General features: G+C 58.1%; 4 protein-coding genes across 10 annotated transcripts; 2 read left to right on the plus strand and 2 right to left on the minus strand.

Annotated features, from left to right (window-relative positions):
- The first annotated feature begins 18,001 nt into the window (after positions 1 to 18,001).
- Positions 18,002 to 25,512, plus strand: Tnfrsf14 (TNF receptor superfamily member 14). Of its 4 annotated transcripts, XR_001201401.3 has the most exons (9): positions 18,003 to 18,226; positions 18,971 to 19,079; positions 19,531 to 19,656; positions 20,450 to 20,605; positions 21,016 to 21,106; positions 21,321 to 21,475; positions 22,196 to 22,227; positions 22,410 to 24,216; positions 24,336 to 25,512. XR_001201401.3 is itself a non-coding variant. In NM_001278772.1 (8 exons), the coding sequence occupies exons 1-8, from the start codon at positions 18,158 to 18,160 to the stop codon at positions 22,530 to 22,532; spliced, it is 861 nt and encodes a 286-aa protein (NP_001265701.1). The 4 variants fall into 4 exon arrangements, 3 of the variants coding, with proteins under 3 accessions (XP_013008366.1, NP_001265701.1, XP_013008362.1); NM_001278772.1 differs by lacking the exon at positions 24,336 to 25,512 and having other exon boundaries at positions 18,158 to 18,226; positions 22,410 to 22,532; XM_013152912.2 differs by lacking the exon at positions 19,531 to 19,656 and having other exon boundaries at positions 18,002 to 18,226; positions 22,410 to 25,512.
- Positions 25,513 to 36,578: 11,066 nt separating this feature from the next.
- Positions 36,579 to 39,075, plus strand: Prxl2b (peroxiredoxin like 2B). The gene is made up of 7 exons (XM_013152996.3): positions 36,579 to 36,766; positions 36,882 to 37,086; positions 37,334 to 37,385; positions 37,936 to 37,999; positions 38,073 to 38,148; positions 38,347 to 38,465; positions 38,899 to 39,075. The coding sequence occupies exons 1-7, from the start codon at positions 36,704 to 36,706 to the stop codon at positions 38,923 to 38,925; spliced, it is 606 nt and encodes a 201-aa protein (XP_013008450.1). The 5' UTR covers positions 36,579 to 36,703; the 3' UTR covers positions 38,926 to 39,075.
- A 922-nt stretch (positions 39,076 to 39,997) lies between these two features.
- Positions 39,998 to 70,525, minus strand: Mmel1 (membrane metalloendopeptidase like 1). Of its 3 annotated transcripts, XM_063235339.1 has the most exons (26): positions 70,368 to 70,525; positions 69,429 to 69,613; positions 68,195 to 68,383; positions 65,989 to 66,145; positions 53,383 to 53,460; positions 52,857 to 52,916; positions 51,927 to 52,088; positions 51,634 to 51,714; positions 50,458 to 50,553; positions 49,894 to 50,012; positions 49,363 to 49,428; positions 48,500 to 48,634; positions 48,336 to 48,425; positions 45,020 to 45,156; positions 44,707 to 44,800; positions 44,068 to 44,196; positions 43,592 to 43,690; positions 43,214 to 43,297; positions 42,769 to 42,872; positions 42,463 to 42,521; positions 42,012 to 42,131; positions 41,367 to 41,500; positions 41,196 to 41,261; positions 40,819 to 40,914; positions 40,486 to 40,562; positions 39,998 to 40,415 (listed from the first exon to the last, which is right to left on the minus strand). In XM_063235339.1, the coding sequence occupies exons 4-26, from the start codon at positions 66,134 to 66,136 to the stop codon at positions 40,316 to 40,318; spliced, it is 2,334 nt and encodes a 777-aa protein (XP_063091409.1). In that variant the 5' UTR covers positions 66,137 to 66,145; positions 68,195 to 68,383; positions 69,429 to 69,613; positions 70,368 to 70,525; the 3' UTR covers positions 39,998 to 40,315. The 3 variants fall into 3 exon arrangements, with proteins under 3 accessions (XP_063091409.1, XP_003461548.1, XP_063091410.1); XM_003461500.5 differs by lacking the exon at positions 68,195 to 68,383; XM_063235340.1 differs by lacking the exon at positions 53,383 to 53,460.
- Positions 70,526 to 71,264: 739 nt separating this feature from the next.
- On the minus strand, positions 71,265 to 89,962 carry Ttc34 (tetratricopeptide repeat domain 34). 2 transcript variants are annotated; one of them, XM_013152982.3, is made up of 9 exons: positions 89,822 to 89,962; positions 88,340 to 89,165; positions 83,110 to 83,926; positions 81,721 to 81,946; positions 80,535 to 80,739; positions 80,131 to 80,297; positions 76,242 to 76,512; positions 75,333 to 75,547; positions 71,265 to 73,596 (listed from the first exon to the last, which is right to left on the minus strand). In XM_013152982.3, the coding sequence occupies exons 2-9, from the start codon at positions 89,118 to 89,120 to the stop codon at positions 73,069 to 73,071; spliced, it is 3,210 nt and encodes a 1,069-aa protein (XP_013008436.2). In that variant the 5' UTR covers positions 89,121 to 89,165; positions 89,822 to 89,962; the 3' UTR covers positions 71,265 to 73,068. The 2 variants fall into 2 exon arrangements, with proteins under 2 accessions (XP_013008436.2, XP_063091408.1); XM_063235338.1 differs by having other exon boundaries at positions 73,458 to 73,938.
- Between the last annotated feature and the right edge of the window lie 47,202 nt (positions 89,963 to 137,164).

The following is a 137,164-nucleotide window of genomic DNA, read 5'->3' on the forward strand; positions in this document are numbered from 1 at the left end:
CACCAAGGAGTTGCTCAGCTAGGAGCAGAGGGAGTGGGGGGCACGGGAAAGAAGCCTGGCCACAGCCTCCACCAGCTGGACACAGGCTCGGAGCCCACGCATGCCCTGCCACTGCTGGGCTGCTGGCAGAGACCCAGGGGCTGTGCCGGATGTGTGTGTGTGTGTGTGTGTGTGTGTGTGTGTGTGTGTGTGTGTGTATGTGTGTGTGCGCATGCGCTCGGGGAAGGGGGTATGTGCAGGCCAGAACTGTGCCCCAGGCTTTGGAGGGGGCAGTTGGCTGGTCTCAGTCCTGCCTGGTCCCCTCCCCCAAGCTAGTCCCTTGGCCCAAAAGAGACGCGTGCCGCCGGGAGATGTGGTCCAGCCCCCACGCCCTCAGCTGCCCGCCCACCCGCGGCGGGCCAGGATGGCAGCTTACGGGAGATGAGGGTGGTGGGTGGGCTGTGTGGGGGGGTCGCCCACCCCTCCCCCCTCCTCCTGGGCTGGAGCAGCTTTGATCCAATTTTCAGTTGTGGGAAATATGAAATGAATGGTGTGGAGTCCTGGCCGGATGAAAGGCTGGTTCCCTCCCCGAGTGCGGGCCAGATGGCAGCTCAGGCGGCCTCCGAGGCACACGCCTGGCCTTTGTGGGCCGTTTAACACTGTGAATGGAGCCAAAGTGTGGGAAACTCACTGGGCTCCCGGCTCACACGTCAGTTTGGGAGGGGGGAGGGGTAAAGCAGGGCTTTGCCGCGCTGCAGAGGAGGGCAGTCAGTCACCCCAGTCCCGGCTGCCTCCAGCAGTTTGGGGTGACTCAGGGGTTCTGGCCCCAGCTGGGCTCAAGGAGGGAAGGGCTTTGCCCTGCCCACACCTCCCAGAGCCCCTTGCCCAGGAAGGCTGGGTTGGGCTGACAGAGGCCTGGGGAGGGGGTGTGCTGCCTCCTGCTAGGACAGCACGCTTGGCGCAAGATGTGGGGGGCTCGAGTCTGGCACGGTGATGCCAGCATCCAGAGTCCAGGGTCCAGGTCATCTCCCTGTCACCTGCACTCCAAGGCCGCCACCTTGGGCTGCCTGCCTTGCAGAGAGCAAAGTGCAGAGCGGCTGGGTGTCACTCCCAGCTGCCGAGGACTTCTTGGCAGCAGGACTGTCACACCGGGCAGTTACAGTAAGCAGTGTGTTGGTTCCTCAGAAAACCAAACTGTAGAGCAACCGTGTGACCCAGAAATTCCCTTTCCAGGTCCACCCCACAAAGGGCTGAAGACGGGGCCTCGCTCAGCGAGGCGTGTCAGCAGCATGGCTCACAGTTGTCAAGGAGTGTCCAGCCATCGGGAAGGCTGGAGAAAGCCGGGTCTCCAGCCAGTGCAGTCATGTGGCTGGAGGCCCCAGGATAGGCTGTGGGGTCAGGTTGCTCGTGACTAAGAAGAACACACAGGGCAAACCCTCTGCTCGCAGAAGGGGCCTCAGATCATCAAATTCACAGCAGAAGAGGAGACAAGGCTGGCTGCTAGGACTGGGGTGGGGGTGGGGGGTTAGTGTTTAAGGGGCACAGCTCCGGCTTGGGGAGATGGAAGTGGATGCGGTCACAAGTGCTCCTGACCTGTAGAGCAGCCCTTCAATGTGACGAGGTGGTCAGGTTTCATGTCACGCATGTTTTGCCCTGGTGGAGGGACAGAGACTGCTTTCTGGAGAAGTCACGGATGCCCTCCTGTCCCACCCACTCCCAGGGCAGCAGCTTCTGACTGCCCTACAATGGACCTCCCAAGGGGACACGCCTGCCACTCTTGCCTGGCCTCCTGCTCAGGGCCACAATCTCTGCCCCACCTGGCTGACAGGGCCCCCTGTGCTGGCTGGACTGTTAGGTCCTAGAGACCAGACTTGCCAACTTGCAGGTCCATGGGGGTCTGGGGGGCACCGGTGAGCAAGCAGGCTGGGGTCAGGGCTGGGGTGGCCTCTGGGAAAGGAGGCGCAGCCTGTGGCTCCCAGCTTTGCCTTCCTTGGATCTTGGAAGTCCTTGCTCAGGGCCAGTGGGTGGAAAGCCCCCAGGGTGGCCAAAGCCACACTGCCTAGCAGGTGGGACAGTTACAAGTCCTGGTCCAGGTTATAAGGACGCTGTCCCTGGTGTCCAGTGCTACCACATGGTGACTCTGTCTTACACCCCACAGCAGTCTGGGACCCAGCCCTCTGGCTGCAAGGTGACATCCAGCTCCTCTCACCAGGTGACCTGGGGATGGCTCAGCCACCCCGGCCTGCAGGGACACCGGATGCTAGAGGACCGTCTGCCCAGGCAGGGTGGGCACTGGAAGGGAGCTGCAGCAGGAGGGGAAGGAGTCCCAGCATCTGCCCATGAGGGAGTGCTGTCCTCACGCCCGGCCCAGGGTGTGGGGGTCTTGCGCTGTGTGAATGCAGCTCAGTGCTTCCCAAGCACTGTGCCTGTGGTGCTGGGCTCAGACCTCACTAGGAGCTCGGACACATCCCTGCTCCATGCGTGCTTCTGGCCCAGGGTGGAGCTGGGATCTGAACCTGCAGTTCAGGGTTGGCTTCTCCCTGGGCACACCAGGCCTTGGAGCACCTGGGGGAGGGCGCTGCAGGAATGGGAGCTGAGAGCTCCGGATGGCGGGTGGACAGACGGATGGATGGACATGGGGACAAAGGGCAGTCAGCTGACGGCCAGGGTAAGCCCCAGAGGGTGGGGTGGGCAGCCCAGGGTGCTCTGCAGAGAACAAGAGGTCATCCTGGGCCCTCCGCCCCAGCCCTGCTCTTGTGCTGGTGGCCTGGCTCGGGCTGCCTCCTCCCTACCCAGGGCCAGTCACCCCAAACTGCTGGAGGCAGCCAGGGCTGTGTGGCCCCTGTCCTGCCTCGGCTTCCTTCCCCTAATGGGGCAGAGGCCAAGCAAGGGACAGACCTGGCCCTGCACCGGGGGAGGGGACAGGGAACATAGGCCTGGGAGGCCCCATCTGCAGTGCAGAAGGACAGTGAACCGCTGGGCAGGAGGTCCACCTCGTGGTGAGGGAGGTGCCAGGGACCCCAAACGTGAACACAGTTTGGGGACTGAATTTGGTTAGTTTTTCTTATAGGGTTTTTTTTTGAGACAGGGTTTGGCTTGGTTGCTCAGACCAGGCTGGAACTTTTAATATCCCTGCCTTAGCCTCCTGGGTAGCTGGGATTGTTGGCATGTTCCACCATACCCGGTTTACTTGTGTAATTACTTGTGTAATTTTTAGAGTTTCCACACACATCATGCACCACCTAACATTTACGTGGGTGATGCACTCAGGCAAACCTGCACGCATTACACACACACGTGCTGCTCCAGCAGGGGAGTCGGGAAGGCCTCAAACTCTCCCAGGCTCCGCTGCCCACCTGAGGGGGTGACTTGAGGAGGGGACGCCTGGCAGTTCTTGAAGCGGGATGTGCTTCCAGGCAGGGGTTCCGGGAGGCACCTTCCTTCTGGGTGGAGGCTGGCAGGACACAGGCGGGATTGAGCCCCAAGGCGACAGCAAGAGCAGCAGGTGAACAGACCCCACCTGGGCTGGAAGGAGGCTCCCATGCGCACCCGTGATGAACCAGCATGCGTGTGTCCACACGTATGTGCTATGCGTGCCCTGGCAAGTGTCCGCTTATGCTATGCCTGTGTGTGCTGCCCTGCCTGTGCCCCACTCCCATCTGGCTCAGCAGAGCACTGCTGTCTGCTACCTTCCTGCCCCTGCCCCGGAGCCCAGCCGTGGAGAGGGTAGCGCCCCTTCCCCAGCACCCCCTGAGCACTACCGCCTGCCCGTGACACAAGGCCCACCGGGCCCCAGCAGCCCTCGGATTTGGATAGCCCCTGGGGCCTCCACTTCCCCTTTCAGACCCCTTCTCAGCTCTAGGGACCTCCAGGACCCTGAGCTTGGGGGCAAGGGAGGACAGACGTGATGTGGGCCCAGCCCGGCACAGGGGGTCTGTGCTGCTCCAGCCCTGCAGACCAGTCCAGCCTCCCCACAGAAGCCTCTGTGGCATTTCAGGGTGTGTGGGGTGCAGAGCAGGGCAGGTGGGGGATGGGTGCATCAAGGCTGGGCTCTGCCCTTGGCATTTCAGGAGGACACCAGTGGACGCACCAGTGCCTTCTACCTGTCTGTAAGTTGGACTTTACCGGCACACTTCACCGGTTTCTGCAAGAGAGGCGTCCAGTGGCCAGAAGAGGCTAGCTGCCCCGAGAAGGCTACACAGGTTGGGGGAGCACTCAGAGGGTCTTGGAGGTCCCCACCCACACGGTTCCAGGCTGCCTTCCCAAATGGGGACCTCCATGCTGCCAAGGTGGGGAGCAGGTCTCCCTGCCACCCCCCACTCTCATAGCCTCTTGACCCCTGGGTGGAAAGCCCCAAGCGGCTCTGAGCAGGCACAGCCTTTGTGACAGCACCCACATGGAAGCAGGACCCCTGTGCGTCATTTATAAGGCCTGTTCTGTGGGTGACACACACCTGCCACTCTGCTAATGTGATGGGGGCCCTGACCCTTCTCCCTGCGACAGCTCCAGGGCGGCTGCTCAGCTGTAAGTGCAGATCTCAGCTCTGTACCCCTGGACAGGGTGATGGCCAGCCTGGAGGGTGCTCTGTCCCCAAGGCCCCTTCTATGTCTGATTAAGGGGACACCGCCCAGGGTGGAGGGTCCTACAGGGACTGGGCTCTGGCACCAGGTCCAGAAACCATGTGTCTTAGCGCTTCTGCCCGGGCCTGGGGACACGGGCTCAGGTGTTGGGGGGCTGCACCCCCAAGCCAGCTGCACCCCTGCCAGGTTCTCAGCCTGCTCCAGTAGCTCTGAGGCCATGGTGAGGTTGGAACCCACAGCCCTGAAACCGGTGTGTGTGTGTGTGTGTGTGTGTGTGTGTGTGTGTGTGTGTGTCTGTGTCTGTGTCTGTGTCTGTGTCTGTATGGGGCTCCTGTGTCTCTGCCAGGGTTCTCAGCCTCACAATTCCCGGCTGGCCTTGGAAACCTCAGCTTTTGCCACCAGTTCAGGCCCCAGGTTTCCCCAGCGACGGCCCAGACCTGAGTGCCAGAGGTGGAGATGCTGTTCCATCAGCCCGAGCCTCAGTTTACCTCCATAAGCCTGGGCTGCTGCTGAAGTCCTAGAGACACTTGGGACCTGCAGACCAGGCGGGGAGAGGTGTTTGGTGGGAAAGCCGGGGTCCTGCGCTCTCATGGTGCTGGGATTAGGGCTTCGAGGCCCACGTGGCTGACCCCCGCCCAGCCCACTAGCACACAGGGGCAGGGCCAGGTCGCGGTCCCAAGCTGGTTAAAACCCTGCGGTGTCAGAGAGCAGCTCGTTCCCAACTCCTGAAAGGCAGACGAGCCCTTTATGGCTCTATTATAAGGAGGAGCCAGATGGTCTTTTGGGAGTTGCCCCCCCATGCCCCCCGCCGTCACCCCCTTCATTCAGAGGCAGGCCCCGGCACTAATGCAGTGCGGGCCGGGGGGCAGGCACACTCCCGCGCAGCTCGGTGCAGCGCCTCCAAGCTCAGCGTGGGAACCGCCTGGTTGCTCCTTGGCTGGCGGGCACCCATGTCGGAGTCCGGGAGGCAGGCTCGGTTCACAGGCCTGAGGGAGGGGCATCTCCCAGCCGTGCAGCCCCCAATAAGGCTACCCGACCCTGCCTCTGCCTCAGTTTCCTCACCTGGTTCTGAGGATAATCAGACCTCTGATACATGCAAAGCACCCTGCCCATGGGTGAGCATCAGCACCCCTCCCTTTGTCTGTACTCACCCCAAGAATGGGGCTCTCCACTTAGATGGCAAACGTGCAAAGAAGCAGAGTATCCCGTGGCACATGGAATGAGGTAGACTGCCCACGTCAGTGCCCGGGGTTGAAACCTGCTGAGCGCAGTGGCCTGCGGTACCCACCTGCTGCCCCAGGGAGCCCAAGGCAGGGCCACACAGAGGTGCCCTCTGCTGGCCAGAAGAGCTGTCTGGTAGCTTCTACACGGTTGCCCGCACCAGGTGGGGCTTGCATGGTCTCAGCCAGGTCTTCCTTGTCCTCCCCACCTGCCTGCTGCCCGGCATGGCCACACCTCTTTAGGCCCAGAATCAGCGTGCCCACTGGACAGGTAGGGAAACGATTCAGGGTCAACTCGTCCCTTGGTGGCTGAGGCCAGAGTGGACCCTGGGGTGGGTCAGGTGGGGCAGAATGGGGAGGGGATGGGTAACGCTGGACCCTATCAAAGCCACAAGCACTGCTCCCAGGTGTGGGGGAGATGGGCGTGAGGGGAGCAGCCCTGATCCTCTTCCCTGGCTGGACAGCAGGTCAGGTCCACTGTGCTGCCTTGCTCCAGCATCCAGTGGGCTGGCTGGACGATCTTTAAGGTGTCCCCCCACCTGGGGGACAGAATGGGGGCTGGACTGGAGGGATGGGGCCACTGCCTTCACGTCCTAGCGTGATGCAGGGCTCAGAGGGCAGGTCCCCCTGTTCACCCCTCCTAGCCTGTGCACTGTCCCCACCCCCTGCCCGAGCTGAGGTGCCCAGAGGTGACACCACTTTGACTGGCCAGCAGGGTCAGTGATGCCCAGCAGGGAGGGGCCACATCGCGGTACTCCTTACAGCCCAGGAGCCTACTGGCTGCAGGTGTAGGAGGGGCAGGGGCAGGTTGCCTATTTCAGTGGGCAGCAGTCACCACTTTACTAAGTGGTCGTGTGTGGCAGGTGTGGGCTCCAGAGCTCTGCTCAGGTGGGGCCAGAAGAGGCCACCAGTCCTGCGCTTCCCACTCTGCTGACTCCAGACCTGGAAGTGACCTCACTTTCAGCCTCTTGCCCACCACTGGGGAAAAAACGGATCCTGGCCTCAACAGGGGAGAAGCATGGTCCTGAAGGTGTCCCGGCAAGGTCCAGAGAGCCACACTCTCCTAGGAGTCTCGGGGCAGCCTCCAGAATCAAGGCCTGGGCAGCTCTGTCCCACCCCAGAACCACCGAGGAGAGCAGTGACTGCGTCCCCCTGGGCCCCTGGCCTCGGCAGGAGGTGGTTAGTCTGCCTGGGCCACGTGGGAGGGTGCCGGGTGCCAAGCGCAGAGCCGTGGCTGCCAGGGCTGCCTGCCCAGCACTGGCTTGGGCCCTGCTCCTTCCAGGAGCCGCCATCCCCCCTCTGTCCCAAGAGGGGAATTTAGGCGGGAGGCTCGCCCCGGGTGGGTCCCCATTCATCCAGCACAAAAGGCGCGTGCGCAGCAACAGACTCATTCGCCATGGGCCGCCTGGGCTTTGTGCACAGAGCTCTGGGCCCCAGAGGCCATCTGGGGAACAGTCCTCCGGGGGCGGCCAGGGTGGGGGCTGCCCAGGCAGCTTTTCAGGCCTGGGGAAACAGCAGTGGCTCCCAGGCAACAGCACTGCGAGGCTGAACATCTGGCCCTCCAGCACCACCTCGTTCCCACAGCCCTGTGTCCCCGGTGCCCTGGCCCGGCTACATGTGCGCCAGGGAATACAGGGACCTGCCTCTGCCCTGCTCTGGACACTGCAGGGCCTGGGGACAGAGCTGTGGGTGCAGAGGTCTAACCCAGGTGCTGCCCATTTGGCAGCTCAGTTCTTAGCCTCAGTTTCCTCTGGGAAATGGGCTGATGACCATCCGAACCCAGTCATCCACAGTGGATGGATACAAGGACTGCACTCAGCATGGGGCACCTGGAGTCACAGACCGCTCTGCTTCTGCCTCCAGAGCTGAACTCTGTTTCCTGGCGGGAAAGCTGAGATTGCTTGGGGTGGTCCGTGGGTTGGGGAGAGAGCAGGATGACCCTGGGGAACTCAGCTAGGGATTCTGAGCTGAGAGATGTGTTGCCTTGTTCTCCCTGGATGCAGAGAGCACTAAATAACTGCACCTCCCTGCCGACCTCCTGCCCCGCATCTGAGTCTGACCTCAGTGTGGGCCCAGTGTAGGGGCTGGGAGTGGAGGTCTGGCCCCAAGCAAGCTCCGCGGCAGTCCCCCTCCTCAGGGCCCGAGGCCTAGGCAGTGGGAGGGTAAGTGCACTGGGCCCATGCCCTCAAGGGTGGGCACTGCTGAGTCTGGGCAGCTGGGCGGGCAGGGGCAGCATATCTCCACTCTGGGGACCCTTCCTGGCCAGGGCCTCTGGGCTAAAGCTCAGTGGCCTGCGCCTGCGGGTGCCTCTGTCCCCTTCTTGCCCCCGCCCCTGCCTTGCTGGGGGTGGTCCTCGAGAGGGTGTCCTGCGGCTCGGAGATAATCTGGGCTTTTGAGAGGCTGTGAGAGGCTGGCCCAGGACGTTCCCACAGCCCACATAAAGGCCGGCGCCAGCTGCTCTCCCACAAAAGGCACCCGGCCATTGAGGGCCTCCAGATAGGCGGGGCCAGCGAGCCGCAGCCACAGTACCTGGCCACCCCGGGCCACACTCCCCTTGATGGCCATGGGACCTGGAGGTCCAAGGAACTGGTCCCTGAGCAGCCGCCCAGGCCAATCGCCCCGCAATGGCCCAAGCCTGGTGGGGTCCCTGGCCCTGTCATTCATGTGAGAGCCGAGGGAAGGACTCCTGGGAGACTCTGCCCTCCCGGAGCTGCACCCGCCCAAGTCCCCCTGCCACGGCCTCCTCTAGCCCATGCCTGCCCCTGCTCAGGGTTGCACCCTGGCAAATGTCCTGGCCCCACGCCTGGCCTGGGTTGTCTCACTCCTGTAGCTCACCTCCAAGCCATCCAGCCAGCAGCCCAGCTCGGGGATAGAGAGGGACAGCGAGTGGAGAGCAGGGCAAGCCCTCTTTTTCTGGCCCTGCAAGGTCAGCTGTTTACAAATACTAGGTCAAGAGGAATGCTGCTGGAGGGCCAAGGGTCCCTGTCCCCAGCATTAGCTGCTTAGCCGTGTCTGATTCCCTTAGAATACAAAGAGCAGCCTGGGGGAGGAGGTGGTGGTGGGGCCTCCTGAAGGAGAAGGCCTCTGCAGCCTGGACCAGGGGTGGCTCCTGGGAGTGGCCATGGCCCTTATGGGTAACAGGAGATGGAAAACACCCTTTCCTTGACACTGACATTTCTGGGACTGCCCTGTCAGGTGGAGAAGCCCCAGGAGGGACTGTATGGCTTTGGAAGATGATCCGATGGCCAGATGGGGCCAGTGGACTCTTGTCCTGAGCCTTTCCTGTCTGAAAGCTGGGGACGGAAAGGAGCTGTTTGGGACACAGGACTCCAGGCTTGGCACGTCCTGGACAGGTAGCTAGACCCCTTGGTGACCTTCAGGGTGAGACTCTGGGTCCCACATGTCCAGGGCTACCAGCTCACTCCGCACCTGCTGGGTGGGGCTTGACCTCATCCCAGCCCTCCTGGGGGCGGAGCATGGTCCAGCCCCGGCTGCTGATTGGCTGCAGGGCGTGGGAAAGTGCCTGCCCTGCTGCCTCCCCCCACCCCTTCCTAGGCAGACAGCATAAAAACACTGTCTCCTCGGGGCTGCCTCTGCGGCCTCAGCCCCACGCCTCCTCTGCACCAGGGTCTCCGCAGCTGGACCTGCACTGGCGGCAGGCAGCATGGGGTGCCCTGGGGTCCTTCTGTCCCTCTTGTTGAAGTTCGCGTGCTGCGGGTCCCACCAGAGCTGGAGGCTGCGGAGGCACCGGGTGGCCTGGGTGAGCCCTGTACCCGGCCTTACTTGGTGGAGGTGTCGGTGTGTGTCATCCAGGCTGACAGGGTGCAGGCAAAGTCGGGGAGCTTCCCAGCCCTCTTGTGGCACCCATGGGCCGAGCTGCCACCAGGGGAGGGGCCTGGTGGCAACCTGGTAGCCACTGTGCTGGGCCCCTGGAGCCAGAGGAGAGACGGGGCTGGCTGGATCCTGCCTCCCGCCTGCCTCTTGCTGGGTGCTGGGACAGGCTGGCTGCCTTCCAGTTTAAGGAGGGTCCCGGCTGGTTTCTGTGCATTGCAGGGAAGAGCGAGGAGGTGCAGAGCTTTCTATTAAAGTGGTTGGGGTGGCAGAGGCTGTACCTGAGGAGGTCTGGCCGTAAGCCCGGTGTTGGGGTGCAGTGGGTGTGCGTCCTGTAGGATATGGCATGCATGCTGGGCAGTTGGGGGCACATGTGGGGCACCCATGGGTTATGCTTCAGAGTGAGCAGAGTGGAATTTGAATAAAGGAGCTGCCTGCAGCCCCTGCCTGGCTGAGTGGCGGTGGGGGCATGGAGCTCAGGGCCTCCAGGGTGGTCTGTGCCAATGGCTGCCGGGGTCAGGCTCCGCCCTGCTGGCCTCTTCCTTGTCCTGTGGTCAAGGTCCAGACTTCTCCCTCTATGATGGAGAAGACCCTCAGAGGTGCCTCAACCCCAGGGAGGCTTGGTCCCTGTCTGGGGCCCAGGGCCAGGCAGGACACTGGCCGCCCCTGGTGTCGCCTTGCCAGCAGCCCTGGCGGTAAAAGTGTCATCACCCCCTTCAGGGATGAGCACGCTGAGGGTTCTGCAGAGGCAGGGGCCACACAGGGACACACAAGGGGCTGTGGGGCGGGTGTCCTGGCCTCCCCCAGTGTCTCCTTTTCTGTCATTCCCTGAGTAAGCACTGCTTTCCCCCAACATCCTGGCCCGGCCCAACGTCCCTGGAACTGGGAGGGGAGCCCTGCTATGCCCCCAGGGCGGCATTCTTAACCCTAACCACAGAGAGACACCTTGGGGCTGGGCACCAGCCCAAGGAGCTCTGGGAGCCCAGGTTGGGCTTTGGTGCCCCCTGGTGGCTTCTTTTTGTCCACAGGAAGTCCTGGGCCTGTGGCCTCTGGGTCTGGAGGAAGGGAAGGGGTCTGGGGTCTTCTTAGTGGAAGCGGTAGCTTCCCGCAAGACTCCTGGGTGGAAGGGCCTCGGGCCCAGGCCCACCCCAGCCACCATAGGGGTGCCGCAAATTCCAGGGGTCACACTTCAGCACCGTGTGGAGGAGGGGTGGGCGGGGAACGCCAGCAGGGTGGGTCTTTCCACAGGTTCTGGGAAAGCTAATCACGGTAGGTGGAGACCAGGCGGGAAGTCACCTGTCTGGGGAAGCCCCCGAGCTGTGGCTGTGAATGTCCCCAGTGTCACAACCTTGCTGGCTGGGCAGGGGCGTAGAAGTCTCTGTGCTTCCTGAGAGGGACAGGGCAGCAGCAGGCAGTGCCCTCACCCTTGTTGGTGCCCCTGCACCTTCTGTGCCTGTGAGCCATGTTCCTTCACATTCTGGTCGTCCCACCTGTCTCGAGTCTGTCCCCGAGGGAGGGGCCACCCCGACAGCACCCCGTGCCCTAACCCAGCATTCGGCAGGTGCTGCATAGACGTCGGCTGAGCACGCAGGACCCGGGTGGAGCGGCGGCCTGGCGCTCCCGGGCCTGCCTGGGCCTCATTCGTCTTCCTGCCACCCGCGGCAGTGTGGGGTTTACTTGGGGCGCCCCCAGCGAAGGTGGGAGTGAGGGGCCCGGCGGGTGAGGTGACAGGTGGCTCTGGGAGGCCCAGAAGAGGTTCTTTGCATTTCAGGGTCGCTGTTTGGCACCCCCAGCACCATTGCCCTCCTCGCTTCCTCTGTGACGTTTGGTTCAGCGATGGCCAGCAGCACCTAGCAGCGGGCAGTGTTGGGCAATCGCTTCTGTTTCCATGATGACAGTGGAAACAGGAGACGGGGCTCATCCCCCAGAAGCAGCCTCGGCCCAGCGTCTGTGGGAGGCCCCGCAGCCCTGCCCCTGCTTCCGGTGGCTGCCTGGCCTCCCGCACAGGGTGGAGCAAACTGTGGGGACTGCGGTGCCTCAGCTTCCTGCGGGTTTGCTTCTTGGGTGTGCTCTTCTCACAGCTTCACCAGCAGCTGTGAGACAGACCAGCCAGAGCCGCTGCACCCATCTCCCGAGGTGACGCTCTGGGGTGCAGAGACTGCGGAGGGGACCAGCAAGATCCACGGTGCTGCGCCCCGCTAGGATCCCGCCTGTTTTCCTTTGCAAAACTCTGTTAAGGAAGCATAGCGAAATGCACGCTGGCCTCAGGCTGACGGGCCATCGGCCGGCGTGTGGGCTTTGGTCTGGGTGCTGCCGCCATCCAAGTCATAACAGGTGTCCATGCTGTGTTCCTTTTCATGGGTGAATACTATCCAGCAGAGAGGGGAGGCCTCCTTTGGTTCATCCCTCGCCCACAGGTGCACTGGCTGCCTCACCTTCACGGGCTGGGTGTGCCCACTGGAGGTGGCTGCAGAAGCGGGTAGGATCTGAGTCCCCGAGTCCTCCCCACAAAGGGGGAGGAGCAGGAATGGGGGACAGGGGTGTGCTGGGCAGCAGCCCTGAGCCCTGGCAGACAGGAGAGCTCCCCTGAGAAATCAAGGCCCCCCGGGCTGCCTGGAGCTCGGCCTTCAGGACACCACGCGTGGGCGTCCCTCTCAGGCCAAGGCCTGACTCTCAGAGGAGCAGGACGTGACACTATGCGGAAGTGAAAGCCAGGAACGCCTTGACCCCAGGCTGACCCGGGCCTTGCTGTGCAGGACAGGGGAACACACGCACCGTGGTTTCCACCGATGTGGGCAGGGGCAGGGGCAGGCCCTGGGTGTGTGTGCCTGTGCTCTCGGGGGTGTGTTTGTTTGTGTGTGTGCACGCTGGTGCCTGGGCCCCCTTCAGCTGGTGCCTGGTCAGGGCCTCCTTCCCAGGTACCCGCGGCCCCCTCTGCTGATGAAGTCAGCCACGTCACAGCACACCAGTGGGCAGGGCCTGTGGCAGGACGCCCGGTGGGCAGGGTTGTGGCACTGGCCGTGGCTGTGGTGTGGTATGAGTGGAGTCGGTGGGGGGCTGCACATGGACCTGGAAGCTGCTGCCAGGGAGAGAGGCTAAGCAGCTGCCACTGAGGGGTCAGGTGGGGTCCTCCCAGTGGCCTCCTGTGTTCGGATTCTGTCCGTGGCCAGGTGTGGCGGCCGTGGGGTGGCTGTGTCCAGGGCACATGTGGGAGGCGGGGTCAGCGATGGTGCTCTTGGGCGTCAGGGCTGCCTTTCTCCCCCATGAGCTGCAGGCGGATGCATTGGAGCTGGGGACACAGGACTGGGCTTCAGGAAAGGCCCCGTCCCTAGAGGTGTACTGTGGCCAAACTATGTGGGGAGCCCTAACCCAGGGAGACAGCACACGAGGGCAGGAAGTTAACGAGGTTGGCAGGGCAGACACTGGGGTCCTTAGAGGAGAGGAGGACGCACCCGGAGGCGGCAGGGACCTGTGCACACGGGCGTGTGTGTGGCAGGGACGGTGGCACGGGAGGGATGTCTGCTTGGGGACCATTCCTGGTGCAGTGCCGTCCCACCCTCTGGTCTTCCTGTTGTTCAGAGCTTTGCACACACACAGCCGCCCACAGGCCTTCGTGCTGCAGCCCCGCCTGGCTTGTCCTCTACACCAGGCCGGACACCATTCGTGTGGATGGCATGATCTCCCCTCCCCGCTGGGCAGGCCGCACTGTGCACACGCACGGCAGCCTGTCCCCCTGCGACCCTCGATGGGCATTGGAGTGAACTCTGGCTCTCACTGTCACCGTGCCGTGCAGTCTCGGTGTGGGTGGATCCGAGCACTTTGTTTGGTTCACATGAGTCACACACACAGTGTGACAGAGAGAAGCTGCCAAGCCACAGTCCAAGGTGTTTGCGCCACTCTTTGCCCACAGCAGCCAAGTGGGTGCTCATCCCCCGTGGCTGTGGTGGCAGCTAGGTGTGGCCCCACGCATATCTCCCCACTCCAGCCGTGTGGCGCCCTGGCCACGTGGCTTCCATAGGTCTCCTTGGGTGAAGTCAGTGCATTCGCCTGCTGACACCTACTGAGCTGTCAGTTGCTGTGGTTTGGACCCTGAATGCCACCTAACGCCCAGGGTGTGGAAGGCTGGGTCCCCCCCAGGCACTGAGACTGCCAGCCAAGACAGACCTTTCCTCTTTTTAAGTGTTTTATCTCTGGCATTGTGTTACAGCAACAGAAAGGGGACTAACACTGTCTTCTCATTGAATCATGTATGTATATGCTCATATATGGAATGGTTATATGAATGTGATTACTTGTATCTATAACTGAGACTAAATGTACCTCTCGTGTTCCCCAGGCTGTGGTTTGACTTTTTATCTCCTTAACCACACACTCTGGAGTGCAGACATCTGATCTCTGCAGAGCCAGTGGAGCCTCGGCCTTTCCCCGTGCCGAGCTGGAGGAAGTCCACTCTCGTTCTGCGGGCCTATGGGGGACGGGTCTTTGGTACCTGCTCAGCCGTGCAATTAATACTCAGGCTTCCTGAGTTCATTTCCTACAGGCAGGTGCGCAGAGCTTCATCTTGGACACCCCTCTCTGCAGGTTTCCCTGCACCTGCCTCGGCCACTTGGGAGAAGCCGCTGCAGCCCTGGGCCCCCAGACATGCTGGGCGCTGTCCGGCAGTGACTCAGGGCCCTCTGTCTGCTGCCCCCTGGGCACTACCCCTTCATGGCCCCAGACGCACTGGGCGCCATCCGGCTGGACTGGGGCGGGGGAGTTCCTTTGCAGGACTCTGTGCTTCATTTTGCTGTGCAGTTCGGCACTGTGATTCTCTGGTTTTCTCGTGGCTGTTTTTGAAGCTTGTTGGAGCTGATCTCGGGGTCTTGGCTGCTTGAGGGGCCCACAGATCTGTCCACACTACTGCTTAGAGCAAATGTCCCCCTGAGCCCTGGGGGTCATCAGACTGCAGCTGTCCAGAGTCCCTAGGGTGCAGTGCTTATATGAGGGGAACTTCTGTCTGAGTGGCCCCAGAATTTCTGGAGCTCTACTCCATTGGCCTAGGCATTCAGAGCCCTGGTCTTGTCCTTCTTAACCCCACACGACTGCTGTGACTGCTCCGTGACCTCTCCCTCCTGGGCCTCTCACGCAGTCACAGCATGAGGTACAGTGCCATGAACACGTGCTCCTCTCCCGGGACTCACATTTTCATATGGTGCAATTTATGAAAATGACTTGATTCTTGCATTTTCTGTTTCTAGCTCTTTGGGCAGGAGGGGAAGTCCAGGCTGTTCCTCCATGGTGCAAAACTAATCAATTTTTCTTTTTTTCCCTTAGTACTAGGGCTTGAACCCAGGGCCTTGGTAAAGAGGTACCATCCCAGCCCTTTTTAAATTTTTTATTCTTAGGTAGGTTCTTGCTAAATAACTAAGTTGCCCGGGCTGGCCTTGAACTTGCAATCCTCCGCCTCAGCCTCCCAGACTCCTGGGATCACAGGCTGTGCTGATGCCCCAGCTGCCAGTTCCTTTTGATGAACACAGGTTTTTCCTCTTCCCCAGGAGGGTGCAATGGTCCTTTTGCACTGACCCCTGAGCTGCCCTCAAACAGCCGCCCAACACTCCAGACAGTGCAATGGTCCCTGTGCCCTAGGGGCCTCACTGAGTGGCTGCGGGGACCCTGCTGGTACCTTCCGCTCCTGTCGTGACCCAGCACCCTGGGGCCTCGCCACCCTCGCCGTCCTCACTTGGCTGCTCAGCCGTTCTCCTACCTCTGTGCTCCCAGACGCCTTTCCCCTCCCCAGATGCGTCAGGAGCCTGGGGTCCCTGAAGGTCCCCAGGAAAAGCCTGGTGCGGTGACCACGGCTTCTCCCTGGGCCTGGGTCTCCTTTCCAGTCTCCCAGAGCCTATCCTCAAGCAAAACTGGGGACTGGCTCAGGTGAGCATCTCACTCCCAAGGAGCTCTGGGCAGCCAGCGTTCCTGGCCAAGGACCTGCCCCGACGCTGGCGGTAGGGTGTTGGGAAGCTGCCCGTACTGGCCTGGGCTGGATTCCCCACCAATTCAGCACTCTCTCTTTCCACCCAAGGAGCAAGCAGCTTGTGGCAGGCGCCTGGCGCCTGGGAAGTCCCAGGCCTCGCAGTGCTGTCTCACCACTGACCATCTGTCCCCCCCAGGATGTTCCTCTGTCCACTGACACATGGCTGGGCAGGCCAGGCCTCTCTGCCTACTGGAAGACACCGAGGCTTGTGTCTCCTCACACCCTGCTGCTGCCCGCCCCCCGCCCGTCTGCCAGGCCCGCTGGTGACAGGCACCCGGCTATCTGTCCTCTGCCCACATTGCCTTATGCTAGCACAATGCACATCCACTTGCTCCTCACCAAGTCCCCTGACGGGCACGTGCCACCCATGTGAGAGCGTAGCATGCAGGGGGGGAAGTTTGGTTTGTGGATTCTTCTCCCTCACTGGGCCACAGCTGGGAGGGGCTACCAGGTCACTGCCTGCAGAGCTCACGCAGGACAGGGAAGCCGAGGCTGGCCGTGGAGGCTGAGGAGTGGAAGGGGGCCGGGGCCTGAGACCCCACCCTCTAGGGCTGGGCCTGGGCCCTGGGTCACCAGCCTTCCAGCTACCCAAGCTCTGTGCCACCTGTAAGAGGAGGGGAAATGGCTCAGGGGATTTCCAGACAGGACATGGCTGACGTCCTGCAGGACACCCTGCGTGTCACATGGGCGCTTGACGGACCTGCTTCGTGAGGCTAGATGGGGCTGGCCCCAACTCACAGCAAAGGTCTAGCATCTGCTCAGGTCTCAGTGTCCTCTGCTGGGCGCTCCCAGAATGCCACTCGCAGCCCCTCCAGCCTCCCCTGGCTCTGAGGGTGTGGCAAAGTGGGCAGGAGCCTGGTTGGCGCCAAGTGGATGGGCTCCAGCAGCATGGCCAGGGATGGGCATCCCAGCAGCTAGGTGGAGCCCTGGCGAAGAGCCGAACTGACCTCTCTCTGCCCATTCTGCAATCGGGAAGACCTAGCAGGCCACAACTAGCAAGGGACACCTAGGGAGCCAGGGCCCAATCGCCTGCATTGGACTTTTGTCCCTAGACCCAGTGGCTGGTAGGGACACTGCACCGAGGACTGAGTTAGGACAGGAGCCAACCCACCCCGAGGAGCGTCCCGAGGGTCCCTGCACGCCAGAGCTCCCAGGGCTGAGGTCTGAGGCGCTCTGAATGCTCCCCAGGGCTTGCAGGGGATGAGCGAATGGAGCTGCCCCTGCGCTCTCTGGAAATCCCCATGGGTGCTGTGGCTGGAGGATGAGTTCCTGGGAAATGTGGGGGGAGGGCACCCCCTCCCCGCCCTCGAGCTGTCAGGTGGAGCCCGAGGGGAAGTGAGTGTGAAGTGGAGAAACGAGGTTACTGGAGGACACTGCTGGTCCAGCAGAAGCCGGGACAAACAACAGGAAACCCAGGGTGTCTTGGACCTGGCAGCAGGCTGCTCTGGGGCACGCAGAGGGGACTCAGGTGCTGGAGAGACTTGCTGAGCTCGCAGGCAGGGCTGGTTGCTGGGAGGCGCCCTGCTCTCCTGGCCCCTCCCACCTCCTGCAGAGCTGCTTCCCTGAGCCCAGCGCCCCTCCCAGACACGGGGTCTAGTCCCACCTTTCAGAGTGGGGACGTCACCCTCACCCACAGGGCAGCAGGGGCCTGGGTGTGGAGGACCGAGGAGAGACTTTCCTTGAAAGAAGAGCAGGTGTCTCCATCTCGTTCCGTTACTGACGCGTACAGAGCCGGCTGGGCTTTTTCTTATCCCTTCAGTGTAAGCCCTGCAAACCAGTCCGACCGAGGCGCAGCCCTGTAGTGTCTGAAGCAACAGATCCCCCAAAGCCACGTGTGAGCGAGCAGGAAAACCAGGCTCCCCACTGTTGGCTGGGACCAAGCCTCGAGATAAGAGGCTACAGCTTCTCAGGGAATAAAAGACCCCACATCAGGGCTGAAGCCCTGCCCCACACATTAGCTGCTGCCCGGCCTCAGCTGTGTTATGCAATGACTCCCTCCGCACATCCCCAGCCCAGCTCACAGCCTCGGTGCTTCCCACGTTCTTGCAGTCACTCATTCTCAGGCCTCTCCCTTCTTTACGAAGTGATAAATCTGGTTTGGGCTTGGGGTGAAGCCTTTGTCCCAGTGAACAAGTCTTAGCTGGACTTAGGACCCCTCGGCTTTCCATAACTGTGAACAGGTCTTAGTGTCTTTATTTTTGCCATCGGTTGCCCTGGAAGTGGTAGCTTGGGATTTTTATTGGGAGTCCAATAACTTTTCCTTGGGATTGGAAATACGTCCCTGAAGGAACGGACATGGGGAAGGACTTTACCCCTGGGGACCAACAGGGGGTGCTCGTGGGGCAGTGGGAAGAGCCTGCTCCTCTCTTAGGACAGTTTTGCTTTCGGTTTTGCTTAGTTCCGGGTAAGAACTCTAGCCCTGGTCTTTGTGTTCAGAGCCCGCGCCCACTGGTCCTGTCTGAGGGCGTCCTGCTGTGCTGTGTTCTGACCACTAACATGGGCACTCTGCCAGGCTGCGGTGCATCCTGACCAGGGTCATGGGAGCCCTGCCAGGCTGGGGACGTCCATACTGGCATCCGGGGCCTGAAGCCAACACCTTGAGACTGGTAAGTCCCCCAGTTCCCTTCTGTCCCCATTCCCCCCACCCTGCTCCAGTCCCTAAGTGACCCCCAGCCCTGGCCCCTTGCTGGTCCTTTGCGGTGGACCACACTCTGGGGCTGAAGCTGACCCAGCCCCAGGCTCTGCCCTTGATCCAGGGGAAGGTACAAGGAAGAGAGCCACCCGCCCAGCAGACTCCTGCTGTCTGAGAGGGCCCTGCCTGGGCAGCAGCTCTTGGCAGCCCTGAGCAGGAAGAGAGCGTTCTGGGGCTGGCCACGCAGTGGTGGCGTCTCCACCTGCAGCCCTGTGATAAGTGTGTGCTGGTGTCCAAGGGTTGGAGCTGGGTAGGACCAGCTACTTGGGAGGGTGGCTTTCTGCCTGCCCTGTGGGGCCCAGAGTTAGCCTGGAGGAGGGTCCCATGGGAGCCTGGACCAGGGCAGCCTCGTTCCCATTTGAGCTGTCAGTACCTGAGGCCAGCCTGGCTTGCTGCTCCCTCCCAAGGGACAAACCCACAGGACCCCAGGTGTGGCTCAGGGCTGCCCAGGAGAGGTCCCTGAGCAGGCACTCACCCAGGTGCCAGGTCCCAGTGTGACAGGCAGAGTGGAGGCTGAGAAGGCCCGTCCAGGTGCCAGCCCAGCTGTGCTCACCATGGCACTGCCAGCCTAGGAGCTCTTCCTTCTTGTCTGCCCAGTGGGGAGACTGAGACCCCTAGACAGACAGGTGCCCCCTTTCATTGTCTGTCTCTTGCCCAGGCGCTGTGCCTCCTTCTGCTGGGGTCCCCCCAGCACACCCCTGCACAGCCTGCATGCAGACAGGAAGAGTTCCCGGTGGGCTTGGAGTGTTGCCCCAAGTGCGGGCCAGGTAGGAGCCCCAGATGGCCCACACTGGGCCAGGCCAGAACCCCATCCTGCCTGCCCTGAGCACCCCTGTCCTTGTGTTTCCAGCCCCAGGTGACACACAGATAGCAAAGGGCTGGAGCCCTGGGACAAACTCTGCAGCCTGGACTTCAACTCGGGATCCTGGCCCTCCCGTGTCCAGGCATGGGCTTGGGGGGGTGTGGTGGCATGCATGAGCCCAGGCTGAGGCTGAGACGACAGGGCCAGGCCCAGGGGCCAGGAGGCCAGGCATGCCTCCAGACCCGCCCTGCCCCAAAGCAGGTGCATTCCTGGAAGGCCACTGGGCCATGGGATCCCTGGGGACAGCTAGATGACCTGCAGTCTTCATGGGTGGTGTCACATGTACTTGGTGCTGGGTTGGGGTGACAGGCGAACCCTGTGGCTTCCTGCTGCTGAGCTCTGTCACCCGGCCGCAGGTTTCCACGTGAGGCGAGTATGCAGCGAGCTGACGGGCACTGAGTGCTCGCCCTGCCCTGCGGGGACCTACACAGCCCACCCCAATGGCCTGAGGCAGTGCCTGCACTGCCAGGCCTGCGAGCCAGGTGTGTACTGCCCGCGCCCACAGGCCAGAGCCTGGGCACCCGCCTTGGGGCTCCCTGCAGCTGTCTCCTGGGCCTCCGGAGCCACAGAGCTGCCCTCAGGTGGAGAAGCCAAAGGGTTCAGAGCTCCCTCCTTGTCTCCAAGGCTGCCGTTTCCAGAGGGCGGTCCTGCTCCCAAGTGGGGAGGGCAGAGGTCCTGGGCAGAAGACAGCTGGGAGGTGCAGGCTCTCCGTCCACTCCCAGGTCCCCACTGGCAGGTGACAGAGGCCAGGGCTGGGCACCAGACCTCTGTCTTCCTACAGGAGAGGCTGTAGCATCCCTGCGGGCAAAGCAAGGAGCCATGGTGCTCAGGAGAGGGCTGGGGGAGACGGTGGGGGCTGTGACCCTTTGGGGTACAAAAGGGGTTGGTGCCCAGACCTCAGGCTGCACTGCAGCAGTCTGACCACAGCCACCGGGCCAAGCAGCACTTGTCTGATTGGTCCCTGGTAGGGGTGTGGGTGGCCAGTGATGCTGCCCCCCAGGAGGAGCAAGGTGGGCAGGGCCTGGCAGCTTGGACGGAGGCCATTTGTGGGCAGGGCTGGGGTGGCGGGGACTTGGCTCCTGAGGCCCTCACTCCAGGCCCTCCTGCAGCTTTGGGGTCCCGTCATGGGCCCGACATGCGTACAGACCTACAGGGAGACACCCGACCATTCGGCACCCCCTCGACCCTGCCAGGCCCAGCCACACAGCTGTCCCATCCCTGCAGTAGAGGTGGCAGTCACTCCCGGCTGCTGTCTTAGCTCCTTCTCTGGCTCAGGCATGGGCCTGGTGACCAGGCGGAAGTGCTCCAGCACCCAGGACACTGTGTGTGACTGCATTCAGGGCCACTTCTGCAAGGCCCAGGAAGGGGACCACTGTGTCCTGTGTGAGCCCCACAGCACCTGCCTCGCTGGCCAGAGGGTGAAGGAGAGAGGTGAGCTGTGGTGGTACATTCACCTTCATTCCTGGAGTGCCGGACACCTTAGTGGCTGGCTCAGGGACCTGGGAGGGGACAGGTGTCATGGTCAGCTCAATTTCTCCTGTCCCAGCCCTGTCCTAGGAAGAGGGGAGAAGGGGGCAGAGTGGGAAGAATGGGGGGGGACTCTAGAGTGGCTGGGACCCTGAGTCTCCCTGCCTCGCTTTCACATCCCAGGAAGGGTAGCACTGGCTGGGGTTGATGGGGCAGCTGATGGGCAATGCTAGTGACCATTCCGAGCAACAGTCCCTTCCCCAGCCTGCACCGTGGCAGGACTGAGGCCCAGCAGGGCTGAGGCTGCCCTGCTCTGGGGTTCCCAGCTCCAAGTGCCTGGTATCCAGCCTTCTGCCCACCTCCCCTCTCCCCAGGCACCAGCAGTCAAGACACACTCTGTGCTGACTGCCCGCCAGGCACCTTCTCACCCAATGGGACCCTGGACCAGTGTCTGCCCTGGACCAGGTAGGGGAAGCCTGCACGGGGACAGCAGCCCCTCCCCGCCTGCCCCGGTGGAGTGGGGGTCCAGGTCCTACCCGCAGCTCTCCCTCCCTCCCCTCCTGGGCTGTCTTCCTCCTCCCTCCCTCTCTCTCTCCTTAAAATGGGGACATCAGGACTGACAAGAGGTCCCGCCCGAGCTGCTGACCATGCCTGTGGTGCCCATGCCCCTCCCTCCTAGGTGCAGCTGGTTTCAGAGAGAAGTGGAGCCCAGCACCAGCAGTGAGGATGTCACCTGCTCCCTCTCGGGCCTCATTTCTGGGCTCTGTGTGACCTTCTTTCTCCTTGGGCTTTCCTTGGTCATCTGGATATGGAAGAAAAGAAAACGGTCACTTGGTGAGCCAGGCCACCCCTCTCACAGCTCTGTGTCCCCATGTTCTGGGAGGTAGCCTCTGGCCAGGACGCTTTCAGGGTCAGCGGTGTTGTCGGGTGGCTGTGTCTGGCTTCATGTCTACGCATGACAGGCCTCCTACTATGTGGGGTGAGGGGTGGGACCCTGACTGCTGAGCCACCCCTGTCACAGTGGAGCCTGGTGCCCTTCTGCTTGGGGACCATGGGGAACTCAGGCAGCCCTGCTCCACTGGAAGGTCAGAGGTAGCCAGCCAGGGCCAGTGTGTCCCTTTCTCCTCAGGATGCTGAGCAGGGTGTGAGGAGCCACCTGTGCAGGCCCCACTTTGGCCCCTCAAGTGCAGACACATGAGGGGGCAGGGCCGCACCCCGCGTGTTCACCCCAGGTTGCCGGGCGCAGTGACCTTGGCGTCTGAGGCAGGCCAGGAGTGCTGGGCCTGAGTGCCAGCCTGGGGGGCGGGTCCACCTCTCTCTGTAGTATCCTTCCTGTCCCTGGATGACTGGTGACTTCAGGGACATGGATGGGCTGTGACAGCCGGGATGGTGGCCTCCTGAGGGACAGGCTAGGCGGGGAACTGTGTGTACAGACCATCCCACCCTGCCTCTGTGAGTCATTCTTGGGGATCACATAGCATAGCCCATTGTGCGCCTGTGTCTCAGGGCAGCTGCTCTGGCCCCTCCTGTGACGGGCATCTCTTTGGGTTCTAGGCTTTGGAGCCTCGATGACCAGCGCTGCCCAGGTACTGTCACCCTGCTTCACCTGAGCTGATTTCTGGGCTGCGTGGGTGGGGACTCTCCTGGCTGTTGGGGGCCCCGGTCCTTAGTTTACAACTGAGCCAGCCCCTCCCATTGAGGGCAGCAGGGCCGGGGTTGCCTGGCCATGGCTGGGCGTCTGAACACACATTCACCACTTTCCCGGCAGGGGCAGAAGTGGGGCGGAGCAGAAGAGCCCGAGGTGACTGAGGTGCTGCAGGCCTGTCCCGACGTCACCACCGTGGCTGTGGAGGAGACGGCCATGTGCAGAGAGAGTGACCCCCACCGCTGACCGCTGGGTTGGGAAAGCAGTGGCTCAGTTCTAGGATGGCACCGCTGGCACCATGCTGAGATGGAGTGGTGGCACTAAGGTCCCCACAGGCTGTGCAGCCCGAGTCTGTCATCACCCAGGAAGCCAGTGCCACAGACGGTGCAGGCCCTGCTCCCAGCCCTTCCAGCGCTCACCCAGCTCGGCTGCTGTCCTGCCTGTGTCCCGGAGCCTGGTCTTGGTCATCTGTTGGCCGGCAGCTCTGCCTGCCCCAGGGTGGGCTGGCCGCAGAGGTGGCCTGAAACCCCTGTCCTGTTTTATAAGGTCTATTTATACCCAGACATGTCATCCCTGTATAAGTCCCACTTTTAATCAGCCCTCCACCCGCTGGGACTCCCACCTGCACCACAATGGCTTGGGGGCCACCACGCAGGGCTGGGACCACAGCTCGGGGCATCTTCTGGGAGGAGCTGCGTCCCCACCTCACTCTAGACCTTGGGGTGACCTCGGGGCTCCTTTGTTCCTCACGGGGTCAACTCCACTCTCATCCTTGTTTCTGTCCTGCGGTCTCTGTGGGCTCTTTTCCCACAGGGCCCTGGGGTCCTTCCCTCAGTGTCGCAGGAGAACCTCCAGCATTTCTGGCTCAGCTGGCTTGTCCCCGCCCCATCTCCTGACAGTGCTGGGTGCTTTATGGAGGACAGGGCTTAGGGGCCAACCCCGGATGAGTCCTGGGCCTCAAGCCTGCTAGGCAACAGCTCTTCCACTGAGCGAAACCCATGCCTTTCACTTGAGTTTGCTTTTAAAATTTACTTTGTGACATTGTCTGCTAAGTTGCCCAGGCTGGCCTTGAACTTTCGGATCTGTCTTCCACTGCTCCATGGGTACATGTGCTCATTGTGGGGAGTCTGGGCCTCTAGGAATTCACTGTGGACAGACTTAGGAACCCTCCTTCCACAGGTATGCAGGTGTGGACATAGAGGCAGGCGTGCAGAGGTGTGAAACCGATGTGTGTGTGGCCTCACACTGGGTGAGACTCAAGCACGCTGTGTGCGTCTTGCTGGGCACTAGTGCTTGTGGGTCCCTTGCCAGGTGCAAACCTGCCCCTTAACCAGACCCCGCCGGCTGGTACTCTGGTCAGTGTCATAGCTCGGCTGGCCGAGCATCGGTGGCTGTGTGGACAGTGCTGCAGGTTAATTTTTATTTCATCCTTGTTTTTTTTTTTTAAATTTTTTTTTATCAGTACCAGGGATGAAACTCACGACCGCCTGCTTGCAAGGCAGGTGCTTATGCTGCTGAGCTAAATCCCCAGCCCCTCGTCCTTGTTTTTAAGTGTGTGAGTTTAGTCCTTTGGAATCTGGTTGTATTCACTGCTTGAGTCTGACTTTTCTCTGCACTGTCATTTCTGCCCTTTATTTTCATCTGACTGTCTGTGTCCTGTCTAATCCGTCTTCCTACTTTTTTGAATTGTGGGACATTAAAAAGCCTTTAGTGCTTCTTTAGTGGCCCAGGAGGTCCAAAAGAGGCAAGGACCGGCGGATTGTGTGTGCTGCCTGCAGGGCTCCCCCTCTGCAGGGACGACTCGGGAGCGCTGGCAGCATGGCACTCGGGGGCTGCCTTGTGAGGCACCGAGGCAGACATCAAACCAGGACTCCAGCGAGGCGGGGAGAAGGCCTTCCAGTGACACCCGGGATCCATCCGCGTCCACCAGGTCCCACCTCTCCCCGGTGCCGTTCACGCATGCTGATCCAGCATGACAGGACTCCTGAGTCGTGATACTGTGATGGTGCCGATCAACCCTTTCTGTTTTCTCCAAATCCTTCCCAGCAGACTGAAAAAGAAAAAGCCACTGATGGAGTCTGGAGCTTTATGACCCGATCCGGGGTGGGTCAATCCCAGAGACAGGTGGTGTTGCCTGAGAACCAGGAACATTCTGGCTTGGATGGAGTCACTTTTTTTTTGGTATCAGGAATCAAACTCAGGACCTGCTTGACAGGCAGGCACTTACACTGCTGAGCTATATCCCTGCTCTCAGGAAGAAGTCACTTTTGTCCTAACTACCTTATAAGCTGCCTGCCTCTGGGGTAGATCTCAGATTTCTGCTGTCCAGGACCACACATCTGCCCTTCAGCCCCCAGCGGCTTGCACCCTGCAGTCCTGGCTGCATATGTTCTGTCTCAAGGCTCCTTTGGGTGCTTCTGTTCTCTGGGCTGGTTGCTCCAAAGTGTCACTTCTCAACAGAGCTTCAGATGCCTTAAGTACCCACACGGCTGGAAGGGTGGCATCTAGCCCACTCTTGGGGGCCTACATCTGCCTCTCAGGTATCAACAGAACCAGGACACTGAAGATCTCGACGACAGAGGCCAGCACAGCCCTACAGCCGCCCCGGCTTCCCGGATACCTCGAGGGCTGTGGGCCTTGAGATCTTTCTCCAGCTCTTGGAGCACTTTACTCAGGAGGTGCTTAGCAATGCACTGTGGTGACCCTCGGTGCTGGGGGCTTGCGGATCCCACAGGAGAGGAGCACCGCATTCGTCCTGATGGGGCTTGTGTTGCATGAAGTTGAAGACTGCAGTTGCTGACCGCGGGGCAGGGAAGCAGAGTGTTTACTGGGAGTCTAGGGGAAGGCTGATAGACCCGGCCAGCCTGGGCGCAGCTATCTCTAGCATGACATCCGCCCAGCTTGGTACGGGGCCCGGAGGAGCAACTTATCTCTCCAAGAGGAACTTCTGTGCTCTTCTGGCTCCAGAGATAGACCCGCAGCTCCTTTTCAGGCACGCGCTGAGCCCTCTCCAATCCCAAGCCTCCACCCCCAGCCCCCAGCCCCCAGGAAATCTTTCTGTGTCCTTATTTGCACATGCAGATGCTCATGTGTCACTTCACCCACCCCCAGACTCCTCCCCTAGCCAGATTTAACAAAATGGCCGAGCTCTGTCCTGAGGGGATGTGGGTGTTTGCCTCTCTACTGCAGCCCTCTGTGCCCACAATAAAGGCCTCCTTTCTACTTACTCTGTCTCTTTATCATGACAAAATCTTTTTTTTTTTTTTTTGTCTTTTTGAGACAGGGTCTCTCTATGCACGTCAGGCTGGCTTTGAAATCACTATGTGGCCCAAGCAGGTCTCAAACTCACAATGGTCCTCCTGCCTCAGCTTCCCAAGTGCAGGGGTTACAGGCGTGAGTCACCACGGCAAGTTTATCACCAGAATCATATCAGAGGGAAGCTCTCGGTAGTGGGGACTTGAAAAGGGTTGCCAGGGTGGGCATGGAACTAGTGGCCAGGTCCCCCGGCTATGAGAGGTCAGGGTGGCACAGCGGTCGTTCAGGTCCATGCTGTCACAGGACTGGCGAGAAACAGATCACAGGTGCTTTGGTCACCAGGAACCTTGGTGCGTAGTTAAGGAGAACGAAGCAGGAGGGAGAAGCAGGTCCATCAGTCCAGTGGTCCCTCGCCCGTGTCTGCTTTTACTGTCCCGAGCTTAGAGTCTGTGCCATTTTCTTGGAGAGGCGGAGAGCCTGACTCCACCTTAAGCCTTGTGCTTTCCTAGCTGCCTATTCATAAACTGAAGAGCTCAGCTCCCTCTCTCCCCTCCTGCCTTCTTCTAGGGTGCTTCTGGAGGTGGGGGGCCCTTCCCCTCTCTAGGACTGGCTCCGGGCTGTGTGACTGATATGTCCTCTTCTGAGCTCCTAGGCACTCACTGCCTGGCCTCTTTGATTCTTTCTGCCTTCATTATGTGGGAAATGAACCCCTTTCCCCTGTCTGGTCCCCCAACACCAACCCCAGCACCACCACCTCCCAGGCTGAGGGAAGCAGCCGCCTCCCGGGCCTCAGCTTTCCGTCTCTTCTGGGGAGACTGGTCAGTGTGGCCATCCCCTTCTTTCCTTCTCCGGCCCCACACAGGCCCCTAGAACTTCTTGTGGGGTCTGATACGAGGCTCCTGAGCAGCAGGCCCTCTGCCACTCGGGCTAGGCTGCAGGGGCCCATTGTTGGCAGATAACCACTAGTTATCTGAGGGGCCTGAGGGGCAAGGGGTGGCCTTGAGTCCAAAATAGCATGGTTACCAGTTAAATAAAGAAACAAAGACTTCAGTGTATTATCTATTTGTGAGATCTCAGGACTAAAGCGATACCATAGAGCACAGTGACATTTTAAGTCACATAAGTGCCCACATTTCTCATAAATCCTGGCCACGTGGCCACTAAGGTCCAGAGCAAGGCACACAGCAGTCCTGGCTCTTACAGCACACAGTCTAATGATGCCAGAAAAGGACTGCTTCTTTAAAGACTCTCCCGCCTCAGGCTGGCTTAGTTAGAAGCCCTAGGAACACAGCGCTGGGCCCAGCGGATCCTATCTCTTACTTTTCTTCTGTAAATTTGTACTGTAGTGTAATAATAGCTGGCTGTGCATCTTAGTACCCATTCTTTTTTTTTTTATTTAAAGAGAAAAAAAGAAAGGACATAAAAAAATAAAGCAGTAAAAGGGTACAAATAATACAGTATTTCAAGAAAAAAAATATACAGTAAGAAATCACCAGTTAATAGGTTACATATTATCTTCCCAGGAACAGTTGTCCAAATTACAAAATTAAAGCATATAAAGTGAACATTCATACAGTGAAATTGGAGACAGTTCCGTTCAACGATCCAACAAAAGCTCAGTAATATGGTTTTCCATCCTACATACTCAAACATACATGTAGTTATATCCCTTAGACCACCTTCCTTTCCTCTCTTTTTTACAATAACAATTACTCTTTTGGGGTTTTATTACTCCCATGGTTCTTACTACTTTTTTTGAAGAGAATAAAACCAAATGTGACTAAGCAAAACAGAGTCAGAACAGAAGGGAGGGCATAGTACATGATGCAAAAATAGAATACCAGGTGATCAAAAGTGGTTACCATTGTGCCTCTTGCTATTGTTAAATTGAGTTGCCTATATCATCAGGTATAATAGAATTGATCAAAACAGTACAGAACAAGACCAATAAAACCTACACTGGAGACCTTACAGGACTTCAAAAAAAGGATGATAGTCAAACCATAATGGGCATCATAGTATATCTTATTGCCTTCAAAGTGGTTGCCTATACCCTTAAACTTGATACTATCAAACAAAATAGAATATAGAATAATCAGACAGAACAAGATGGGGAGAGCAATACTGGGGTTCAAATCAGGTCAATAGGAAAACCAAGAAAGTTACTATAATATGTCCCGTTATTTTTAATTTAGTTTTCCCTTAATTAAAAAAATGAGAGAAAATAGATTAACTTAAAAAAAGGGAGGGGGAGATTGAGATAAGAGAGGACATTGTAACAGAACAATGCAGGGCAGAACCGAACCATTCAAGCATCATTGTGTTTCACCCCCAGATAATCTAACACAATAGTAGTCACCATAGTGCCTCTTTCCTTGAATTATTTGAGTGTAACTTCGTATGCTATAACATCAAGCATATATATCAAGACAGTGTGAAGCCATTCAAGAGGATGCAAGAATTACAGGGTATTTAGAACCTGCTAATAGAAAACAAACAGTGGTTTCTATATTATCTCTTTGCCTATAAAGAGTTTTGTTTATACTATAGCATATAGTGAAATATAGTAAGATACAACATGTTAAAACCAGTGGAAACAGATGTACCACAGCTTGATGGGACTTCAAAACAAGATGACATTAAATCAGCACTAGCTTTTATGTTGTGTTGTTTTCTTCAAAATAGCTATTTGTACTATCATAGATACTAAAATTGAACAACACAGGTTAAAACCATTGCGGTTAGTGAGTGAAAACATTATATGGCTTCAAACCAATATGGTTGGGAATCATGATTACCACATACTTTTATGTATTCTTATCATTTCTTACACTAGGGAAACTATTCGGTATTTATAAATGTGAGTTTGATTTATTTCACTTATGAGTATGGTCTCAAGCTGCGTCCATTTATTTGTAAATGTCTCCATGTGATCATTCTTTATAGCTGAGTAGTACTCCATTGTACAAAAATACCACAACTTTTTAATCCATTCTTCAGTCAATGGACACTTAGGTTGTTTCCAAGATCTGGCTATTACAAATTGTGCTGCTATAAACATGGGTACACATATATCACTGTGGTATGATGTTTTCTGTTCTTCTGAGAATATGCCTAGAAGTGGAATAGCTGGGTCAAATGGGGCTTCCAGTCCCAGCTTTCTGAGAAATCTCCAGACTAACCTCCACAATGGTTGCACCAGTCTACACTCCCACCAACAGTGCAGGAGAGTTCCTTTTTCCCCACAGCCTCTCCAGCATTTGTTGTTGGTGGTTTTCTTGATCTTGGCCATTCTTTCAGGAGTGAGATGAAATCTCAGTGTGGTTTTAATTTGCATTTCTCTAATGATCAGTGATGGTGAACATTTTTTCATATATTTATTTGCCGTTTGTATTTCTTCATCAGAGAATTGTTTATTCATCTCAGATGCCCACTTTTGGATTGGGTCTTTGAATTTTGGGGGTCTGATTTTTAAAAATTCTTTATATGTTTTAGACAGAAGTCCTTTGTCTGAGGGGCAGTTCACTAAGATTTTTTCCCAGTTTGTGGGTTTTCTTTTCACTATGCTGGAGATTTCTTTTGACGTGCAGAAACTTTTTAATAAGAGGTGTTCCCAGTTATTGATTCTGGGAAGTATTTCCCGTGCGGTTTGAGTCCTATTCATGAATTCTCTACCTACTTCTATATCTTCAAGGTTTTTACCCAATTTGTCTTCCAAAAGATTTAGTGTTTCTGTTTTAATATTTAGATCTTTGATCCATTTAGATTTTATTTTAGTACATGGTGATAGGAATGGGTCTAGTTTTAGTTTTCACCATATGGAGAGCCAGTTTTTCCAGTACCATTTATTAAAGAGACTGTCGTTCTTCCAGTGATCATGTTTGTCCCCTTTATCGAAGATAAGGTGGTTGAGTGTGTTTGTAGTTGTGGTTGTATCTTCTAATCTACTCCACTGATCTTCAGCTCTTTTTTGGTTCCAGTATCATATTGATTTTACTACGGTTGCTTTGTAGTATAACTTCAAGTCAGAGATTGTGATACCTCCTGCCTTGCCTTTGCTGCTTAGAACTGTCCTTGCTATTCTAGGTCTCTTCTCACTCCAGATGAATTTTAGGAGTGATTTCTCAAGTTCTGTGAGGTATGTTGCTGGTATTTTTATCGGGATTGCACTGAATCTGTATAAAAGTTTTGGGAGAATGGCCATTTTCATAATATTTATTCTTCCTATCCATGAGCAAGGTATGTCTTTCCATTTTCTGAGATCATCTTCAATTTCATTTTTCAGTGTATTATAATTTTCCTTGTATAGGTTTTTCACTTCTTTCGTGAGAGTAATTCCTAGATATTTCATTTTTTTTGGTTGCTAGTGTGAAGGGTGTGGCTTCTCTTATTTCTCTCTCTGTGACTTTGTTGTTAGTGTATAGGTCTTCTTTGTATTTCTTGTAGAATTCTGCAGTGAATCCGTCTGGGCCTGGGCTCTTCTTTGTAGGTAAGAATTTAATTAAGTTTTCAATTTCATTAATAGAAATTGGGCTATTCAGTAGTTTTACATCTTCATGACCTAGCTTTGGTACTTGTATGCTTCTAGGAATCTGTCCATTTCCTCTGTTATCAAACCTTTGAGAGTAGAGGTTTTTGAAATAGGTGTTGATGATTTTCTGTATTTCTATTGGGTCTGTAGTGATTTCTCCTCTTTCATTCCTTATTGCATGAATTTGAGCTTTTTCTTCCCTTTTTAAAATAAGGTTGACTAGGGGCTTATCGATTTTATTTATTCTTTCAAAGAACCAACTTTTTGATTCGTTGATTCTTTGGATTGTTTTCTTACTCTCTATTGCGTTGATTTCTGCTCTGATTTTTATAATTTCCTCTCTTCTTTTGGCTTTGGGCTTGATTGCTCTTCTTTTTCTAGCTTTTTGAGGTATAGGATCAGGTTATATATTTGTATTCAATGTGGGAACTCAGTGCAATAAATTTTCCTCTGAGGATGGCTTTCATTGCATCCCACAGATTCCGGTAAGTTGTATTTGTGTTTTCATTTTCTTGTAGGTAGTGTTTAATTTCTTCTTTAATTTCCTCTGTGACCCACTGATTACTCAAGAGTGTGTTATTCAGTTTCCATGTGTTGGTGGGAATTTTGTAGTATCTTTTATCATTAATTTCTAATTTCATAGCGTTATGGTCCGAAAGCATGCAAGGGATGATTTCAACCCTTTTGCATTTATTTAGATATGTTTTGTGAGTTAATATATGGTCAATTTTAGAAAATGACCCATGCACTGCTGAGAAGAATGTGTATTCTGTTGTTGTTGGGTGGAATAATCTGTATATGTCTATTAAGTCTATTTATTCACAGGTGTGATTCAGTTCTTTTATTTCTTTGCTGATTTTCTGTCTGGTTGATCTGTCCATTGGTGTCAATGGTGTGTTAAGATCTCTGTTAGAATTGTGTCACTGTTAACTTGGTTTTTCATTTCTGTTGGTACTTGTTTTATATAACTGGGTGCTCTGGAATTTGGTGCATATATATTTAAGATAGTTATCTCTTCCTCTTGGAGTTTTCCCCTAACCAGTATATAGTGACCTTCTTTGTCCCTTCTGATCATTATTGGCTTGAAGTTCATATTGTCTGCAAACAGAATAGCCACCCCCACTTTTTTTTGGGTTCTTGTTGCATGAAGTACTGTTTTCCATCCTTTGACTTTCAGTCTGTGCGTATCCTTTTGGGTTAGATGGGTTTCTTGTAGACAACATACGGTTGGATTTTGTTTCTTGATCCATTCTGCCAGTCTGTTTCTTTTAATTGGTGCATTGAGACCGTTTACCTTAATGGTTATAACTGTTATATATTGGTTTATTGTTGACATGTTATCTTTCTGCTGTTGCATCTTTATCTTTCAGTTCTGTTTAATTGTCTTCTTTGTTTAGTGGTTTTTTCCTAAATGTATCTAGGCTGTCTTTCAGTATTCTTTGCAGGGTTGGCTTGGTGATCATGTAGTTTTTCAGCTGTTCTTTGTCATTTGGAAGTATCTTATTTCTCCATTTTGAAGGACAGTTTTGCAGGGTCCATCAGTCTAGGTTGGAAATCATTTTCCTTTAGGATCTGGAATACTTCACTCCATGCTTTTCTTGACTTTATTGTTTGTGCTGGGGAGTCTGCTGTGATTCTGATAGGTTTTCCTTTATAGGTGATGTCTTTTCTCTCTGACAGCTTTTAATATTCTATTCTTTTGTTCGATTTCTGGGATGGCCATTATTATGTGTCTGGGTGTAGTTTTATTTTGGTTATGGCTATTTGGAGTTCTATATGCTTCACTGATCTTATATCAGTTTCCAATCTCATGTTTGGGAAATTTTCAGCTATTACTTCTCTAAATATCCTCTTGACATCCTTTATGTTGTTCCCTTCTTTTTCATTTATCCATATTAACCTTATGTTGTTCCTCTTTGTGTCATCTTGCAGGTGTTGAATTGTTATTTCCTGATTTCTTGTTATTTTTAAAAGATCTTTCCTTTCCTGTTCACTGGCCGCAATCTTGTCTTCGAGGTCTGAAATTCTATCTTCACATTCATTGAGGCGGTTTTTACAACTTTCGATGGAGTTTTTGATTTCCTGTATATCTCTTTGCATCTGCTTTATATATTCTGTTTGTTTCTTATATTGTTCATCCAGGGATTGTATCTTTTTGTCTATCTCCTCAAGTTTTTCAACTGTGTCTTCTTTAGATATGTTCAGTATCTCCTTCATTTCTTTTATCATTTCTTCTTTTACCTGAGAGATTATTTCTAATTTGAATTCCTTTAAGCCTTCCCAGAGTTGCTTCTTTATTTCAGTTACTATTATTTCAGGTATTTCAGGTGCGTGGCATGTATTTTCTTCTATGCACATGGCTCCTAGGCTTTCTTGGGATAGGCGGGATGTTTGAGACTGCGATTTTGTCTTTCATTTTGTCATTTTCCTATGTTTTTGAGCTTCAAGTGTTGTTCCAAGTGAGGGAGAGAGGTCAGCCAGGCTGGGACAGAATTCCCTGCCCCCTCCTTACTCACTGATCTCAACAGGAAGTCAGGGCCTGGTCCCCAGGCAAAGAAAAGAGTTCGAAGGCTGGGGCAGGGTTCCCTGCCTCGCTGGACTTACTCATCTGACAGGAAGCTGGAGCCTGGCCCTCAGGTGAAGAAGACAGTTTCGGGCCTCTACTGGACTCACTCGACCGACAGGATGCCGGAGCCTGGCCCCCAGGTGAAGAAGAGAGTTTGCTAGGCTTCAGTACCCATTCTTGAGGGATACAGAAAACAATCTGTGTGTTTACCCACTTGGTATGATCACCAGCAAGGTGTGTGCGCATGTGCAGAGGTGGCACAATGCAGTGTTTACCCACCTCATGTTCCAGCTGACGGGTTTTGTGTATGTTTATCTGAGCTTCTCAGAGGGGCCAATGGACCCACACTACTCCAGAATTTGTTTAAAACAAAAGTTGTCTTTTGATTTTTCTGGTAGAAGTTGCCCAATTCAGTACCGTGGCACATGAAAACCAGAGTTGAAAGTTTTGGAGGAAGTCAAAAGTGAATCATCAGATTACTCATGCATGGATGATGAAGACGGTCCATTATGGTAAAATACATGCTTTAGCAGAAGAGTGGTGTGGGCCAGTGAGGAGGAGGAGGAGCAGACTTTGACATTGGCCATGTGAACCAAAGTTCCTGTGACAGTGAGAAAGAATCAACCAATACAGACGGGGGAATGCAAACCTCCTTAATTCAGACGATGAAGGAAACAGCAACGTGAGTACGTGTTTGACTAGCTGGGATGTGGTGAGATGGTCACTCAACCAAATGGAACCATCCAATGGTAGAACTAAGTCCACAAATACAGTGAGGGTCTTGGCAAGAATAAAGGCACCGCACAGAATGCCAGCCCTGCTATTCAATGCTGGAAATTGTAACAGGCAAAATGCTACAGGGTGCTGCAAAATACAGAATGCACGTAACATGTTCCATATGGACCATTAGCCATATTAAAAAATGTATTTATTAGGACACCTCCTAGCTGCACTGCAAGTACTCGTGGGTCTGCTGTACTTAGCAGGGATTTCTCAAGATGATCACAGGAATATGAAGGACCTAAGGAAAAGCAGTGGGTTACAATATGGCATAAAAATTTATGCTCTTGTAGAAACAAAGACTTTATGCTTTCCATTTAGACACTTATACTGGAACTCAGTCACTGGCTCCTTCTCTGTACAGTAATAAATGAATGATGTGGTGAACACACTTGCCTCTCCCGTCTCCCAAACTAGTGGGAATGTGACATTCAACAATCGGTGTATGGGTTTCTAACTGATGTTACACTTGCTAAGAGCACAAATTGGCCATCACAGGAATTATATACAGGAACGAAGCAGAAATTCCAAGTGAAATGTTGCAGTTTCAACAGAGAACTGCAAAACACAATCTTTGGGTTTCAGAAAGATATAACATTGGCCTAGTGTGTGGCAAAGAAAAATTTGTACTGCTGATGTTGACGTTTCGCCACGTGGAAATTTTGACAGGGAAACCTCCACAAAACAGAAAGCTGAGATGGAAAGCTTATTCAACAAAACCAAGGTGGATTAGATGTTACTGGTGAGCTATGCAGCAACCACGGTGTCCCCTGGAACGCAAAGCACTGGCCAGTGGTTGTGTGTTACCCTACCCTAAACATGTGTGGCATAAATAGTTCGATAATTTACCAAAAAAATAACAGTGCAAAATACCAAGGAGAAATCTCTTACAGGATTCAGATTGGAGCTCATAAAAGATCATTTATGGCAGAGAAAAAACAAAATGTTTCTGCCCAAACTACACAAAAAATTGTGGAGCACATGGGTGAGTTCACAGGTGAAGAGGCAGGTGCAGTGTCACACAGGGAAACCAAAGAGATGTCAACTGTGCCCCAAGAAAGTACAGGAAAACATACTGTTTACGCATCAGCGTAAATGATACTTGTGCTTGGAATATGTAGTCCTAAGTGTGAAGACTGCCTTGGGTGAGAGAGCTGAAGCACAGCTTGTTTTTGTGGTAGGCTTTTGTGTGTACACTGTAGCTCACATAGGTTATTTTTGATGTTACCTTTTAATTTTTATAAGTAAACAGCCAATCTGAAAATGCTGATGTCTGTTGTAAGTGCTCATTACACATTTGATATTTTTCTGTTGGTATCTCATTTCCCTGCTAAGTGCATGTTGGACAATATAGTGGGAAGCTCCTGCAAAACAGGAAGAGAGGAGACAAGACTGCCACATAGGAAAAGAAAACTAAGCATGCATGCTGTCAGTGTGAGACGTGTGTACAGAATAGGCAGTTGTCGTGTGAAGATCGCTTTGGGTGTGACAGGTGAGGCAAAGCCTATTTTTGTTGTTCTATTGATACTTTCATTATAGTTCGTATAGGAATTTATTTCTGATGCTTTTTGATTTTGTAAGCAAGTACAGCTGATGTGAAAATGTGGTGTCTATTTTAAATGCACAGTACATACTAAGAATGTAATACTTTCATTGATATTTTATGCTCATGTTAACTACACGTGGTATAACGTAAGAACCTCTTGACAAAACAGCAAGACCACTGAGATGACAGGTATGTCCTACAAAAAAGCCACAAAACAGGCGTGCTGTCAGTGTGACACACGTGTGCGGACCTGCCTTAGGCGGGATCACTGACATACAGACTTTTATGGAAAGTGCTATCACTGTAATTCATAGAATAATTTGTGTTGTTCTTTTTTAGACTTTGTAAAAAACAGTTGATGTTAAAAGCTGGTCGTGGTGGTGCACTTCTGTAATCCTAGCACTTGGGAGACTGAGCAGGAGAATCATTAGCAAGTTCGAGACCAGCCAGGGCTGCAAAGTGAGCCCGACAGCCCGAACTGCATAGTGAGACCCTGTATCAAACAACAAAACAAAACAAAACAAAACAAAACAAAACAACTAGTTGATGTTGAAAATTTTGATACTTTTTAAGAAACACATTAAAAGTTCAATACTTTATTTTTGTGATTTTTTTCCTAAGTACTCATTGTATAATAAAATTCATAAAATTAAATATCACCAACAGAAATATTCTAAGGAATGAGCGTGGGTCAGGGAGACCCATGTTTCTGCGCCTTGATGGCAGAATTATTCTGTTCCTCTAAGAACTTCTGTCTTAATTTTTTCGGAAGTTACACACTCGATGAGAGCCCTAGAGGGAATAGGGAACATCTAAAGAGAACAGGAAAGCATTTTGCAATCGCGAAGTCACTTTTAATCACAATGTTGGTAAAGCACCATGCTCACTGGTTCCCTAGACCCCAGCGTGACTTCTGCGTGCACAAAAATAAGTCCATACCGCCACCTGGGGAAGACCCCATAGCTCGCTCTGTCCCCTTGCACTGAGTTCTGCCTCTGCAGCTGCGCGGCTCGGGACCCAGCTGCAGTGGCACCGTCACCGTGCGTCAGGCTGGGCCGGTCCCCGAGCAGACAGGCTTTCCCGGGGCCCCCGCGGAGGTTTGTCCCCGAGAAGTCGCATCTACACCAAGCGCCCGCAGGCCTCTGAAGGCACCAGGGCCCCTGCTCTGAGTCCTCCACCCAGCTCGAATCCGGGTTCCCGGTCATAGCTACTCCTATTCGCCTCGGGGACCCCAGGCTTGACACTGCGGTGAAGGTGCGCACTCAGGAAAAGAAGACCCCAAGTTGGGTGGCGAGGTCAGGTCCAGCACTCGTGCACCGCGACAAGCACCACCTCTCCATCCGGGTAAGCCCGGACAACTGCCAAACCAAGAGGGCTCCGCCAATCGCCTGACGCCACGCTTTGCGCAAGCGCAATGCGTGCGGAAGGGCGCCAAGCTTGGGCTGTGGTTAGCGGTTATGAATATGTAAATCCGGTGACCTAAGGCCCTGGGCATCGGGGGCGGAGGTAGGGGCGTGCCCAGCGAGGAGGCGGGGCAATTTGGGGCGGGGTCTGGAGCGAGGAGGCAGGGCTAGGTAGGAGGGCATCCCAAGGTCGGACGCCGCAGTCTGGGGCGTGGCCAGCGCCACGGGGGCGTGGCCGGGCGGGCTCACCCGGAGCTCAGCGGAGCTCTGCGCATCTCCGTAGGCTCCGCAAGGCCAGGATCCGGGAATCGGGGCCCAGGACAAGCTGCTGTCGCCATGAGCGCTGTGGACCTTGCCCGCGTGGGCGCATGTGTCGTGAAGCACGCGGTGACCGGGGAGGTGAGGCCTGGCGGGTGCCTGTCGGCCGGGGTGGGGGGTCCCAGAGTCCCGAGGCTCGCGTGATGGGCCCGGGGGCAACCTCGGATGAGTCCCTGACCACGCAGCCCACCAGCAGCTGGTGGAGCTGCGCAGCCTGTGGCAGGAGCAGGCCTGCGTGGTGGCCGGGCTGCGGCGCTTCGGCTGCATGGTGTGTCGCTGGATCGCGCGCGACCTCAGTGAGCTCCGCGGGCTCCTGGACCAGCACGGCGTGCGCCTGGTGGGCGTGGGTCCAGAGACGTTGGGTCTGCAGGAGTTCCTGGACGGCGGCTACTTCTCCGGAGGTGCGATTCAGCCCTCTGCCCACCCCAAGTCTGGGCTCATGTGTTGGCAGTGTCCTCCCAGCCCCCACGTTGTGCCTCACAGAGTCCTCGGCCAGTGGCAGAGTTCCACGAGTCCTGGTTATCAGCCTTGCGGGGGTGGTGGTGGTGGTCATTGGACCGGGCGTGGAGGGCAGGACGGCAGAGGGCAGGCTGATGGAAGTAGAACCTGGGTAGGCCCGGGGCACACGCCTGTGGGTTCCTTTTCTAGAGCTCTACCTGGATGAGAGCAAGCAGCTCTACAAGGAGCTGGGCTTTAAGCGGTAAGTGTGTCTGTCTCTCTGTGTAGCAGTACCCCAGGTTGCCCAGTGCTCGCTGATGCATCTTGTTGCTAACATCTTCCCTCAGCTGTCTACTCAGCCCTACCCCAGCTTGCCAGCCCCAGGGGCATCGCAGCTCCAGACAGCCCCTCTGCTGGTTCTGTGATGGGGGTGTCTGTAATAGGGTTCTCATCCAGTTGACCCAAGGGGGCCTGGAGCCCAAGGCATCTGTCCGGGCCATGCTGGCTGCTGTGCCACATGCCACCTGGCTGATTGGCAGTGCCAACTGAGCATACTCAGCCTGGCTGGATCCCACGTTCTACATCCTCTGCAGAACCCAGGCCAGCCATCCACAGGGTGGGGGAGGTGGTGCCTGTGGCTCCTATAGCTGCTCCTGGCCAGGCAGGTTGCTGCTGTAGCCACCTGGTGTCATCTCGGAGCTTCTGGTGAGATGAATGGGTGGGGCGGGACCTGGCCTGGGCTGGTGTCTGCCGCAGGTGGAGACTGGGAGCAGGCATTGGGATCTGGGCTCAGAGAGCTGGTATCTTTGCAGGTACAACAGCCTGAGCATCCTGCCAGCCGCCCTGGGAAAGCCTGTGCGAGAAGTGGCTGCCAAGGTTTGTGACAGTGGTGCGCGGGGGGGAGGGGTATCCTGGGGGTTCCCCTGGGACTGGCTCTGTTCTCCTTCAGGCCAAGGCTGTTGGCATCCAAGGGAACTTGTCTGGTGACCTGCTGCAGAGTGGAGGGCTGCTGGTGGTCAACAAAGGTGAGTCAGGCCACATCCTTAGGTGATGGCCGTCCTGGATTTGGTGGCCACATGTGCTGATCTGTGACTTGTCCATCTCATAACTTCCTTTTTGTGGGGTGACCTGGTCCTGAGTGTCACCTTGGCTAGGTGGTAGGACAAGAGTATCTGGAGCAGGTGGCCTCCCAGCTTGCCCTGACCACCTGCCTGCTGCCACAGGTGGTGACAGAGTTATGCTGCACTTCATCCAGAAGTCCCCAGGTGACTATGTCCCTCGGGAGCGCATCCTGCATGCCCTGGGCATCTCTGCAGAGGTTGGCACCAACAAGCCACCCCAGGTGAGTGAGGCCTGGATGACACAGCCTGCTACACACAGCGCCCCTCCACACCTGTGCACATGACACCCCTGGCCAGGGCTCGAGCGGCAGCCTCTGGGGAGCTGTGTCAGCACTGCTGTCCCTCAGATTCCATTTGTGGAGGGAAGAGGCTGGGAGGGACCCAGGGGTGGTGTGACCAGACAGGGAGGTGCAGCTGGACCCCCTGTGGGCAATGGGCTACATGGGGGCTGGAGGCTGGAGAGAAGGCTGCCTCCTGAGCTGCAGGAGCCTGGCCTGTCTGCTGTGCCCGTCTGGCGGTAGTGTGGTCCTGGCAGCTACCTCCTACCCCAGGTGGACAGGAGGGACCCAAAGGCCAGGATGCCGCCTGTGGCCAGCATGCTGGGTGAGGGACCACAGGAGTATGGCCCATCTGACTAGGCCCGTTTCCCTGCAGTGTGACGAGATGGTGTGTGGGAGGTGACAGCCCCAGCCTCTGCGGACCTGGAAGGTATCTGCTGCCTTAGTACCCTGGGTGCTCAACCAGAAGAACCTTGCCCTTTGGTGCTGGCTGCGACACTGGGCCTCGTCTGATTGTCAGGCAGCACTGAGCCATTAAAACTGCTGTCCCCGAGCCCCGTGTTCTGTCACCAGCTGCACTCTGCGTCTTTGCGGCTGCCATCTCACCCCCATTGGTCCCAAGGGGTGCCCCTGGTGGGGGTCATTGGCCTGCCGTGAAGGTCATTGTCCTTTGCAGGAAATGTGGCCCTGCGGACCTCAGGCCTCTGGCTCATGGGACGCTGAGGGCAGTGCTTACTGCCTGGTCATTTCCTTCGCGGTGACCTTGCACCTTGGTCCACCTTTGTCTGGAGACCAGCAGGCAGGCTGAGGCTAGGGAGAGTAGGTTTTGGGGAGACTTCTGGGGGCTCGGGAAAGCTGGGTGGGTTTTCAAGGACGAGGTGGTTTGGACCCCACCAAGTACATTCTGGATCAGCTCCATGCTGATGGCTTTTTGTGAGGGCAGAACTGCCACATGCACCCTGCAATGGCAGCTGTGGCCTTGACCTGGGGGACTTGGCTAGCTCAGCACGTGGGGCTCCCAGCCACTTTCCCCAGGTCCTCACCTGCCCAGAGCAGGGGTCTGGACCCCCCCACTCCTGCCACGGCAGGCCTTCCCCTCGTGGGTTCACTGGTCTTAGTGGACTTTCAAGACCTCAGCACCTCCCTGTGCCTCCTGGGTCCAAGCCTGGGTGACCATAGTGTCCTGGTCCCCTCACCACTGTCTGCACACACAGCAGGCAGTGTGCCCTCTGCAGTCCAGCTGTTCTAGACTTCAAATATGCAGTCTCAGCTGCAGTCCCCAGGCCTCTGCCCCTCCTTGAGTTAGACTCCTCCCATCTGAAAGTGGGCATTTCGGGGTGATGTGGTCACTATCGCTCCAGCACTGGAAGGTTGAGAGCTTGGCAGGAGCCCCACCTTCACTGGCTCCTCTTAACTCCCCACACCTGGTGCAGTGCGAGAGGTACCTGGTTGCCGAGTGGCTCCTTAGATGAGGCTGTCGCCTTGGAAGTGTTTATTTGGCCCTAGTCTGAAACTCGTGGACATTGAGGATAACGCGCTTCGGCGAGGGGGCGGAAGACAGTTGATTGTGTCTACGGGCTGTGACGGGCACTGACCCTTGTGGGTAGCACGGAGAGCGCAGCCTGGACACAGGTCTCTCTGGTGCCTGCCAATGTGAAGGATGCCTGGGGGGCACAGTGGCCGCAGGGCACAGATGCATGTCCCTGCTGACCCCCACTGGCTGCACCTTCTTGGTGAAACACTGCCTCTTCAGCCCAAGGTGGCGCGAGTCACGGAGCACAGCTCAGCCTCAGCTACCAGATGCGGCACCGCTGCTTGGGGCGCATGGGGGAGCCCGGGGCGCAGTTGAATGCATTGGCGAAGGCAGGCAGGTTCTGCAGGGAGCCCAGCACCCTGTGGAGGAGTGGGCTGAAGCAGCTGGTCTGCGATGGGTGGGCAGGGCGGGGGTGTGCAGCGCACTTGCCTGTACTTCAGTGGACTGTGGACATCAGTCTTGATGGACTGGATAGCAAACTCGGGCCTGTAGGAACCGCACCACACCTGTGGGTGCATGAGGGTGTGTGACCAAGGGTCTGGGGGCCTCAGGGCAGGAAGTGCCCCTTGGTTGCCCCTTGGGGATGGGAAACCTGCAGGTTTTTGCCCTCCCTCCACATCTGCGTGGATGCCCAGCTGCCCAGCCTGCTGGTTGTGGTTCTGCAGCTGGCAGCCCCTTGGTGGCCCTGGAGCACACATGGGGGCCCTCCAAAGACAGATGGGTGTGGAGTGTGGGCTGTGGAGTTGGGACTTGTGCTGCTACCTGGGCATAGTTGATAAAGAAGAGCTGTTTGTAGGTGAGCTCCAGCCCGGGCAGCAGCTGGTCTTTGCCACCTTCCGCCATCCACTTTAGGTAGGCCTGTGGGCACCAAATGCCACAAGGTGGCTGACACCTGACATTCCCACCGGGCGTCTGGGGTCCTCACAGCTCCATGCACATTGGAGGTCTAGTTTCAGGACCTGCCCCAGGGGAAGGGGTGGCTACCCCTGCTGTTTAGGCCATCACGGGTGCCTCTAGTCCTTGGCAGCAGGACTCAGTGGGGCCACTGCCTGAGGCACTGCTGAAGGCACTGTCCAGCCAGGAGGAGAGAAGCCAGGACCAGCCCCTGCCTCGCCGAGATGCCCCGCTCTGGGACCCACCTTGTAGGCCTGGCGCACCCCTCCGTTGTCTGCGATGTTTTCCCCGAGGGTGCTGAATCCGTTCACCTGTGCACAGGACACAGGGTGGGGGCAGCCAGGCCCTGCTCCCTTAGTCCCACAGGGATGGGGCTGGGGTCAGGGTCAGGCTGGTGCCGGAGGCCCCCCACTCACGTTCTGGTTGTCGGCCAGGTCCCAGCTGTAGTTGCCGTACTGGTGGATCATGCACTCCGACTGCTGCCGGAAGTGGTGGGCCGAGAAGTTGCTCCACCAGTCCAGCATGTTGCCGTTCTTGTCGAAGTTGCGGCCTGGGCAGGTGGAGCAGAGGCCAGTGGTCCCGGACCCCAGCAGAGTCCGGTCCAGGATCCCACTGGCCCTGTACCTCCTCCAGCCCAGCCTCTGAGGCTCATGGTTCTGGACCTGAGCCTGAGCCCTGAGGAGCCTTGGCATGCCTGCCAGGGATGCCCATAGAGGGAGGGCACGGTGATCTCCCTAAGGTCGAGGCTTGGAGTCTCAGGTCCCAGAGACACCGGCTTTGGAGACCTCCTGTCACAGCTGAAACTTCTGCATACAGAGGAGGAGCATGTGGCCCTGGGGACAGGGCTGGGCAGCTTTGGGTGGCAGGGCAGCCCCTTCCAGGGATGGAGGTGGGCTTGGCCCAGGAAGGGGAAGTGAGTGTGGTTGGGGCCTCTGGAGTGCACAGCCCATGTGTCCCATACCCAAAGCAGTTCCCTGGGGGGGCTTGGGCTGCAGCTCCCTGAGGACCCACAGCCTGGCCTCTGTCCCCCCTAAGCCACAAGGCCACCCCTCACCCCTTACCATTGTCATCAAAGCCATGCGTGATCTCGTGCCCGATCACCATCCCAATGCCCCCAAAGTTCAAGGCCTGTGGCTGCTCCTTGCTGAAGAAGGGCGGCTGGAGGATCCCCGCGGGAAACACTGGGGGGACAGAGGGTCAGCTGGGAGGCATGCACCTGTGTGCCTGGCTCAGGCAGGCTTCCTGGGATCTTGTCATCCAGACCAGGAAGTGGACATCAGGACTCTTCGTGTACAGATGGGGAAACAGGTTCAGAGATTGTGGGCAGGACTAGCTCAGGGCAGGCTCATGTGCTGTGTCTAGCTTCTCCCCACCCTGATGTGCTGCCCTGAGCAGCAGCCCCTCCTCTGCCGCACTGTCTGTCCCTCCTCATGGGCGCAGGGGCACGGGAGGGCACCCAAGGGTTGGGAGGGGGCAGCTGGCTGGCAGGAAGGGGCTGGGGGGTGAGCCTACCGATCTGATTTCGGTTTGGGGAGTAGAAGGCATTGACCACGGCAGCTCCAATGATCCAGCTGTGGTAAACACATGGGTCACTGGGAGGCCACACCTCCTGAGACCCTTGGGCTGTGTCCTCCCTGCCTATGTCACGGTGGCTATTCCAGAGCAGGTCCTGTGCCATTTCTAATCTCGGGAGTCCTTGTGGGAGGCGACCACAGGACCCAGAAGCCGATTCACAGTCCCAGCATCCCTGCCCAGCCGACGCCAGGCTGGCCCAGCCAGGCACAAAGCTGTCCCTGCCATGCCCTGCACACCACTCACAGATTCTGGTCCACCTTTTCCCGAAGCTTCCTGAGGCTCCTGTGAGCACTGGCCTTGAGGTTCTGCAGTGCATTCTCAAAGTACAGGTGCTCCGAGAAGTTCAGCTACAGGAAAGGGACTGTCACGGCCAGTGCCTGGGCGGGGTCCCAGAAGGCCAGGAGGGGTCCAGAAGGCTGGGGACGGGCCTTTGTGCATGCCAGGCGGCCTGGCACATGGCTGGAAGACTCTGGGTGCAGGTGGATGGGGCTCTAACAAACTCCTTAGCACCCCGGACCTCAGTTTCCCCACCAATAAACTAAGGCCAACGCCGTTGCTGCCCCAGGAGGGTGGCTGGGCTGGTGACTGGGAAGGTGGCAGGGTGCCTTGCAGTGCCCCCTCCCGGGTAATCAGGGGCCTGGTTCCCTGGGGTTGGCTCAGAGGCAGGGGTGCGGAGGCCGGGGCGCACGCTGGAATACTCCTGGTCCAGGCGCTTGTTGTCCTCCTCCAGGATGTAGGCGGGATAGCCAATCTGCTCCCGGATGCTCAAGGCCTGAGGGGAGCGAAGAGCTGGCTGGAAAGGTTGGTGCTGCTCACCGGGAGCGGGGGGCGCCCCGGGCCATATGCCGAAGGTGACAGGAGTCAGGGCTGTTTGTCACCCTACTGTTTGTCCAGAAGCCTTGCTGGGTCCCAGGATGCTGGGATTTCCTGGCTCTGCTCCCCCCTGCTGCCCTTGCCCCCCAGGTCCTGACTGCTGGACTCTGGAGGATGTCCGGCTCCTCTATCTGTGGGGCTCTGCAGGCTGCAGCACCCCCGCAGCTGCCAGGGCCCTGCCTGGCTCACCCACCTTCTCCTGGGCCTTCTTCTTGGACTCCTGGTCCATCCAGCCCAGCTCATCCAGGTTCTCCACGAACACAGCCCGAACCTTGCTGATGAGCTGTCGGACCTGGGGGCCATGCAGACCTTCTTATCTGGGCTGTCCCGGGGAGGGGGGCTTGTGTGGGGGTGACCACCCTGCTCAGGGTCCTCATCCTGGGTCTACCCATCCTGCATTCACAGTATGTGCAGCCCAAGCCTCTGCCAAGTGGGCCTGCAAGGTCTGGGGCTGGAGGCCTGATGGCCAGCTGGGGTCAGGGATCAGAGGTCTTCCTCTCTGATGAGAGCCCCAGGGAACATGTGTGTCCCTTCAGGTGGAAGGACCAAGCGGGGGAAGGGCTGTCTGGGCTCAAGTGCAGGGTGGTGGACACAGGGCCTGCTGTGCGGCTGGGTCCCCGTGGGCTGGAGGTGGATGGGAGCCGGGCTGTGAAAAGCAGGGACACCCACCACGTTCATGCTGTCCCGGGGGAAGGCCTGCTTGACATACAGGGAGCCCACGGCGCTCTCCATGTTGCTGTTGACGTAGCTGATGCACTCACGCCAGCGCACCTCCTCCACTGTGGTGCCGTACAGCGCCTGGCGGGGTCCACACATGCCTTCACCCACCCCTCCCCACATCTACTCTTCTGCGTCTGTATGAAGCCACCCTGCGCTGGGCCCAGGGTATCCAGGAGCCAGTGGGGACAAGGGTGGGCACTGAATGGCAGCCTAGCGGTTCTGGGGGAGGCTCCACCCAGTGGAGAGGTGCTGGGAGAGGTGGAGTGGTCCTCCTGTGTCCTTGCCTCCCCTTTGACCTTGTTGGATGGGCTCTGCTTCCAGGGTCCAGGCTGGCACTGGCCCACAGTGACCACCCTGGTCACCAGTCCCAATCTCCCTTGGGCCTGGCTTCCCGTGACTGAAGCAGCCATGAGAGTGCCTGGCTGCCTGTCCCTAGGATGCAAGGGGACAAGAGGACAACGTCCCCATCAGCCCCGCATCTTTGCCGGCCCTGGTGTGCAACTGGTGGTTACGTCAAGTGTCTGCACCAAATGCCAGGCGAGTCTGGGCCAGGCGGTGGGTGCGGCTTGGCCGCCTGAGTGCGCTCACCTTTCGGTACTTCACCCGGGCTTCCTTGAACCGCTGGCTCAGGCTGCCGATGCGATCCAGCACCAGGCGCCAGACCAGATAGTTCTGCATGGTCCTGGCAGGAGGCAGGGGCAGGATGAGCGCTCTCTGTGGGTGAGGGACCCCCAGGACCCACCCATCAGCCCGTTGCCTGAGAGGCCCCTGTCTCTCCTGCAGGGCTCCCTGCCACTCAGTGTAAGCTCTGAGCCCCTCACAGGGACCTCTCCTGAGAGCAAGCTGCTGTAGGGTGGGGACCGCAAAGATGCAGAGCCCGTGAGACCTCGCCCAGCCTCACCTGGCCGAGTAGCGGTCAATGATGTCCTCCAGGTGCTGCAGGTAGGGAATGCCATAGACTACCACTTCCTCGTTGGGCAGCAGCTTGATTTTGACAGAGGACAGCACAGTTTGTACGAAGAGAGTCCAGTTAAAACCCTGAGGATGAGACAGTGGGGACAGAAGCAGACAGGTGCGGGGCTCCTGAGAAACGCAGGGTTCTCGGGAATACTCAAGAAATGGGAGGAGGTGTGGGATCAAGGAAAGGCGGGGGATTTCTACAGAGGGGAGGCTGAGGGCGGGGAGGAGCGCGCGTGGGAAAATTCCTGAAAAAACACAACTTAGCAAAAATGACAAGGAGCAGGAACAATCAGTGGCCTTATGGATTCAATAAGCTGAATCTTCAATTTGCAATGTTCCCGTGAAGAAACTCCAGGCCCACCGGCTTTAGGGTTACTTTACTGGTGTCTGCCGTTTAAGAGAACTCCTTTCAGGCTTACTCAAGGGTTTCCAGGGAGGAGAGGAAGAAAATTCTTTTACTTCTTTAACAAGGCCAAGAATAAGGATGTTATAAGAAATGAAACTTGTGACCAGTCTTTTATGACTGTAGGTACAAAAATTCTAAGCAAAATATTAGCAAATAGAATCTGCCTAAACCAGTAGGAAATACCAGTGGATTACAGCCAAATCAAATTTATTCAAGGAATACACGTTTGGTGTCACGGTTGGGAATCAGTGCAGTATAATTTAGTAAGATAACTAATTAAAGGGAGAAAATGATATGATGATTTCAATAGATACAGAAAAGGCTTTTGGGGCCGGGCTTTAGCTCAGCAGTGTGAGTGCAAGCAGGAGGTCAGAGTTTGAGCTCCACTACAAAAAGAAAAAGCATCTAGTAATTCATGGAAATTTGTCATTCATGGACAAGTCCTTTGGCAGACTGATAGCATGGGAGATGTGTAATCCATAAGGGAATCTACAGAATGGGAACAGCAATGTGGAACGGAACCGCGCGGGGTTCCAGGCCGCCCCGACCTCAGGGAGGACACAGCACCCCAAAGCCACAGCCAGCACAGCAGGGCAAGAAAGCAAAGCAAACCACCGACAGAGGCAGGAAATAACACTGCTCTTGTTCACAAATGACAGAGCTCTGCGTATGTAGAATCTGAAGGTACCTACAGATACAGTTTCAGAGCTGGCGGGTGTGCTGGGTTTTCTACACGCTCCCAACAAAGGATCAGAAGATACCTCACAGAAGGATGCCATTTTCCAAGGTATAAAACACTTAGGAATGAGTCTTACAAAAGCTGTGTGAGACCTTAACGTAGAAAACTAAACAACTACAACAAAAACCCCACAGCTAAAAAACAAAAAAAAGAAAAAGCCCTAAAGAATCTCACTGCGAGAAATGAAGGCGTGAACAGTTGGAAGTGTGTGTGTGTGTCAGTGCACACCAGGGACCCGAAGCCTCGGGGTCGAGATGCTGTGACCGCTGTGGAGACGCCACTCGATCCCTATCCAAGTCCCAGCAGGAGAAACCTGTGGAACCTGTGGCCCTGGTGAGCCGATTTCAAGGAAAATGCACAGGACCCAGAACAATTCACTCTTAAGAACAAAGCCACAGTGGTGCGGACAGCCATGAACATGGACCATGGAACGGAAGGGCACACCCAGGCACACGACGCTTGAGCCACACCCGGGAGGACACACGGATCTTATCCGTACGCGGTGCTGGGTCACCTGAATCCACGGGGAAGAAACCAGATAGTCCCGACTCTCCCTGTACGCAAGCTCAACTCGGCACACCGTAGGCCTGGACCCCCTCGGGCTGGGCAAAGCTTTCTTAAATGGAGCAGAGAAAATACCGATCACAAGGGCAGCATCGCTGTCTTTTCAGGATGATGATGGACCATTAAAAACCTCCCTAGACACAAAGGAACCTTGGTGATGAAAACAGCTGCGGAGTCGGGGAGGATGCTTCTCCGTCAGTGGCTGGAGTTTGGTAAGAGGAGGCCAGGCAGCCAGCGGGACGGAGGGCCAGAGACCGGAAGACACGTTCCCCAGAGGAGCCCAGCCTCAGCCTGGCAACGTGAGCTGCAAAGGTGGCCGGGGTACCCAGCGTGTGTGAAAAGCAGCGTCACAAAGACATGATGTTGGGCCCTTGGCCACCGCAGTTGCCCTTCCCGTGTGACTTCTGGCCCTTCCCCACAGTCAAACCACTACACAAAGCCAAGGTCAGGACTCAACTCGGGACCTCAAGGCAGCGGGACAGGACAGCCAGACACACTCAGGAGAGAGCACCGCAGAGCTGCCGCAGAAGAGGTGGGAGCACGGGCGTGTGAGAGAGCGGAAGGGAGGGTTTCAGGATGGCTGGTTGGCAGTGTGTATTCTATTGCAGTACATTTTTTAAGAATTTAAACATCTCTGTATTTTTCAATCATATCTATGTGGCGCTTGACCTTGCTGGCTTCAGGGAAGCTGAGGTGAGCCCAGATGGGTGCCTGCCACGTGCCCTTGAAGAGCTAAGATGAGAAGAGGGTTGCCACCAGGCCCTGGCAGGGTCACGTGCTATGGCTGCAGAGGGAGCTATAAATTACTGCAGAAAGGCCCTGCGCTGGCCTTGTCTACCGCACCGAACGTCCACACTTCCCACCTGACAGCTTCATGCCCAGTGAGGACAGGCAGAACCCTGCCATGTGCATCTCGAAAGCCATGCACCACGAGCCAGGCAGCCTTGCTTGGTGGTGCCTGGAACTGGGGTCCACCCAGAGCCCAATCCCAGAGACCAGGGACCCAGTGCCATTTATTCTCAGACCTCAATGCTAGCAGCCACTGAGCCAGGAGAAGGGTCACAAGATGCCATATTGTGCATGGGTCTGGTCACAGGGACAGAGCAGAAGTCCGGGGCAGCAGGTGCCCGGGGGAGGGAGGGCTGGGTGGCTCTGGGTGGAGGGCAGAGGCAGTGATGGGAAGGGTACCGGGGCCTCTGGGCACCAGAAACGATAGAGTCTTGGCCTGAGCAGTGCTCAGGATGCTCACTGCTGGCCGTTCTGAGCATTATAAACCACATGGCCCCAAACCCAGGTTCCAGGTGTCCCCAGACTGCCCGGGCCACCTCCACGGTGACTCCAGGCTTCCCACATTTAACCATTCCCAATCCTGTGGGTTCTACCTTCAAATACACATCGGAGTCACCTTGCACCCTCCCAGACCAGCCGCCTCATGCTCCAGCTGTCTTGTCCACCCCCCTTCCTCCACTCTGGGGCAGGCAGTGTGGCTCCTGCTGGGAGGGGGGGTCCTGGGCTCCAGTTGGCCTCTGAGAGGGGGTCGGGCCTCACCTTCAGACTGAACCTGTCCTGGACCTGCTGCAGGTCCATCCTGTGGTACAGCAAGGTGACGTCGTGCCTCTCCTCCGGGGGTGCCGTGGCCTGCATAGGTGGGGTTACGTGGGTGGGTGGCTGGGGCCTGGTCCCATGACCCCCGGCCCTGGGCCCCGCCTCACGTTGGCCAGGCGAGTCTCCAGCTCCAGCACCTGCAGCATGTCATCCCGCACCAGCTGGTTGTTCTTCGGCAGTTTGCTGTCCCTCCGCAGCATGGTGGCCACCGACATCATGAACTGCAGGTAGGCGTCCCGCACCTGGGCCAAAGGGGGTTTTCTGTGGGTGGAGTGGCACGGACACTGAGCAGCCCCCAGAACTTGAGGCAACCTTGGCCTACAGGGATGGGAGACAAACAGGCGCCCGACCTGACCCCACTCCTGATGAGCCGGGCACTCCCCGGGCCCAGACTGCCCCAGGCTGGGGCTGAGTGAGCCAGGCAGCCTGGCTGAGCATCAGGATCAAGCCCAGTGCCCGGCTGAGTGAGCAGCCTGAGGCTCCGTGTGGGGACAGCTGTGCAGAGATGCCCCTGGCTGTCCTGCCTGGACCAGGAGCTGGCACCTGGTCGCCTCCTATCAGGGCCTACCTTATTCATGCCCCATCACCGGGCAAGCCAGGGTCCCCTGCCGGGCCCACCCAGGCTGTCCCAGGCTCTTCTCTCCGGCGATGGTCCTCCTCCTGGCTTCCCCACCACTGCCCAGCCTTCGCTGTGTGACCACCACCCATGTGATGCCCTCGGTCTCACCGCCCACTCTGTCCTCACTGTCTCCTCCATCCTGGCCCCAGCCTCCTCCATGTCTCCTCCTGACTAAGCTCTGTGGTGCAGGGACAGAAAGTCATGCAGCAGAGAAAGCCTGGCTGCCCAGTGCAGACCTCTGCAGGCTTTGGACCCTGGTGGCGCGGACCTGGCTCTGCGTGGTGGGTCGAGGCTGCTGAAGGGACCAACCCACAGCTGTGCACAGAGAGGACCACTGGGGCCTCAGTTTACCTTCTGGTTGCTGGCCTTCTTGATGTAGTACTCGCGGGATGGCATGCCCAGCGTTGGCTGGTCTATCTGGAAATACAGAAGTTGTGATCCTCGCAAGGGCCAGGAGAATCCCTGCAGTTTGGTCAAGGTGGCAGCCGCTGCCCAGTGAGACCCTCACCCCTTGGGAAAGTGGGTTCAACAGTGTCCAGCCTCTGGGGTCCCAAGTCCTGCTCTGGGTGATGGGCTGGAGGCTGGGACTTGGGGGAGGCTGGTGAAGGATCTCCTGGAACCCTCAGCCCTACAGTGGTGTCACATCTGGGACCCTGACCCTCTAGCTGGGCTCAGTGTGGCCCTCTGAGGCCACCCTATTCATGAGGGTGAGGCGGGCTGGGGTTCCCTGATCAGAGCTCACTGCTCAGCAGCCTGACCTGGCCCCCGATATGGACAAGACAGAGCTCAGGAAGCCGAGCCCCAGACCCCACTGAGCTCCCCAGACCCCGGCCGCTGCCCTGGTCTATCCCCAGGTCTATCCCCTGGCTGCATGGCTCATACATAGATGATGTGGCGGCTGGAGTTCAGGTCGTCATTCCACACGAAGAGGTCGATGAGGACCCGCCGGTTGAACTGCGTGTTCATCACTGCCAGCTGCCGCTCCAGCTCCCACTTGGGGCCTGGGGAGCAGCACCCGTGCTGAGGGGCTGGGGTCTCGGTGGTGCATTGAATCCTACGCGCCCAAAGATCCCTGCCCGCTGAGGGTAGCAAACTCCTGGTGGACGAGGCAGGAAGAAGCAGCCCCCAAACAGCCCCCAGGGATGCCCACAGGTGCAGGGGCATCAGCTGCTCTGTGCCACCCTTGGCCAAAGCTGCACCATGGCCTTGGAGTCCAGGAGTCCAGGAGGACTCCATACCCAGCACAACTTCAGGGCATTGGCTGCAGTGGGCCCAGCAGAGAGCAGCACCACCTGCTCAGCCTGGGGCTGGAGGTGGCTCATGCCACCTTCAGTTTGGTTCCCTGAGTTCCGGCAGCCAAACAGGCGGTCAGCTGGCTTGAGCTGTGCGGGCCATCTCCACTGTGAGGTCTAGACCCCACAGTCTTAAAGCCCGAAGCCACCTTACCTATGGTCTCGTTCCACTTATCCATGGCCACCGGCCAGCCCCCCACCACCGCCAAGATGTCCAGCAGAGGCTGAGAGTCTCGCTTCTCTATCACGCCTGGGAAGAAGAGGCGGTCAGCTCAGAGACCCCGAGGGCACCATGGCCACGCTTTGAAAAGGAACCAGAGCAGGGGAAGTCTCCCTGCACGCACCCACACCCACGTAGATATGTGTACACATACACAGACATGCACACAAGACATACCACAGTGCACACACACATACACCCATACGCATAAGCACACATGTACAGACCTGCCACTTGCACATATAAACAGCAGCCCAGCAAATGTGCCTGCTGTTTGCATATATCCAACACCTCTGTGCACACACATTATCTGCATGTGCATACCCATGTGCTGCTTTGCTTTGGATCAAAAATGTTCCCCCAAAGCCTCATGTGCTCAGGGTGGGGGTTCTGGAAGAGGATTAGACCATGGGGTGCTACGGCAGCGATGGAGTGGCCCGTGGCTCTATTCACGGGAGAACACGCTAGAGGAGGCAGGTCTGGCTGCAGGGGGCGGGTGACTGGGGCATGACTGGAAGGACAGGCCTTGTGCCCACCCCTTCCTCTGTCTTGCTGGCTCCTTCCCTTCCTCTCTGCTTCCTGGTCGCCATAAGGTGAGCAGCTTTTCTCTGCCAAGCCCTTCTGCTATGCTTCTTCCCACCATGGACTGAAAATTCTGGAACTGTGAGCGGACATAAACTTCTCCTCCTTTAAGTGGTTTTTCTCAGAACTTTGGTCACAGAAATGCACACATGTGCACACACACACACACACACAGCGTAATAGGCAAACCTATCCACATGTGCTTATGCACACCCAAATGCACACATATACAGTACACACAGACACATGCGTCACTGGCGTGCTTAGCCGTGCACAGTATGCATGCACACAAGCTATGTGTTTATGTACATATACATGTGCACACACACACACACACACACACGCCTGCCCCAGGTTGCTGCTGCTTCTGGATTCCTGCTGCCTGAACAGAGTCTGGCCTGGGTGTGAGTCCATGGGCAGTGGGCGGTCAGTCAGCACCCACAGGCAGGCCAGCTCCGTGGCCAGGTGGGGCCCTGCATAGAAACCCTGGGCCTGGCCCTGAGCGGCCTCGGCCCGTGCTACACTCACTTTCGTTCATGCAGGAGCGGTACAGCAGCTTGGCCTTCTCCACGGCTGGCCGAGATTTGGTGGTGGAATTCTCCAGCACGCCTGTGGGCAGAGGAGGATGCTGGGCAGAGGCTGCGGTGGCCGCTGGCGACCAGGTTGGTGGTCTTTCCCTGCCGCTGCTGGGCCTATATCACAGGGCATCCCTTCCCTGCCAGGGGCTGAGCCCCAGCAAGGCCCTGCCCACCCCAGCTCCTGGTCCACCGCCATCGCCACCGGCCTGCAGCCGGCCTGACCCAAAGAGGCCCTGCTCCCACCTTTGAGGACGACCTCCAGCTCGTCCCGGAGGATGTCAAAGATGCTGTAGCGGGAGCTGGTTTCAGGGATCACGTGGCGCCGCAGCCAGCCTCCGCACGCGTACTGATAGAAGTCGTTGCACGGCTCCATGGAGGAATCCATGTTCTGGAGGATCCTGGCAGCTGTTCGGCCCAGGGGGTGTGGAGGAGGAAGAGGGCAGATTGAGCTGTGGGTCTCAGACACAGCCTCCTGACTTGGGGATGGCTGTAGGAGACACAGGGCAGCTGTGTGTCTTTGGGATTTCAGTCGCCCTCTCTGAACCATGGTAAGGCTGGAAGCAGGGGTGGGAGCACCTGGCTGGATCCCAGAGCCACAGCTGAGTGATCCACGGCCTTGAGCCACTGTGGCTTCCCAGGGCCTCTTTTCTGAGGATACCAGCATTGAAACCTGCGGACCAAGGCGATGGTGGAGATGCCCCCTGAACATGGGAACATGGGATGTGTCTGGATCAGGGCGGCCCCGCCCTGTGAGCTATGTCTGGCCCTGGCTGTGCCCAGTGTGTGGGGGTCTGTCTTCCGTTACAGGTCACTGAGGTTTGCGGCTGGCTGCTCTCCGCTAGGTGGCCAGGCTGGGCCTCCCATGCCCCAGAAGCCCCTACAGAGGTCCCCATAGCGGCCTGGGAGCTGGCCTTGTTTTGCTTGTCTGAGTCCTACCCCCTTTGAGGATAGGGAGGGAGCAGAAGCGTCCTGGGCCTCCACACCCAGGTGGGCAGGAAACCGAGCTGTCCCCCCACCAGTCTCTCTCTCCCTCCTGCCGCTTTGTTCTGCAAACGGCAGTCTTGGTCTGATTTTAGACAAATTCCTGGGAGATGCCACGCGGGGAGGGAGGGTGGACAGTGCGTGGGTGGCTGCCTGGCTGCGGGGAGGGTTGTCGTAGTTGGAAGCGCTTACCGGCTATCACGCAGCCCGGGCTGGTGCAGATCTCATCCACCTGCTCGGGCTCCTGGACTGCTGCAGAGAAACTGAGAGTGAGTTGGAGGCGGGGCTTTCACCTGGAGGGCGGGGCCATCGCTGCATGGGCGGGGCCTCACTCCTGCCTCTCTCCCTGGATACTCTGAGTGGGAGCATAGCCTGGGCTCTCAGGGTGGAGCTTTGGGGGACCCTGACTTCCATCTTACTTGCCCTCTGCCTCCACTGACTACACAGAGACCAGGCCTTGAGGGCTGAGGCTGGCCATGGTCTCCTGCTGGTGACCAGCTCCTCTGGCACTGCCCCCTCTGGCCTCTGGTTGGAGTCTCACCCAGTAAGCATCCTGCACCCAGCAGGCGCTCACACTGGTGTCCTTGCCCATTTCCCCCGCCCCACACTCCTCCTGTGTTCTCCAGGGACAGGGCTCCCTGTCCCTTCATGGAGCTCCCCACGTCCCCAACTGAGGAGTCCCCCTCCTTGGGCTGCCTGGCAGGGAATCTAGGTCTACCTTGGGGTTCTCGTTTTACAACGGTCCTCTCTTCATGTGAGGAGCACCACCAGCTAGTAAAGGGGTGCAGCTGCTTCCCTAGGGAGAGACACAGCACTCAGCTTGCTCTGGGACCCTTTGGGGCTCCTTGGAACCCAGCTCAGAGTCCTGCTCTGTCTGCTTTCCACTGGGCCTGGGTGCAAAGCCAAGGGGCCCTGGCTTGCTCATCTGCCCGGCCCCCGAGGTGGGCAGCTCCTGGCATCCCTCCAGGGCAGGCGCAGTGGCTCTCTCATAGGGAGGTTCTTTGAGGGAGGTGACCCCAGCGGCTGGGCCCTGACGCCGCCTGCACCTTTGCGATTGCTGAAGGTTCCAGGCGCCCTCCTCACCCCTTAGCATCAGGTGCTGGGGACAAGCTGTCTGCTCCTGGAGAAGGGTGTGGGGTGCCTGAGACGAAACCCAGGTCCGGGGTGAGACCTAGCCGGTCTGGTCCCCGCCAGACCTGGCTTGGGGCAGTGTTTCCCACCCAGGAGGCACCCGAGGGCTCAGAGGACCACACCCCTTGAGGAGGCAGGAACTGAGACTTTGTCCTCCACCCACAGGCTGCAGGAGTAGGGGCCCTGTGTGGACAGTGGAGCTCACCGCACAGGGGGGTTCTTAGAAACCACCTCATCCAGACAGGGATGAGCCCTCCCCACGGAAGCAGGGGCCTCGAGTGGGTCTGGTCCCTGCCCAGTGAAGAGGAGGGCTGGCCACATAGCAGGGCGGTCCCCAGCACAGAGGAAGCGTCCACCAGCCTTGTCTCCTGCAAGAGCCAGGCAAGAGCTGGGATTCTGGGGAGCCTGGCTCCAAGGGCATCAGTGCCCGCTGTGATTCTTCCCCACGGGACCTTCAGGCCCATGTGGGCAGGGGCAGGGAAGCTGCGAACGAGGACCAGGAGAGCCAGACAAATGCAGGAGAAATGGGCTTAGGAGGGTCCTGAAGTCGTGGGCAGCAGGGGGCGGTGGCGCAAAGTTACAGGTCCCTCGGAGAAGGTGGAAGACGTGTCACTAGCAGGTGCGTTTTACTAGATAAATGAAAACTACAAAGAACAGATGGGAAATGCCATTAGGAGGCGAAGGGTTTGTGTTGTAACAGGATGCTGAACACCCAAGAGACAGGAACAGCAGGCCTGTGGGCGGGACCTGAGCGAAATATGTGATGTGTGTTTAAATTAAAAACCATCGTTTGGGTCCTGGGGATGTCGGTACAGGCAGCAGGGTTAGATAGAAGTATTACAGGCGGGCAGACAGGGCTGGGCCCTCGAAGGAGCCAGGGCAGAGGACCAGATATCTTGCAACCTTGGAGGAGACAGACACCACCTGCTGTGGGCCGGATCTCAAAAGGAAAGAAAAGACAAAACAAATGCAACCCTAGAAGATTGATATTTTACACAAGTGTCACCTAGACACCTTGATCACCCTGAGAAAGCCAGAAGCCACTAATTCCATCGCCCCAGGCAAAGGCCCTGTTCTAGCTTGTTCCATGATTCACCTCCCATTGGGTTCCAATAGCCAATTAACCTGAGCAATTACACTCGAAATCTTACGGGCTGGCCATAGTTCCGTCCCACCCCACCTTGCAAGCTCCCATTTTGCCTCCCGTAGACCCGCCTCTCCTTGTGGTTTTGCTCTATAAAATCCCTAGAAAAGACAGTTTTGACAACCTGCTCGGAACCCCTTCTGTCTCTCTCAGACACACACTTTCTTTCTCTCAATAAATACGTTCTGCTCTAACCTCTGTTGTTCCTAAAATTCCTTCTTCGATTTAAAGAACACAGACTCGGGGCTGGGGCTCTAGCTCAGCGGCATAAGCACCTGCCTTGCAGGCAGGCAGGAGTGAGTTCGATCCCCAGTACCGATAAAAAAAAAAAAAAAAGAACACAGACTCGTACCAGACATCTGTTGGTTGGCAGTTTCTTTCCCCTGTATCCATATAAAATAATAATTCACTGTGTTAAGGACCAGACTACCAGACTGTGGCCCCAAGCTCTGTGGCCCCAAGTGTGACTTGCCTCAAGGGGCAGGAGAGTTTGCAGATACTGCATGCTCCTGGCTGTGAGGCCAAAGCTCAGATTCACAGCCTCCTGAGACAAGATAGAATCTGCCCAGGACAGAAAATGCAGGCGTCCAGGGACCAGCTTTAACTTGTTCCCCTTGACATGCTAAACTTGATCTGCATTTTACTGTCCCAGCCCACAGCCGCTGTTCCAAGAAAAGTGCGTTACCTCCCTTCCACCCCCAGCTTCTCACTAATAAAAGCGGGCAATGCGGAGAGGTCAGCGTCAGTCCACCGGAGACAGCTCCTCCCAAACTCCTCGCCTAAATGAGGTAGTATTTTGTCTTTGGTTCCCATTGCTCCCTCCTCCGGCAGCTGGGGGTTTGATCAGCCCTGGCACACAGTTACTTTAATCCCAGTCTGTAATCTCAGCACGCAGGAGGCTGGGGCAGGAAGATCACTGTGAGTTCACGGCCAGCCTGAACTACAGAGTGAGACTCTCTCAAAACAAGAAGAGAAGAGAAAGCGGGCTGGCGGTTTAGTTTAGTGGTACAAGAGCCTGCCAGGCAAGTGTGAAGTCATGCGTTCAATCCCTGGTACCCCACACACAAAAAAGAAGGTGGGGAGGATGACGGTACCAGTGTATGGAAGTGAGGAAGAGGAGGATGACGAAGAGGACACAGTAGCAATATGACTTATGCAGAATAAGTTTTAATTTTTTTTTTGATACTGGGGATCAAACTCTCGACTTCACGCTTGCCAAGCAGGCACTGGTGCCGCTGAGCTAAACCCCTGGCCCCAGAATAAATTTTAAAATTAATTCACTATATTTTTCAGTCATATCATATAGATCAGTATAAATCACTGAAACACAAAAGAAAGGTAATTAAATTAGGCCAGGGATTTAGCTCAGTGGCATAAACGCCTGCCTGGCAAGTGTGAGGTCATGAGTTTGAACCCTGGTACCAAAAAAACCCACAAAAAAACAAAAAAAGAAAGGTAGTTAACTAGAACACAGGGAAACAGAAACTGAGAGCTCACATCGCAGTGAGACTGGGCTGCTCCCCAAGAGCAGGATGAGGCGGAAGCTCCCCCCCCACCTCCTGGCCAGTGCTGCACTGGACACCCCTCCGGCTCTGAGAGACAGGAGGAGGAAGTGGAAGGTAAACACAGAAAGCTGCATATAGGTCTGATAAAATATGTATGGAACTTCCATGTGGAAAACTATATATAGAGCACTGATTTTTTTTAAAAAATCAGGTAGATGAATAAACGGTATTCTATGCTCATGGATCAGAATGCTAAGAGTTCTAAGTTGTCAGTTCTTTCCAGTTTAACCTGTGGACTGAACAGCACTCCTATCAATTCCCATCTTTGTGAACGATTCTGACGTTCGTACAGAGGGGAGGACCTAGCACAGCGAGGCAGCGGTGAGACGGAGGCAGCTGGGCTGCGCTTGACCAGGAGTGTGGACAGCAGACGCTCGTAGGAAGCAGCCGGGCCAGTGGGGCGGAGAGGGCAGCCCACAGACTGACGGACACAATGGTCTACCGACCTGTGCCACAGGAGCGCGGGCAGAGCGGTGGGGGCCGGTCTGCCCAGTGGATGACACGGCCACAGCACTGGCTGGACGCCCGAACCAGCGAGGCACAGACTACGCCTTGCACAGAAATTAACTCAAAAAGAAGCGTGACAGGAACACAACACGAAGAGCTGCCACACATCTGAAGAAACATCAAAGATTATGCACGAGATCTCAGCTTGGTGATGACTTTCAAAATGCAACACAAGTAGTGGGATTCAAAAACAGGAAAAGATCGGCACTAGATGCTGGAGTTCGAAACTCCTGCTCTATGAAAGAACAAAAGGATAAGAGAACAAAAGCATAAGCCACAATCTGGAAGAAAAGATTTGCACAGAGTTTACTGACAAAACACTAACCTCGAAAATGTGCAAAACGCTTCAAATTGAGCAGCCAGGAATAGCAGCCCAGCAGGGAATGGGGAGAGGACCTGAACGACCCTGGGAGAACACGGCGGGAAGAGAAGCTCGCGGTAGGGGGCTTGGCATCTCTGCCACTGCAGAGTTGCAAATTTGGACCCCAGTGAGGGATCGCACCGTGCAGAGGAGTTAGATGAAAGCTAGATCTGCGAAGCCCACCCTGGCAAGAGGCTGTCGGACGTCCTCCTGCTGCTGTGGGCCTGCAGGACACAGTAGTCACCTTGGCGGACAGCTGCTCGCAACACTAACCATAACGTGACCCACCAGTCACCGTGAGCTACCAAGAGGGTGCGGAGAAGCCAGGGAGGAGGAGTGGGTGACACGGGGCGGGGATCAGAAGCTCATGCTCGGCTCTCTGGACGCCGACGGTGCCTAGAGACATCTGTCGATGTACGCGTACAGGTGAGCAGATGCACACACGCGCTCACACGCACACGCACATGCACTCCTTGCTCCACCCGCTGAGAGAGATCGGAGGCTTCAACCACCCAGGGGTGACAGTGATCGAGGCTGCAGCTGGTTTCTAACGTTGTTGTCCAGCCACGGGGAGCAGGGCTCTTTGGAAACGGTCAGTTCTACAACGGGGACAGGAATGCAGAGGACGAGCCTAGGGTATTTTATAAAGGCAAAAAATGAGAAAGTGCTAACTTGAGTCTCTAAAAAACCTCAAGCTCGTGACGACAGAAATGACAAGCGTTATGTACGCCCATCAGCAGAGCTCTCGGTGGCAGACCTGGAACAGTCCAAGCAACTGGTGCAGCAGTACTGGGTCACAGCCCAAAATACAAAGCAAGCGTCCGTGCGGTCACACGGTACAATCATAGAAGGCCAAGTCAATGCAGACGAGGCCCTCATAAGGAGGAATTCCAAATGCTCCATGTGGTGGCTCTGCTCCTCGGGTGTGGGGTGACTCCCCCACTCCTTGAGGGAAAGCTGCAGGTGACAGCTTCCTCCAGAGAACACAGAATGCTACAGGGGAGAAAGGTGACTTTAAGGTGCGGAAAGCTGGCAGTGCTGCCTGCAGCCAGGTGATGGGGGCGTGCCAACAGTATGGGCCCTTCAGCTGTGGCCCCTGCACAATCAAAGAAAAAGCCCTACCCAAGGGACGTTCTGCTAAGAACCTGGCCAGTTCTGTCAAGATTTAACAATAAAACAAGGAAATATCACAGCCAACAGGAGCCCAAAAGGCCTGACCACCAAATGTTGTGGGGCTTGTCGGGCAGCGTTCCGGGGCAGGCAGAGGGCACGAACTGGGGAGTCTGTTGCTTCCCAGGGAAGAAAACGGAGGGCCAAGGTTCGCACTCAGCCCCAGGCTGCCATTGAAAATCTCTACGAGGAGGAGGAGAAGCAGTAAGACTTCCTCCTCGCACACACAGAAATGGCTAAACACCGAAATACGGTCAACAGGAATCACATAAATCCTCTCCAGCCAGGGAGACGATTCTCCTTCGTAGTTCCAGAGAGGAGTGGCTTTAATGTCCTTTTGTTCCTTTACACTCACTTGAGTAACTTCTCTCCTTATTTTGTCTCTCTCTCTATGTATATATTGTTTGCTTGTTTGTTTTATTTTGGGTATCGGGGATCGAACTCACAACCTCATGCTTACCAGGCAGTCGCTTGAGCCACTGAGCTAAAACCCTGGTTGTGGACTCTATATTTTAAAGACAGGTTGGGCATTGCCTATGAATATTTTGTTTTTCTTAAAGGCTTCCACATTCCTTGACTTCAGTAAGACTTTGATGGAAGTATTTATGTTTCTTCTCTCTCTCTCTGGTTTCTTTTGTCTCCCTCTCTGTCTCCCAGTCTGTCCCTCTTACTCACAAAGCCACACAAAGAACTGTGATGGAAAAACTCCATCCCCTGAGGATGGATAACCACAGGCCCTGTGCACAGCTGTGGATGGATTGATGTGCTACGTGGCCAAGGAAACCAGCACCCAGCAGCTGTGACTGGTACCATCCCTGGAGCCGGATGGAAACAAACACATATTCTCGGAGGGAAACTCTCTCTCAGTCCACCAACGGTAGAGTCCCACAGATAAAGCGAAGTCACATGTGGATTTATGTTCATGAAAATAAAACAGAGTGAGAAATAAACAGCATACCCAGAATGCCGAGGAATTCAGCTTTGTGAGTTATCTAGCCCAAGTGATGGCACCATCGGTCCCACATTTTGGCTCCTCTCTGCTCCCCTGCCTCGGGTTCTGCCTGTGCGAGCTGTGCGTTTCCTGTGTGACTTGCTGTGGCCAACGGAACCAAGTGGGGCTGCTCAGGTTCCAGCCCAGGCCAGGCCCAGAAGCTCGTGGGTTCTCACCTCTCCCCTCAAACGCCTGCCGCTTCCAGCATGGCAGCACACGGGTCCTCACAGATGGATGAGACCGCCTTGGGGCAGCGCTGCCCAGGGGAGCCTGCCAGGATCAGCTGACCGCAGCCCAGCCATAGGCCTATGGGCGTGCCTCCTGCCATTTTAAGCCACCCGTGTTGGGGTGGTTTTAAGGCATCAGTAGGTAACTAATGCAGAACTTAACATTTGTATGTTTGAAATACAGATATATGTATATATAAATATACACACACGATAGACAGCTGTAATACTAATGTCTGCTAGCTCATCACAAAGGACAGTTGGTGCTTTCACTGATTGGGTGATCTGTTTTCTCATGCCTAGATCTTGTAATCTGAGCAACTACTTTGAAGATAAAAATATGCAATATATTAACTCATATTAATTTCCTATTATTTTGTTTTTAAATTTTGTATCATTGTTTTTAAAATTAAAAAATGAAAATGAAAGCAAAGAATGTTTAAAAATCAAATTAAAGGGGCTGGGGATTTAGCTCAGCGGCATAAGCGCCTGCCTTGCAAACAGGCAGTTGTGAGTTCGATCCCTGGTACTGATAAAAAGGAAAAAGACAAAAACAAAGAAACAAACAAACAAAATTAAAAAGGAATCAGTTAGAGCCAGGCGTGGTGGCTCATGCCTGTAATCCCAGCACTCGGGAGGCTGAGGCAGGAGGATTGTTGCGAGTTCGAGACCAGCCTGGGCTACAAAGTGAGCTCAAGGCCAGACTGAACCGCATAGCGAGACCCCGGCTCAAAAAGAAAAAAAAAAAAAAAAAAAAGGAATCAGTTGTACATTTTAAGAGTAAAAGATGTTGAAATTGACAAGTGGTCACAAACCAAAAAGGAATTGATTAAGTTCTAGCTATTAGAGCTGAAGAGAGTTTCAGAGACTGGAGTGCAGTACTACAGAACTTTCCTGGAATGCAGGACAATGTCTGAGAGACGGGAAATACACAGAAAAAAAAAATGCATGTTAGAGGGAAGAAACCTTATGGGTCATCAGAATTCTAGAAGAAAAAGCAGATATGATTCCTAAAAACAGGTTAGCTGAAGTTTTCCAAAATTAATAAATGTCATTAATGCTCAGATCCAGGCTTCACAACAAAGCCAAAGAAAATAAAAAGGAATTTCATAGCCGGATGCCTAATGGTAAAACAGGCGCAGGAGAACAAAGAGGAGAAGGAGATGACTCAGAGGGGAGACTGAGAGGGGTCAGGGTCCGCCCCAGGAAGGATGCAATTAGACGGCAGACTTCTGGCCAGCAGCAGTGGGAATCAGAGGACAGTAGAAACAAGCCTTCAGGACATGAGATAAAACCTAGGGTCAGTTAATCTGTCACGGGAGGCAGGATGAATCCTAAGTTATTTTAATGTCAAAAAACACTAAGGATTTTACCACTGGCCCACTGGTGTAGGGTAGGAATCCCCAGTATCTGATCACGGGAAGGGGAGTGCTTGTGGTGTGACCGATTTGTAGGTTTTGTTCAGGAAGATTTCTGCTCCCACCCAGGAGGGGCTTGTGATGCACGGCTGTAAATAAAAAAATCCATGACGACAGCGGAAAAAGAAGTTCATGGATAAAGGAACAAGGGTAGGAAAGACAGACTTCCCACTGGAAATTATGCAGGCCGGAAGACTAGGGTGAGGGGGTGCGGTCACTGCCTGGGACCTGATCTTTGAAAATGCACAAGAAATGGTGGTGTCAAAAAGACAAACACAGTGGTGAGAATCCGAGTGCACTGCTTCGCCGCTAGGAACGGAAAAGCAAGTGCCCTGGGAGGAGGGGAAATGGGGCCAGGAAGGAATGGGGAGGCTCGAAGAGAAGGAGCAGCTTGGGAAAGGGTTAGCACCGAATGGGCCAGCCTGGGACAGCACTCAGACGCACCACCCGCACCACCCGCGGAACTCTGCCAAGCCGCACCGCTCCACCGCACTCCCCCTAACAGCTACAGGGGCGACGGCATCTCTGCGGGTTTGGAGGAGCCCTGCATCCCGAGGTGAGCGGACCGGGAGACACAGGGCCCTTGTGAAGCTTGCAGCACCCTGCGGCTCCAGGCTGCATTTCAGGTCGGGACCATCGGAGGGAGACCTTTGCGGCCCAGCCTGTAACCTCGAGGGAAGAGGACAGGAAAGTGCAACCCCCAGTGCCACACTAAAAGCTGATCACTTCTGACCATCGTTTTGGGGGATGAGATCAGTGAGGTCCGGGGCTGGGTGGGGGGATGGGGGGGGCGGGGTGTAGAATTTTGACTGAGAAGTGCCTTTCTGAATGGACTCCCCGGGCCGGGATGCAGCTCAGCAGCACGAGCCCCTGCCTTGCACCTGCAAATCCTGCGTTCAATTTCATGAACAAAAACAAAAACAAAAACAAAACCAGCAAGGCAAAAACAGAACCATACTGAATGGGTTCACGTCCAGAGTGATTAACAACAGACACCCCTGGGAGTCACTCTTGGCTTTCCCACAACTGAAATGAAAATGTTCTAAAAAACACACAGGCTGTTGTTGAAGATGGGTTAGTAATTCGACAGAAAAGGGGAACTCCTCAAGGAGGTGTTTAGTAACGGGGAATTTATGGGCGATGGGGTCCGTTGCTCTTCACAGCTCACTTGTGGAAAGAGGCCCTCGGCATGGAAGATGAGGACACCGGATTTAACCCGAGCAGCAGATCGCCCTGCAGGGGTGGCCAGGGCTGGGGCCTGGGAGCTAAGTTGCCTCACGAAGCTGTGACAGCACTGACCATGGGGCTGGCGTGACGCCAGACGGCTGGCAAAAATCTGACCACGAAAGGCAGAAAGTTAGCGTCACTGACACTAAATCACCATTACTTGGGTCAGGCTCTGCTGCATGCACCTCTCCCATCTCCATTTCACAGATAAGGACTTGAGGCGGACGGGTGTCATGGAGATCAGCCAAGCTCACACCGCTGAGGTTTGCGGAGCTGGAATCCCCAGCCCCCCGGGCTGTCAACTCTGGGTGTCCTGTGCAAAGGAGAACCTGCTTGGATGACATAGGCCATCATTCCTGAGCCCATGCCGCAGCACTGTGGGCCACAGCAGCCTCCTCCTGAGCTGCTCAGCAGGAGGCAGCCATTGACATGGTGAGCAGGTGGGCGTGGCTCTGTTCCAATAAAACTTTATTGGTATAAACAGGCAGGGGCCATGGTTTGCTGACTTGTGCACTGGGACGGACCTGTGGCTGCTTCAGAAAAGTCACATCCCCGGCATGGCTGGGGCAGGGCACAGGACTGTGACTTTTGTAGAAAACATTTAACTTAAAAAAAGAAGTCTGTAGCTTTTAAAATAGCAAGAATTAAAAATGTTGGAGAAAACCTTCAAAAAGATTGAAATACAAAAGCTCCAAGCAAGTTGACAGAACATGGAGTGAAAAATTATAGACCAAAGCAAAGGCAGGAACAAAAGAACACAGTAGAAAACATTTTGGTAACGACAGTGAACGCAGGTAGACAGACTCCTCTGCAGGTGAGACAGCCCAAGTCCAACCACACACTACTGCGAGACACACAGGATGGGAACCAAAAAGTTTCAAGAGAAAACAATGGTCCTGTTCATTCAGGATAGAAGAAGTTTTACAATAGAATAGAATGTAGGGCAAAGCACATTGTTCAGACTCATTAGATAAGGTGTGTACACACCTTTTATCTAAATACAAAGTCACCTTACATTTATAAAACTGAGGTTATAATATACATTGCAATTTGTCTCCATGTAATCCTATAGCCTTAATAAGTTAGGTCCCTTCTGGATATTTTCCCAGAAGAACAGAAAACATCATACCACGGGCGTATATGTGCACCCATGTTTGTAGCAGCACAATTTGTAATAGCCAGGTCCTGGAAACAACCCACATGACCATCAACGGAGGAGTGGATAGAAAGAGTTGGTATTCTTCTCCAATGGAGTACTACTCAGCCACAAAGAATGACGAACTCAAGGCTTTTGTAAGTAAATAGATGCAACTAGAAACCACACTCATAAGTGAGATAATTAGACTTGTATGTGTAAACACCATATTGTCATGCTAGTATAAGAAACTGAAAGAGTAACTAAGATCCAAAACTTACAAGAGTGATAGTGAAAGGGAGAGGAACTGCTTAAAGGGAAACCACATTGTTTGATCAAACTTACATGCCTCTATCTGGTAACCTGAGCAACTGTTCTGAAGATAACTATGCAGTGTAGGGCTGGGGATTTAGCTCAGCGGCATAAGCACCTGCCTTGCAAGCAGGCAGGCATGAGTCCAATCCCTGGTACCGATAAAACAAACAAACAAACAAACAACAACAACAACAACAACAAAAAAACCCCAAAAAACCCCACAAAACTATGCAATGTAACAGCCGTTGTTAAATTCCTGTCATCTTATTTTGCAGTCTTATATAGCTACTGTTTTGTTGTTGTCGTTATTTTTTTTACTGTACGCTGCTTAATTTTTCTGTTTTTTCTCTTTTGAAAAAAAGTTAAGTTTGTGCTGGACACGGGAGCTACAGGTTAGCAACATGCAGTGTGCACACTCGTCCCGGGGAGTCAGGGCACACACGTGCTGTGGGAAATCAGTAATTCTCTACTGCAAGCTTTACACACACACGCACACATTCATGTGCGCCTTTCGATAGCTGAAGGATCAGGAGCGGGAAGAGACAAGTCTGCAGCAGGGGTCGGCTGGGCTGGCAGACACGGAAACCCTCCCTGTGTGAGGGCTGAATGTGGCCCAGCATTGGGCTGCGGTGCAGGATGGACAGAAAGTGTGGGCAGGACCCAGAGCTCCCAAGGCCAGCACAGCTGAGCCAGAAACTGCTCATAACCTAGAAAGGTCACTAGAGCTCACCCAGGTCTCCAAATGAACAGAGTAAATCCAAGTAACTTGTGAGTCAAGCACAAACTCAGGATGGAAATGTGAAAATACAGAAGCACATGCCAACAGCCTCCCGCCAGCTCCTTCTGGACAGAGGACAGTCAGAGGTCACTCCTGGGGGACAGGGACCCGACAAAGAAGGCAGAGACTGCACGGTGCTGGAAGGTCAAGGAGATCCCAGCTGTGTGAGAACTCAGTGCTGCATGGAGGGCAGAGGGCGGGGAACGGGCAGATAGACAGAGACGGGGACAGGCAGATGGCAGTCAGAGACCCCGAGGGACTGGAGAGCACCCAGGAGGAGGAGCTGGCTGTCTCCTGACGCCACAGGGAGCAATGGCCTCCACCCAGAGTTCTGAGCCCAGCAAGCTCCAGACAAAAGTTCCCCAACTTCAGCCTGACGGAGCCTTCTCTACCCCAGTGCCCTGCCCTGGTGCTGGCCATGCCCACTTGCCTGGCTGGAGGGCCTGGGGGCCATGTGGCCAGCAGGCAGCAGCTGCACTCATGTGGGTCTCACCCGCGCTGGCCATCTGGCCATGGGCAGCACCCACTTAGGCTTCCCACTTTGTCTGCCCAGGGAACATTCTGGGCACAGGGTCCTCATGCCCTGTTCCCAGGGCCAGGCACAGGAAAGTGCTTCACTGGCAGCCCTAAGTGCGCCCACGAGGACCAGCAGCCCAGCTCGGGAAGCGCCGTCCCCTGCCGCCTGCCCGGTCCACGACGTGAGAGCTGCCTCGTGTGGGTGTCTCCCACCCCAAGGGGTGCGTGGGCTCCTGCTGCCGGGGCTCGTGGGGCGAGGGGCAGCGAAGGGGGGCTGTTCCTGGGACAGCTGGGGCCACGCAGCCCAGGCCATGCCTCTGCTTTGGAAGCTCCCACCCGCTGACTCGCAGTGAGTGGAGCCTGGCGCGGGAGGCACCAGGTCGGGGACATAGACGGGGTCACCGGGGGGCAGCGCAGATTCTGTCCTCTGCATAGCAGCAGCCAGGTGAGCTGGGCAGGAAGGTCTCCGGCTCGGGAGCGAGGGCTCCCACTGCTGGGCCGGCTGGGAACTGCAGCACCGGCTGCGGCTGCGGGGGCGGGGTGGGGGGAGCGGAGGGGATGGGGCGGGGGCGTCTGCGGCATCCCAGAGTCCAGCTCAGTGCAGCGGCACAGGGCCTGCGTGGAGCCGCAGAGGCAGCCGGGCCAGGCTGTACTGTCCCGGGAGCTGTTGGAAAAGCGGCCGGCGCCCTGCAGGTCAGTGTCCCCTGGGTCTTCCTGCAGTCTTCCCGGGTCGGCAGCACAGCGGGGAGCCCCGGCCACAGGAAGACCCGCTTGTCCCATGGGACAAGTACTCCTCCTGCAGGGGGCAGGCGGGCAGCAGGCGGGGTCCCTGCACTCACCTCGGCTGTAGAGGACGCCCAGGGCCACCAGGGCACCCATCACCAGCAGGAGCAGGAGCAGCAGCCCCCTCTCCAGGAAGCCTTGGCGCTTCTGCCCTGCCAGGCTGGCTCTGTCCACCATTCCCACTGGGCTTTCTGCCTTCCCCATCGGCAGGCGCTGGACAAAAAGTGTACAGCTGAGTGGCCGCAGGCCAGGGTGGGGAGAGGTGGCGGGAGCTGCTGGCTGGTGCTTTGGGGACACCCAGTCCCTGTCTCCCCTTCCAAAGCCAGAGCCCCAGTCTTGGTGGCCTGGTCCTCGGGGCTCTTGTACTAGCTCTGGGCCAGAGTCTTCCACTGCCTGGGGGCGCCCTGGGGTGGGTGGGAGGAGGCCTCATGGGCCGGCTGTGATGTAGGCTGGTCTCAAGGTCAGCTTCTCTGAGTCCCTTTGCTGCTCACGGCCAGGTCCGCAGCAGGACGGGGAAGGCTCTGCTCCTGTGCTGTCCAGGGGCCTCTGCAGCCATCAGACCAGCAGTGATGCCACCTGTGCTGCTTGTGCCCCAGGGGTCCAGAAGCCACAGGCTTGGGCACTAGGGTGGAGCTGCTGGGCTCCTGCACCCCGCAGTGGTGACCATGCGGACCAGGAAGGGATGGCCAGGGCCCTGCAGCCTTGAAGCCCAGCCCCCAGAGCCACCTGGCTGGGGTTCAGCTCGTCACTACAGTGGGGACCCCTCCCTGAGCCAGCCGGGCAGTGGGCAGCGGTGGAGGATGCACAGGGAACAGGTGATGAGTGGGGTCTCTGCTGGGGACATGGCAGGGACCTGGGCAGGGAGGGCTGTGGCACAGAGACAGCAGACTCTGGAGGCTTCCAGGCCTGTGTGTGTGAGCACACGTGTGAGTGGGCATGCAGGCATGCGGGTGTTCATGACGAGCACACGCACCTGTCTGTCAGTGTGAGTGTGCCCACCTGTGTGTCCCTGAGAGCTGCCCGGGCTTGGGAATTGGCTCCGGAGGAGGCTAGAGAGAAGACAGGTGCACTTCGGGGCAGGAGCTGTGAGCCTTGTGACCCATGGATGGCTGGGCTCCAAGTTCTTACCCTGTGACCTAGCTCTGAGACCCTGTCTGGGTATCACCTGCCCCACAGCCGGACGTAGAGCAGGCTGGGACCCACGGGTGAGTCCTGCTTGGCCACTTAGTCTCCTTGGCTCCCCCACAAGGTGCTGAGGCCTGGCCCTGGCCCCGCCTGAGGTCCCTCTTAGTCTCCTAATCTGTAGGGGTCATCTGCAGCCACGGGACCCCCAGGAGGTTCACCCCAGATGATGCCATCTCCAGTTGCTGCTGCCAAACCCTGGAGTTGCCCACCCAGTCCTGAGCCCCGCTCTTCCTGGTCTGACTCCCTCATTTCTGCCCCTCTGCTGCCGCGCAGGCGGCGGCCTCCTAAGCGTCCCAGCTCTGCTGAGGGTCCCGCGGGCATCAGGGGGCTGTCACTCCCAGGCCTGCTGGTGCAGCAGCAGGGCCTTGTTCTCGCTGATGACTGCCACTGCCACCACCCCTCAGGGCAGCCTCCTCAGAGCCCCTTCCTCAGGGCCTCCCACTCTGCTCCCCTCTAAAGTCTCCTTTCCTGGGGGGCTTCCTGAGGGGTTCTGGGTCCACAGAAAAAGCTTCAGCCTCTTTTGGCTGTGTCCCTCCGATAGCCTGGGCTCCACCACTACTGACCCGGTCCTGTTTGCACTGTCCCATGGGGCTGATGCCGCCCTGGGCACAGGACTCGGTCTGCACTTGGACTGGTACCCACTGCCTGGGCATCCACACATCTGTGAGGGACCACGACCCAGGGATCCACACACCCACCCAGGGAAGTGCGAAGGGAGGCACTGGTGAATCCCTGGCCAAGTCTGGGCTTGTCCTCGGATGTCACTCACGCGTCCTGCCAGCTGCCTTCCCTCCATGTGAGGCCGGGGACTCCCACAGTAAAACCCTTCAGACAGAGCCAGCGACCCGGGACCACTGCCAGGCACCATGGTGGCTGTGCCCTGCCAAGGCTGGGCCCTGGCAGCCACAGTCTCCATTGCCTGAGACGGAGCAGGAGTCTCTCTGGCTTTCCATGCAAGGGGAGAGACCACCCAGGAAGTGTCCTTCAGGCCCTGCAGGAAGGTGGGCTGGCCTCTGGGTGGATGTCCTCCGGGAGTTGCACAGTAAAGTGGGCCAGTTAGGCCCTCGAAAACCTCACCTTTGAGTCACTGGGGAGCGGCCACCACCCACAGCAGGTCCCTGAAGGCTGGGTTGGGAGGTCCTAGAGTTGGGGTGTGCTGACCAAGGGGTGGGCTCTGGATCTAGGAGAGCAGTGGTGTGGTGGGAGGGCTTGCTGTGAGGTCACTCTCGGCTGCTTCCGTCTTCTTTGTGATGCCGTGAGGGCTCCCTGGAGGTGTGACACCCTTGGGAGTTCCGTAGGGGTTTGGATGGGGGAGGGGGCCTCTGTCCTGGTTCCCCCCATCTGGCCGGGAGGTACTGGCCAGGGTCTCTGCAGGCCCTGCTCAGATGTCCTCAACCTTCCTGCTCAACAAGGCTGATGGGCTTGGGGCCTTTCTGGGTGGGGAGGGCAGGCCTGCAGGGACTGTCCCCACCCGGAGCCAGTGACCCAGGTCCAGTCTGGATGGGTGCAGGGTCTGAGCAGAACAGGTCCCCACAGGAATCCAGGTGTCCTCTTCTCCAGTCCTGTCCCTGCTGGGTTTCAGATCCCATGTGGCAGGTCCTCCTGCCCTTGCACCAAGCCAGGCAGTCCAAGGTCATGGGGCAGACAGCACCCACATTGAAAGTTTCTAGTCCGTGCTCAGAGGGCCTCTGGAGTTGGGTCTCAAACTCGCCTCTGCTTTCTATGGGATCTGGGAGGGGGCTAGGGCACCGGGGGGCTGGCTGGGTTCCCTCTCGGACTCTGAGTCTCCAGGCCAGCCCTTCACCTCTGTCCCCCATGCCAGCCTGCCCCACGTTCAGCTCACTTCTGCCCAAGGCCACCTGGCCACCTGGGACTGAGACTTCGGCCTATGAGTCCAGTTTTCCTTCCCATGCCTGGGGCTGCCTGGTCCTGGGCCCTCCTCTAGTTGAGCCATGAACCAGAGGCTGGGGGTGCTGGCCAGGTTCCAGCCACGCAGCGAGGGCAGGAGGAGGGCTGCAGAGCCCAGCCCTGGCCAGGGTTCCCTCACAGTGCCCACCAGGTGACATGCAGCACACACAACCCAGCCCTGGCCCAGGCTGCGGCCCAGCACACTGTGGTGAGCCTCATGCTCCAGGGCTGGAACCCTTGCTCTTAGAGGGGGTCAGGGAGACTGGGGGCTTCTGTGCACCCCCGTTTTGGGCAGTAGCTGTGAGGTGTGCAGAACTGCAGCCCAGGGACACAAGGAGGTGGTCAGGATGGGTAAGGTGGCGTCCCTGGCCTCAGTGCCAGGACAGCTGGACTTGGCCCTTACCTGCACTGCTTGCAGAATGCCCCTTGGTCCCCACAGGTCTGTGTGCCTGGCCTCAAGTCCAGGGGCGGGTCCCTGTCCTGTGCAGGCGTGTCCTCAGGATTCCTGCCCTTCAGGTGCCGGCCAAGCTGGCCTGCAGACCCCTGAGCATGGTGTTGCCTCCTGGAGCTGGGCGATGCGTAGCTGGACTGGACGGAGGGAAGGGACGGTGTTTCATCACGGAGTCGCCAGCCTGGCCCAAGTAGCCAGCAGGCGCATCAGGCCCTCAACTGGGAAAGGGGGCTCTATAGACTTGTTGGGGAGCCAGGTGCAGGAGAGGGGTGGGCCCAGTGCCAGGCCCAGGGCTGGGCATTTGAGGAGGGGTAGGCGCCCTGGCCCAGGGACCAGCGCTGAGGTCTGCCTGCCAGGCGTCTCTCCAGTCTCCAGACTTTGCCTTTGCTGCTTCCAGATTCCCCCACCCTGAATATGCAACCAGGACTCGTGTTTCTTCACAGTAAACTGGTGCCCTTGGAATCATGGTGCAGTGTCCGCTTCCCAGGGGCCCTGTCCACTCAGACACCAGTGGGAAGATTGGCCTAAGTGTCCCCAAGAGGGGATGGGGTCCCGTGGCTGTCCCGGGGCCTGAATGCAGAGGGAGCGCCTCCCCATTGGAACTGGGGACCTGTGGCATCATGGGCTTCTTGTGACAGTGGCCAGGAGGGCTATGGGGGTCCCCTGATCACCTGCAGCTCCAGCAGATGGGACCAACACACTCAGGGCTCTGCACTGCAGTGCTAGCGTCCAGGCCCAACCACCCCACAGGAGCCCCTGGCCTCCTGAAGTCCCGAGACTGCTGAGAAGCTCCAGACTTCTTGCTCAAAGTGAGATTCCAATATGGGGCACAAACTTATCCCTACTAAGTTCTCAAGAGAAGTCAGGGTGCTAATTTGGAAAGAAGAGGACCTTGAAACATGGCGTGGTGGCGTCTTGTTGGCTGAGACCAAACTGATGATTCTGAATCCCTGGCCTCCAGGGTCCTCCTGGTGGAAGCAGTGTATTCCCAAAGTCTGAGGATGAAGCTGCTCCAAACCCTGACCGACAACCTGAGCCAGGTGCCAGAGGCCAGGGCACGTCCTTCAGGGTTGCCCTGGTGGTGCCAGACTGGTAATGAGGGTCAGGTCACTGCATGCTCCTGGTCTTGGCCCAGGAGGAAACAGCTCCTGCACCAAAAGATGCAGGCCAGGGTGTTGGGCAGGGGCAGGGCGGGTGGCCTGGAGCCTGTCCTGAGCTCACTGAGCAGTGCTATCCTTGGCCGGGAAAATCCAGATTCAGGGAGCCATGGTTACTGAGGCAGAGAGCCCAGAACTTTCCTGGCAGAGGAGGGCACCAGACCCAGGGCTGTCCCCTGGACACATAGGGCAGCTCTCGGCCTCCAGCAGTGACCTGGGGGCAGGTCAGGGCTGCCCAGGGAGCAGGGCGGTCTGCAGGGCCCGAGCCCCTGGACCCGGTCCTGAGTTCTCCCGTCGGCAGTACTCTGGTGTCCCAGACCCACCTGATGAACTCAGAGGGGCCGTGGTTCTGTGGCCTGCGCAGGCTGGAGGCAGTAAAGCCTGGCTGGGCCCAGCAGGGAGGATGCTCAGGCGGCTGACACTTGGCCATGGTCCTTAGGGGCCTGGGGCCCACAGGCAGGACAGAGGAGGTGGACCGTGGGCTGCTGTATCCCATTTGTCCATCTGGCTCTGTGTCCAGCTACCACTGGGTGGCTCATCAGTGACAGAAAACGTTCCCACTGCATCCTTGTGTTATGGAAGGGGAAGGCAGTACTGGGACCAAACCAGCACCTCACACACGCTGGGCAAATGCTCTTACCCCAGGGCTACCTGCCCACGCTTTTTACTATGAGACAGTTTCCCAGGCCAGCCTTGAAGTTGAGACCCCCTGGCCTCAGTCTCCCGAGGAGCTGGGATTACAGCTGGCACCTCCATGTCCCGTTTCTATGGATCCCATTCAGGTACAAACCCCGCTCTTTAGGCCCTGATCACCTCCCAAAACCTTCACCTCTTAATACTACCCTGGAGAAGGTGAGAATCACAACATCTACATTCTGACCCAGGGCCGCTGCCAGAGGAACTGTGGGTAGCACTGCTGTCCTGAGGGGTCAGGAAGCGTGAGCTGGGCTGGTTGGGTATTTGCACACATGGTGTGGCCAGCTCCCCAATGTCCCTGTGTGGACCCAGAGGGCAGGACACCCCAGGTGGGAGGATGGGAGCAAGGCACAGGGCGGGAGGGCAGCCCCCAGAGGCTGCCTGGCGCTGTCTCGGCCGGTCGTGGAGCTTGAGGGCTGGGCCTCGTCCTCAGCTCTGGCCTACCTGAGCTCACACCCCAGGTGTCCCCAAACCTGAGCTCATATGAGGCTCTGCATCCCTAATCCACGTGCCCCTGGTTCCTGGGGCTGTTGGCAAATGTCCGACGTCCCACTGAGTACAGATGGAGATGGGTGGACAGGGCTGGCCAGCTGGTGCAGTGTGGTGAGGAGCAGCACTGGGAGCCCCTGGAGTGCGGAAGGCAGGTGGGGATACTGGTTTGAGCACCCGCGGGCGCCTTGTCTCTGGGCTTCTGACCACTCTGTCCTTGAGGTGGGGGACACTAGGCCCTTGCCCAGTCCCTTGTGATGAAGCCCAGCAGGTCTTGGGTGGCACTGGTGGGCAAAGACAGCAGAGGGCTGAGGATGCCCTACATGGTGCACAACGGGAGCGGTGGAGCCTGTGGAGGGAAAGGCTGTCATCCCCCCAGGCCACTCCTACTGCTGCCCAGGGAAGGACAAGGTGGGGCCACTCCCACCACAGCCCAGACGTTGGCCTGCGGAGCCCAGGAAGCGAGCAGGGATGTGATGGTGGCTAGGTCCAGACCATGGGAGGATGGGGCAGCCGGGCAGAGGCCAGTGGGCACCCAGATGGGAAGACACAGGCAGGAGCCGTGGGAGGGTTGCTTCACGCCCAGCTGGCCTGCCCAGTGTTCCGCAGGTTCAGGGACACAGTGAAAACCCTCCAGCGAGGGCCCTGCTTCGTGATACTGACAGGAAGGACAGGGCCAGGGTTCCCAAACACACACAGGAAGCACGCGTGCCAGGCACGTTTAACCCACCTGGCAGAACATTTTGACCTCCCTCGTGGGCAGAACGAATACCAAATAGAAGCTGAGGGTCTCCTCATGGAAGGTGGGGTGGGCTGGGGTGGAGTCCTGTTGGAGGACGACCTCCCAGGGCCATCTCCCAAGGTGGGCAGCATGGATGGGGAGACTGTCTTGGGGTTCAGGTCAGGGCTGAGCCTAAGGGCAGCTCTGTGCCCACAGGGCCCATTTGGGCTGGCACATCTTCCCCAGGGCCACAGGGTCTGCTCTTGATGCTATCCAATCCCTCAGCATCCTGGAGCTGGACCAAGGCCTGGGCCAAGGGGACCCCAGGATGACCACCGTGGTAGGGGTCGAGCCCCAGTGGGACAGGATTCTCGCCATGCAGGAGCTCTCCCTGTCTGCCCTTAATTCCTAAGGAAAAGGGGTGGGAGGCTGGCAGGTGAGGAGAGCAGCTCAGTAATCCAGGAGCCAATGCATCCCAAGGCGAAGAAGATGAGGGCCTGCGGTCAGGTCCTGCAGAGGACCGGCTGAATCAGTGCAGCTGGCAGCCAGAAGAAGCCTCTCTCTGGGTTCTCGCCTTTAGCTTCTTCAGGCCACCATGGTCAGGGGCCACCAGGAGGCCACTCCGGGCCGCTGTCCAGGCCTCTTTGAAGCGCTGTTCCTCCAGGCAGCGCTGCCCAAAATGCAGGAACACATGGGCAGCATGGGCTTGACCTGGCTGTTCCCATAAGCTGTGCCGGGCCACAGCAGGCGACAGCTCGAGAGCCTGGGTGAAGGCCCCCACAGCCCCCTCCTTGTCCCTCAGGCCCAGTAGCAGGCGGCCCCTAGAGCAGAAGTCCTCTGCCCGCCCTGGCAGGTCACTGTCCTCGCCACCCTCCTGCAGCACTCGATCCAGGTCCCTGAGGGCCCGGCCAAACTGCCGCAGCTGGCCCAGGCAGGTGGCTCGTAGACGCAGGTGACAGGTAAGGCTGCCCCCAGCCAGGACAGCCAGCGAGCAGTAGCCCAGCGCCTTCTCGGGCTGCCCTGCATCCAGGAGGGTGCTGGCTTCTTGGGCCGCGGCCTGCACAGAGGACACAGAGAAAGACAACAGTCAGCTCAGGGCTGGGGAGCCCCTCTCCCACTGAGCCCCTGTGCCTAACCGGCTTCTGCTGCCCATCCCACGACAGCACCCAGCTCGCCTCTGCCCAGCCTGGTCCTGGGTGCCACGCGCCGCCCCAAGGTTGAGGGTGGGGTGCAGCTCTGCGCTAAGGGAGTCTCTTCCTCGGTAACTCATGCCCAAGACAGGCAGAGTCGGGGACAGCGCTCTCCTCAGCTCCCAGGGTTCTTCCAGCAGCCCCAGCGCCAGCTGCTGGGCTGTGCTAGACTCCAACCCTCGGTCTGCGCGGTGCCTAAGGTCAGAGCCCTGCAAATTAAAGCACCCAAGAAAGCCTGTGGGTGGGTGGGGGGGAAACACACCTACCGGCAGGAGGGGGCACCGCAGCCGCGCAGGCGCAGTGGCAGGCAGGCCCCGCGCGGGCCATTTCCGGTTCGCTTCCGGGCCGGCCCGTGTACCTCGGCACCGCTCGTCCTTTCGCTGAAGCCAAGCCAGCCTCGAGGCTTCCCGACCTCTGCTACACCAGTCCCGCCCAACCAGCGAACCCTCAAGCCCCAGCACGCACTGGAATTCCGAGACCCCCGCCCCGTGCTCCCAGGGCTCGGAGACTTCGCCCAGCCAGCCTCCCCCAAGCCCAGAGGCCCCGACCTAGTCGGTACCCCCATCTCGGAATCTCCGGCCCAGGTTATCCCGTCCCCCAGTCTAGGTGCCTCCGTGCTCTGAAACCTCCGCTCAAGCCCCCGGAGCCCTGAGACGCCCCGCAGTGGACCTCTCCCAGCCCCAGGATCCCTGCCCAGTCACCACCAAGACCCAGGACCTCAGAGCGATCCCTCTTATTTTTTTGCTCAGAAACTCACTCCCCCCCGCCCCCCCAGCCAGGGTTCCTCTCCAAGCTCCAGCCCCAGCCCCAGCCCTCCCTTCTTCCAGCGCAGAGCCCAGTCGGGTCTCAGAGGTCCCAGCCCTGCCCTCCTGCTTCTTGGGTCGGCGGCCTCTGTGCCCCGCTCCTCCCAGGCTCAGAGGTGTTGGTCCCTCCCTGGAGCTCGGAGACCCCGCCTCGGCCCCTTCTCAGTTCTAGATCCTCCCTACACCGTTGCAGCCTCTGGGTGCTTCTGCCAGGGCCACAGTGGTCTGCAGGAGGACGCTCCCAACACCCGGTGGCCAGTGGCTTTCAGCTGAAACACCCAGTGTGGTTCGCTAAAATGCCTAGCATGGTTTGTGGAAACGCTTAGTGTGGGTTTGCTGACATTTCCAATGCTGAACAGTGCTCAAGCTCCTGGTGGGGCTTGTTTCCTGCTGGCTTAGACAGTGAGAACCAGTGCAGGTCGGTTCAGAAGTCAGGAATGTGACCTTGAGTCCCTCTGGCCTGTGCTCTTGCCCTAAGGTGACACTGGGGTGGACTTCCTGCTGGGCTAGGTGCCGCAGGCTGGCTCAGCCTCATTCTGGTTGAGGGCACCCTCCCCGAGGTCACGGTTGGCTTACACCCCCCCCCCCTCCCAGAAGCTAGGGTCAGTGGAGCTGTCAGGGCTGTGATGGTCAGAGGCTGTCTTCCTAGCCAGATCTGGGGCCTCTCACACCCAACCCAGACCCAGGGACCTGACCCACTAGGGGGGTGAAGAACCGCCTGGGTGCTGGGCCTGGGGCTCCGGGGCCTGTGGGATGAGGAGGGGCTTGAATAGGGGGCTCTGCAGGTATTGTGCACCTACCTGGGTGAGTCTCTGCTGCTCCCAGGGCTGCAGGAGACAAAGCAGGAAACTGAGGTCTTGGGCATCTGTCTCTGCCAGGCACTGCAGGTCCAGGGCAGCAGTGGCCACATCCCCTTTCTTGAACTGGAGTAGGCCTCTCCGGGCTTGGGCCGCTGCTGATGGTGGAGAGGCCTGTAGGGCTGGTTGCAGGCGGGCAACAGCCTCCTCATACCTACCTGTGGGGACCCAGGAAAGATGGTCAGCGTGGGGCCGGGGCAGGGGATACACAAGATAGGACATACAGACCTGGGAAGCTGTCACTGCTGTTACTGGCTGGAAGGCTGACTTGATGGACGCTTGGCCCCAGGACAGTGCTGCCTGCACACCAGGAGTCCTGGCCAGCTGGGTATTCCGCCACCCCCTCCCACCTCTGGGACTCCTGGAAGGGGCAGCAGGCTCTGATCTTTCAGGAGGTCACCACAGCCACCGTTTTCTGTTTGGGCCCTGAGAGCAAGACAGCCTGCCTGAGCATTGCGGCAGGGGTGAGAAGGGCCCTCAAGTCCTGGGGGGCAGACATAGACTGCAGAGAGTACCCCTCAGGTGAGTGGTGGAGCGATTGCCCAGCTGCCACTGATGTGGGCTCGCAGAAAAGTCCAGACCCAGATCAGCCCTGCCTCCCTGAACTACGGCCAGATGTGAGGGGCCGAGTGTGACTCCTTTATGAAGCTCCCACTTTCCTAGTCTGGTGCAAAAGACAGACACAGCGGCTCTACAACAGGCCCCATGGGGAGCTGCAGCCACGGGACTAGGGTGGAAGGGGGCCCTGGAGTGGCTGCAATCTGGGGTTCGCTGTCCTGCCTTGCAGAAAAGAATATGGGGGCTCAGGGGCGTGGGCCAGAAGCTGCGTCCCTGATGCTGGGTGATCCGTACCCAGTGCCGTGAGGGTGTCTGCAAGGAAGATGTGCCAGTCTGGCTGTGCAGCATCCACTGTGGTCAGTGCGTCCCCCATGGCAAGGAGACCATGGGCATCCTCGTCTGCGAGGGGTCCCCCGGCATCCAGCAGCTGGCTCAGGAGGGCCCGGCAGTGGGTGTGAAGGCCTTGAGTGAGCAGCAGCTGGGCTTCTGGCTTCAGAGAGCGGAGTTCAGTGACCACAGTCCCGGGGTCCAGCTTCAGGGCAGAGGCGACATCGTCCACAGCTTCCTGTGGGGGAGGAAGGGCACACACAGGAAGGGCAGAGTGGGTGCAGGGACAGTGGGCAGAGAGCAGAACAGGGTAGTGGAGTCGGGTTCCCGTCTTGGGGTCCTAGAGGGGCTCCTCACTAAGTTGTTTCCTGCCCTTCCTGCTCTCCGTGGCTGCAGTCTACCACCGGCTTCCTGGTCAGGCATTTGAAGACCCCTGAGGTCCTTTACTGGTCTCTATCCCACTGGGAGGCCAGACGCTGTGTCCAGCCACCATTGCCTGGTTTCAAGCCCCAGTGTCATCAGTGGCCTGCAGCCCAGTCCCTGGCAGCCCCCTGCGGTGGGTGGGTGTCCTCTCTGTGGGTGGGTGGTGATCTGGTGTCTCTCCCAGTGGCTGGGATGTTGGGTCCAGAGGAGAAGGTCCAGTGCAGCACACAAGCATGTGAAAGGTGTGGAGGACAGAGGGAGGCCCCGTCTCGGGACTCAGTGCCCTCGGCTGCTGCCCTGGAAGCACACAGGGCCTTGGTGGTCACTCAGTTAACTGGTCAGGGTGAATCATCCGGGCCAACATCCGGGAACCGCTGCAGCACCTTCCTCCTGCTGCTGGTCTCCTGACTGTCCTGTCTGCATCTGTGTCCCCTTCCTGCCTTTTGGGTTAGTATTTATGTTTACTCCTCTATTGCCCTTAGCCCATGTTTGAATTTTTTTCTTTTTCTGTCTCTGAGACAGGGTCTCTCTATGCGGCTCAGGCTGGCCTTGAGCTCACTGTGCAGCCCAGGCTGGTCTCGAACTTGCAGCAATCCTGCCTCAGCCTTGAGTTGAGTTTTTAGAGCTTTATCTATTCTGAGTATGAATCACTTGTCAGATACATGATTTGTAAAGATTTTCTCCAGTTGTGTTTTACTTTATTCATCGTGTTCTTGGATGTGCAAAAATCTTACACTCTTTGGAAGCCCACTGTGCCTGTTGCTTTTTGTTACCTGCCTTTGTTTGGTACATATCCCAGGAATTGTCATGAGACCCCAAGTCCTGGAGCTTTCCCCTGTGAGCCCCCTAAGAGTTCTCCAGCTGATCCACTTTGAGTCAGTCCTTGTGAATGGTGTGAGGTGAGGGTCCACATCCATTCCTTTCATGTGTTTCCCAGCGCTGTCTCCTGAAGGTGCATCCTTCCCCCAGGGCATGGCGTGACACTTTTCTAAAACCCTTTGGTTCTGTGTGTGGGTTCAGTCCTGGACTCTCATTCTGCTGGTCTGTATGTCTGTCTTATGCCAGGGTCACACTGTTAGGGTCACGGTAGCTTTGCAGTCAGTTCAGGCATCGGGATGCCTGAGTCCTCCAACTTTGTTCAAGATTGTTTTGGCTATTTAGGGTCCCTGTAGGTTCCATGCGAATTTTAGGAAGATATTTTTTAATTTCTGCACACAGTGCCGTTGGGATTTTGCAGGGATTACGCTGAATCTGTAGGTAACTGGCTAATATTGTCAGCAGCATTACGTTTTCTTTGTTTACTTGCCGTTTACTTGCCTTTAATGTCTCGGTTAACTTTGAAATATCTTACACCATTGTAAGTGGAATTTTTTTCTTAATTCTCTGCTCAGATTGCTGATGCTACTGCACCCAGTATGGCTGTTTTCTGTGTTGAGTCTGTGTCCTGCCTCTTGGCTGGAATCACTTTTAGTTCCGACAGGTTTTCCAGACTCTTTGGGGTCTTCTGCATGTGACACCAGACCCAATGCGGCATGGATGCTCTTATTTCTTCCTTCCCTCCAGTTGCAGGTCCTGTCTGTCTGTCCTTCTCCCACGTGCCCTGGCTGGGACCTCCCATCTGTGTGCACAGGAGTGGTGGATGTCCCCCTGCGCTCTGTTACTGTCCTGTGTTGCCCTGGTCATGTGTTACATACGGAGCCGTCCTCACATCCCGTGAATAGACCCCGCTGGGCCGTGGGGTGTGAGCCCTGGACTGTGCTGTCGAGGCTGTTTGCCGGTGTTTCATCGAGGACGTCAGCATAATGTTCACGAGTGCTATCGTCTGTGGCTTTTTTTTTTTCTTGTAGCACCCGTCTGGTTTTGGAGCCAGGGTATTGTGGGGCTCAGAAAGACTTAGGAAGGGTCCTGTCCTCTTCCAATTTTAAAGAAAAGCTTTAATCCTCTAAACATGGGCATTCTCCAGTGGAGTCCTGAAGTCCGCAGCTTGTCTTCTTTGGGAGATTTCTGACCTCGGATTCAGCAGCACCCCACCTGCCGTAGGTCTGTTTGGACCTCCTATTTCTTCATGTCTTGGTCTTGGGAGGTTTTGCTTCTTTGCATGGCTTTGCCTCTCTCTCTGGATTATGTAGTCATTGCAGTGCTTCCTGCCTCTATTTCCTTTTTTTTTGGTGGTGCTGGGGATCGAACCCAGGGCCTTCAGCCTGCAAGGAAAGAACTTTCACCACTGAGCCACATCCCCGCCCTACAGCACTCCCTTAAAACTGCTTTTACTTCTATGAGGTTGCTCTCATGTCTCCATTTTCATTTCTGATGTTTGCAGTTTGGGCGCCTGCTCTCTGTCTCTCCATTTAACTGAAGCTCTGTCAGTTTTGACTTTCAGGTTTCCTTGATTTCCTTGTTTTTCTTTTATCCATTTTGTCCTCTGCTTGAATTTTTTTTTTGTACAGGGATTGAACTCGTGACTGTGCTTGCCAGGCAGGCGCTTATGCCACTGAGCTAAATCCCTGGTCCACCCGAGTCGTTATTATTTCTCTTCATTCCCTTTGATTTAGCCTGCTCTTTTTTTCAGTTGCTTAAGCTGTCAATTTAGGTGTAAGTTGAGGTTTGTTTCAGGTTTTAACCTAAGTGGTCCCAGCTCTACGACTCTCCCCCTGCTGCTCGAAGCTGTCTCACCAGCTTGGTGGATGGGGTCCTCACCCACCTTCCTTGGCTTTGATTTCTCTTGTGGTTTCTTCTTTGAATGTTGGTTTTACACCCTTTCCTCTATAGAAGAGGAGAGTGAGGCATGAGAGGAGAGGTGGTTTGTCTGGGGCTCCTTTGCTGAGCCTGGCCCCATGTCTGGGGTTGGGAGCAGCCAAGGAAGGGGACACACGCCCTCCATGGGTCCCCAAGGCCAGAGCAGGCAGCATATGCAAACAACGATTCCACAAAAAGATTCCCATCATGTGAATGGGGTCTTGTTCCCACCACCTGGCCCTCAACATTTGATTCTGAATTGCTGCTATATTTCTATAGAATATCTTAAATGTGGGATAGCTCACTTCAAATCTGAGCCCATGGACTGCACTGCTATGCCCGTGGCAGACATGACTAATCAATGCCAGCACTCATTCCTCAGCACCTGTCCCATAATCCCTTCTCAACACAAAGGTCTATATAGCCCCCACCCATGCAGCTGAAGACACTCAGGCCTCCAGGCCCCACAGTCACCTCAGGGGCTTGTACGTCTATCCCTGCACACTGAGGTGTAGACCACAGGAGGGCAGGACTCCCGGAAAGTGGGCTATGGAGATGCAGCTCCTGCTGCCTGTGGTGCAGGTGGGCAGGAGAGGATGGTCACCTTGCTGACGGGATGGCCCAGCCCTCTCTGTCTCAGCTGGAGGAGGGGGTGGTACCCTGGCCCCCACCCCCAGGTGGGGAGGTGGCCTGGCACCTGTGGTTGGTCCAGGGCCAGGTACACGAGGGCGCGTCCACACAGAGCCTGCACATTCCCTGGCTCGGCCCGCAGCACAGAGTTGAAGTCGAACAGGGCCGTCTTCTTCTGGCCCAGGAGCCCGTAACAGCGGGCCCGGACCAGGAGGGACTCGCTGGCTTCACTCCCTGCAGGACACAGCATCCAGTGTCCCCCAGTGCTCAACTAGGGATGCCCGCTCCACTGGGCATTGAGGCACAGGGCTGCATGGGCAGTCCCACGTCAGGGGGGTGCAGCATAGATAGCACCCTGTGCCTGACGCCCCAGGGTGGATGCAAGATGCCCTTTGAGGGTGGCCCCCCGCCCACTCCATGGTGCTCAGGCCCCTGGGTCCCCGTGTGGCTGGGGCAGATGGGGGGCGCTACCTGCGGCAAAGATGGCCAGAGAGAGGTAGGCGATGGCCTCCCGGGTGTGGGTCCTGCTGTCTGCCCCGCATGCCCGTGCTCGCAGGATGCTCAGGGCCCTTGCGTGGCAGTGGCCCTGCAGCAGCTGCCGGTCCTCATGGCTGAAGATGTCCAGGATGGGCTGCAGGCAGGCTGTGTCCCCGGTCTGAACCACCTTCTTCACCAGCTGCGGGGACGGAAGCAGAGTCACCACCTCTGTTTCCTTCTGCCCTTCCCTGGCCTCCCCAGCATGCTCTGACCCCGCCAGGCCCTCCCTTGTCCCAGGAGCCCAGGTGCTTCTTGTCTCTTCGGAGCACTAAGGCTTGCTGAACGGCAGGCGTGGTCACTTGAGCCTTTGAAGGTATTTCATCTCCCCATTTCCCAGTGGGGTGGGAGCCCCAGAGGTCAGGGACTGTTCCCAGTTTAGGGTGCAGGAAAAGACAGGGGTGGGTGGTGGAGGGGCAGTAGGGCCTCTCCTGATTGTGGCCACTTCCTGTGTCACAGGAGGAACGGACCTACTTTGGTGACCCCATCTGGAAAGGAGACCAAACAAGCAGCACAAGGAAGGGGCTTTTAGGCCAAGAAGGAACAGAGATTCGGGGGTTGGAGCCAGAATCCAGGCCGGGCCAGCAAGATCAGGCTGTGCTCTGAGTGGGGGAAGGAAGGGGCTGCACACCAAAGCCCGCACTCCCCGAGCGTCAGCTGCTGACCATTGAGCAAACATGGCCACTATCCCTGAGGCTGTGAGGCTCTGCCGCCCTGCGAGAGGGGCTCTTGGAAACAGCCAGTGGCCAAGGGCCTAGGCCTTCTGCTGCCCAGTGTTCAACTCTAGGCAGGATCAGGTCCAAGCCTGGTTTACATGGTGGGCTGGGAGAAGCTCAGCCTCTATTCCTTTTCTTCATAATGCAGCTAACGCCAACGGGGATCACCTGCAGCACACAGGAAGCCTGTGGGCCCAGGTACCTGCCACAGCTCGTGCCTGTGATCACTTCCTCGAGCAGGTACTACGGGGGAGGCTGAAGGCACAGGAGGGAGGGCCTACGGCTGAGCCACAGCTGGGGCTGAGCAACGTTTGCTGTGGGGTCAGAGTGGGTCCCTGGAGGTCTGGCACCCCCTGTAGAGCCAGGCCCAGTGCCCACCTCCCTGCCACAGCCGCCGGGCCTCTCACCTGGTTGGCATCGTAGGAGAATCCCCTGCGTAGCTGCAGCAGGGCCAGCCGCACCAGGACTGCTGCTGCCGGGGGCCTCCGGGACAGGGCCACCAGCAGGGACTTGTGGGCATCGTCCAGGCGGCCCAGGCGGTACAGGGCATCGGCTGCCAGGAGGCGTGAGGCCTCATCCTCTGGGTCCAGCTCCACCAGGAGCGAGGCTAGCTGGTGCACACCTTGGGCGTCCCTGTGGTGAGAGGTTCTATGGCTGGGCGGGCTCCCTCCCAGACCCTTCCACCTGTCCAGGAGTTGGCCAGAACCCCTGGCCACCCCTTCCAGCACACCCGCTTGGCCTTCCCGTCTGCCCTAGGTCTCTCCACCACTCCACTGGCATTTTACAGAAGGCGGAACTGAGGCAGAGTGGCCCATGGATGGTTGACCCCTTAGGAGACCCAGCCTCAGTTTCCTTTTCTACAGAAGCGCAGATTAACAATTTGGCTGTGCAGATGGTTATGAGCAGAGCTCATAACCAGGCTGCTCTCAGAATTTTAGCTAACAAGCTCTTACTTTGAAAAGGGGCCAGAGCCCCAAAGAGGGCCATTCCCAGAAAGAACAAATACAGATCCCCCCGAATTGCACAGATCTAAGCACTCCCTCACTGGGAATCCAAAGCAATACAAGCTGATCCCAGGAAGTTGAGGAAGCCAGGGTGTGGGTGTGTGGGGTGCACATCAAAGATGCCTCAGGAGGCCTGGGGTTCGACCCCTGAGCTAACCCGGCTGCCTTCCTGCAGATTCAGCCCTGGGAGTGCAGAGCCTAGCAGCTATAGGCTCCCCTGGAGGTGGGGCAGGATGGGGTCTCCTGAAATCAGGGACCCTAGGTGGGGTGGGTCCCTGGTCCAGGAACTACACGCCTGTCTCAATCTTTAGGACAAAATACTTCGAGACAGGATGTGTCCAGCACTGTGCCTTCCAAGGAGTCTCTAAGGGTCCCGGCTGGGAGGTCTGGAGGCGGGACAGCAAGCTGTTCTGGGGCATGTTCCGCAACAAAGGAAGTTTCGCGGTCTGTTGCGTTAAAAACCCACAATATAAACTGCAGATAGCGGCCGGCTCATTCTGTGAGACAGGTTTTATATGCACTAAAAGAAATGGCTGCAAGGAAGTTCTAACAGCGGGCTGGTGAGCGAGTTTCACTTTGCTCTGCGTTTGAGTTTCTCATTTTCCGTGGAGTTCGCCCACGGTGCATCACGGTGCATCGAGGCTGAGAATCCTAAGACCTAAGCCCGGGGCCGAATCGCCACCGATGCTTAGGGAACGCACTCACTCCGCCACTCTGCCTCAGTTTACCCGCCTGTCAGGAGGAAGCGTGCCCCTCCGTCCCTCTGCCCGCTAAGCGCACCGCTGTTCTCACCCTTCCTGCGCCCCGGGTCCGTGCGTGTCCGCGGCCCGGCTCCGGCAGCCCAGACCCCGCGCGCGCAGCAGCATGTTGCGACCTTCCTCCCGCAGCACGGTCCGCAGCAGCCCACGCTGGTTCCAGGGCACCAGGGACTTGGTGGCCAGCAGCGCCTCCTCCGGCCGCAGGCGGCACGCAGTGACATAGTCGAGCGCGCCCAGGAACGCGCTGCCCGCCAGCACGCGCACGAGTCCGCGGCCACACAGCGCGCGCACGCAGCTCTCGAGGGACGGCGGCCCCCGTGCCACCACCGCCTGGAAGTCCTCGCGCGCGCGTTCCTCGTCACCCGTGTGCAGCGCGCAGAAGCCGCGCAGGGCGAGCAGGGGCGCACGGTCCCCCGCCGGGTCCCCGGCGCGCTGCGGCCTCAGGAGGCGCTCGCACAGCGCGCGGGAGCCCGCCGCGTCCCCGGCCAGCAGGAGGCTCTCGGCCAGGCGGGCGGCCAGCGCGGGTCGCGCCGCGGGTGGCGCCACGCGGAGCAGCACGCGGAGTGCGCAGGTCGCCGGCGCTAGCAGCTCGCGGCCCGCGTCCTCGCGGAGCTCGGGGCGGCCGCGCACAGCTTCCTGGAAGCGGGTGAAGCCCTGGTCCGCGGCGTCCTGCGCCAGGGCCCGCACGCGCTCCTGGTCCGCGGCCGACAGCACCGCCTGGAACTGGCGCCGCGCTGCGCGGGTGCTCTCGCCGAAGGCCTCGTGCAGGTCCCGCAGCAGGTCTGGGACCCGGCCGCCCATGCGCAAGGCCGCTGCAGCGCGGGTGACCAGCAGGGCGGCCCGGCGCTCACCTGGGGAGAGAAACAGAGGCGCTGACCTGCCCCTGCCCGGCCCTTCTCTCCCGCACTGTGAATGCTCTGCAGTACTGCTGGGGCCCCCAAGAGCCCGGAGCTGGAGCCCCGAGCTGGAGCCCTCCCCAAGTCCATCAGTGACCAGACAGAGCAGAACCAGGCCCAGGACCTGGATGGGCAGCACGGCAGTGGCCCCAGCAGGGTGTTCAAGGTTTTCTTACCTTTCAGCCCTGAAGGAAATGTATGCACCACACGTTCTCTCCCCTGACCTTGTGACGGTGGATTGTAACGTTCAGCGTCCTCTTTAGGGACTTGATATCCCGTCCCACCAAGGCTTTTGTGGGACCTGTGTTCCCTTCCCTCTCTGGAACACAAGGTCTCCCCTCTCCTGTCCGACCAAGGAGATGCTGTGTACAGTGCTGCAGAGTGGGTGATCTGGGCATTTAGGGAACCTCAGTGAGGCTGTTCCTCTCCTTCCTTAGGGTGGGGATTTTAAGGCTACCCCTGCAGGGTCTCGAGGCTTAACTAAGTGCCACAGAGGGGAGGAAAATGTCTGTGCTCCCAGACAGACCACTGAACCAACTGACCCATGAACCAGCAAACCAACGACCCAGCCATTCATCCCACCATCCATACAAGTAACACATCATCTAATCAGCCAATAAACTAACCAACCACTAACCAACCAACCAGTGAACCAACGAGCAAACCAACCAACCAATGAATCAACAACCAACCGTCAATTAAGCAACCAACGAATTTACCAGCCAATGAAACAACTAACTAGCCAACCAACCAACCAACCAACCTGGGCTAGTCTTGTTATCTGGTCCCAGTGGTTAAAGCCTCCCAATCAGTGACTGCCTCTAATACAGAAAGTCCTGTAATCTGGTTTTTGCAATAGTTCCTGAGTCTAGGGAGTTACATCGGGAGGGGAGCCCCAGCCAATGGGACAGCTTGTTACTCACACAAAAGTTGGTCTTTTAGTTTTAGCCCTAAGGAGGCCCTAGTTACACACAGTGGACTTCTTGATACTGTCCCACAGGTCACCAAAACTCTGCTCACTTTTCTTGAGTTCTTCATATCAGATGATTCACCTTTACTGACTCTTCTGCTTTCTCCATTATGCTGATTTTTTAAGCATTTCAGCTACTAGACTTTGCAGTTCTAGGGTTTCCACTGTGTTCGTTTTCTCCTCTTCCTCCTCCTCTCCCTAACTTTTCCTCTTCTCCTTCCTCTTCGCTAGGCAAAAGCTCCCAGCGTGCAGACCTCTGCTCCCATCTGCCCGCCTTCCAGGCGCAGCGTGGCTGCTGTCCGGTGCCTTCAAACAGCTGCTTCCGCTGTGTTATCTCTGTGTGGTCGCTGTCTTCGGGACACGTAACGCGTATCGGGTCAGGCCCCGCCACCCTTGCTGGCAGCCAGAGCTTCTATTATTAGAGTTAACAGCCTCGACAGCCGGGGAGGGGATAGAAATGCTATTGCATTGTTTAAATTTTCATTTTCCCAGTTACTCATGAGGTTCATTAATTCTCTTCCAATCTGGTGGGTAGAAGGAAAATAGTTTCTCATTGTTTTAATTAGCATTTGTCTCCTTTCCATGATGGTGAGTATTTTTCACATGTTTTATTAGCCATCTGTTTTCTCTTTTGGGAACTGTTTTTGCCAGGTCTTCCATTGAATTTTTCTTATCAGTATGAAGGGACTTTTCAACGACTGCATACTAATTTTTTGCCTGTTGTATTTTATGAAGTTACTTTTTCTCTGGTTTTGTCCTTTCATTTTTTTATAGTTATGGAGAAAACAAAGCTTCAAAAATTTAATAAAATCTAAGATGCCAATTCTGTCCTTTTGCTTCCTGTTTTTGTATCTTAAGACGCCCACGTGTATGGAAGGCTCCATCCTACTGCCTGGTATTTTCTTTCAGAAACTGAAGCTTAGTATTCATGGGATCCGCCCGGGATTTACTTTCTGCCTGGTGTGAGGCGGGCAGTGAGCATGGTCCTTGGACGACCAGGCCTCTGGGTCCCCTGGGGTTTGCAGCGCCCACTCTGTCGCGGGTGAGGTCTTAGCCACACACGGGTCTGTTCCTGGACTCGAGCTTGTTTCCCGTCTGTCCCTTCGGTGGGGAACCGACCGTGCTGGGTGGGATGGCTGTGTCCACTGCTGGTGCCGGAGCCCGCGTCCTTCCCGTTCACTCACCTCCTCTTTTTCCACCTCCCGCCTTTCCTCTTCCTCCTCCTCCTTTTCCGTCTTGATGCCGTCTTGATTGTCATCGGCACCCTGATCTTTTTTTTTTTTTTTGGAACCGGCGATCAAACTCACAACCTCACACTTGCCAGGCAGGCACTTATGCTGCTGAGCTAAATCCCCAGCCTGTCCCCTGGTCTGTATTCTAACACTGAATCCTTCTAGCCATGGATGCTGCGCATCTTTGCATTCATGTGAGTCTTCTTTTTAAATCGAGCTTTATACTTTCTCCATGAAGTCGTGTGACTTCTGCCGCTGTGGAAAATAATATGTTTTAAAATGATAGAATTTCTGTTTGATCCTGGAGTTGGCCACCTAAGTGGATTTGGAAACCACACTGAATTCTTTTGCCATACATAAAAGGATGTGGCAAATTCTGGTTGCGTCCTTTGCGGTTCCTAGAAAGCGAATCCCGTTGTCTGGAGCAGCGGTGCCCTCGCCGTTTCCTTCCAGACCTTGTGTGGTTTTCTCACCTCGAATCCCAGGGTAGCCATGAAGCGTGGGGGTGCGCGCGGCTGCCTCGTTCCTGGCTTGATCGATTGATTTTTGGTGGTGCTGAGCTGCATCCTCTGCCCTTCTGAAAGGTTTTTTTTCTCTTTACTTTGAAATGGGGTCCTGCTGAGTCCCCAAGCTGACCTCCTGCCGTAGCGCCCCACTCTGCCACCACGCTTGGCTTCAGTATTGGTTTTGAAAGGAAGACTTCTAAAATGTCACCGTCATAGGTGACATTTACAGTGGGGTTTTAAAGTTGTTAGCTTTTTCAACGAGGTAAATTTTCTTCTCATGGGTTGTTAAAATGTTGGGGTGATAACGTCATAAAACACTCTGTAAATCTGTGGTCATGTTTTCTCTGCTCCATTATTGAATTTAGTGTGTTACACTGTTATGGAAACATAAAACTCTAAGTCACTAAGTCCCGCATGACTTTTTTTTTTGTATCAGGAATCGAACTCAGGGTCTTGTACTTGCCAGGCAGACGCTTGTGCCGCTGAGCTGTATCCCTGGCCCTGCATGATTTAACTGAGTTTTGGCTAAAATTTACGTCCTAGCGGAGACGTGGAGCCAGCCTGTGCCCATCGGTAGACAAACGGCTCACCAAGCGTGGTGTGCACACACAGTGGGGCGCCATTCGGCCTGCTGCGGTTAGTAGGAGAAATGAATTCTGGTGTTTATTGTAAAACAGTGATTTTAGACAGTGATGATACAGTGCATTTTTCAAAATGGACAGAAGGAGAATTTTCAGCGTTTCACCCTCCTCTCGCAGTTCCCTGCGTCCCGGTCACTCCACTGAGCCTTTTCTGATCAGGACGCCTCGAGGGAATGGCACAGGGTGTCTGGCCTGATTTATTCCCAGAAACCGATTTCCCGCTCACCTCCAGAGTCCTCCCTGGCTCCTCCCGCATCCCTTGTGAAGGTTGCAGGTCCCTGGGCTTGAGCTTCGAGCCTAGCTCTGGTGATGTCCGGCCTCTCCAAACCCAACCCGCCCCTCTCTGTCCCTCAGGTGCCCTGAGGGTCACCCGATGGAGAAGAGCCCCTGGAGCTGGGGTGAATGGCCTGGCCATCTCAGGTACTGTTTCACAAGCAGAAAGCTGACAACACTCTGACACCGTTTTGCCGTCTGCTTCTCCCCCAGTCCAGGTCCAAGCAGGCTCTAAAATTCATTCTGGACCTCCCTTTGCCACCTGCACCTCGTCACCCTCAGACCTGGCCCTGGGTGTCCTTTCTAGCACTGAGGCTCCTGCTCCTTGGGGCAATGCGGCGCTGTCTCCCGGACACAGTCTCTCTTCTGAACCATGACGCCCAGGCCCCAGCCTTAGGCGCCCGGCCCCCAGCCTCCCTGTCCCCAGCCCCTGATTCCAGCAGGTTCTGTCCTCTCTCTGGCTCCCACGCGTGCTCTGCACAGCAGCCAGGACGCACTCAGCGTGAGTTCCAAGCCCCTGTCCACCACTGTTCAGTGGCTCTGAGGGCAAAGCTGAAGTCCCTTGGAAGCCAGCAGGGCTTGGCTGCAGATGCCACTTGCAGCGCCCCCAGGAAGGGCAGCAGCCTGGCTGACTGTCTTGTCACTCTGGTGTCCCTGGCCCCAGAACAATCCCACCACAATGGAACTTAACTGGCTGCAGTGACGGCTGCCCTGGCCCTAGCAAGGAGGCTGGGACTCTCTCCTACCTTGTGGTCCGCTGCCCGTCGCGTCAGGCTGCAAGGCCTGGCTGCACGTGGCTAGGCAGTCCTCATACCTGCCGTGGAGCAGCAGGGCGTCAGGAGACGGGGCATCGCTCCAGGACCCGCTGGGGTCCAGGGCCGTCAGGAGTCCCTGGCAGCCAGTGTCCTGCTGGTTGGTGCTGTCTGTGGCCTCTGTGTGCCCCGAGATGCATCTCTGCAGGGTGCTGAGCAGTGTGGGGATGTAGGGCTGCTGGTGGGTGCGGATGAAGGCCACCGTGCGGCTGGCGCTTGAGGCGAAGGCCTGCAGGTAGTGAGCCATACCCTGGCCTGCTGGGTCCCCAGACAGGACGAGGGCTAGGGCGCGGGTCAGCCGCAGCTCCAGGGCCTGCTGTGAGTGGGTGTCCAGCAGGGCGTCGCAGCGCCGTACCACCTCCCCGTGTTGCCCACGGGCCAGCAGGCTGGCCAGTGAGTGCAGGATGGCGGCTGGGTGGTTTGGGTAGAGGGCCCCCAGGAAGGCAGAGGCCAGGGCCCCCGTCAGTGAGACTACCGCCATGCCGTCCCAGTGGACGGCCGGGATCTGGCTGTCCCCACGGCACCAGGCCTCCAGGGTGGTCACCACGGGTGCCCCCCGGGCCTCAGCCAGTGCTGCCCGAATGTTCCTGAGGGCCGAGGGAGCGTGGCAGCTGAAGGCAGCCAGATAGAAAGCCGTGGCCAGGGGTGGGTCCCCCAGGACCAGGTGCTGGTCCCCCTCCCGGCAGAGGCAGGCTGCAAGCTCCTGGGCGGACATCACATCGGTGGCACCCGCTGGCCCATGTCTGATCCTCACAGGCACCTGGAGGAGTGGCAGTGGTTAGTGCTCAGCCCTGGCCCTGTGCCACGAAGCCCATCTGACTGCAGAGAGCCGGGGTCAGGATGATCTGTGACCCAGGCACAGGACACCAGATGCCCCCTCAGCTGCCCGTCTTCCCACTAGAGTATCTGCCAGGGCCTGCAGACCATGTCTCCCACCCTGCTGCCTCCTGCCTCTGCCTCCTCCTGCACCGATGGGACAGGACACCCCGGGGGGTTGCTCTAAGAACACCCAGACCCTGAGGCCAGGGTCCAGGGTGCACACGGGTGGTAAGAGATTGCAGCCAGGGCGACCTGAAGGGTGGGGGCCCGGCCAGGGTGAGGGCTTTCCCCACTCTCTCAGCACCATGGGGTTCCCTGGGAGGGTGATGCCTGCAGCTTTCTGGGGCCCCCGTCAGTGCCATCTCTGCCCCCCCCCATCACCCTTGGAATGTAGGCTAGGCTGGGGTGCTCAGGTCTCGGGGCCCCTGCCTGGCCCTGCGTGGGACAGGGTGACTCTGGCCAGCTCCACTAGGGTCTGGTCTGTGGCGGGGTCCTGGGGCCCAGCCCTGATCCCACCCTGACCTGGGCCAACTCCTCAGGAACCCTTCCCTGGTCTCAGTGCTCTGTGGCTGCCATGGCACAGGCAGACTCGCTCACCCTTGCCTGTGGCTTCCTCTGCAGTTGGTGGTGTGCTGGGCGGGGAAGGGCCCTGTTTCCAGTCCTTCTCTGCGGGTCAGGGCCCAGCCGGGCTCCTGCTGACGCCGCCGGGCTCAGCTCTGGGAAGTGGCTGGCGCCCTGGCAGATCCTGTTTCCTGGGAGAGCATCAACACCCTCACCACCTGGCTGCTCCGCGGCGCCCCCAGTGGCTGACATCCAGGCACAGCCACAGCTACCCTGCCTGCTCTCTCTGTGGATGCGTCCTCCTGCAGGCCTAGGTGGGGCAGGCTGGAACAGATACCCAGAGTTTAGGGGACACAGGGGTGTGGTGCCTCTGGGTGCCAGGGAAGAGCTGCCAGCTCCAGGGCTGACCCTGCCTGATTCCATATTTGTACCCCAAAGCTCATATTCTGCGCTGGCTGCTTTAGGACACCCCCTCACTGTACCACTCTCCCCAGGACCCTGCCTCCTGGGGGTCCTTGGTGTCCTCTGACCTGGCCCTGGGTCCCTGTCCTCGAAGCTGTCTTCTGCCCTGGGCAGGTGGACTGCATCCCCATGGCCACACTACTGACTCCGCGGGCCTCCTTCCCTCTGGCCTGGGCCTCCTGGGGGCCCAGATGGCTGGACGGCGGCTGGGAAGGGGGCGACTTTAGGACTCCCTGTCTACCCCTGCAGCAGGAGGGGTGGGGAGCAGGGCCCAGGCAGCAAGCTTAGGGGGCCTAGGGGGCACCGTCTCATGTCCCTGGAGAGAGGGTTCACTCTGGGCAGGGCCCTCCCAACCCAGGGAGCTGAGGAGCCCAGGTGCAGCTGGCACTGGCTGTTCTGGGGTGCGGGGAAGGGTGTGAGTGTGCTGAGAGGGTCAGAGCACGTCTGACCTAGGTCTGCCTTGCTGGCCCACAGCGAGGGCTCTGGCCCCGGAGTTCAGGGGGTGGACGCCAGGCAAGGTTGAGGGTCCAGGGCGAGTGTGGTCCTCCGCTCTGCCTGGCCTCTCCTTAGCTCTTTAACATGCAGAAAGGCTTCTGCAGGGTTTTCTAAGAATCCTGTTCCTGAGCTTTGATGACTTTCCCTTCCGTCTCCCGTCTCTTGTTAGGCACACGCAGTGATGGGACAGGGCTGTGGCACGGGGTTTGGGAAAGGCCTAGGGCACAGAATTGGCACATCTGCATGACACCTGCAACCGCGTGAGTCCTGATCTGCCCCCTGCATCTGCCAGGGTGCAGAGAGCCGGAGGACCTACCTGCAGGCCTGACCGGATATGCCTGCTGCCCACCCGGCTGGTGTGATCACGGCCCCACAAGGGCACCCCTGTATGGGTGGCCTGAGGTGCTACCCGGTGCCATTTCCCGGGGTGGGTGAGGGGCAAGGGCTGAGGCTGTGGTTTCCAGTGTCAGGATGCAGGCCAGCTGCGGCTCACAGATTCCCATCACTTTGGATCTGTACCACGCGTGACCGTGATGGACAAAACCATACGGCTCAGCCAGAGCCCTAAGGGGAAAAGAGATTACACTTCCACTGCCCCGAACACCCTGCTGCATTGGAACTGGGGACGTCTGAGTGGGAATCGGCCACTGATGACACTTGTCACCACAGACTCTGAGATGACAATGGAGACCCTGGGCCCTGATGACCGCTGAAGCCCCATGAGGTCATCTGAGGGGCCCAGGCCCTGTCCCTGCCCTTGCCTTGAAAGCCACGCTGAGCCAGACAGCAAGCATGAGGAGTGGGGACCGGAGCCGCGAAGGAAGGACAGGGCCGAGGGCCCAGGGCCACCTCTCATCCTCTTGGGTGCTGGGCGGACGAGCAGGGGGCTCAGCGGGCACTGCTCAGCACAAGGCTCTCTGGGGCCCTGGCCGAGCATGGGCTGACATTCCCAGGACCTTTCCCAGCTTTCCTGGCCCTCAGTGCCTTTGGGAACAGACAGGTTAGGTAAGGCTGGACACACATGATGCAGGGAGGGAGATCAGGGACCACTGTGCGACCCTACCCTTGGCTACCCACTCCAGGATGCTCAGGCCCAGCCCTGGACAGGGCCCAGTGGGCGGGAAGAGGTTCTGGGCCTAAAGTGGCCAGTGAGGACCAGCAGCCTGGGAACAGTACCTCCCTACCAAGTGGGTTCCCTCTCCTTAGCCGGGTCACCCCTACCTACCCAGAGGGGGTTGGCTGGTCCTCTCTACCCACAGCCCAGGCTCCCCAAGCATGTGAAACTGGTCCTGAGCTGCCCATCAGGGACATGTGGTCTCCCCATATTCTCCTGACCACCTGGGGTGCCCCCGTGCCTTGAGGTAGACCCTGACCTGGGGGAGTGGACTCAGTGCATCCAGTCTAGGCCAACCCTGTTAGACAGGGATGGGCCAGGCCGTGACTGCACCCAAGGCCTCAAGACACCACCTGGGCCCCTCAGGGTGCTCCCCTCTCTGCCCATTGGAGCTGGAGTCCCACCCACACCTGCCTGAAGCCCCACCATGCCAAGCCCAGGTGCCTTCTGGGCCCTGGTCTCCCCAACCCGGCTCAGGATCCCCCCACCCTCTGTGATCCCGCACACCCCAGCCCTGGCAGCCCTGGAGCTGGGAGATTTACCTGGGCCGTTTTGGGACCTGGGAAGATCTAGGCCCGAGCCTGGCTGTCCCCAGGTGAAATTTCAGCTTCTTCTGTGCAGCCAATGAGCGGGAATTCTGGAGATAAAGGAGTCCTGTGCTCTGGGCCGATGCCCGGGCTCTGGACACCTCCCTGCTCTCAGCCCGTGAGCTCAGCTTCCTCCAGCCTGGGGTGTGTGTGGGTGCCTGCACCTGCAGCAGCCCAGTGCCCCTCCTGTCCCTGGGGCTCCCATGCGCACCCCTGATCAATAATGCAGCAGGAGGAGCTACCCTGGCCTGGCCTGGCGTTCACCACCTGCCGCTGCCCCGTGCTTCAGTCTCAGGCTGGGCGTGGTTTCGGGAGCCCCCCTGTCTGGGGCTCATAGAGGGGTGCAGGTGCTGTAAGGAGGACGTGGTGTCCATGTCCTGGCACTGGCCAAGGTGGGGGACCTGGTCTGCTCCGCAGGCACAGGTTCTGGGGCTGAGGCTGTGGATCCAGATCGCTGGGCCTCCTGCGATGATCCAGAGTGAGGGGGGCACAGCTGGGCTCACATCCACCCTGACCCACAGCTCATGCATGCCTCCATCGCTCTCTGCCCACCTGCAAGGAGGCCCCACTATTACGCATGCAGCCTGCCCAGCTCCTGCCTGCGGACCCTTCCGCATATTACACCACCAAGCCCATGTCCACTGGCCCTGGGTAGTGACTGACCTCCCCTGTTCTTCCACAAACCAGTTCTTGCCCCAGGGTCTTTGCATAGCCACTTCTCCCTCCCCAGAAGTCTTCCTGCCTCCTCCTCACTTCCCTGAAGTTTGGGTTCAGTCCCCCTCATTGCGCAGACTGCAGCTGCCTCGCCTGTCTACCAGACACCCCTGTTCTCCCTGTCCCCTGCTTCTTCACCATCATGTCCTGGGGACATCAGCCCAGAAGGGCGGGGCAGGCTGCCACCATCTAGCAGGTGCCTGGCAGGTAGCAGATAAAGAAGGCGGGAAGGCAGGACTGAGCAGGGCGCCAAGACCTCTGTGTTACCCTGTGGGGACACCCGGGGTCCCCGAGGTCAGCAGACCCCCAACTCCACACCCTGAACAGACCCTGTCTGCCGTTGCCCGGCGCGGTAGATCCAGCAGCAGGCACCTTTAAACCCGAGAGTGTCCAGGAGTCCGCTCGCCCCCGCTGCCCGAGTTTCTCCTTTGCCTTCTCTTCCCCTCCGAAAGTTTGTGCCAACCATCGGGGGACAGGGAGAGATCGATGGCGCTGTGCCGAGAGCCAGCCCCGCGGTTTGTGTACACAGCCTGTATCGGTTTGAACTGACGGAGTTTATCAACCGGGCAGCCGGGAACCATTAATCATACAGAAAAATAACACGGCGAAATGACTTTTCCAAATACCATCGGTGTAATTATCATCTCGCCCGTTCCCCTAACTGCGGCCATTTATATCTGTGCACTTCAGTATGCAAACAGTAATTAACGTGGTAATGAACCGGGGCCCAGAGCCTCCCCTCCCCCAGCTCATTTGCATGTTAATTACCATTAGCGACTAGGGAAACGAGTTATAAACAGCCTAATTAGCAGCCAGATCATTTTTACAAGAAATGGTGTGCACTTTGACATGAGGGCGAGCAGGAGATTGATGAAGTCAGGCAGGGGCCCCTCTGCCCAGCAGGCAGGACTGGGGTGTCCGCGATGCATGGCCCCGGCGGTCAGGGTGACACTGTGGACAGGGCTGGGGCTCTGGCAGGGCGGAGGGGCTGCAGGCCGGTTGGCCCAAGCTGCCAATGGAGGAAGCTGTCCTGGCCTTCGCTAAGATGGCTCAGCTCCAGGCCAGCCTTGTGGTCAGGGTCGGGTGCCCGGAAGCTGCCAAGAGGATGTGGCAGGCCGGACTGGCCCTCCCTGGGTTCTGGCGGGGAGGGCCGGGTGCCGGACCTTAGCGGGGCTCCTTTGGGACCTGGCTCTGTGGGATTCTCCTGCACAGCTGGTGCCAGGCCCACGGACTGGCTGAAGCCATCACGATTCCAAATCCGCTGGGCTGTTGAGAGGACCAATTCCACTCTCCCCGGGGCTCCTGGGCCAAGCAGGGCTGTGCTCCTCACCGGAGGCCCCGTGCACTGAGCTTCTGTGCTGGGCATGGAGGATGGGCACGCTGCCCTGGCCGAAACCCTGAGGCGGATGCGGGTGAGCCTTGGACAGTACCAGGCTCTCTGCTGCCCTCTGGATGCTCCAGGAGGCTCCTGCCCCAGGGTCTCTTGTCCCTGCTGTCCCTAGAGTGTTGGTGTGAGCTGTGGGTCCTCTACTAGGCACCTCCTCTTCAGAGATGGCCCAGCTGCCCCACCCTGCGCCCGTCCATCCTCCGTCCCCACTCTGCCTCTGTCCTCTGTTTTGTCTCGCTGGACAGGGTGCTCTCTGTGGTCCCCCACGTCCCTAGCCCTGCACAGCCAGGGGACTGAGTGGTGCCAGAGCCTGACTGTCTTTCGCCTGGGCTGGGGGGGCCCGGACTCTAGGGAAGGGGCTGTGGTTTATACTTTACCACTGAATCTGCTCCGTGGAAAGTTTGCATGTTGCCATGAGCAGACTCAGCCGTGGTCAGCACAGGAGCAGTGACCAGTGTGCCCTCACCTGCACCCCTGCACCCCGAGCCCAGGAGGCTGGTGGGAGGCCTGGCTGTGTCACAGACAGCACACGTCCATTGCGGGCCTGGACCTCAGGGCCTCAGCTGACAGAGGTGGCACCTCCTGCCTCTGCCTCCACTGCTGCCCACCATGGCCACCACCCATCCTTTTCTGTGAACCAAAAAAGACCCTGAGCCATGGATCAGGCCCATGGGGCCGACCCTCCCTCTGTCCGCATGCTGTCCCTCTGTCCCCTCCGCCCTGCTGAATCAAGCTCCAGGTCCTTCCCCTTCTGAGCTCTGGGCCTTCCTGGAGCACGGCTGGTGGACACTGGGGAAGTGACGCTCAGCTCTGGTGTGGACGGGTGCCAGGGGCAAAGGGGCCACCTTTGTCTCCAGCCAGCAGTGGGGACTTCGAGAACAGGCAGCTTCGGGGTGGGGCTGTCTCAGGGATTTGTGCCGAGCTGCGGTGTGGAACCTGCTAGAGTCCAGCAGGGACTTAGCAGTGGTGGAGCCACCAGGTCTCCTCAGAGCCAGAGTCCCAAGGCTGAGAGCAGGAGATGGGATGTGGGGCAGGACCCAGCGCGCCTGGGACGCTCGGCCCTGGGTGCCCCACATTTCTGACGGAGGAGGGCGGCTGGGGGACCAGGCAGAAACCTTTGCTGAGGAGGTGCTGGTGCATGGCCCTGTTCTGCGGGAACCCGGGGTCCCACAGGCTCTGCAGGGCACCCCCAGGTCTGGATCACCCTGCAGTAGGGCTGCTGGTATTGTGCTCCTGTGGCTCGGGACACCTGGCCCTGGTGCTGGTTCTGAACATCCCTTGGAGTAAGGGCATGGGGACGTGAGATTCGGAGTCAGAGGCCCAGGGCCCCCAGGGGTATCCTCACGGTACAGGGAGGAGGCGGAGGCCCTGGAGAGCGAGCCCAGGCTGCTCCAGAGAGGGGCGGTACAGGTGTGGTTGGGAGGGTTGGGGGTGGGGCCCCGTTATAAGGCCCTGGGGACTGCAGGCACTGCCATCCAGGGGCAGCCAGCAGAGGGCGCTGCACCGAGCCTGTGCTCCTCTCTTCCCAGGCATCCTTGGCAGGAACCAGCCTCTCTCTTCTCCCCGGGGGAGAAGAGATGGCCCCCTCAGGTCTCCCCGGGGGGGGCGCTGTGACCTCCAGAGCAGCAGCAGGACAGAGGGTGGGCACCCACACAGGTCAGGGAGGATGTAAAACCAAGATGGGAGGACACTGCAGCCACCTGCCTCACATCTCGGGGACCTGCAGCCCTGGCCTGGGCAGTGATATGGGGGGCACAGAGCTGCTGCCCAGGATGGTCAAGACCAGGCCGCCATGGGGCCCTCGCCTCTCTGCTTGGATTCTGGGGCTGTCTGCACCTCCAGAGGTCCACTGTGGGCCTGGGGTCTCAGCAGCCAGCAGGCAGCACATGCTCCCTGATGTGCCCTTTCCGCTGCAGGTGCCCCCAGTTGAGAGTCCACGCTGGTGTTCAGCGCTGTCTTTCTGGCATGCTTCCCGCTGGCTGGGTTTCCCGAGTACAATCAGGGACCAGGGACGATGGCACCGGTCACTGCCTGTGGCCTGAACTCACAGGGGCTTCCCTAGCCTGTGCCAGGGCCCCTCTGCTTTGGGCCCTGAGCTGAGGGGAGACCTGAGGGGGCCATCCTGCCCAGGGCTGCAAGGGCAGCGCAGTTTGCTCTGCCTCCTCACCTCACCGTCTCTGCTGGTCCCAGCCAGTGGCCTTCTGGTCAGTACTGTTCACTAGGTCAGCTTTCCCGTTGCTGAGACCAAGGGTTGGCTCGACAGCCACACTGAAGGGAGCCGGGGTTAACTCGGCTCATGGTTTCGGGGGTTCAGTTCAGGGTCGCCAGCTCCAGAGCAGAAGCAGCATGGCAGAAGGGCATGGAGGACCGAGCTGCTTAAATCATGGTGGGCAGGAAGCAGAGCAGGGGACAGCGCCAGAGAGGAGGGGGAGCCCCCCACCCCGGTACCCCAGGAGTGTTCTTTGCGAATCCCCCAGTGGATCCCAGAGAGCACCGAGTGGACGCCTTGCCCGAACCACCACTGACTGTGTTTGGCCGCCCTCAGCTCAGGTCCGAGCCTTGCTGGGTTCTTCTCCAGCTCCGTCTCTGGGCAGGCGAGGCTCAGTGTCGGCTCCGAGCTCCCCTGCCCGGCTCACGGCCCCACCATGCTCTGGGCTCAGGCTGGAGCTCCGCTGAGGATCCCTTGGCCACAGCGGGCACAGCTGTGTTTTCCTGCACAGCCCGAGCTCCTGGCTCCCTGCCCTCAAGCCCCACTGCAGGGCTTGAGACATAGCCCATGCTTGGCCTGGGGCTGTTCACAGCTTCCTGCCTGCTACAAAGACTGTCCCCCATCACCCCTTGCCCACTTTACCACCTGTTTGGCCTCTTTGTAAGCCAGGTGCCAACCCCTCCCCCTACCTGCACCTCAGCTTCCACTTCTGACTGTGGCCCACTCTTCTGTCTTGGTCAGTTTTGCTGGGTAACAAAGGGGCCTGCTTGCTCCTAGGAGTTTATTCTTCGGTTGTGTCACATGCCGGCTGCTGCTTGCTCATGAGGGAGTGGGGGGCAGGAGTAAGGAGTCGGCCACCCCCCTCCCCTGGGTAGACAGAGCACTGGCCCTGGCAGGCGCCAGATGACAGCCCGGCCCCAAGTCAGTGGGTGGGAAAGTTGTGCCGCAGGGTGCTGGGAGGTGCGGGGAGAGGTCCTGGAGAGCTGACAGACTGACTTCAGCAGGAGCTGCACGAAAGCTGCTCTGTCGAGTGATGTGCTTAGGAAACGCATTTCCTCGCCGCGGGACTTGTCAGAGCCTTTAACAGAATAATGTGTCATGTCATTCCTGAGCATGACCCAGGGACACGGCCTCTCCAAATGTATCACCCAGGGCTGGAGAATTCACTGCTAGCCGCAGAGCCTGGGCAGACGCCCTGTTCAGGAAGCAAGTGACTCCTGGAGAGGGCTTCCTGGTGTCACAGGGTGGACGTGAACATTCCAGACCTTCTCTGAAGCCCAGGGAGAAGGCGAGGCCCAGCTAACGCCGCTCTGTCACTGGGCTGTGATCCTGCCCCTTGGGCACCGCGGAGGACAACACAGTGGGCAGGAGTTGGGGAGCGGCCATGCAGCCTGGGATTCGAGGGTAAGCAAGAGCCCTGGGAAGGGGAGCTCTTGTTCCCGTGTGTTTGGAGAAGATGGGAACCAGGCGTGGCGGTGCACACTTGTCTGAGCACTCTCGGAGGCTGAGGGAGGAGGATTCCCTACCTGGTGAAACTTAGCAACTTAGAGAGATCAGCCTCAGAATTAAAACTAAAAGGTGCTGGGGGTGTAGTTCAGTGTGAAAGCCCTGGGTCCAGCCAGACAAGCCCCGGGCCTCAGCAGCTTGAGCCCCAGGGCACAGCTGGGAGCTGCAGGCGCTGGGCTCTGATGGGCCCTCTGTGCTGGGCTCAGGTCGATTTGATGTCAGAAATGAGTCTGCCTATCCCACCAGGGTGGCAGTGCCCGGGCTCTGAGTGCCGCTGAATCCAAACCCCGGGATGGCCAGAAAGGTAGGGATTTCTTAGTTTAGGAGGCTGAGACCTCGTAGTTACAGACAGCTTGGCTGTGCAGACCAGGAGAGAGGACACTCGGACCCAACCCCCCAAACCGCTGTCTCCCTGGGGGCGACCCTTCCTGTCCCCTTGGAGGAGCTGACCCCGGACTGGCACAGGACAGCAGAGCCCCCACCTCACATTCCGGGGCTGTGTTCAGACAGAATCTCTGTGTTCAGAACTGTAAGGACTTGTGATATTTGAGGGACGTTGGTATCAGTGTCCAGTAGGGTGGCCATGTGACTCCAGGCTTAAGTCCAGCCCCAACCACACTTTTGGGAAGTCCTGGGCTGCAGCTGGACATCCTCCTGCATGACGGCCTGCGATACTGCCAGCCACTGTCACTGGAACTCGGGGGCCAGGGCTGTCCAGGCTTCTGGCAGCTCCGGCCTGTCTGTGTTTATCTCGCTGACCTTGTGATGTAAGTCACGACGCTGAGTTGATTACCCGAAAGTCGGAAGCCCTGGCCGGATGGGAGTGGCTCCTCTGGGCGCCTGGTCCTCACAGTGGCGCGGTGTTGTGGGACCCAGGAGCCGAGGGCAGGAGTCTCCGAAACAGGGGCCCCTTTGCCTGGGCTGAGCCTGCTTCCCAAGTCTGCCGGTTGGCAGAAGCCCCCATCATGTAGCTCATTCCTGCCGACCCTGCCTGGTGTCCCCTGAGGCCCCAGGGACAAGGCTCACTCTGTCCCCAAGGTCTCAGCTTGGTTTCTGGCCTTGGCCACTGGGAGCCCACAGCACTGATGTGGGCTCACCTGCTGCAGACTTGAGCTCTTGTGCTGCCACACCTGCCCGGGGCCTGGGGGTGCTGACTGGGGTCCCAATACTGTGGGGGTTGGTGGAGCCCCCAAATCTGACCCTTCGGGGACCTCTGGGCTCTCGGTGGCTCCTCCTTGCCAAATCCCTGAGCTTTTTCAAAGCACCAGAAATGAACAGCTATGACAAGTATACAGGTATGTGCACATATGTGTGCATTTCCATGTGTGCATATGAGCAGTGTGCAGGTGTGTGAGTACACACTGGTATCCACGTCTGTGTGTACGTGCATACTGGTCCACAGTATGTGTGAGTACCTGCTGTGCACCTGCAGGCCTGGGTGCATGTGTGCCTGTGTGTGCACACGTGTGTGTACACTTGTGTGCATGTTGTCTTTGCCAGCATGAGCCTCATGGAGGCATGGTGCCCAGTGCTAGACTCTTTTTCTTCAAGGGTCCCAGGATTGAAAAGTGCCCCACCCCCAGGAGCCTGCCACCCCTTTGATCTGGGCTACAGCTTGTCTGAGATACCAAGACCCAGTGCCTGTGCAGGGCTCAGCCGGCAGCTGGGCTCTGCGCCCCCACGATCCCGCAGCCCGAATGGCTGTCCTGGAGCTCCACATCCAGCGACTCTGGAGATGCCTTGTGAGCCCCATGTTGACGCAGCCCTTCTGTCCCCCGCTGGCTCCCAGAGAGGGAGGTGGGGTTCTCCTTTCCCTGACGCCCGGGATCCTCCATGGTCATTGCTCCCAGGCACCAGCAGAGGGCGGCCGTGTTCCACGCCTGCTCCCCACCGGGCAGGGTCTCCTGAGCCAGGCTCTGCAGCAGGGTGTCTGTGGCACGGGTTAGGGGTGGGAGCCTGGGAGCTGGTCCTGCGCGGGTCTCCCACGGTCACCATGCGCTCCCTGGGGTGGCCCTGGGGTGGGTCAGAGGGCATAGGAAGGTACTACGGGTTGGGAGAGTGGGCATCAGGGCTCAGCTGCTGGCCACACGGGACCTGGGGTCACCAGGGGGTAGAATGTGGAGTGGATTTCCACACTGTCTGGTGGTAGCGTGATGGTCCCTGCTCGGGGGCCGAGCACTGGGGATGTGGCCGGTGGCCCCTGGACAGGCTGCTGGGACCCAGAGCACGCAGAGGTGGCCGTCAGGTGGCCGGGGCTGTTGGTTCCTCGCAAGGACAAAGACAACACAGGAGGGAGGCAGAGGCTGAGATGAGGTGTCCTCCAGCGTGGTCACGGTCACCCTGACGTCCGAAGAGCTGGCGGGGGAGCTGGACATGGGAATGGCACTGGGTAGAGGGGTCCGGGCCTGGAAAATGATAGAGCCCTCACGTGTCAGGTGTGATGCTGGGTGTTGAACTGACCAGCAAGGGAGGGGAAGTGGAGAGCTGGAGGAGCTCTGCTAGGGTGTCTGCACGCAGGGAGGAAGGGGTCTTGTGCTGGGTCCTGTGGCCGCTATGGGTCGGACACAGCGATGGGCCGGTCGCTCAGCCTCTGAGGCAGCGTGTCTGTGTTCTCAGGGGTCCAGGGCTCCCGGGCTGCGGAGAACCTGCCCCTGCCTTCCCTGCCCTGGCTGTGACCCCTGCTCCTCCCCAGACCCTAGCCCCCGCCTCCCCTGCTTCCGCACTGGGTCCCACCACCAAGGGATGAGCGCAGTGGGTGGTGGCTGATGCCCCCTGGGGGCCTGCAGGGGCTTCTGGGTGAATCCACGCTTGACTTGGTGGACTGAGGACAGTAGGTGGCCCTCTCTCGAGTAGGCAGCATCCAGTCAGCCAAAGGCCTGAGAAGAAGCCCCAGGAGGCCGGCTCTCAGCCGAAAGGGAGTCCGCTCTCAGCCGGGCCTGGGGCCCAGCTCCCCTGAGTCTCGGCTCCTGGCCTGGTTGGACTCGCACTCACAGCCCCCCACCAGGATGTGGGCACCTCAGGGGTCACCGACCCCAGCCCCCCATCACAGGCTGTCACCTTATTGTCATGGTCGCCTCCAAGGCAGCCTGTGCCGTTGGCTCCAGGCTGTCCCCAGGGCATATCCCAGCACAGGGGAGCAAGCATACTGAGGACACCAGAAACTCAGCTGCGGCTGGGGCACCCCTGGTGCACACCTCGCATGTGGGTGAGCGTGAAAAACGACTGGGCTGCACTGTGTCCCAGCGCACCTCAGGGCAGAGGAGGGGCAAGAGGGAGCCCAGGGTGGGGCGTGGTCCGCAGCCCTGGAGAGGTACACGGACCTGCCCTTCGAGGGGGCATGGGGCTGCTGTGGTGTTGGGGAGCACAGGCCTCTGGCTGCCGGGTTAGGCTTGGGGGCCTGCCTTGGGGAGGGGCTGTCCTGACTTGGGGAACCCGTGCGCCCCCTGTTTGGTGAGGTCTTCGCCTCTCCCTTGGGGGCTTGGGCTGTGAGTGGAGGCAGGGCTGGGGGTCTGGGTTGCAGACAGGGCTGGACTCCCAGAGCTCGGCCTCTGGGGTCTCGGCCTCAGCCTTCAGCTGAGGGGCGGCGAGGGCACTTGGTGGGAGCCCAGCAGGCACCTGCAGTGAGGAGGGAGGTGGAAGTGGACGCCCACATTCCCGGGCCCACCTCCCTGCAGGGGTGCTGCCCTGGATACCTCCACTGTCTGCAGGCTGGGGCGGGGCAGGGGTTTCCATCTCAGTCACTGTGGTGACAAAGCACCCCAGATGGGGGTGGCGTGGGGGCTCCCCTGGATGGCACCTTCGTCCTGTGTCCTCTGTGGCTGACCCTCTGTGCGTGACTGTGTCCTAACTTCCTCTGATACAGATCAGGAGCCACTCAATGATCTCTTTGAAGGCCCTCTCTGAATGCAGTGACATGCCGGCATGCTGGGGTAATGACTTTAATGTGTACGGGGGGGGGGGGTGTCACAGGTCAGTTCTAGGCCTTCCACAGGGCTCCCAGGCTGGTGGGCGCCGGGGCATCTGCCCAGGTGGGAGGTGAAAATGTCCTGCATTCCCAGCCTTGCAGGCCACTGCTCAGGGCTCTGCTCCGGGCACTGAGAAGCTCAGGGTCTGGCCGGGTACTTCGGGGCCCCTCTTCTATGCATGTCCTTTGCCCTGGTGGGTTGCGCCCTGGCCTGTGATAGAAGACAGTGACCAGGTGGCCAGTGTGGGTGGAAGCCAGGTTCACCCCACAGGGCCAAGTCTAGAAGCGGACAGGCCAGGGTGGCTGAGTCCCATGGCAGCTTGGGGGTGGGCGCCCCCCCATGGGACCTCAAGGATGAGGCCTGGTGGCCAAGGTCACTCCTGGCCTCCCTATTCAGGAGCAGCTGGACACACTCTGTCCCCCACACTGGGCACCCAGCTTGGCTTCTCTCTGGCCTGTGGTTTAGACTGCGCCCTACGGATTCCTCCACATTTTCAAGACCAAGTTCTGATCCGCTTGCCAGGGCTTCAGATCAAAAGAACTTGGTCTTGAAAATCCTGGAGGAGTTTACCCCATCGGGGCTCTGGCTGTCTGTGGCATCGCAGACTGGCCATGGTGACAGCTATCCTGCATCGGCTTGGGGACAGCCAGGTCCTGTGCTGCACTCCCACCCTCACGGCACAGTGAGCGAACCAGGATTGAGGTGGGAGCCGGAGCCCAGACTCCCAACCACAGGGCCCAGCCACAGGGTTGACACAGGGCGCTGCTGGACCCGTGGGAGGCTGAGACGTGAGGGAGGGCGTGGGAGTGTTGTCCCTGCTGCCCCGTGTATGGTTGGCTGGGGTTTGAGACTGTGGGTAGGGTGGGGCTCCCCAAAGGGAGTAAAGGGATGTGCTCAGCTGGGGGCTGTAGCTGAGTCCCTGGGGGGCTGTCTCCATGCCTGGCCTGGGTGTCCCTAGGGAGTGCGTGCTGTCTCCTGCCCCACATGCACAGTGGCCACCATGTGCATGCTGGCACCGGCTCAAGCCCAGGGCACTGCCCAGACTGCTGGCCTTGAGTCTGGAGGGCTGGGGTCCACAGTCCAGGCCTGGGCTCCACACAGGTCTGGGTGCTGGTAGGTGGCCTCAGGGCTCCGTTTGCCAAGCTGGATTCCCAGGAAGATGAATCGCATCAGACTGAGCTGGGTGGTGGGGAAGCGGCCTCTGCGGACGCCCCTCCTCTCTGCTCGGGGAGTGAGGGGCTCGGGGGCCCCCTTCACCTCTCAGCAGCTGGATGGACGCAGTAGCAGGCAGAGGCTGGTGTTGGTGACACATGGGCCCTGGGCCAATGACAGGTCGTTTTGGTGACATGTTGGTGATGCACTTGTTCTGGAGGGGATTGTGTGGGTCTGAGCTGAACATACGGGGACCCCTGCGTTTCCCCAGCAGCGCTGTGGGCAGGACTCCCGTGGGCGTGTCTGGGGAGGGTATGACCCCCACAAATGTGGATGTGCTCCAACAGGGCAGTGGACAGTGGATGCCATGGGGTGGTCCTTGAGGTCACTCCCGAGGTCATCAGACCTGACCCAGGCTCAGAGACCATCGTCCGCAGAGCCGGCCATGTCCGTCCATCACGTATGTGCCACTGCCTGGACCCTGCTGGAGGTTGGGGTCCCTGGCGACCGGATGAGGCCTCGGGGGTCCCGTCCCGGCTATGGGGGTGATCACCGTCACGGGGCTCTGTTTAACGGGCAGCAGGTGTGGCTCGCGGCCCTGGTTCCGGCACGTTATGCATGAGCCCTGGGTCTGATGTTCCGTGGCGACGGAAGAATCTGGCCGCGCTCCTCGCCTGCTACGGGGCCTGGCGCTGGCAGCGAGGTGCTTGGTTCGGAGTTTTCCTGACATGGCCGGGGAGGCCTGGGGTGCCCACTGATGGGGTGCGATCCAAGTTTGGGTGGAAATCAGGGCTAGAACAAGAGTGGGGACTGAGAGATGCTGGCAGAGAGGCCATTTAACTACCAGGTAACAGATTTGATTAATTTTGTGCCTGGAGGTTTCTCGGTTCCTTTTTTTTCTTTTCCCAAAGAATCAGAGAAAACAAAATATTTTTCTAATTAAATAAATCTACAGTGCACGCTAATGGAGCCCGTCTGTGGGCTTGTGACAGGGCAGGGAGAGATGTGGAATAATGATTTTATTTTTTCATTAAATAGAATTATAGGCAGTTACTCAAAGCAACGCTGAGCCTAATTGAAAGAAACCCATTTCTCCTTAATTTACTTTCACGCTTTTGGATGATAAAAGAGTGTGTTCATTGGAAAATTAAATAAAAAACACAACACAAGGAAAGGACTTGTTTGGGTGGATTATGCTGCCCTTGGGGCCTAAAGTCACGGTCCCCACGCTCAGGTGAGGAAGGGGACTTGGGACCACCGGCTCCCTGGGCTGCATCTGCTTCCGGGGACCCGATGGGCACAGGGGTGTCTGTCCTGGGCCCTCCCTGCTCCCTAGAGCTGGGGCTTCACCCAGAAGGGTTCCTATGAGGGGATCTGGAGAAGTTGGCCCTCAGAAGCACATCGAGTCTGTGCCCAGGGGCCGGTTGTGTTGCAAGCCCCGTGACAACCCCAGGTCCGCTGTCACCTCTGGGCAGGCCCCGTGGGCACTCATCCATTCAGTGTCCCTTCTGGTGGCTGAGGCTCCACCTCTTCCAGGAAGCCCCCCAGGACGGCCCCTCTCTTCATGAATCTGTGTGTCCAGCTTGTGCCAGCGTGGTGCCCAGCTCTGGGTGTCCTGGCTACGGAGTTGGTCACTCACTGTCTTCACCTCTCCTGCTCCAGAAAGCTGGGCTGAGGAAGTGGCCATGAAGACAGTAACTGGCCCTGAGGCAACCCATGGGGATTCTACTTATGAGGACGTCCTGTCCAGCTCCCTGGTGCCCAGGGCAGAACGACGCTGGGACTTCATTTTATTCCTCTGAATTAGTCTTGAATCTTCTCATCTGGCCAGCAGCTGCCATGTCTCCTGGTGTGACACCACAGCCCCTCGATGACTGCTGGGTGAGCAGATGGCTCCGGTGGCCACATGTGTGGGGACACAGGTGTATCTATTCATCCGCTGTGCTGAGGACGGGACCCGGAGGCCTGTGGGTTGGACAAGCGCCCCTGCAGTCCTTTGGGTGTTATCTTTTATTTTGAGGCAGATGCTTGCTAAATTGCCCTGATTGACCTTGAAATTTCAGTCCCCCAGCTGCTGGCCCCTGCCAGGAGCTGGCTTGCTGTCCACTGCAGGTGCGCGGTTCTCATCCAGGAGGGCCCTCCTGTTCCCTCATCGTGAGGCCTGGCACCCAGCATGCAGCGGCCACAGCAGCACGTGGCCCGTGGCCCGTGGCCCTCAGGGGTTTCCCACCTTGAGCTCCTGGCATGGCCATCCAGGCCTAGGGCACCCCTGGAACCTGTGCTGTGGACCCCTGGCCCTCCAGCAGCCTGGCTCAGTAGGGAGGGGTCTCCATTGTTCCTGCCGTGTAGCCCAGGAGCCCCCTCCTAGCATGCTCCCCACCCACTCCCCAGGGACTGCTTGGGGTGGGGTCCTTTTCCACTCCCAGTACCAGGGAGGCAGAGACAGGGCCCTGCTCTCCCAGGACCCTGAACCCCAGGTCTCCTGGGTGGGGTCCCCTTGCCCAGCTTCCTGTCACTGAGGGGAACTGCCCTGCAGGGAGGTTGTTTGTGGCCACTCTGGGCACTTGTTAACCACCTGCGGTGCTCCTGGGAGGCAGGCGTGCCTCTGAAATCTGTGCTCCCGCTTCCTGTCTGGGAACCTGAGCCCCCCCACCCTCAGCAGGCTCTGGCTGGACTCAGCCTCTGTGGTGGGGCTGGGGGTGTGGGGGTGTGGGGCGGTGGTGGGAGGGTTCATGCTGCACCTGCTCAGCAGCAGCGAGCTGGGAGAGGGGCGTTCGGGGTGCATTGGCCACCAGCCCACAGCCACTTCCTGTCCCCTTCTACAGCCTGTCCGGGTCTCCTCCCACCCCCGAGTGTGGAAGCTGGGTGGGTTAAGAAGTGGGCCGGATACGAGGTGGCTGGGTGGCTGCCCTGCCCCTGGCCCAGGGATCAAGGCCCTTATCAGGAGGCTGCAGCTGGGGGAGCTGGTCCCCACCTCGTCCTCTGCAGAGGACGCCGCCCAGGCCAGATGCAGAGATGCAGACCCAGGACTGAGAGCAAGCTGGTTCTTCCCAGGTCCCTGGGGCAGGCATGACAAGGACAGAGCCCTCCTTGATCTTCAGACAAGGCAGGTGTCCAGGACCTGGCCAGGACAACAGCCTTCTTCATTATCAACAGCACCCTGAGCCCCACAAACGCACTCTGGCAAGCCTTGTGCCGAGGAAGGTGGGGGGACCGGAGGTAGGGCAGGGGTGGCCTCACCAGGTGGAGGGGAGCTCTGTGGGCCGGGCCAGTGGTTGCAGAGAGGGGCGGCTCAGATCTGGCCAGGAGCTATCCACCCAGCCTCCTTGCTTGGGGCTCTGCAGAAAGACGTAGGGAGATGATCACTGGTGCCCCTTTCTTTCTGGAGGCCTCCGTGGCGGCCCTTGGCCACTCTGCTTGCTGGTTTCCTGGCCTGGAGTGGGTGGTGGCCCTGCCCTCCAGCCCTTGAGGCACCCACAGGAGCCAGGCCAGTGCTGAGTCAGGACCCCTTCTGCCTCACCCTCCCTGGTGGCCCAGGACCTCCAGGGCAGTGAGCTGCCTGGCATCCCTGGCCAGCTGTGGGGCTCGCCCGGGCGTGATGGATGGGGCGACCCTCCTGCCGGCGGTGACAAATGTCCCTGTTGCTCTCAGGCTCTCTTTGGAATCCTCTAATATTCCTTCAAGGCGAAGTGCCATTTCCCTTGTAATCATAGTATTAAACTTTAATATCCGACATTAATAAAACATACTCTCCCTAATGGAGCTGGCCCAGGCGGGGCGTCAGGCCCAAGGCGGGGCGTCAGGCCCAAGGCGTCCCTCTGTGGTGTCCTCAGGGCCTCTGCTGTGGTGGGGCTGGGCCTGGGCAGAGTGGAGCTGGAGCCAGCCCGGATGGTCACTCCTGGCCCTGTCCCCTTGGCAGTCCCCTTCCTGTGGGGAAGGAGGGCAAGCAGGGTTCTGGGGGGTCTAGGGAGCTGTCCCCCGCCCCGCATTGAGATGCTTCTCTTTGTATTGCAGAACGGAGGATTGGACCTGGGGTGCACTGTGCTATGTCTCCAACCCATTTCATTTTCATTTTTGTTTTGAGACAGGGTCTTGTTAAGTTGCCTGGCCTGGGCTTGAGCTTCCAGTGCTCCTGTCTCAGCCTCCCAGAGTGCAGGGGATTACAGGCATGGGCCCCTGTGCCCGATGCTTTTAAGTGGGGACACTGGTCGTGGACAGTGACCGTCATGACCAGGTGCCTCCTCACTCCACAGGGCTGCACCTGCTTCTCCCACGGGCCTTAGCCAGGATGGGGATGAGACCCTCCCTGGGCGGCTGGTGACCCCACACCAGTTCCCCCCGAGACCCACAGCTGCTGTGGACGTACACAGCACAGCTGTGGTAGGGGTGCCCGGCTGCCAGGCTTCGGCCCCTCCCTGTGCCCGGTACCCCGGCTTTGCATTCTGTGCCATGTTAATGACATCTGTGCTCAAGGGGCCTCAGTCAGGGTGATGTGGACAAAGTGGACCAAGGACCTGGGCCCTTCTGCTCGGAGTGGAGGAGCCCGGACATGGGCTGCCCCACTGAAAACGAGACCACTGTCCTGTCCCCAGCAAAGCCATGAGCCCAGGCCCCAGCAGCCTCAGTGAGGACACGCTTAGTCCTCTGTTTGTAGTACTGGGGTTGGACCCAGGGCCTTGCTCACGCCGGGCAGCACTGTGCCACCATCCCAGCTCTTTATGAGACTCAAACTAAGTCGCCCAGGCTGGCATCTGGGAGAACAAAACTGAGTCAAGTTGAGGCCACCCGGATGGCTGAGGCTCCTTCTCTGCGGTGCCCGGATGTAAGAAGGAGTCAACCTGACGGGCGCAATGCCTCACACTTGTAATCCCCGCTACTCTGGAGGCTGATGCAGGAGGGTTGCAAACTTCTCTCTCCCAGATGCAGGCACATTCTGAACACAGCGGGGGCCCACGGGAGGGAGGACAAGCCAGGAGCCCCTGGCCTGGAAGAAGCAGCCCGAGCTGCTCCACTCCTGCCCTTGAGGTGCTCCTGTGGGGTGATGCAGCAGGCAGAGCAGGGATCCGGGGGGCTCTGGCCCTCTCCTGGCTGGGCTGCCCCTCCGGCCAGGCCACACAGCAGCCGCCTGGCCCCAGCCACAGCCCTGCACCCTGCTGTTCCTGTGCCCCGCATCCTGACAACCTCACCTTGGTTTCCAGAGAACAGTCGGGGTCACAGTGGCCCCAGCTGCCTCTCCCGGTCTTTAGGCAGCCGAGCAGTTTGGAATGAAAAACTGCTGATGCCATTTGGTTGTGGTACATTCACTAACGGGAAATTTAAGATTAATTATGATTTCCACAGAAACCCCATTATGCAAATAGTAACCATTTTCTTCAAAGGGCTGCACCGGGGCGGGGAGGCTGTGGGTCCCAGGTCCGTCTGCCACCCCCAAGGCAGTGCCCAGGATAGAACCACCTACGGGGCTCCCAGCCCTTTAGCTCAGGGACCTCGGGGTAAAACCAAATCCCCACCCCACCAAAAGAAATGCAAGATGCATTTTGGGTTTAAGAGGAAGAATTTTGTTGCTAAAGGGTGAGAGGAGATCAAAACCCAATTTCAAATGCACAAATGCGTGTGCAGTGGTGCTGCCAAGGTCTCAGGACCAACTGCAAAGCCGGAGCTGGCCAGGAGGGCCCGGAGGGCCAGGGACCAGGTCAGGGACACTGGGGCAAGGGGACTGCCGCCCTCACCAGGTCCTTCGTGGGCTGAGAGGCCCCTCGGGGACTCCAGGGAACTCCAGCTCTGTTCTGCTGTGCGGAAACACGACAGGGAGGGGGAGAAGCCGGCCGGTGGACACTGCCCTGGACCCACAGGCCCAGCCGGGGTGCGCACCCTAAAGACAGGAGGCACCCGAATGCACTCCTGAGCCCCCAAGGCGTGGAGGGCAGGACCTCTATTGGGGTGCACAGCACGGGAACTGTCTGGCAAAGCAGGCATGGCTTTGGAGAGCGTCCCCGCGGTGGGACGGGCACAGGAGAAATGATTCTCTAATGGGGAGCCAGGGTGGGGGCAGTGACTTCCTGACCCCGGTTAGGTTGCAAAAATAAACACTGGCTCAGGAGGCTCGGCTCTGTTGAATAGCCTGTGCCCTCTGACATCTGCGTGAAATGGAGTCATTCATCAGAAGCAGGACAGCCTTGTCCTGGTCACGCCCAGTCCTCCTCCCCAGGGCGGCCACCACCTCCACGGTCAACACTGAGGCTGGCATTGCCTCTTCATGGGCGGTGGAGATGTGTCCACTCCTGTCTCTGCTTCTGATTCTCCCACTCTGAGCTGTGCTATGACTCAGATCTGAGTGTCCTTGAGGTGGAGACGCTGGGCTGCAGGACCTAGGGGGATCTGGTCCTTGGCTTGGCTGCCCCGCCCCACAGTGCTCCCACCCACAGCCTCCCAGGCCAGGGGCCCCCAGTTCTCCCCAGGTCAGGTCTGTCAGACCGGTGCTCTCGGGGCTTGTGGTGTAATCTGCATCCCTTGCTGGAGGGGGACTTGGAGTCCTTGTTTGTGGACAGCTCTCCTGGATGCCTGGGGTCCACTATGCACTGTTTGGCTACCAAGTTACCCTTCTCTTCCGGACTCATAGCAGGTCCACCCTGTTCCGGACACAGCTGCTTTGCCGGCACTCGAGGCCCCTCCCCCTGTGGGTGGCCTGTTTCCTTCTTTAATGGGGTCACCGTCAGGGTTCATTGTTGCTAACCCAAAGTCATGCAGATTTCCCCCACATTGTCTTCCGGGAGTCTCACTGTTACGCCTTTCATGTTTATGTCCTCAGGACTCATGTTTAGGGATGCAGGGCTCAGGATTTATTGTTTGGCGTGTGCACCGCATGTGTGCATGAGTGTATGTGTGTACTGATGTATGCTTGCACACATGTGTGCCTGTGTGTGTACAGGTGTGTGCCCACAGCGCCATCAGCACTGGCATCTGAACCGGATTTCAGAAGCGCCTGGCTCGTTTCTGGCTGTTGACCAGGACTCCAGCCTGCAGAAGCCAGCTTGACTCCTTGTGCCACCCCTAAGCTCTGAGACATGTGGAGTCACTTAATAATCCTAACGCTTTATCTGTGGTTCTGGAAGACCCTGTGCATGGAAACCACGCTGTCTGCAAGTAATAAAGTTTTATGTCTTCCTTTCCAATCGGATGCTTTTCGCTTCCCTTTCTTGCCCAAGCCAGCCGGACGTCCGGACCTCTGGGGTTGCTTGAGCGATGTGGGGAGCAGTGGCTTTGTCTCACTCCTATTTGGGGGAAACTCTCCCTCTTCCCGCTGGGCAGAATGTGCTCGAGGTGCTGCAGGGCTCCTCGTGAGGTCCAGGAAGTTCTCTTCTGTCTTTCTCTGACAATTTGTTTTAATCATGGATTTTCTTCTTCTTTTTTTTAATCATGGATTTTCTTTCCTGTATTGAAGTCCTCTATTTAATTGATGAATTCTTCCTTACCTCTATGTCACCTGACCAACTCTATGCCCAGTCTGGGGTGAACATCTCCCTGTATCTGGGGTCTTGGGTGTAACTTGACTCTTCCAAGTTCTGGCCCTGCTTTTGAAGTTGGTTGAACCCCAGGGCACCATGCATTTTGGTTATACCTCCTTACACGCTGGAGAAGAAAGTGTCTTGCTGTTTGGGGGTACAGTGTTGTGCATCTGTGCAAAGCCCAAGTTTTCGTATCCCCCCGACATCCATGACTTAGTTACTGCCTTTGTTGCTGAGACACAAAACCCACAGCTTAGGGAAGGAGAGGCTTCTGTCCACGGTGGACCGGCTGCAGGGCAGGACAGCATGGTGCAGGGTCATGACAGAGGGTGGCTGCCCTGGCATGGCCTCAGGAAGCAGAAAGAGGGCAGGGCGGAGTCTTGGGGCCGATGAACCTTCTGGGCCATGCCCCCAGGGACTGCCCTTCTGACTAGTCCCCACCTCCTAAGAGCAATGGCTATACATTAACCCACAGAAGGACCCAGGCGGGAGCACCGTGCCCTGTGGTCCAGTCACTCCCCAAAGCCCTCTGCCCGTGAGCTCCTACACTGGACTCCCAACCCCAAGGTGAGGATGTCAGGAGGTGGGGCTGTGGGAGGTGCTCAGGTCACGAAGGGGGAGCCCCTGAGAACAGAACACTCTGTATAAAAGGGGCTCCTGGGAGCTCTGGCTCTTTTGACGTGGGACCATTGGCAAGGCCTTCACCCTGCTGCATCCGCATCTCAGACTTAAAGCTGCCCATCTGTCTTGGTTACTTTTCTCTCATTGCTGAGACAAAATACTTGATGCCCAAATGAAGGAAGGAGAGGTTTATTTAGGTTAAACTTTTGGAGGTCTCAATTCATACTCAGTTGGCTCCAAGGCAGGGTGGTGTGACTGTGGGGCAGCCGTTCATGGTGGCTGTGGCAGATACCAGAAGGGACAAAGCAGGGGCAGAAGGGAGGAGCATGGGGAGAAGACTCTGTCCCTTCTGGTGTATGCAGGCCACGCCCACTGGGTGTGGCACTCACACCCGTAACCCCAGCACTGGGCCACGAGCCAGTCACAGACTCTAGAAGCCCAACTCCCAGACTGCATGAGGCCTGGGGGGACACCCAGACGTAGACCTTAGCAGCATCTGTGCCATTTTGTTCTCACATCCCATACAAACCTCGGCCAGTCAGGTCACACTCACCCCCACACCCTTCCAGAGCTTTCTATCTGTTCATTCTATCACTGACAAGCTAGAGTAGCTGGTGCTCCAGGTTCCCATGGTGACTATCTTTGTGTTTATGCCTCTGTTATGGCCTTCTATGTTTTTAAGTTGCGTTGTTAGTTGCATATGGGTTTAACAATGCTACACTCTCCCGGTGGACTCTGACCACGTCATTTCTGGAGAATGGCGTCCCCTTACTGTGGACACATCTTTGCCTGGGATCCACCCTGTCTGACCTGTCTCACTTGTGCAGCTGCAACTTCCTTTTGGTGCTGATTTGAGAAGCCTAAAATTTTTCATCTTTTCTGTTTTGATTTTGCAAGTTCAAGTGATGTGACTGTCTCAGAGGAATCAGGGAATTTGCTTAAACAGGCAGCCTCGCGAGCTTTGTCTCTGCCATGAGCACTCCCCCCGTCCACCTTCAGGCGGTGGATCTACACCTGATCTGTCTGTTTTGCTTTTGGGTCCACCTTTTTGATCCCTTTCCTTCTGTTTTCCCTTGTTCTAGGCCCTTCCCTCTGTATGTTGACTTGTTGGACCCTGTGCAGTATTCTGCTTTTAGTTTTTCCCCTGAATGTGTAGAACCTGTACAGTGCATCTTTGCTACGAGCGGGCTGGCATGAGGCCCTGGCGTGTTCTGTCCTGGGCACTGCTGCCCACCGAGGTGTGACTGCTGCTGTGCCCACGTGTACTTAAACTACGCAAAGCTGCTGTCAGCATCAGTGGGAGTCACTCACCAGGACCTTTCTCCTCTTTCTCCTCTGCCTGGGATCTTGCTCCTTTTGACTGAGAATCGCGGTTAATATTTGTGTGTGTGTGCATGTGTGTGTGCGTATATGTGCCCCCATACACGTGTGTGCTGTATTTAGAGCTATCTCAGTTCTTTGTGTTTTTATTTGGCTAAATGTTTCTGTCGTCACTTTGAAAGGGTTACAGCTTACATGTCATAAAATTCATGTTTAAAGTGGATTGTAGTGTATTTGCAGAGTCGCACAGTTCCCCTGCAATCTGATTTTTGAACGTTTCTATTATCCTAAGGAAAAATGTCCAATCTCCTGAAAGTCACTTCCTGCCCTGCCCCACTTCCTGCTGCCCAGGCAGCTATGAGCTACTCCATGTCTCTATTTTGCGTTTTTGGGGATTTCATAATAGTGGAATCATGTTTTTTGCATCTGCCTTCTCTTACTGTGCGTGATGACTCTGACTTCACCCACACTGCAGTAAGAATCAGAACTGTTTATGGCTTCATACTATTCCACTGGATGGAGAGACCACGTTTTGTTCAGCCTTCAGCACTGCCCGTGTCTCACCCGTAGCCCCGGTGTGCTACGGGACATGGCGCAGCCTGAAGAGACCAGAGATGCTTGTGAGAGAGGACAGTTGTCAGGACTAAGGGGGGACAGGTGATCCCTCGCTGCTCACCAGCAAGGGAGGGCCAGGAGGAGCTTAGGGACCCCACAGCACCTCTGGCAAAGCCTACAGTGTTGAAAGTCCCTGAAGAACTTGGGCTCCACACCAAGGTCCCTCTGCACACCCACGAAGTGTGTACCTAGCACATCCTTGTCCCCGGCCCCTCTCTTCTCTTGCTGCTTCTTGGCTGCCATGGGCGGGGCAGGTTTTTCTCTCCCAAGCCTGTCTGCCATGTTGTCTCTGCCTTGGAGCTGGCCTACCACGACTGAGTCCCCTGGATTCTGTGAGCCACTGCACCCCTCTTAGCTTGAGCTGTGGGTGCTGGGTATTTTTCTGATGGGTGGAAAGTAGTACAGTGGACTGCTGGAGGACTGAGTGGACTGAGTACAGTGGACTGCTGGAGGATGGGATGCGTCTGGTGTGCAGTGTTCTGAGGACCCACCTCACCGCTCCCATGGGGCTGTGCTGATTCAGATCCCCACCCGTGCACAACCAGGACCCTTTTCCCCATCGCTCCCAGGCTGTCCCCTCGTGTTTCTGATGGCAGCCTTTCTCGTGGTGTGAGGTGGTGTGTCATGGTGGTTTAGTCTGTATCCCTGTTGATTAGCAGAGTCAAGCACGGCTCCGTACCTGCTGGCCGCCTGTGGGTCCTCTTCTGAGAGCCACCTGTGGGGGCTCCGCCTGCCTTTTAGTGGGGCTGCTGCTTTGCTGTTGAGTTACGTGAGTTTGCTACGTGTTTTGAAGACAGCCCCTTCTCAGATGCGGGGTTCACAGATATGTCCCCCACTCCGAGCAGCCTCATTCTGCTGCGTTCCTTGCTGTGCAGAAGCTTTTCTGCTGGTTGTGATCTGATGTAGCTCTTGTCTCTTTTCTAACCCCCCCATTATCGCCCTAACAATGTCAAGGTGTTTTCTTCCTGTGCTTTCCCCCTTAGTTTTATTGTTTCTTCAGGCTGGTGTTGAATCTTTAGTCCATTTTGAGTTGATTTTTGTAGAGGGCCTGAGGTAGGAGTCTAGTTCTTCTGCACGTGGGGTTGCAGCTTTTCCAGCACAGTCATGGAGGAGATGGCCTTTTCCCGGATGTGTCCCGTCACCTTTGGCTGTGATGTCTGGATGGACTCTGGCTCTCCCTGTGGCACGGCTCTGCCTGCCGCTCTCATGCTGGTGTGGTGCTGTTTAGCTGCTAAGCTTTGGCATATATTTTGAAGCCAAGTAGCTGGTGCCTCCAGTTTTGTTCTTTTAGTTCTAGATTGTTGGCTGTTTGGGGCTTCGTGTGGTTCTGTACACATCTTAGGATGTTTTCCTATTTCTGTGAACTATGTCATTGGAATTTTGTTAGAGATTGTGCTGAATCTGTAGATTGCTTTGTATAGAATGGATATTTTCATAGCATTAATTTTCTGACCCTTGAGTGAAATATCTTTCCATTTGTTTGTGTCTTCAATTTCTTTCTCATACCCTGGTTTTCTCCTCTTGTCTAGTTACTCTGGGTAAGCATCCCAGGACACAGGTTTTTCCCCTGAGTCCCTGGAGTCCCGGGGAGAAGATGGCCACCCTGTGCAAAATGCACCTCTCAGACCTGCTGCTTCATCCCAGCCGTGTGACCGTGGCTGTCCTTAAAGACCTGGAGGATGGTGGGGAATGTCTGTCATACCAGCAGTCTAGGAGGCTGAGGCACCAAGTTTGAGCCCATCTCGGGCCACTTGGTGAGACCCTGTGTCAAAGTCAAGCGTTATAAAAGGGCTGGGATGCAGCCAGGGCCAGCCCCAGTGTCATCCCCCGGGTACAGACCTTGGCCCTGTGTGGCTGTCCTCCCCCATGATGTTCTGTTCCTGGAGTTTCTGCCTCACCATGTGGCCCCCTGAGGCACTCAGGGGCCTGATCTTGGTTACATCTGTGTCTTAGGGTACTGTTGGTGCAGGGAAGAAGGAGCCACACATAAAGCCCCGGCCCCAGGCTCGTCTGGCCACCAGCCCTGACTGTCCTACCGGATGGCCACAGAATTCTTACCTATGGACAGAGCACCAGCTGGAGGCCTGGCTGTGAAGGACGCCTGGACAACTCTTCCGGAAAGAAGAGCAGCTGTCTCCATCTCGGCCACGCCTGGCCCTGTTTCGTGCACTGGCGCGTACAGAGGTGGCCGGGGCTTTTTTTTATCCCTTAGCTTGGCTTTAAGCAACGTAAATTGGTCTGACCGAGGTGCTGATGTGCAGTCTTTGAAGCAAGGCTCCCAAAAAACATGGGTGAGCTGGTGGGAGGGAGGGAGAGCCATGCTCCCCGCTGTCAGCTGGGACCCAGCCTTGAGATAAGAGGCTGTGCCTTCCCAGGGCAGAGAAGATCACATCAGCATCCGAGCTGAAGCACTGACCGCAAAGCATCAGATGTTACCTCAGCTGCGTTATGCAGACGGCTCCTTCTGCAGCTCCTCCTCTCTGCATATCCCAGAGGGGATCCCAGGCCCCCTCCCCAGCCCAGCTCACAGCACCCAGGGACTTCCCATCATGCTCACAAGCCACTCCCCTCTTCGTGAATGAGTCAAACCCGGGTTTGGCCCTGGGTTGAGACCTTTGTTCCAGTGAACACCATCTTGGCTGGACTTAGGATCCCCGAGTCTCTCCACAACGACAGATACGCCTTAGTGTCTTTGTTCTCACCGTAGGTTGCTCTGCGAGTGGCAGATTGGAATTGACTCACTGGACAGCCAATAACTTTCCCATGGGAATGCAGACATAAACTTCCTGGAGCAAGAGGAGAACTGGGCAGAGCTTTCTACACCGGGGCACCTGGGCAGAGCCCACTTTTCTTTGTACTCAAAAGCTCGTCTAGCAGTGGAGAAGCCCGTGTGCCCCCTACCTCGTGTGACAGTAGTCTTGGCTGACCAGGACAGTTCTGGTTGGAAAACTGGAAGTACTGGATCCTGGTCACCTCTTGGTCCTGCACAGTCCAGGCCAGCTCACCCTGCGCCCTCCCTCCTTGGCCTCCTGGGCCAGGGGATGTGGTTAGGTGGTACTGTCCTCCATCCTTCCATCCTCTGTCTGCTACTCTCTGTAGCCTTCCTGGAGCACAGGGCATGCCGGGCTGGGGGTGCACCCTGTCCTGGGCACCGCAGGGGCAGCACCCTTGCCCAGCCAGCCCCTTCTTGGCCTTGGCCTCGTCTCTGAGAGCAGCTTCCTCTTGCCACTGAAAGCCGTGCTGCCACAGGCGGCCCACGCCTTGGCCATGACTCTGGGCTCCTGGCCCTCTGCCGCCCTGGCCAGCGAGGAGTGCAGAGCCAGTGTGGAGGCAGCCAGGCTCATCCCGGGTGGACAGAGCTCCCGCCTCTCCTCGGATGGCCCAGCCTCCCTGGGGCTGCCGTCTGCACTGCAGGCCAGACCTTTGTGTGGTCCTGTTCCACGCACAAGGACTCAGAAGTGCAGGGTCCGCTCCTGGGGATGTGTATGTGCACCGGGGTCAGGGCTGTCACGGCATCGTTTTTATGTTTAATCACTTTACTGAGGCATGTGTTGGGGTCTGTGCCTAGACCTCAAATCCCCAAGCGATGCACAGCGAAGGCTCATAGGAACGAGTCAGGCGGCGTGAGCTTCAGGGCTGCAGGAGCAGTGAGAGCCTCAGCAGAGCCCGTAACTCTGCAGCTGGCCTAACGCTGGGCAGCCCGTATTTAGTCAGAACAAGCAAGGAGCTGAGTGGACAATGCAGGAAACAGGAGCAGGACCTCGGGAGGGGTTCAAGGACCCTCAGAGCAGCAGACGATGCCACTTAAGGAAAACCATCCAGCAAGTCCCCACGTGGCCTCTGCTGTGGCCTATCTTGCCCCCTGACGTGTCTCCTCATTCTCAGGTCAGCCATGTCTGGGCCACGCAGCAGCCCTGCACGTGTGTTCAGCTTCAACAGCTCCGAGAACACCTCGGCACAGTGCGCTTAGCGACAGCCGTTAGCAAACAACAGGCCTGAATGACCAACCAGAAAACCCCAGCAAAGCAGAAGAGGGCAAGTGTGGGTGGGAGGGGGAAGCGGGGTTCCCTGTGCACAGTCTGGGAAAGCAGAGTGCGGCAGCACAGGACAGCAGCCCTAAACAGTAAACAGAGTGACGCCCCACTCCCCTGCAGCTCCATCCCTGGCAGATGGGCAGGAAACAGAAAGCAAGGATGTGAATAGATGCCCGCACCTTAGCAGCAGGATTTCCGATACCAAAGGCAGAGCCACCCATGTCTGTGACAAATGCATGATGGGACAAAACGAGGTTGGCCCGTACGACGGAGTATCACACAGCTCTGAAAAGGGAGAGTGTGCCACCTGCTGCAGCCTGGGGGCACCTCGAAGACAGTAGACTCAGGGAAGTGGTCAGATGTGGAAAGACAGACCGATGATTCCACTGACTGGAGGTTCCCAGAGGAGCCAGGTTCACAGAGATGGACGGGGGATAATGGGACCAGGGAAGAGGCTGGCGTTGATGGGGAGAGAGCCTCCGGTTGAAAAGTGTGCAGCACTGGAGATGGACGGAAGTGATGGCTGCACAGCATGAGTGAACTTAATGCCATAAAACTGGCCACTTAGCCGTCCGCGCTCAAGACGGTCACTTTTGTGCTGTGCTAGAAAGCGTGCAGGGAGAGCTCAGTGGAGGAACCCGAGGAGCGTGCACCCGAGTAATTGCACCCCAGTCAGCGCTGTTTTCCTAGGAGACTCTCACCCTCTGCAGACAGGTCTCCCTCACCCTCCCCTCAGGAGGCTCAGGTCTGGGTGCTCTTACTGAAGAGGGGGTCAGATTCTTTCGTGGTCTTGCACTCACCGTAGCCTGCCGTGCTCTCTCAGTGAATTTCCTCGTGATGCGTTCCCATGGTGCACCTTGGTTACTGATGGGTAGTGCTCCCTGGCTGTGCCTGTCCACTGTGTGTCCCCAAGGAGCCGCCCATGGCCAGTGTCCTGCATCTTTGTTACTTTTCTCCTTGCTGAGACGAATTACCCAACACCCACGAGGGAGGAAAGGTTCACTTAGCTCACAGTTGGTAGACGTTTCAGTCCACAATCGCGGACTCCAAGGCAGGGTGGCATGGCAGAGGGGCCTCGAAGAGGAGAAACAGCTCACCACGGCAGAAGACAGCAAAGCAAGCAAGGGGCTAGGGGACGAGGCTCTTTCTGTCCTCAAATACACTGCGTCCAGGCTAACGGGATTAGGGCAGTGCCAATCCGGTCAGGGGGCTGATTTTGGGCTCCCCCAGCCTTAATCCTAGCACCCTCAGTCCCAATATTGCACCATGAATGAAGCACTCACACACACTGCAGGTTCAGCCACCTCTGAAAAAGGCCCAGCTACGACTGCGTGAGGCTTTGGGGGACATCTGGTCACAGCCATAGCCCCGGTCATCATTTGCAGCCTCCCAAGGCGCCCGCCCTGCCAGGCATCTGTGTACAGCCTCGGCCGTGTACACCTGATGGCCTCCTCCCTGCAGAGGCCCACAGGAGGCCTGTCCTTCACTCTCTGATGTAGGCTGCAGATGTCCAGCCGGGGGCTGTTAGAAGCCCAGGACCCTGCTGGTGGACCCAGGTGGACCCACCTCGCTGCCTGGGTCTCTGCCATACTCTTGGCAAGATGGTGGTGCCCAGGCACCCTCGGTCCTGCCCCGTGTCCTCAGCACCCCTGGGCTCTGCTCATCGATCTGTTTCACTTTAGATATCCTGCACATCTCGAGTTGCTCTATGCTCATGATTTTTCTTTTCTATGGTTTACATTTTTCAGTTGTGCTGGGATTGAACGCAGGGTCTTGCATGTGCTGGGCAAATCCTCTACCACTGAGCAACACCGGGCCCTTTTGATAAATGCATTTCATTTTATTCACTTTGAGATGGGCCCTTGCCAAGGCTGGCCTCAGAGGTGACCCTTGAGTTCCAGTCTGCTGCACAGCTAGGGCCACAGGTGTGCACCCCTGAACCTGACAATGCTTTCTCGTTCCTAGCTGATAAATACAAACTGTGTATTTATCATGTACACGGCATTTGTGTGTGCCACGTTGTGCAACAGCTGCTTTTCCCGCTGCGTCTGGCCAGACTCTGCGGCTCCTTGGTCTTCTCCCTTTGACCTCTGCTGGACCTGCCCGCCACCCATGTGCTGGCCAGGAAGGGGCACGGTGGGGTGGGGTCTGGCTGCCACAGGGACTGAGGCTGAGTCCCGAGGGTGGCTCCCGGCACCCTGGTGGGTGTGGGGCAGCTGAGATGCTGGAGGGGAGTCTGGCTGGTGAGAATGGGGACTCCTTGGGGCTCTGTGCACCCCACCCGAGCCCTGTGCACCCTGTGCACCCTATACACCCCACCGGAGCCCTCCCTAATGGAGGGAGCAACAGCTGACAAAGCAGGTCCCCCCAGTCACCCACAGCCTCTAGGAAGGAGCGACAGTACAGGGTGGGAAGTGTGTGTGAGGTGCTGCCAGCTTTTCAGGCCTGGGCTCAGGGCCTGATCCTGTAGCAACAGGGCGCCAGGGGGCAAGGAGTGCAGAGGGGCAGCGACCTGACCTGTCCCCACTTGGCCAGGCCTCTTAGTCCCAGGGGCAGACCTGTGGCCTGGGATCGGGGACTCTGTGCCCTGTGCAGTGGAGGAGTGGGGTCCTGAGCGCATGTGGGAGGGCCACACTCAGTGGACTGTTGGGACTTCCGGGGTGGGGGGTGGGGGCCCTTTCTACTCTGTGCCACCCAGGAAAGCTGTGGCTCTGGTTGGTGGGCACCGTGGGGGTGGAGCTGGGTGAGGGTCCCTGGCCCAGGACCCGGGAGATGCCCGGCAGAGACCCTGGGGCATCAGGGCAGGTGGTGCCCCTCACTGCCCATTCTATTGTTCCTATCCCGTAGTCTGGGAGCTTGGTACTTTAAAAAACCCAACTGCTTTCATTAAGAAATAATCAGTTTCTTTTAAAAAAATTAATCAGAGACATCCCCGCTGCCAATCTGAGGTCCGATCGGCCGTGATAAGCAGCAGCCGTGTGCGGGGGTGGGTTCCAGCCCAGAGGCGGAAACTTGACGTCCTGACAGCCTGGAAATGGAGGCTTTCTGTTCAGCTTGTTGTACCCCTGAGCTCGGCTTGGGGGGCCCGTCTCCCGCTCTGCAGCTCCCCAGCTGGAGGCTGCCGGCCCCGCGGCTCCCCTGGGCCCGGGCTGCCAGTTGCAGGCAGGACCCCGGCGGCCAGCGCGCCTGCCCGTGCCCGGCCAGCCCGGGCATCGCTATCGCGTCCTCTATCGCCTTTGTGTGAAACCTAACCCACAAGATGCTTTCTCGGTAACCTTATCCGTCGGCAGCGGCGATAGCATCTCGAGGCCCGTGACAGGAACTCGCAAGCATGGAGTTAATAATGCAGACTTTCAAAAAATGAGGCTGGCAGAGGGAGACGAGGGCGGGAATGAAAGGGGCCGGTGTGGCTGTAATTGGGACCATGTGAACTTCCTCGGAGGAGGATTAGGAGGAGAGACAGGCCTTGCCCGCGAAGATTAGTTTCAATTAGACGGGCTGGAGGCGAAAGGCCGGCTCGGTGAAAGATTAAAACAAGGAGGACAAAGTTTCCGTGGCGCGGGGTGGCGGGGCTCCGGGCCTGCAGGGGCGGCGAATCCGCTAATTGAAGGCAAAGCTGCCCGGGCTCAGGACAGTGCGATGCCCGCTGTCTGCTGCCCGCCCTGCTCACCCCATCTGCACTCGGACAGTGGCGGGGGGAGCCCACTGGCTGGGGAGCAGAGAGGCCCTGGTCGGTGGCCAGCCGTGCCAGACTCTGGCGTGGCCACTTGGTGCTCTGGGCCTTGGCCGGGGCCACTGTTGAGCCCAAGCCACGGGGTTGAATTTCTGTTGGCCGTGAGCTGGGTGTCCACAGCCCTCGCAAGAGCTTCGAGGGGGTCCTCCCAAAAGCTTGGTGCACTGCCTGCCTGGGGCCTCCTCGTGTCTGGACCCTCCCCGTTCCATCCAGTGACCCAGTCTCCACCAACTCACCGTCCCGACCTCTCCCTCCCTCCTCCCTTCTCCTTCCTGGCCTCTGGCATCTGCTACTTTGAGGGTAGCTTTCCCAATAACCTTTATTAAAAGGTTAAAAAAATCCACCTGGACAAAAGGATCTACAACTGGATGTGCGGATGCCCACGTCTGCCCCTGGACCTGGCTGGTGCCCGGCGGCGGCCCTGGAGTTCTGGAGCATCCCGGACACGTGCTGTGGAGGATTTCCCTCTTCCTTCTCTTCCCGTCCGCCCCTGCCCTCTCCTTTCCTCCTTCCTTCCACCAGGACCCTGCTTCGGGCAGTGCTCCCTGGGGAGGCAGAAAAGGTGATTCCCAGTGCACACCAAGACAAGGACCGGGAGTGGCCCCCGGCAAGGCCTGTGCCCAGGAGGCCCTGGCGTTGGACGTGCCCCATGAGGTCCCTGCCTGTGGCTGCTGCTGCAGGAGGAGGCTTGAGTGCCTGGGCTGGGGCCTGTGCAGCAGGGTGGGGGTGGGGCTGTCCAGTGCCACCGTCTCTGTACCAGGAGAGGAGCCAGGGGCCAGGCCCAGACTGGCCATGAACCAGCCACCCCCGTGGACCCTTGGCACAGTGTGGAGGGTGCACAGTGTCCTGCTGGAGCCAAAGGCCAGGTGTCTGGGTGTGGCCAGTGCCCTGCTGCCTCTCACAGCAGGGCTGGCCACTCCTGGCCTCTGCTGCCCTCCCCTCCAGGGCCTCTACGCACACAGTGTGTGTGTGTGTTTTATAAATCCTTCCCATTGTAATGACAACTAAATTATGGAAAATGCATTTTCACAGCTGGTGAGAAAAGCCATTAGCATTAATCAAGGGCCCAGCCTCGTCAGGGACTTGCAGGCCGGGTTTGGCTGCTGGAGCTCTGGACGTGCCACACAGTTGTTATCGGGTTCATTTGAAGCTGGGTGGCCGTCCATCTCCCCGCGTTCCTGGGGCGCCTCCTCGCCTGGGGCCAGGGTTGAGCTGGGCTGGGGCCGCAGTGACCACTGCCAGCCCCACCCTGCCCAAGACTGGCCCAGAGCCGGAGGCTACCTTGTCTCAGAAGCCAGGGGATGCAGTTCTGGTGACATCCAGGCAGCCAGCTTGGTCACAGCAAGACAGAGCTGTCATGGTCGCTCTGTGTCCACCAGGTTGCTCTCGAGTCATGGGCAGGGGCCTCGCTGTCCCCTGTGACTCCAGCGCAGTCTCCTGTCTGTGGTCCCGAGCTGTGTCCTGGCAGTTGGGTCCCTGGAGACCCCACAGGGAGCTCAAACCCAGGGTATGGCTGACGCTGGACCTGGACCTCAGAGCCCCATGCTGGGTGGGCTCCCGGACATGCTGTAATGAACACAGGGTGCGTGTGGCCCTCACGGGCGTCTCTCTTCAGGGGTCCTCCCCAAACCCCACGACCCAGGCTAATGGCTGGACAGTAGCTGGCAGAGCAGGGAGGTGGCTCCACTGAGGATGTCCTCACAGCTCCTTCAATCCAGGTGCCCATGTGCAGTGAGACACATGGGCGGCACGGCCCTCACTTGGTCACCGACACTACAGGCTCCGGTGGACTCCGCCAGCTTCTGGGTCACATACATGGCCGCCCGGGAGGACACAGGTTGGCTGACGCCTGAGCCTGGTCATTGGTCCCCCCCTGCAGCTTCTCTCCAGGCCTCGAAGGCCTCTAGAGCCTGGCTACTTGGGCTCCAGAGTTCCGCGGGCCTCCGCAGGGGTTGGGCCCAAGCTCTCTGCAGGTGAGCACAGCTCAGTGTCTCCTCTGTCAGTGCCCAGCCTGTGTCCTTGCACCCAGCTCTCTGGGACATGACCTGATCTTTGCTATGTGTGTGTGTACACACCCATGCACATGTGCATGTTTACATTTATGCACGTGTCTTTAGGTATGCATGCATGGGCAGCCTGTATATATGTGTGCGCATGCATTAGCATGCTAGCATGTGCATGCACACTAAACGGTGTGCATGCAGGTTGGTATACACATGTGTGCACTCACAATTGTGTATAATTGTGTCTAGATAGAAATTCACCTCCTTCTACACGCTGTGATCTCAGCAGCGCCCCCCAGTGGCAGCCGACAGAATCTGGTGCAGCCTCGGTGTTTTCTTCCAAGCAGGAGCCGGGGCCCAGGGATGCAGCTGCTGGGGCTGAGCTGGGACCTGCCAAGAGTGCAGTCCGGGCAGTGTGAGGTAGAAGAGCGGACTTGGGATGAAATGATGGGGGCTGAAGAGGCAGCGAGGCCAGCTGGAAAGAGCTCCTGACGGACAGAGCTGGGGAGAGAGGGCGGCAGGGGAGAGGGCAGAGAGGAGAGGGAGAGGGCTGAGTCTTTGCTGAGAAGTGCGGTGTGCGGCGGCTGCCCCTGTAGAAGGGGCTCCATTCCTGCCCCTGTGACTCATGGCGGCCCCTGGCAGGTACCCCTGCTTCTGCCTCCTTGAGCAGGCACTGCTACTGGCACCGTGTCCCAGCTGGGACAGCAGAGGGAGCCCAGAGACTGTGTCACAGCCCGGACACAGTGGCCCTGCTGACACCCCTGAGACGGTCACGGTCTCCCTGCTCTTGACCTTGAGGGCCTGCAGCCAGGCAGGTTCCTGTGGGTGGGGTGCTGCCTCTGGATTTGGGGGCTGGGAATGGCTCCCCAGGGCCTCGGGAGTCACCCAGAGTGGCAGGGTGTGGTGGGGCCCAGTCCCGAGCTGGGGCTAAGCTTCTCCCTCTCTGTGTGGACCTGTCAGCCTCAGACAGGGGTCTGCCAAGCATGGGGCGATTGGGAAAGGACATGGTCACTGTGTCACCTGCTATCTGTCATCACAACCCTAGCGGAGGCATTCCCACCTCTGGCAGGGTCCCACAGGCTGACTGCCGTCTCCACTGCCCGGCTGCAGGAAGACCCCAAGGATGAGGCACCCACACGCCTCACAGCTGTCTACATCATAGGGGCCGCGGCCTCGGGCCTCCCCACGCCTCTGTTGCTGTTCCCTTTCTCCTGCCCTGGCCAGGAGCCCAGGGACATGGCCTGATGTCACGAATTCAGGGACACCCAAGTGCCATGTCTTCCCCATGCCAGTGGGGGGGCACCTTTGTATGGAGCCACTAGGATGGGGCTTCCTGAGGACAGGCGCAGGGCCAGGTGTGGGTGACTCTGCCATCCTGATGTCTCTGTGGAGCAGCCTGCCCTCTCTGTGTCCCCAGAACAACAGGCTGACCTCCCCTTGCGCTTAGACAAAGTGTTTCCTTGGGTCTCAGCTCCTTGCTCAGTTGGCTCCCAGACAGGCCAGGACGCCGCTCCTAGGGCTGTCAGAGTAGCCGAGGGTGGTGGCCCGTAGCTTCCTGCAGGATCTGCGTGTTGCAGGAGACAGTGGGAGGCCTGGGGGCACTGGGTGATAGGAGGGCTGGTCGCTCTGTGCGGGGCCGCTGGGAAGGGCCAGGAGGTGGATGCAGAGTTGCTTTGGGGTGTGAGAGATGCGCAGCACCTGGTGAGGCTCCTGGGAAGGCAGTTCTGGAGCGGCAGGGTGGGCACAGATCTGCCCTTGGCATTTGGTTTGTGGGCACTGCCTCTTGGGCTGGCGTCAGGTGCCTTTCAATGAGCAGCAGCCTGTGCTGCTCCTGTGCTGAGACTTCTGTGAGGAGCATGGGTGTCCTGTCCAGATCCATCTTGAGGGCCACTGTCACCAGCACTGACCAGCTGGAAACTTTTCCCTCCTGGTGGTTGTGCCAGAATTCATGCAAGATCCTCACCAGGTGGCTGATGGGTCTGCTAGCTGGGCTTCTTAGCCAGGGTCACTGGCAGGATCCCAGGCTCTTAGCGGGTACAGAGGTCAGCATTGTTGCCCTTGGCACAAGACCTACCTGGCTGCTACCCCACCTTTCCCTATGACCCTTCTTTAGATGCAGGAGAGAGGCTGACCCCAAGTGAAAATCAGCCCATACTTCCCGGACACCTGTGACCCCTCACTGGATGTCCAAGAAGAAGAGCACCCTGACGGCCAGCCTGCACCTGCAGCCAGGCCTGGTAGGGGGTGGTGGTGGGATGGCCTGGGCCCTGCTGCAGGGACCAGGGGCTTTGGTGTTTGCACAGAGCCCTGGGGTCTGGCCGCCTGCCTGATGAGGGTTTTCTGGGGTGATACTCACCCGTGTTCGTTCACGCACTGTGTGTCTTCCCTTGAGAGGCGGAACTCACCTGGCTGTGAACTCACAGCATCCACAGGATGGGCCATGATTGATCGGATGCTGGGGCTGCATCGGGGCTGCATCGGGGCAGTGTGGCTCTCGCCGGTGCTGGGATCCACGCCTGGGACGTGGGTGTGCCCGGTTGCTGGCACACGGGAGGCGCAGCCCGGTGCGAGGTGAGCGGATTAGAAGCTACTCCATTTGTTAAATTTAGTGTAAACTTCCAGGTGAGAGCGATCAAGGGTTTTAAAGGTTCTGCTCATTTGGGGCTGAACCAACAACTCGCCAGGCTGGGTGCTGCAACCTCTTAAAAATCAGCGCGGTAATGATCAGTTTGTTAGCGATAGCCGCAATAAATACTCGATTCTCCATCTGGCCAGACGCCTCCGGCCTGTTGACGTTAGCTAATTGCCCGTGGCGGGTTATTGCCTTCTCACACCTGCTGTGCTGCTGCTGCTGCTGCTGCTGCCGCCCCAGGGATGGGGACATAGCCTGCTCCAGTCTGGGGCCGCAGACCCCTTCCTGGGAGATGGCAGATGAAGCTTTGGGGGAGTTTCTTTTGGGGGTTCACAGGCTCTTCTCAGGTCTTGACGGGGGATCCCCGTCCTGGGTGCCAACCCCCTGTTTCCCCAGGGGCCTGCAGGGTGACCCGGTGACCCTTCTTGGGGCCCTCAGTGATCTCCCCTCAAAGACGGAAGAGGGGCCAAGCAGCCCCTTTAGCACCTGAGCAGCGCAGACCAGGTCTCTGTGTCCTCACACCTCGGGCCAGAGGGAGGGCCAGTGGCTCCCCGCCTGGCGGCTGGACCCTTGGGACAGCCTGGGTGCACCTCACTGGACAAGCAGTGGCCTGTCCTCTGCTGCTCTGCCCTCCCACCTCCATGCGGCCAGGGATCGTGCAAAAAAGAAAGGCCCCAAACAGACCCCAAGGTCCCCTGGGTGGGGCATCGAAGGGCAAAGACCTCAGTCGGAGCCAGGCGAGGCCCCTGCACCCATGTCCTGCGTCCAGCACCCACATTGCAGCCCTTGCTGGAAGAGGTCTGGGGGACCTGAGGGGCCTGAGAGAAAGTGGAGGCCTTCAGGGGTGCAGGCCCTGGAAGCCGGCCGGTTTGGCTCAGGGGGGCGAAGCACCTGGGGCTGTTCCTGTCCAGCTTCCCCACAATTTCAGCTTGGCTGTGAGCGCCAGGGTGAGCCAGGGTGGGTTCTGGGGCTGTGGTGGCCCCAGACAGAGGCTGCCTCTCTGAATCAGCAGTGCTGCTCTCCCCAAGGGAACTGGGGACCAGCATGCCTGCACCTCGAGACTGAGCCACTTCCCCTGCTGCCCCAGGCCCCTGCCTCCGTGATGTGCCAGGGTTCTGTCACCATCTGCCAGCTTGGGCACCGCCAGGATGGGAGCAAATATGTGGGGTGAGCTGTGCCTGCTGGGCAGGTGGCGCTCCCCAGCAGGCAGTGTGGTTTAAGCGGGAGTCAGAGGAGCTTGAGGAGGTGCCTCACGGCCAGGGAGTCCCATGTTGCTGTCACAGCCAGTGCCCTCGAGGTCTTGGATAATCCTGCAGGCAACATCTGACCAGGAGGGGCCAGACCCCCTCCTGGGTCCTGTCCTTGATCTAGAGGGTCTGCTCGGCTTGGCATTGCCATGTGACACGGTGCCATCACCTCAGGCTGGTGCTGGGGGGCACAGGGCGCATGGTCCAGTGATGGGACACTGTTGGCAGCAGAGAGTGGTGAGGAAGCCTGCCCCCACCTGGCCTGCCAGGGGCTCCCCAGGGCTGGGTGCAGCCTCCACTGGGCGAAGGGGTGGGAACCAGCCAGGCCCCACCTCGACCTCCTCCAGTGGCCATGGCAGAGGGTGGGTGCCAGGGTGAGGCAGAGGCTCGGCCGGGGAGACTCTCATCTGTGCTCCTCTGCAGATATCCTTGGAGGCCAAGAGCTCCAGGGTCCCAGGGAGAAGCCCAGCGAGGGAACCGAGATGCCAGTGTGATGGTCAGCACAGGGCCCAGGCCCGGTTCTGAGGCTGCCCATGCACCTTGGTGTCACTCAGCCGGGGGATCTGGCTCCGGGCTGGCCACGGCCGGGGGGCGGGGTAGAGTGTGGGGACTCTGGGCTCTGCCAGGGCCCATAATCCAGGGAGATGGCAGGGTCCATGGAGAACTTCAGCAGGGGCTTCTCATGCCTCTGGGAGGGCCAGACCCCCCACTGTACCCCACCCCACCGTACCCCACCCCACCGTACCCCACTGTACCCCGGCTGTGTTCATGTAGTGTGGGACATGGAGGCCCAGCTGTGACTCAAGGGCAGATGGGGAGGAGGGGGAGAGTGACACAAGCACAGGCAGAGGCAGGCAGGTGGACAGGGCCTGTGGGGAGGACCCTGGCTCAGAAGCAGCCGCTGGGTCCCTGGGCCTGGTCTCTGGGGTTCTCCTGGCAGCTCTAGGTCTTGGGTCTGAATACAGTATTCCTGGGGAGCCAGCTGCAGAAAAACAGAGTCCCAGGGCCCCAGGGCTGGCTGATGACCACACGAGATTTGGACAGACGACCCTGCCCTGTGTCACCAGGCTGCCTGAGGTCATTTGACAGCAAGGGACCTCGCAGGGGTTAGAGGTGTATGACCCCCGAGACCAGAGACCCTGTCGACCCAGCAGCTCTGACTACATGACTATTGCACCATGCATGGCATACATGGGCCCCCACCCCGTACCTGAGGGACCAGTGAGAGGCCCTGTCCGCCCCCTGCAGAGCAGGACTGCGGCTCTCAGGGCCCGAGCACCCCAGCACCCTGGCCCCCTGTGGGCTCTCTGGGGCTCAGCCCGACAGGTCCTCTGTCCAAGGCCACGGCCGCCTCGAGGGGATAAGCCGGCCCTGCCTACTCCGGGAGGAGACCTGAGCTCTGTTTATTTAGACTTTCCTAAAGCTGACAACTTGAATCAGCCTAATTTACCTGAAGTCTACCAACCCTCCTCATATTTATTTTACGGTATTTCACCGGTGTAACCCAATCTCCACCTTCCCAGCCTTGTTTACTCGGCCCGGGAGCGCATCTGTCTCCCATCCCCGTGGCCTGCTGCCCCGAGTCCCAAGGACAGCACAGAGGTGGCCACACGTGGGGTTTTGAGGTAGGCAGAGCTGGCCTGGGGGTCTAGGGTGTGGTATGGGTGCCAGGCAGGTTGGGGCCCAGGGCCAGTGGCTGAGGGGTTCCGCCTGCCCCTGGCTCTGCCTCCCGAGGTGGAGGTGGTGAGGAGGGTGGCCCCACGCTGTCCCCATGCTGCCCAGTGCACCTGGCAGCTGTTCTGTGGAAGGACAGGCCCCTCACAGGTCCCCCTCACGCCAGTGTCCAGGGGGATTCTGGCCCAGCCTGCTCCCCTGCAGGGTTATGTGGCCCAGGCCCAGGCCCAGGCCCAGCCAGGATGGGTGGGACCAGCCCTGCCCCTGCCTCTGCCCTGCAGCTCAGGTCTGGGCCAGAACCCAGAGGGGCAGAGGCACCAAGGGCCTTTCCTGCAAGCTGTTGATGGACAGGCTGTGGAGACAGCTTCCCGTCCCCCCCAGGGATGGCTGGCCTGGTCTGGGGCACCCGCAGCATCGTTTGCATGGCCACACAGGGCCGTACTGCTGTGTAGACGCTTGCCCATGGCCGGCAATTCCGTCGCACCTCTGAGAGTCACTTATATGCAGCCCATCCTGATGTCAAAGTGGACCTGGTCCACAGCTGCCACTCACCCTGTGGCTGGGAGCCACTGTGGCCATCAGTGAACAGACAGACAGGCACCTCCAGCAGGTGACAGGTGACCAAGCTGCCAGGGAGGGCTTCCTGGAGGAGGCGGAGTTTGTGGTAAGCCAGGGAGGAGGGGGGCCCTCAGCAGGATGCTGGGCAGAGGGAGTGTGGATTCCAAGGACCTGAGCGTCGGGGGCTGTGTGGCCCTTCAGTGGGGCAAACGAAGTGTCCAGAGGCCAGGCCACCCTCTCAGGGCACTCCCAGTGCCAGTGCAAGCTCCATCCAGCAGGGAGGAAGAGGGTCAGAGTGGGGGGCAGGGCTGAGCTCGGCTCTGGTGTGGAGGGCGGGCGGCCATTAGCATCTCAGCAGACCTCCCTTTGTCCCAGAGTGCTGGCTGGCGGCCCTGCCAGCCATGGGTCCCGAAAGCCACTCGTGACCTGGTGCTGGGCTCTGGAGAAGTGGCTCTCAAGCCCGCAGAGGTAGGCAGTGACCTCGTGCTGTCCTGCCCCACAGCTACAGGGCCCTGCAGTGTGGAGCTGGGTCTCTGGGCGGATGGGGCTGCGTGGCTGGGCCGGGCCCCTGGTGGCCACTGGCCGCTGTCTGGCGCTGTGCTCTGCACACGAGCGCTCCCCCAGGCAGGGCCACGCTGCACCACGCCATACATCTCTGCCAAACCGCTATGAATAAATTAACCTTTCTAAAGATTAGCACGCTCTAAGACCTCGGGGTTTTAAACAGAACAAATACTAAAAATATTTTGACAGAGCTCACGGAATTTGCAGGACAGTGTCAGCAAAGGCCCACCCAATGCCCCTTAAAGGGGCAGCCGTGTGGGTCAGGGCCGGGCATGGGCATTGACCCGGCCAGTCCTGGGCACCGAGGAGGAGGCACATACCTCTCAGGGAGCTGTGAGTCAGGGTGGGGATTCTGGGTGCTGCTCTGTGTCCCTTCCTGACCCCAGGAGGACAAGTCAGCAGGCTGCCCCAGGCCCTGGTGTGTCCAGGAGACCCCAGCATCCTGGGTCTCAAAAGGGCTGGGCCTACATGGCCACCTGCCGAGGGCAGGGAGGGAGGCCCTTGGGAACAGTGGGGGCCTCAGAGCCACAGGTTGAGTCAGAGCTGTGCCCGTGGCCTGGAAAGAGCAGTAGCCTCAGGCCTGGGCCAATGGACACAGAAGCTTGGAGCTGAGGAGCTGGGGAGCTGGGCCACTGGGTGGGAGCCTGTACCTCGGCTGGGGGTCCTGGGGTGTGCCGAGGTCATGGGGTTCCCAGGCAGCGGAGAGGAGGGAGCAGGGGCCATGCCATGGGGCGCCTGGCTGGCCTGACCCCTTCCTCTGTGCTGCTGCCTGTCTAGAACCTGAGGGCAGCAGGGCTCTGCCCAGCCTGTGCATGGCCCTGGGAAGAGGCACTGAGGGGCAGGGGTAGCGGGGCCAGAGCCCTCCTCTGTGTGCGGGAGGCCCGGCTGCTGCTGGTGAAGAGCTTAGCTGCCTTCCCCAGCAAACCTCTGTTCTGTTAGGGCATCTCTAGTGCCAGGCTCGGTCCAACCCACTGTCCCCACTGATACCACCTGCTGCCAACCCTCCCTGCACACTGGGGACATCTAGATGATGACTGGCCCTGACCCCATGAGCGTGATGATGATGGTGGTGGTGGTGATGGTGGTGGTGGTGATGGTGGTGGTGATGGTGATGGTGGTGGTGGTGATGATGTTGCTAATAGCTTTGCTCTTTATGCATCGTACACCTGCACCCTCTCCCTTCTCCCTTTGCTAAGTCCCACACAGATGTCCTCATCACATCCTTCCCCAGGACAGGACCCAGAGGCCCAGAAGTTTCCTGTCTCTGTCCCACCTGCCTCTGGGGTCCAGTGTTGAAGGGGGCTCTGCGAGGTGGGGCAGAGATGGTCAGGCACAGAGAGAGGCCTGGCAAAACCACTGCCACTGAAAACAAAGGCGCTCCAACCACACGTGTGCTCACGAGGGGTTGGGACCATGAGTGCAGGGCGTGGGATGCAGCAGCAGGTGGCTCACATCCCAGCCCGGCTGCCACGGGCGCTCCTCAGCCTCAGAGCTCCGTCTGGGGCGGCGTCCTGTGGGATAGGATCTGGGCTGCACACAGAGAGTCTGTTAGGCAGGGACCCTTGTTTCGAACAGAGGCAAAAATGCGTTTCACCCATTATATTATTTTTGAGAGGTGGGTGTGGATTGACAACTGGTGGTCAGCTTGCAATGCCAGCTGGACTGAGTCAGCATGGTGCTGGGTGCAGAAGGCCCACCTGGGGATGGTTTCCAGCAGCATAAAAGGAGGTCCAGAGTGGGAGGTGTGTACTGTTGTCCTGGAGGAGCGTATCCAGTGCTTGCCTGATATGAACTCAGCCGTTCTCATCCTCAATGGAGCTCCGTCCTCACCTCGAGCATCGCTTCCTGGCTGCAGGGCAGAGCCTCAGCCTCTGGCACAGCTCCTTCCTCCCGCTGGTGCTGACTTTCTAGCTTCCACAGCTGACCTTTGGGCCTTCCCAGCGCAGATCCATGAAACAGACTTGCACGTGGACTTGTGGAGGGCACTGCCATGGGCTCCAGGTCGTCAGCCGGACTTGTGCAGGACATTGCCAAGGAATCCGGGCCCTCGGCTGGATCCCTGGGGTCTCTAGGTGTGGACAGGTCTCCCGCACTTTTCTGCATTTGGTTCTTTGGGTGACTATGATAAAATCATCCCATAAGTTATGTGTTCTGTGTTTTCCTTGCAAACCCTGACTAAACAATGCCTCGGATGCTTCCCTAGGGAAGGCCGCCCTAACCGGCTGACCCACCGTAAGGGGTCAGGGAGGGCCGGAGGTGACAGCGGCAGAGCCTGTGCGGGGAATAAGGAAAGGAGATACAGACCTCACCCAGAGCAGCTCAGAGGAGGAGAGCGCCAGGGTGGGTGGGGCTGGGCCAGGGGGACTGCCAGGAGGAAGCGACCTTGAGAAGCAGTGAGGCCCCTTCTTTGCCCTTGTGGGCACAAGTCAAAGGGCAGGACAGTCCTGCGGTGGGGTGTAGGAGGTGTGGTGAGGAGTGGGTGTGAGACCCCAGTCCCTACGCCTGTGCTGTGGGCCCACCAGCTCAGGAAGTGGCCAGGACCTGGACAGAAAGTGAATGAGGGGCCGGAGGGTGGGACGGTCTGTGCCCGGAGACTCTGGGGGCCATGGGACTCCCAAACCCCTCTGGGACCAGGGGTAACCTGGCCGTGAGGTGCTCCTCTCCCCACATCGCTGCCCCGGGAAGGCAGAGGTGGCCCCTGACTTGGGCTCAGCCTTCCGGGTTCAGCCAGGCAGGTGGGGGTGGCGCACTCGAGCTGAACCCCGGCGGCCCTTCCCTGACCAGCCAGCCCCATGCCTGCCTCTGTGTTGGGTCTCCTTAGGGGTCTGGCTCTGGGGTGGGCCCCCTCTGGGAGGAGTGGCAGGGCTGAGGCCCACGGAGCTCAGATGGGTGTCCCATGTGCCCTGGCACCGCCTGTGACCCGCTCGGGGGCATGGGTGCCTTCACAAAAGGTAATTCAGCAGGCGCTGGACGGGATCCCGAAATCTGCGCACAAGGACCTCTATTTATAGATCCCCACTCCTCTCTGGGGTCGGTCAGCCATCCGTACACTTTCAAGAGTTTATAACTATTATTGAATTTAAAGTTGGCTTTGGTTTTAATTCAGACTGAAAACTGCATACCGCGGGGGGAATCCCGGGAATGCGTTTGGGTTGAGCGCCAGTCAGCGCTTCCCGGGGCTGCTTGCCCCTGATGCCTGGGATCCTGAGGGGCTGCCACCCCTGAGTGCCTGTACCAGTTTAGGGGCCCGCATCTGGTAGCTCTAGTGTCAGAGTCGTGTGCTGGGCCCCGACATGCTGGCTTCCTCTTTTGGGCAGCCCGGGGTCTGCAGAGCACGCTGTCCTCAAGGCCCCCAGGGATGGGCGGCTCAGGGACACAGACGGTCCTGCCCCTCGCTGGCTCCACATGCGGTTCCTGCCTCCTGAGCAGTGTGCACAGTGAGGGCTCGCCCAGGGCCCTGAGGCTCCTCTCTCCTCTGCTGGCCTCTGGCTCTGGTCTCTGGTTCACGCCTGGCCAGTGGTCCCTGATCCCTGAAGGATGCTCTTCCAGGCTGTCTCCAAGCCTCTGGGTGGGGTGTAGTGACTTGAGAGAGGCTGAAAATGGCCAGAGATCCAGGCGGGTGGCCAGCAGAGTGACCAGGAGGCCCTGCCCTGCTGGTCCAGGCAGTGCTGATGGGAGGTGTCCCAGAGCCCTGTGGCCCGCAGGACTCTGCGGCTGGCCAGAGTGAGGGAGCCTGGCTGCTGGGTGTCGCCCCACCACTGGCCAGTAGGGGGCGTGCCCGGCCTACTTTCCCACCGCGCTGCCGCCGGCTCCCTGGGCCAACCTGGGCCCATCTGGAAATGTTTGATTTGACAGAGTGTCGCTTTACATTGCAGAAATGAGCGTAAGCGGTTTTTTAACCCACCAAGTGAGAAATGTGATCTGGGTTTTACTGCCGACCCTTTAAATAAAAAACAGATCGCTTATTAAACCATTATCTCTCAGGGACAGGGTGTTGAGCACGGACTTGAACTGGACGTGGCGGGAAGAGGACGGAGGCCCATCTCCTGCCCAAGTGTGGGGCATGGACCCTGCGGGGAGGACACGGGGGATGTGGCACCACTGCCGCCCTTGCTGGGGGAAACTGCTGTGGGACTGCCCAGGTCTGGGTAGCTGGTGTCCAAAGCAGGGTCCCCACTGTGACCCTCGGTGCCGAGTGTCCAGGGAGGGGCCGTCCTGGGTCCTGGAACCCTGCAGCCTTCAGGATGGGCTGGAAGGAGCCCAGAGACCAGGGGTGCTGCTGGGCGTCAGTGGCTGGAGCTGGTCCAGGAGTGGGGGCCTGGTTGCAGGGCGTCCCAGGCACCCCCCTCTCCCTGCCGGCTCCCTCCACGCTGAGGTCCTGGCCCCCACTGGTGAGGAAAGGAGAGCAGGAGATGGCAGGGCCCACTGTCCCCTCTGCGGGGACAGTTCCACCTGGGTCCAGCGCTTCTGCTGTGGATTGGACGTCAGGCTGGTTCTCATGCCTGTTCTTGGAAGTGTGGTTGAAAGGGCAGCGCCCTAGTTCTGCAGGACATCTGGTCGCTGACTCCCCATGCTGAGCCTGTCGTGTAGTCAGGGTGACCCTCGAGGTGGCCGGAGCTGGAGCCCTGCCTGCGTGTGTGGCTTGTGAATGTGCCCACTTGCTGTGGCCATCACTCTCATCCTCAGAGTTCAGCTGCCCCTCTGGGCAGAGACCCTGGGCATGACCCTGGCCATCTAACATCCTTCTAGGCTGCAGTCTGGATGCTGGGCCGAGGGGGCCAGTGAGGGTTTCAGAGGCTGGCCAGGAAGGAAGGGGCCAGGTAACCTGGAGGGATCAAGCCACGGAGACCCAAGGGAGAGGTGTGCTGGGAGGTCCCGTCTAGGGCCGGCGGCAGGGTGCTCTCACAGACAGCCATGCCCATGAAGGCCGGAGCACCACGCGTGCATGCAGTCCCCACGAGGGGCTGGGAGTTGGGTCTCTGCTCACGAAAGGGAAGGCAGCCTGCAGGGACTCCAGGGCGGGCCCAGGGTCACTAGTGCCAAGGGGCAGCTCCGAGGTGGGACTTGGAGTGCGGCTGGAAGGAGCCCAGAGACCAGGGGCCAGGCGAGCCCCACTCCGTCTGGGGCATCACTTCCGGCTGGGGTCAGCAGGGTTTCTGCACCAGATCCTTCCGCCCCAGGCAGCAGAAGCAGCCCACTCCCCAGCTCTGGCTGCACCCAGGCCTGCTGCGGAGGGTGACCACAAGGTCATGCCCTCCTGCTGTCCCCTGGCCGAGGGTCCTCAGTCATGCCCCCTCTACTGGCCGCTACCCTCCCCGCTACGCCCTGCTGCCCACTGTGGATTGGCTGGGCCAGATTTATCTCCGCTGTCACAGCCAATAGAAATATGGGGGTGCCCATGTCTGTGTGTAGTTACAGTGACCGAGCCAGGACCAAGCCCGAGGGATTTATGGACCCTGCTGGACCCATGTGTTCATGTGATGCTGGCTGTGGGCCCTGCACAGATTCCCTGGGGCGGACTCACAGGGTGCTCCTGACCTTGAGCAGGGGCTGGGCCAAGGCGGGTGAGGGTGAAGTGGGGGGCAAGCTGGCCTCCCCCACCCCCACCACCTGGGCTCTGCTGTGCCTCAGTGGGGCAGGGGCCGTGAAGTGTGGGTCCCTAGATGGCAGCCAGGTCAGGGGGGACATGAAGTCCCGGTTCAAGGGACAGTTGGGTCCCTGAGCTGCTGGTGGACCCATCGCAGTCCGATGACCCACTGGGCTGTGGGCTCCGCGGAGCCTGGCTCTCTCGATGTCTGACCCTCTCTCAGTGTACGTCCAGAGGACCCTGATGTGGCCACTCTGGAGCTGGGTCCTGGGTGTCCTGCGACATCCACAAGTTGAGTGACAGACAAGCCAGGGTGACCTTGGTCTCCTAGGGGCCACTACATTCCACTGTAGGTCCCCTGGCATGCCACTGTCCCTTTGTCTCCGTGTGCTGGGGTGGTGGACGCTGCCTGGTGGGCAGGCCACATCACTGTGCCTTATCATGCTGGCCTGGCCCCAAGGTTTCTGGGCTCCTCAGTGTATACAAGCCCAGGGCATGCACAGGGCTCTCCTGCCCACACAAGGCTGAGGGCCAGAGTCCCTGAACAGGCTCAGTGGTCATAGACAGGGACCGGGTGCTCTGCCAAGGCTCATGCCCAGGGGTGTCTCAGCCTGCCCCAACCCTGCAGGCACTCGAGGGAGGACCACTCCACCTGGACTGGGTGCTGGCAGCCTCTGCTCCCTCTACCGGGACCTCTCCCCTGGGACTGGAGGCTCAGGGAGTCCCTGAGGTCCGGACCTGCGTGGGGTTGAGGGTGAGGAGCTGGTTCTCCTTCTGGGCTGGGGATGGTAAAAGCCATGGGTGGGTGGGTGGGGGTCCCAGGCAGCAGAAGGCTCAAGCATCAGGCAGGGCCCCACACTAGGCCCCTGGTGGTGTTTCCCTGCCCGGCCCACCGTGGTCCCAGGGATGAGTGAATACTTCCTGTGGGCTTGTGGTCAGGGACATGGGGGCGGGGGCAGCTCTGATGCCCACAGAGTAGTAGGACTTCCATCGTCATGTACCCTAGACTTGGAGGCCAGAGGACACTCTGGAGAGCCCACCCCAGGCCAGCTCTCTCAGGCACAGTGGACTTCCCCTTGGACTGCCCCAAAGGGCTCCTGCCTTCTCTCCGTGGAGATGCACCTAGGGCTTGAGGCCAGCCTGCTGCATGGCTGCGTGGATTTGCAGGTGAACCCTCCCAGGTCGGCTGCTGCGGGTGGAGCTGTGAAGACCCTGGGTCTCAGGATCCCCAGACCTGGGAAACAGCACCAGTTTAAACCATCCTATTGGGCCTCTCGGGCTTAAGCCCACTCCCTTCACCTGGTCTGCAGGTGTCATAGCTGTGTGGATGGAGGGGTCAGCTGGACTAGGTCTGGGACACTGACCACACCAGCACCTGCTTCTCAGGGAGCAGGCAGGGCGTGGGGTTCAAGGCTCATCATCGCACAGGACTTGTTGAAGGACAGAGCTCCGAGTGGACACCCCTACTGACCAACGTGTGCTGAGAGAGTCCCTCCTGCCAGTCTGCCAAGCACCAAGCCCTGTGCCCAGCGCCTGCCAACCTGGAAGAGGGGACATTTGGGGTTAGATACCGCTGGGCAGGCTGCAGCCTGCAGCAAGCCCGCGTCCGCTGTGGGCACCTTGATTTACTGTCCCCGCTCCTGGACCGCCTCCCCGGGCGGGGAGCACCTCCCTGCCCCCGCCTGCACTGTGTGG

This window comes from Cavia porcellus, unplaced genomic scaffold (assembly GCF_034190915.1).
Source record: "Cavia porcellus strain 051 isolate PalLab524CR breed Dunkin Hartley unplaced genomic scaffold, mCavPor4.1 scaffold_25, whole genome shotgun sequence".
Lineage (NCBI taxonomy): Eukaryota > Metazoa > Chordata > Mammalia > Rodentia > Caviidae > Cavia > Cavia porcellus.

Coding starts and splice junctions, on each gene's coding strand:
- Tnfrsf14 (NM_001278772.1), top strand. CDS start 18,158: ATGGGAGCCCTGCCAGGCTGGGGACGTCCATACTGGCATCCGGGGCCT. Junction 18,227..18,970: donor AAGCCAACACCTTGAGACTG/GTAAGTCCCCCA, acceptor TCTCTTGCCCAG/GCGCTGTGCCTCCTTCTGCT. Junction 21,476..22,195: donor GAAAAGAAAACGGTCACTTG/GTGAGCCAGGCC, acceptor TTTGGGTTCTAG/GCTTTGGAGCCTCGATGACC.
- Prxl2b (XM_013152996.3), top strand. CDS start 36,704: ATGAGCGCTGTGGACCTTGCCCGCGTGGGCGCATGTGTCGTGAAGCAC. Junction 37,087..37,333: donor CGGCGGCTACTTCTCCGGAG/GTGCGATTCAGC, acceptor TTCCTTTTCTAG/AGCTCTACCTGGATGAGAGC. Junction 37,386..37,935: donor AAGGAGCTGGGCTTTAAGCG/GTAAGTGTGTCT, acceptor GTATCTTTGCAG/GTACAACAGCCTGAGCATCC.
- Mmel1 (XM_003461500.5), bottom strand. CDS start 66,136: ATGGGGAAGGCAGAAAGCCCAGTGGGAATGGTGGACAGAGCCAGCCTG. Junction 45,157..48,335: donor AGGACAGGTTCAGTCTGAAG/GTGAGGCCCGAC, acceptor TCTCATCCTCAG/GGTTTTAACTGGACTCTCTT. Junction 44,197..44,706: donor CCCGGGTGAAGTACCGAAAG/GTGAGCGCACTC, acceptor GGACCCCGCCAG/GCGCTGTACGGCACCACAGT.
- Ttc34 (XM_013152982.3), bottom strand. CDS start 89,120: ATGTCCGCCCAGGAGCTTGCAGCCTGCCTCTGCCGGGAGGGGGACCAG. Junction 83,927..88,339: donor GACGGGCAGCGGACCACAAG/GTAGGAGAGAGT, acceptor TTCTCTCCCCAG/GTGAGCGCCGGGCCGCCCTG. Junction 80,298..80,534: donor TCTGGCCATCTTTGCCGCAG/GTAGCGCCCCCC, acceptor TGTGTCCTGCAG/GGAGTGAAGCCAGCGAGTCC.